This window comes from Uranotaenia lowii, chromosome 1 (assembly GCF_029784155.1).
Source record: "Uranotaenia lowii strain MFRU-FL chromosome 1, ASM2978415v1, whole genome shotgun sequence".
Classification (NCBI taxonomy): Eukaryota; Metazoa; Arthropoda; class Insecta; order Diptera; family Culicidae; genus Uranotaenia; species Uranotaenia lowii.
Genome location: NC_073691.1, coordinates 95,019,569 through 95,144,593, shown reverse-complemented (window position 1 = coordinate 95,144,593; position 125,025 = coordinate 95,019,569). Strand labels below are relative to the sequence as shown.

At 34.0% G+C, this 125,025-nt stretch overlaps 1 protein-coding gene across 3 annotated transcripts; it reads right to left on the bottom strand.

Annotated features, from left to right (window-relative positions):
* Positions 1 to 3,813: 3,813 nt before the first annotated feature.
* On the bottom strand, positions 3,814 to 124,000 carry LOC129740436 (inactive dipeptidyl peptidase 10). Of its 3 annotated transcripts, XM_055732106.1 has the most exons (15): positions 122,874 to 124,000; positions 122,617 to 122,731; positions 59,738 to 59,836; positions 59,407 to 59,510; positions 42,688 to 42,776; positions 42,492 to 42,622; positions 42,357 to 42,461; positions 42,138 to 42,282; positions 24,622 to 24,907; positions 23,453 to 24,303; positions 23,196 to 23,387; positions 4,564 to 4,616; positions 4,396 to 4,503; positions 4,117 to 4,322; positions 3,814 to 4,048 (listed from the first exon to the last, which is right to left on the bottom strand). In XM_055732106.1, exons 1-15 carry the CDS (start codon positions 122,934 to 122,936, stop codon positions 3,914 to 3,916), a joined length of 2,682 nt encoding a protein of 893 aa, XP_055588081.1. In that variant the 5' UTR covers positions 122,937 to 124,000; the 3' UTR covers positions 3,814 to 3,913. The 3 variants fall into 3 exon arrangements, with proteins under 3 accessions (XP_055588081.1, XP_055588080.1, XP_055588082.1); XM_055732105.1 differs by having other exon boundaries at positions 42,357 to 42,622; XM_055732107.1 differs by lacking the exon at positions 122,617 to 122,731.
* Between the last annotated feature and the right edge of the window lie 1,025 nt (positions 124,001 to 125,025).

The window sequence follows — 125,025 nt, the reverse complement described above, 5'->3', positions numbered from 1 at the left end:
AAAGAATCAATTTACGAACACGCCGTAAATAGCGCGTAGTCAATGTGTGTGATTAACACAAACCATGCACGCTACATTATGCAAATTAACGGTAAACGAAAATATACTTATGTGAAATGTGGTTAACCACAATCATTATCATCCTTATTGTGTAAGATTTTTGTATTAATAACAACAAGTACCTACCTATTCCATTTGGGTTTCGCTAATATTTATCTCCTCTTTTGATATGAATTGAAATACATATTCAGAAAGATACACATTTACAAATTATACAAATTACAAATTACACATCCTCAAAGGTGCATAACTGAGATAATTTCCAAAATTTTTATTGGAATTTAAACGAAAAGCTGGATGTATATGATGTATGTGTCCAGATTATAGATGTGTCAATGATAGTTTTGTTTAACTATGTCACCATTTGAAGCCATATAAACTAGGTTTACCATATGCTGCAACGGCAAAACAGTACATTGAGATTGTTTTTTTCAAAAACAGTAAAAAAAAGTCATTTGTAAACCATAATGTTTCAGGTTATTGAAATGACGTCAATTTGCTGCAAGTTATGTGACTTACATAGCAAAGATTCAGTATTTTCATTTTGATCATTCGAAAAGATGGTAGTTTTAGATTTTATGCAGCACATTAAAGTTGGTAAAGACTGCATTTGAAAAAAGGGTTTTAAATTGAGACGAATATTTTTATTCAATCAGAAATGTTTTTCGATTCTCGTGCTTTTGATTTTTGCACTGTGGTTTAAAGAATGGATACCATACTTGCCATGTACTCTTTTTCGGTCGAGAAATGGACGTACTCTTCTTTTTGTGAACATTTATCAAATGTACCGTAAAACGGGGTAACTTTGATCACCGGGGTAAATTTGACCAACAATAAACTTTTCCACATTATCATCAATAACTCAGTCTATAGTTTGAATTTTTGAAAACTGTTTTCTACGTTTGAAAGCCTTATCATTGAGTATCAAATAGGCAACATTTGGTTTTAATTTGATTTTTTTTTCTGTTAGTAAAAAATCTAATTTCAAAGTCTTATAATATCTATTTTTCCAAGGCTTGCAAACAAACAGCTCTCCCGATAATACCAAAATGCATTTAAAAGCAAACGGGTTCTTCAATGTGAAAGAACAACTTTTTTTCTTTGTATATGAACAGTTATAGTGCTATTTTTATAATCATTTAATGTTAAATTTTTGATATTTTAAAAATAAGGAAATTTTCCAAGAGTAAGCACGCATTGGACAAATGGATAGGAACCCTACCAAATCGTTAACTTTGAAGAAAAAATGAAAATGGAAGTAGTGGGAAGGCCAAGTGGAATTTTTGAAGGTAAAATTTCATTTGTATTTTGAAGCTCAAACTATTTAGCAATTATAATTATTTTTGCCCCTAGATTTAGGCAGCATCATAGTTCTTTGTTAGAATATAAATATTTTTAAAATAAAACGTTAAAAATCAAGGTTAAATTGATAAACTAGCATTTTTTAATATTATGAAGGTGTTTTGTATCCTTTATGATCAAGAAAACTCGTTAAAACCTTTAGAATACAGACTGATCAATATCACCCCGAAGCATCAAATTCTGAACAGAGACGAAAAAGATTTTTTAATCAAATTTTACGTGGTCTAATAAAATTCTGCATCCATGATTTACGTTCATAGGAGTCCAGTACTGGTTTTAAAAATATAAAACATGCCACAATCCCATTAACAGAAGTAATATTCGAAATATATTGAAAAAAGTGATCAATATTACCCCGGATTACGGTACTCTTTTTTATGAAATACATTTGAAAAGAATTTCTTCCATTATATGAAGTTGTTTCACATCTTATTCAAAAACTACGAAAGGAATACAGCTTACAAAAAATCACTTAAGCTTTTTGTTTTCATAAACATGCATTTGTAGTTGTTATAAACATTGAGCGAGATCAGCGCCTTTGAGTATGCAAGCAGCAATCGTTATGCAAAATTTGAGGTAATATGCTAAAACGCCTCATACACAAATAAAATGAGCAAAAATGTCAAATAATGATTGTAAAGGAAATGTATGCGTCAATAAAAAAGCTTTTTTTGAAAAAGATTGTTTTATCATGTTTAGAATCAACGTTTTTGGCAATTGAAAAATAAAATTCATGTAAGTATCAAGCTATGCGCTTAGATGGTATGCAATACTAGAACAAAGGATAGGGTTTGTCAATGTGTTTCGTTAAATCCAAGATTTCTTTTATCCACGGTGGTCATTCCTTCGACTGAGGTAGGAAAAGCGGGATTCTACTGTCTCGCTGTCTATCCTTTTCCTTCTGTTTTGCATACCATCCGGGCTCAAAGCTCGATAAATATATGGATCTTGTATCAATCAGATCACTGAGATAACGCGGGAGCCCAGAAACCGAAGTTTTGATAAACGGGGCTCAAATGTACAACAATTTTCTAACTTATTGGATAAATGATCTCAATGTACTAGTGTAAAGCTATTCGTTTTTATGCATATTGTTTACTATTCCGGAAATCATTGCATACTAAAAGGCGCTCATTGTTCTCATAGATTGTTCTCATATAGAAGATGTCTTTGGTAGTTTGTATATTTAAGCGGTCTGCTAGCAGATAACTGTTAATAATCGAAGTGCAAATTCTTTTTTTTATCGAAAACTCCCAATTTTTAAGCAATTATGATAAAGTTTGATTTGTTGCTCTTTAGCAAAAAGAGTACATTTCGAAAAAAAATACAAAAGGAAGAGTACATTAAAACGGGGTAACTTTGCCTACGAATTAAGTACCAAATTGAAATAGACAAAACTTGGATTGTATTTGAAATTCTTTTCTGTTAGTAAACATGTACATAATTTCAAAATTTTAAAATATCTACTTTTTCCAAGGCTTGCAAACAAACAACTCTCCTGATGAAACCAAAGAGCATTTAGAAGCAAACGGGTTGTTGAATGTGAAAGAACTACTTTTTGCTTTCTTTGTATATGTATAGTTATAGTGTTATTTTTACAGTCTTTTAGTTATAAATTTTCTATATCTAAAAAATAAGGACATTTTCCAAGAGTAAGCCCGTATTGAACAAATGGATACAAACCCTATCAAATGGTTAACTTTGAAGAAAAAACGAAAATGGAAATAGTGGGAGGGCCTAGAGGAATGTGTTAAGGTAAAATTTCATTTGAATTTTTTAGCTCAAACTATTTAGCAATTGTTTTAACTTTTGCCCCTAAATGTATGCAATATAATAGTACTTTTTTCGATTATAAATGTTTTTCAAATAAAACGTTGAAAAGCAAGATAAAATTAATAAAATAGCATTTGTAAATATTATGAAGGTATTTTGTATCCTTTATGATCGAGAAAACTCGTTGAAACCGTCAAAATAGAGACTGATGAATGAAACGCCAAAGCATCAAATTCAAAACAGAGACGAAATCAATTTTTTAATCAAATTTAAAGTGGTCTAATAAATTTCTACAACCATGTTTAACGTTCATTGGAGTTCAGTACTGATTTTAAAAATATGAAACACGCCACATTCCCTTTAACAGAAAAAATAATCGAAAAATATTGACAAAAGTGATCAATATTACCCCGGATTACGATACGCACATTTTTCGGTCGATAAAGTGTACGTATGGTATCCCTAACATAAACTGAAATCATACAATCTTTTGACCAATAAATTAAAATACATACCACCTTATTGGATAACAAAAAATATAAAGATAAAAATTTGCGACTCGATATCCAAATCCCAACAATTTTCACCCCATTTAACATTTTAATAAAACAAGCAGCCTAAATCTTAATTATCATTTTAATATATACTGAAATCTTCGATTTTTTTTTGTTTAGTCACATTATTCGAATCGATCATAACAAAGAACCTATATTATGAGTTATGTTTTAGAGAGGAAGAAAGCTGCAGTCCAATCATGGTTGTCGTTCAAGAAATTTTCTTCGAAATAAGCTTCGATAGTGTCGTAGACGTGCTTGATGGCTCCGGTTAAAGCATGGTTTTCATCAACATAGACCTGAAAAGTGAACAAATATTATTTTCAAATACGCTATCAGATTGTTCTGAAAAGCTATGAGAGCTTACCTGATGTCTGAACATTACGCCCTCTTCTATCAACGACTTCGTGAATAGTGCCGTGTGCTGTTCATGTACTAAAGTATCCGCTGTTCCATGTATGAGAAGATACTTGCGGTTGGCGAAATTACCCGCTTTCATCGAAAGATCGGAGTCCAGTAGAGATCGACCGTTATCTGCCGCATGGATGACGTATCGTTCCGTGAAGAACGAATCTGGAAGATAGACGTTGGAGAATGATAAGCTAAGATTCTATTGTTCCGACAACCGCTGAATAACGATACTAACTGTAATACTTGAAAGACACGATCGGATTAACGGCAGCTCCGCATTTCAGCACATTATCCGTATCACTAGCCAACATCATCGAAACGATATATCCGCCGTACCCCCAACCTATAATAAAAAAACCAGATGTGATCATTATTTTCTCGTGTGTCAAATGCTCAAGTTTACCGTAGGCACAAATTCTGTTGGGATCAACGAGGTCCAGATGATCTCTCAAGTATCTGCAAAGAGAAAACGAAATTAGGAATTAGAACAACACCGGCGCGTAGATGGAAAATCAAAACGTGATTTCATTATGCTATTAAATCAAAGTTTTTGGGTAAGTTTGGACTTTGAACTCGCATTGATAAAACACAAGTTTACAGGTAATTGTTTCCCGCAACACTAAAAAGAGTACATTGAGATCATTAATCCAAACCGCACGCGTCTGTTCTCCAGGTCAGGGGCGGCTCAAACAGCGTCTGTCTAACAGTCATCGGCTGAATTTATGAAATGCGGCTCCCGCCAGCTAAGTCAAAGATGGCAGTCCCATCGCGGGATATGGCTAACCTTAGGCTAACAACCTACTAACAATCAATCGTTACGGAAGCTGAGACAAGAAATAACCGAATTGGAAACTTTGGTAAGTGCTTTGGTGGCAACGACTTTTAGCATGAAAACACGGACTAGAATTGAAACTTGGAATGTTTTGACTCTTGCACGGCCAGGTAAGCTGGCTGAACTTGTTAGAGAAGCTAGTCGCCTCAAGCTTGAAATTCTGTGACTAGCGAAGTCCGTTGGCCTAATACAAACCACAGTCCGGGCAATGACTGGCTCACTCTGGCATAAGCCCGCAGGCCCATGCGGTCCTCATTAGATGGGGATGGGATCCAATAAACGAACGGATAATCGTGGCCAGATTCAGAACACGGGTTAGAAATCTTACAATGATTCAGTGTTATGCGCCAACTGACGTTGCTGATTTGCAGGAGAAAGAACAGTTTTACAGTCAACTGAAAAGCGTGGACCGAGCAGACTTTGATGCCCAAATCGACAGCAAACTGATAGCTTACCAAGGTGTCAACAGCACACTGATAGCATGATTCGCTATTAAATTATTCATGATAGCAAAATTAGGCAACCCTAAGGCATCAATAATTTACATTTGATAGCAAGCTGAAAACAAAATATGGTATCAACAGCAAGCTGTTACAATAATTTTGTGTAGAATTTAATCTGATATCAAAACATGGCATTTTTGAGGTATCCTTTATTCATACAGGAAGGAAACCTATGATTGATATAAAACATTCCTTGGGACTGGGATTAGCTTTTTGAGCGATATCTTAGGTGCTGCAAAGTGGAAACAGCATTTGCTGTTATAATTATGTAATCGAATAATAGCAACGTGTAGTTAATATGAAATATGTATTGACAGTATAATAATAGTGAAATTTTAAGGTATAAACTAAAATTTCAAGAATTAATGTTTTTTCAAAAAAAAAAAAATCATAATTGTCACTTTACTTAGGTGCTGCAAAGTGGAAACAGCATTTGCTGTTATAATTATGTAATCGAATAATAGCAACGTGTAGTTAATATGAAATATGTATTGACAGTATAATAATATTGAAATTTTAAGGTATAAACTAAAATTTCAAGAATTAATGTTTTTTCGAAAAAAAAATCATAATTGTCACTTTACTTACCGTAAGAAACAAAACAAACAGCTTTATCATAAAATATTACAAAAGCACAAACTCCACGGCAATGGTTAAATGAAATTCTTATCAAAATGAAATATGCCCTTTTTTTTGAAAAACCCTCTTTTAATAAGCATATGTTTCTTAACACATAAATAATGTTTTCTTATTGCATTAAATACTACGTCAAACTTATCAAGAGGACGAAACTATAACTGACTTGAGGAAAACATGCTAAAAATTTTAGATCTACAAACAAAAAACTATTTAAAAAAAAGAAGTTAAACCCTTTTGGTTTTTCTTAAAACGATTAGAAGTGCTTAAAGTCGAATAAGGGTTTTTTTCTGTAAATTTTCCAAATTTTCCTTTGAGTTTTCAACACTTTTCAGGCGCGCCTTGCAATTTCATCCAATTTATATCCCGGTTTTGTTTTGGTTTTTAATGTCATGTCTCATAACAAAAAAATATGTATGCCTTCTATATTGAAATATGTATCAAAGTCCCAACTGAAATACATGAACATGCAGTTTCTTCCAGTTAATTTTTTAAAACATGGTAGTTTCGCCTTTTTCAAATATAACGCTAGATTTATAGTGTCTTTTAATTCGACATGCAGAATTCATCTCTGGACTTCGACACCTCGACGCACATTACGAAAATAAAATCTAGCATACTGGCAACCACATTTTTCAAACGTCAAATGAAACCAAAACAAATGCGAAAAAAATTCATTAAACGGATCGGATCGATTGTTGGTTCCCCAAAATACATCTGGCCAACAGGTTCTGCCCTAAATTTTTGACGAGTGTGTGCCAAGGAAGGAGCATCTAGTGTCTGCTGGTGGTGTTCTTGTTTGAAAAGGACCGTGAACTTTCCACTTCGTTCCAACCAGTTATAAGGTTTGCTGTAAGGTTTGTTTTGTTTTGATTTTTTTTAAATTTTCAGGTCTTTTCTGTCGATTGTCCGGATTCTAATAGCGCGATTACCATTGTCTGCTAATCTTGTGGCTAGGTGGAAGTAATCAATTGAAACAATTGAATGCAGTTTGTACTTCTGTATCCAAGCAGGTAAGGATCAATTAACAGTTAATAATATGTTTCTTGGTTTCAGAAGTTTACACATCGACGATAATGGACCCTCTACAATCAACAGCTCTAGAATGAATTATAGAGGCTTCGAAATTGTAATGCCCCTAGAAAAATGTCGGCCTCGTTCCCAAAGGCATACGGCGGACAATTCCGCCTGACTTCTTCTTCCTGCTTCCGGTCTAAGGGTGCTCAAAAAGGCTGATTACGTAAACGGCTCCAAGAAAAATCGTGAGTAAGCTTTTTTTTTTGTTACTTATCTATCTTTAGAATTTGTTCAAAACTAAGAAATGAGAAATTATCAAACTAACAACTCGTAAATAATGCGTGCTTTTTAAAAGAAAAATTAGAATCTAAATGTTATTCACCACTTTAATTAGCAATTCAAGTTAAACTGATCGAGAAATAGTTACTTGCCTATTATTTTAACCTATTCAAGACTATGCGTAATTTAGAATGCCTAGCCGAGGAATTGCAACATTCATGAAAAAAGCTTAACTTTGATGTTTAAAAAACCGGTTATTCGATTTTCTTTTTTTTTTTTTAATCATACCAATATGAAACTAATATGTGATTTATAAAATAATTGATGAAAAAGACCTATAAATTCCGAAAATATCGGCGAGGCGTTTTTGCACTCACAGTGTGCAATCCGTCTAAAGCAGTTTAATATAGACAGTGTCTAGATCAAGGCGTTTAATGCTGGCAGTGTTAAATGGAATTTAGGCATTTTCTACGATCATATTCAATGTGAATTGTATTATAAAAAAAATTGTTTGAAAATTCAAATTTACGATGTCAATATATCATAAGTATCGATGAGACAGCTGTCATTTTTTAAAGCGTTGTATACTTAAATTTGTTTATACAAATGTAGAGGGAACTTGACTACTACCGGACACTTAAGGTTTTTTTTTAGCAATAACTTCAAAAATATATTTTTTTAAAATATTGGTTACTCTACTGATTTGAAGAGTATCAATTTTATGATCACTAAACTAAATTAGAAAAAAAAATCAGAAAACATTCATGTGCTTTTTTTGTATTTTCTTCATATGGACGGCACTGATAACTGATGTACAAGCTCGAACAAAAAATCTTCAAAAACTTGTGTAAAATTTCCAGTGTTCTCTTTTAAAGAAGCCGTTAAAAAGTGACGAAAAACAGTGCCATCTATTGCTTGATTTGTAACTTTTGAACGGCGCAACAGATGGCACTGTTTCTAGATAGCTCTTTTGCAAGTAAGAATTTTTCGAGAGGGCGAAATGGTGTTTGAACTCATTAATAAATAAATTTAAATACAATTAGATGAATTGCTCTATGTATATAATTAGATGAACTAAGAATAAATTTCAGCTGAGAAAAATGGCATCATTACAATATTGTCACTAGAGAGAATGACGAAATGACAAATATACAAGTTTGAATTATAAAATTCCAGAAACGTATTCATAATTTCAAATGCTATCATTTAACCAAGCCGAATCAACTTTTGAAGTACCTGATTCTTGGAAGAGCGCAATTGTATATGATCTCAAAAATTAATAAACTAACATCGTAGAAAAATGGACGGCTTCAATATATTCACAGCAAGGTAAATTCATCTGGTTCATTTTACCTCGATTCTTTTTACTATAGAGGCTAACTAACAACTTTGAACAAGCCAGATGAACCAGTTATTTTATCCAGTTGAGCTTAAAATTAACAATCCAACGAAGAAATACAGATTCTAGGCTTCTCTGAGCGGGCATTTTCACGCATTATATCTGTTTATATTAAGTGCTTCATGCTAGTTTGAAGCAATTCGAAAAACAGCGTTAAGCGTAAAATTTTGATCAAAAATGTGTAACGAATCTTCAACATCAATTTGATCGAAACTCGTCAAATAGATACGACCTTTTCATAATTGACTAAAAGTTTGTTGTTTTGTTTTGTTTACATTTCATTTTCTTCTTGACAGTTCTCTCTGGTGTCCTTGGAGACATCTGGTGGCTCAACCAAAAAACATAAAATTGATTCAAAACGGTCGTCGGGACTTTACACACTTTTCAACGCTTAGCTTGTACATCAGTTCATCAGTGTGGACGGTTCATACCTTGAGGTTTTAAGGAGCCAAACTCGTTTTGAATGTTTTCAATTGTTTACTTAGGGATAGATCCTCATTTTTTTTAAGAGAACAGGAAAGAGATAGGGAAAAATGAAAACGAAAAGAATTATACATGCAGATCAATAGCTTTTAGGAAAATCAATCAATTAATCAATGTCTATCGCAGCAAGTATATCTCCTACTGGATGCAAGGAACATTGATGTTGTTAGAGAAATTATTTTATGTAAGTTTTCACTCATTTCCAAAAGTGTTGTCTATGGCTGGATACTACGTATTACTTTACCACAGTTGTCACCAACTTTGATTATTGTAAGCTTAACCAGTAAGGGCTGTCCCAACGGTAGATGCAAAACACGGTTTTCGACCACGCTAAAACATTTCGGCTGGCACCGGTGGCGTAAATTGCTGTTTTAGCACAGTTATCGATTTCAAAATTCCCAACAGTTATACGCCTTTGTTCCAAATTCATGCAAATTTGGAACAGGATTTCAAAATATACGACAGACCGATTTAGTTCACGGTGAGAAAATTTTAGCCAACAATGATTTCTTTCACACATGTTTGGGTAACATTGGGTGTGATAATAGTTTCTTTTTGAGATATTATTTGAATGTTTTTTTCGCTTCAACCAGCCTATACGTAACATAAATTGAGAATAGATGTTAATAAAAACCATACCAAGTATAAATAATAGATGTCACATTATTCTCGATTAAATATAATTTAATAAAAAGCTTTTCATTTGGGCTCGACGAATTAGTGAATCCAGTCAGCGTTCTAAAATTTGAAAAAAAAACGAAAAGAAAATTTCAATATTTTTTCGATGAGGTAAATTAAATATTTAATTGTTTATGTTTATTGTTTGTTCTATAATTTTTGTTTTATTTGAGATATTGAGAGATTTTTGGTTTCGTATAGATTGCTCGGAGTTTTCGTCAATAGCAGCATATTTTTCTGTATCCATACATAAATTTACTAAGTGAAACAAGTTTTTGTCAAACAAAAATGTCGACAAATCAAAGGAAAATTTCCTTTGACTTTGGGATAAACATTTCTCATTTCCTTTATCAATGTCAGCAATAACTTGAAAAAAAAATTGCTTTTTCATTTCATTTTAACAAAACCTTATTCCATTGATTCAAAGCAATTTGATGGAATTAATTGAAGAATTGTTTCAATTGAGCTTTTTTCCTCGTTGTGTAGTCATGTTTGCTTTTAAATTAATGTAATCCTGGTAGAATAGTTGAAATCATTGTTCTGTCAAAAAGAATATTCGTAGAATTAATTTTAAGACAATTAATCGTGAAACTCAAAACTTATGCAATTTTTCTAATAAAATGGGTTTTTTCTTCTCAATTATTGAGTGTCTGCAATGAAAGTGTTTCCGTTTTAAATTTGCTCCTACACCGGTGGGGAGTGGGTGTTTTAGCCGATTCTAAAATTTCAAATTGTGCTTAAACTGGTATACTTAAAACCAATATTTACGCCTGAACCGTTGGGAGGGCCCTAATGTTCAAGAAGCAATTGAAATTATGTCTATATACTTTATTGGAATAGTGTTATACGGACATGTTTAAAACGCCTGAATTTATACTCAAAAGCGATATCGAACAGAATCGTAACTATCGCTTTTGAACATGCAACGCATTAAGATTGATAAAATGGAAAATTATGTGACCCATTCGAAACCTAAAAATTATAGCAAACATTGCTATCACGCTTTGATAGTTAAATTTACTGTCATTTTTCTTGCAATAGGGTGGTCGGCAAAAATGAGTTCAGCAATGTTTATACTTGGATGTCAAAGAGATGTCACATTATGCTATAATGGCGACTCCATTAATGCCCCTTTTTTTTATTGTTTTGAGAGTATATCGATGCCAAATTTTGCTCTCTTAGATGCCTTATATTGACATCATTTTGCTTTCCAAGCTCTCGAAAGACGAGGTGTAGTTCAGGTCTCATTTTTAGCAAAATTAGGCATCACTTTGCTAACCAAGTATGAAAATTTGTGCTCTCATTTTTGCTGTGTACCACCTTATGTCAAGCAAAATGAGAGCACATTTGGCTCTCAGGGCGTGATAGCAAAATTTGCTATAATTTTGCCATAAAAGTCTGCTCGGGGGCCGAGAAAATTTCGAAGGGTTGAATGTCACCCACAAACTGTGCAAGAAGCACCAGCGGATAAGATGGGCCATGCCATTATTTCTCGAAAATACGCTGAGCTATCGCTTCGAAGGATGTCTTTCTTCATTTTTAATGTGGCAAACAAGTTTTTCTATCCTTGCTTAAGTGAAAAGTTCACTAAAACGATTTAATTACCTGAATTTCTTGAAGAAACAGAGAATTAATCGAATCTGGGTGAAACTTGTTATTTCTCATGTCTAACATACATGGTTTTATAATCAATCAACCTGCGCAATCTGAAAAAAACTACAGCTTATCGTTTTTCTACTCGTGTGTACTTTAGGAAGACTATAAATATTTAGTTTAATTGCACTATCTTCCCACAAATTTTGACTAAATACGATCACATCAAAATTGCGGCAGAATGTCCGCAAGAACACGTGTTTTACGCTCAACTTTTAAAAGATGTTGACTTTTAAGAAAAACTGAGTTTCAAAACAAAATGTCATTCTTTGTATTTGGTGACTCCTAAATGACGATTAGAATTCATAAATAAAACCATTTTCGTTTTCAAGTTTAAAAAATGCACTAATATTTGATTCGAAAAAGTCATCTGTCGCCATGTTTACCGCGATATCAGCCAAGAAATTGGATTTCGTTGCCTACTTGAGGGCGTTTCACCTACAAGGATACCAAAAAGTATATTTTGAAACGCTTAATATTCGTTAATTTTTGCAATAACTTGCAATAAATTGTTTTTGCCAAAGTACGTTTTGTAGGAAATAAAGGATGATGATTTGAATTTCTCAGAAAATGGCATCACTTGGAGTGCGCGTACGAATACTATGGAAAGAAACTTGAGAAAGTGAGAGAGGGAATTTCTCTGAAACCTGATTCAGTTAAGTAAATTTGGAAGTGATAGACGCGCGAAATTTCGAGATCAAAAAAAAATCGATAGGTTTTGTAAGTTTGTGAAAAATTACCATCGGCAGTGATTAAAATATGTAAGAACACTACAATGGCGCAATTGGTAGGTGAGTTAACAGCGTTATGTTTGATTCAGCACGTTATAGCTACCGAAACACTCCCGTGAAAAATGGTAACATAGTTTTGTGTTAGTGTGAATGTTATCTTGTTCGAAAGCCATTTTTAAAGCCACCGTGCAAGTGAATACAGGAAATATGCGCATCTATTTCGGCGACAAGTGGATGGAAATAATACAAACAAAAGAAACAAATAGAAAAATGATGGATTTATTTTTCTAATCAATGAAATTCAGACTGCGTTTACCAGTGTTGAGCACGGAGTGCTTTCTTGATAAATTCTGGCACGGAGTGCCCTATTAGTAACCATCAAATGAAGTACAGAGTACTTATAAATTTAATTGAGGTACAGAGTGCCTCAGAAATGATCGGGTACAGGGTACCCATGACTAAAAAAAAATAATGGCACAGAGTGCCCTAAAGATTTGCAGGTACAGAGTACCTGAAGAGTACAGAGTACTCTGTTTCGACAAATATGGCACGGAGTGCCTTAATAATGTTTAGGTACAGAGTACCCAGTAAGCACAGAGTGCTCCAAATTGAAAAATAATGGCACAGAGTGTCCTGAAAATACTTAAGATACAGAGTATCTTATTAATGAATATTATTACTTGGTTAAATTATTTAAATATTTAATCGCAAGAAAAAAAACATATTCTAAACAAAACGGAAAAAAATGGTTGAAAATAATTTTAAGTTTGTCAACGCAGATTCAAATTCAATTTAGCTTAGTTATTTGGATAGTTATTTGGATAGTTATTTGGAAAATTTGAAAATAAAATTAAACTCAATTAAAAACATCGTGATTTGGTTTACATCAAATTTTGTTAAACTGAGACGTGTAGCGACTAGAGGTTATATTTCAAAAAAGAAAACAGATGGCAAAAGTATTTCAAGAAATTGTTGAAATTATACAAATAAAAGATTACAAATCTTCAAATGGTGTGTCGATTAAAAATGTCCTTATCAGTTGAAATGAAAATAAATTCTATAAAAAAAACAACAATATGATTCTAAGATAGTTACTAACGAAATCATCAATCTTTATTGATTTTTTTGTTCTAAGAATAGGTTTCAAAAAATAATTATATAACGGAGGAGTTGCTTAACATAGCATGTGAAAATCAAAGACAGTAACTTACATATATTAAGCGACTAGGTATTTTGCTTTATAATGATTGAATTTATGCAGTTGTTAAACTCCGAGAGAATTGATTATCGTCAATTAGCTTCAATGTCATTTCAGCACTGTACTCTTTCATCTCCTGTTTAAGCTGTTTTGTGTTTTAAAATTGTTTTAAAGATAATTAAAAAAAAACTCCGAAAGGTTTCATAAGAAAATTTGTAAAATCTTATCAAATTTTATTTACTTTTTTGGGAAAGGTGTTAAACCACTGTAGAGAAGGGGGGTAATGTAGGAAATAAAGGATGATGATTTGAATTTCTCAGAAAATGGCATCACTTGGAGTGCGCGTACGAATACTATGGAAAGAAACTTGAGAAAGTGAGAGAGGGAATTTCTCTGAAACCTGATTCAGTTAAGTAAATTTGGAAGTGATAGACGCGCGAAATTTCGAGATCAAAAAAAAATCGATAGGTTTTGTAAGTTTGTGAAAAATTACCATCGGCAGTGATTAAAATATGTAAGAACACTACACGTTTAGCTTACAAAAATTCTATGAACATGTAATTGAACATTTGATGTTTCAATTATTGCATTCCGTATAATCATTGTTCCATTTCTTACCACCCTTTCGGTATGGAGCGTTCTGTCCACTGGTGTTGGCAATCTACCCCGCGGTGTGTTTTCTATATGTTTTTGTTTTTACCAAAAATATCATCGAAACCGTGTTTTTATCATTCTTTTTCTTCTTAGTAAGACAAAAATTAGTTCCCTGAGTCGTCGTAAAAGTTCAATTTGTTCTTAAATGATTGGTAAGTACGTTCATTTTTCGATCGAAAAAAGTACATGTACTCTTGAAAGACTACCTATATATTATCTTTACTTTACAAGGAATTTGTATAAAAATGGTGGCGCGGATTTCGTTATTCTTCAAATTGATCAATGCGCACTCTGGAACCATATTGCGTTCCGCTGGAATTATCCAACAAATGAAATCTACCTATCTATCTTTACTTTTTATTTGAAGAGGATTTCAACCAACTTGGTCATTTATCCTCAAAATCGAGTGTCCGGTCAGTATGGTCAGTGATAGAACTATCGTTTTCCTTGCTCAATCAGATCCATTTTCCAAATTTAGATCGTGTAAATTTTAAGCAATTTTGTACTTTTTATTGGCTTCGGGAATTCCCGAGATATTTAAGCGTTTCTAGGGATTCGGGAATTCCCGATTTTTTTCATTCCCGGGAATCCCCGGTCAGGAAATCCCGGGTAAACACTCTATCTGTCAATCAACACCATGATGTGTGAATATATTGCATACTCAAAGGCGCTTAATGCCTTCATATGCTTGATCGAAAAGGGAAAAATTATAAGGGAAAAATCAATTTTTTAAAGAATAGACTTATGGAAATAAGTATGCTCTCCATAAAATTCGATATCATTACATACCATCAAACGGGGCATCATGCAACAGCGGGGTTAGATGCAACTTTTATATAACACCACACTGAATGAATTTTTAATTTAATGTATTATAATAAAGTGATCTTTTAATGATTACAAAATGATGGTGACATAACTCCTCGCATCAAAAGATAGTTTTTGAAAGTTTTTTTGTATTTATATAAAATTTGAAAATTAGTGCAATAAATGTACAAATTTTAACATTTTTTGATGCCGTAAAAAACTTTACCCGGTATGACGGATTGGCTTGATAATATTACCTACAAACTTTTAACTGGTTTCCTCACGCTATACCAACACTGTTGGTGTAAAAATATTTTTCGAACAATCACTATTTTTTTTTTAAATTATTATTTTTATAATTCAGTTAGGTGTCTGAGGTAAAATGCAAATCAAAGAAACACCTTGCAAATCTCGTTTTCATGTGCTGGAATATGAATGTTTTGCATCACGCGTTTGTAAACATTGAAATTTTATCAATCCAAACATGTATTTTTATGATTTCAGATTGTAGAATTTTTCTTAGAACTTTTGAACCCTTAATTGTATGCAGCAATCTTATTTAAAAAAAAATTTTAAAATATTTTTTTACAGTTAAAAAAATTACTGAAATTGGTGTTTTCATGCGTAATTGACTCAATAACGCATCATATGCTTCTTTTCATGGTGTATTTCGTAGAAGGACTTAAAGAAAAAAAATACAGTAACGCTAATTTTTGCCTGGGTAGAAAGTAGAGCTTCTTCCGGTTCGTTTTCACCGAAAATAAAAATATTTTGTCGGTGACCTTCCATACAAAATATTTTTTTGAAAATTTTCTAATTGAATTTAAAAAAAAATAAATATATTTTAAGTTTTTTTTAATTTCAGAGGTGCTAATTTTCTTAGTTTTGAATTTTAATACCTTTAAATTGAACTCAACATTGTCATCAAAAACCATGACAAATTTTCCAATTTTTTTTTAAACTAGTTGCAGAGCTGTGAAACATTGAAAATGCTTAAAAAGTATCTTCTAATCCTAAAATTTAAAAATTGGCTGGCAAATCCTGTCAGCAGTCTGAGAGGGGCAAATTATCTGAAATTATTAGAATTATCTAAAATAATATGAATTATCTTTAGATTTTATGATTGTGGCAACACTGGGGGGAATTTAAGTGAAAAAAGCTCAATGATTAAGAAAATTAGTAAACACTAGGGACCGCTATAACTTTGTTATGATCAAGGACTAATAAAATCGTGTACACGAGTGGCGATTCCCGCTCGTCTACGATTTTTACCCGTAAAGGTTCGCCAAAGCGCGAGCAGGCTGTGAAAAAAAATCCCTCAGGTTCGCGAACCATAGGAAACACGAGCGAGGCAGTCCAACCAACAGACGATTCTTTTGGATTTTGAATCCTGTCTCGCTCGTGGAAATCGTAACATACATGAAAATTTTTCCCCGCGATTTTGGCTCACGAACCATTTAGCGAAAAGGTTCATGAACTTTTTTTGGAAGGGAACGCGTGGTTGTTCGATTTTCTTCCGTAGGCAGGCTGTGCGTCTCTTCAGGTACGCGTACGGGTAATAAATTGTGCTTCAAGCAGCAGCAGGAAGTTCTTCATTTTCCACTGTTCTTGCAATTATTGTATGGAATATTTCTGTTTTATTTTTAAGTTTATTAAAAAAATTTTTTTTTGATAACTTACAGCGTTTTAAGATTAACGAAACTCTTAATATTAAATCAAATTCATTCTGCCATGTCAACTCCTGGGTGGTCATTTGAATTAAACAAAGCTTTTTGACAAAATAATGGATTAGAATGGACACAAGAAGGCCCTAATAATGATCTTTAACAACCGTTTAAGGAATAAATAATCAAATCAAATCTTAGAGCCTTACAATTTCATTCAAATCACTACATTTCTGAAGTAGAGGTTGAGTGTAAAATTCCATAGCTGATTTTTAAATTTGGAAAAGACAACCTCGATTCCATATGTAAAGTTTCAATAAGAAAACACACATGATTATTTTGGATTAAAGTGAATATCATAAAAAATTGATAAATTAATTCAATAATAATAATAATAAAGAAGAGTTTTCTAGTAATTTTTCTTTTAAAAAAAACTTTCTTGATGGGTTTTGGCTTGAGGGATACAAATATCTACGGAAACTTGCTTTTTCACCACCTTATTCACATGCCCCTTAAAGGATGAAGAAATAATGAAACCCTTAGTTCCAACGGCTTTTGCAAAGAATTGAATTCTTTTTAACTTATAAGAAGACGAAACAATTTTCCAAGAAGAGAAAAAAACCCGAATTATAAGAGTGCGTACTTTATTTTGTCAAAGCGAAAACGGACTTTGACCACAATAACGGGACGGTAGTTTTTAAATATTACAATAAATTCATGTTATTCTCAATTCAAATCTTTTTAAATGAGTATGATACTCAATCATGCCTGGACATTCAATACAAAATTTTGGAACAGTCCGGGACGGCCCGGTTGGCTAGATTTCATTGAAAAATGCCCGGATTTTGCCCGGTTATATTCACTTTATTTGAAAAATCAAAATAACAAACTCCTCCAAAACGGATTTTTTTTGAGAAAAAATAATCATGAAAGGTGTTTTGGATCTTGAAGTACGATTCAAAACCTGTCGATAAGTTCTGATGAACAAAAAAGTTTTTTTGCCCAGATAATGCTCGGATTTATGGACATTTTTGAAATTAATTGCCCGAATTTTGCTAGGTTTTAATTTAAATTTGCCCGGTTTGTCTGGCTCGGAAACGCGTCAAGCAAAAAAACTAGATATCTTGTATTTGGTCCGCAAAGAGTTAACATTGAAATTCTTAATTATCTTAATGGTTTTCCCTTGCTTTCAAAACTTCATCGCACGGTTAATGCCTCCTTTTTTCTGCCATGACATGAAATTTGAAATTCCAAACTTATATAACTTCCTCAATTTGAACTTCGGTAGAAACAAAGGGGATACAATTAAGATGCCGAAGTAGCACATTTCTAGATTGGACTTGTATTTTTTTTTATCCTTCCCCCACCCCATACATCTTTATAGGATGCGGAGGAACTTTTTATCCTTCGGATAATCAAATCAATATTTTTTCTATCTGTTACTGGGCCAGATTGCATCCTTTCGAAACTCTATATACAAATTTGCCAAATTTGACGTTGTTTAATATCAGAAAGGACAAACTTCAATTCACAAATTATATACATCGTTTCAATTTACAACATTGTAAATTATTTTCAAGAAATTGTTATGGAAACTTTGAAAAATCGACTTATTTCATCTGTCCACGTGTTGCATTTGGCGCAAACAACAACCATGTGGAGACAAAATAACGAAACGGAAAACACGACCATCAAGTGTGCAATGCGTTTTCCAGTTTGGTTCACGAACCAGAATCGCGAGGTTCGCGAGGGTTTCTGCCACGGCTCGCTCACGATTTTCTGGCGATCGGATTCCCCTTGAAAAAAATCCCCTACAATCACGTGTTTGCTGAGTCGCGAACCTACTGTGGTCAGAACTTTTGTGAACTACGCGCGGTTTTGTTTCTTGGCTGCTCCGATTTGAATACGATTTTTTTAGTCCTTGGTTATGATATCGCTTATCGGGATGCGATCTGGAGTAGAAACGTTTGCCTTAATTTAAGCTTTGAAAAAAAAAAATAATAATACGATAATGAATATTGAAAAGTAACGATACGTTAAAAACAAATTTTGATGAGAAATCAGTTTTTATACTGCTCCTGAGTTAAATGTCTCAAAATTTCATTTGCACTTCAGACTCAATGCAAATCGCTACAGCAGTTCAATCTAGCTAAAATTTTGCTTGATACTGTCTTTAGATACAATGATCATTATAAGCCTGGAGTTTCCTTTAACCGCTTTTATTTTTATTATTTTCCAGCCCAAGTTTTGTAATCCTGCTGCGCTATGTGATTTTCAATTTTAATCAAAGCATTACTGTTAAGGTCAAATAGTATAAACTTCTACGGTTTCCAACCCATGATATTATTTAAATTATCTCTTGATTTTTTTGTTTAAAATAAAATTTTACAGTTTTTTGGAAATAAATTTATTTAATGAATGAATCGAGTCTAAATCAGTGATAAATTCGAATTTTTTCCAAAAAAAAGGCATTTCAATATTTTTGTCGATCTTAACCCTCCAAAGCCGTTCGGGTCAATATGACCCGAAGCGCACATTTCAAACATCTTTATCATCATTCCAATGAACTGGTAGTTTTGTCAGACCAAGTATGTTCTATGAAAATAATGATCAAATTAACGCCAAAAAACTAAAATTTGAGTTTTTAAAATCGGTTCATTGAGAAATGAAATACAGCTAAGCGAATCAAAAACTGGATGTCGTTTTTTTAAAGTAAGACTTTTTTCTACCGGAAGATCTGTCATAGCGGTAAAAACTTTCATTGGACCCCAACATATTTATACATTGTCGGATAGATGGATTCTTGACAATTTCAAACATCAATGAAATAATGAAATACAGAAAAGCTGTCAGAAGTTATGAGTATTTTAAAAATAAAATTGATTTTTCGGACTTTTAACTTTCTGAACCAGTTTCCGAAATCCTGGTAAAACATATCGTCTTTATTTTGAAATGTTGAGTAATTAGAATAAATTACCTACACAATGAATATAATATCATCAAAATCGGTTAACATTTACAGCCAGGAGAACGAAATCAAATCACAACGCATATTTCCCCAAAACGGATATTTAGCGAACGGCTTTGGAAGGTTAAATGAACAAAAATTAACAGAATTGTTTGCAAAAATGAATTACGATAGCAAGCTAGCCTGCAGCGCATAAGATTCATCATATTTTGTTCATTCCTTACTTATTTTAGTTATTCTACTGTACACTGAAGTTCTTCTTTATTATTGAATAGAACCATAATGAAGTATAAATGTTACAGTTAAACAATCATAACTTCTACAATTAAATGCCAATTATGATAGAAACTATATAAATCATTTATTCAAATAAACCATAGAAATTCATAAAAAATAAAAATTAATAAAACGCATAAATCTGGTCTCAAACCGTCGATAATATTGAAATTTCTTTTGAAAAAAAATTGTTTTTCATCGTTTTATTGATCATGAATTCGAAAATACCAGCAGAACTTCAACTCTTAAGCAAAATTATTGTTCAAATGAATAAAAGAAAATTTATTCACCATCAATATGAGAAAAAAAATTTAAAATTGATGTGATGTAGCAGAAGATAAGCCGATTTCAGTGCAAATACTTTAACTTTTCACTAAATTTTATTGAAAAATTGGTTTTCTTAGATATGTTTAAATTTAATTTTAATCTTTAAATTTAATTAAAAATGCCATAAACGAGTGACATCATCAAAAATTTAATTTTTGTTTTCTAAAGTGCGTACCCATATGCATCAGAGACTGCAAATATTGTGGAAATATTTCAAACAACAATTTTGAAAAAAAAAACAAAAGATTTTTAATATTTTGTTGGAAACCAATCAAATAGTGTTGGACTGTTCTTATTCATGTATCATAAAATTTATATAACCAGAATAAGTTCTCCAAGATACACACATATGAATACACATTCATGTTACATTTGGATAACACCAATAATAACAAGGATATTCCCAATAATAAAATTTAAGTAAATGTTAATATAAAAATAAGTTTTTCAGAGAGTCCAAATCACTTATATTTCCAGGCGTTGACATTTTTTATTGTTTCAGAATTACAAAAATTTGAGTAAAAATTAAAAAAATAAATTTTCCATGAAAAAAGTTGCTATTCCATTGCACTGGAATAATTTTACAGATAACAATTTCTAAATATGGACTTGAAATCTTCAAAAAAACAAAACGTATGGGGACTCACCGACCAAATATTTTAATTTTGCCTGAAAACGATTCAGAAGAGGCTAAATTTTTTATTTCTAAAAAAAAAATAGAGCTACTGTATTTTTTCTTCTAAACATCTTTCATAAACATACCGTGTTTTATTTATCAAGCTTAAAAAAGTTAAAAAAATGTTCTTACATAATTAAACAAGCACCCGCTAATTGCATCGATGAAGAACCTAAAGTTCATAACAAAAATATGCTAATACGCTTATAATCTTAGTTTTGTCAAGTTCTTTCACGTGGGAAAGTAATTTATTATGAAACATCAATAAGTCACACAAACCCAACCAATTGGAAAATCATAGCTTGTGGGGAATCGTCAGCAGCACATTTTGGGCCACCTATATTTTTATCATTTTTTTTTTATACATTCATGACTTAAAATACGTTTTCCCAATCTGTAAAGTTTTCTTATGCCAAATGAAGAGTTATGAAAAATATTTTGTTCATCCTATATAAGGAATATAGCCGTGCGAGTAAGGTTTTTCGATCATACACAACTCTCTTTTTTTATTTCATCATTCAAAATTGCTTCAAAATAACAAAATGAATTATGAACTTACATTTTTGGGTCAACTCATAAGCTTTGCATGTTATTTGGTCAATTTAGATTTAGTGGCCCACGATTCCCCACCATTTTTCAAAATCCAAAAAATATTGCTTTTTTTGAATACAGTCAGAACTTGGGGAAAATAACTTATTAAAAATTAAAAAGAAAGTCAAATAATACCTTAAAAATCATACCATTTTTTATTTTCATTTTGTCTTTTATAACAAAAAGTTATGAAACAAAGAAAAAAAGTGGTCCATGATTCCCCACTCTCCTATATCGGATATTTTTTTCTTTTTTCTTCGAAATTCATCTCGTAGACTTGTTCTTAATATTTTTTTCTGAACATTTCTACTTTTGGTAGAACTAAGTTAATTTACCTTGTTTGGGACAAATCCAACTTATGCACATATCGACTATTTTTAAAGAAATTTGAAATTGCAAATTTCACACGTAAGCTTCCAAACGCAGAAAAAAGTTTGAGGATACTGACACGAATGCCACAAGGATGGTAAAGTGTCGCTAATAAAACTTAATAATAATTAAAGTTTTAGAATACGTAAACTGTAGACACAGATATTGATAATCTTCTGATTTCTTTTATTATTTTAAGAGGAGAAATCGCCGTGAATTTGTTTTATGAAATGAATTTGCGGCTTTATCGGTGAGGGTTAAAGAGTTGAAATGAAAGACGGATAGAAGATCAGAAGAAAATTCTAAGGTGGTGAAAAGAGCGAAGAGCATTTGAAATAGAAGCTTGATCACATACTAAATTTTTTGTCCCACACCAATTAACTGTATTGAAGAAGTAGTACCCAATAGAGAAGGCACTACATTTTTCGATACAGTTAATTATGGATGGTTCGACCGCCATGTGAGTGTGCACATGTGCCGAACGGACAAAAAATTTAGCATGTGGTTGCTCTGTTAAGTCTTCTATTGTGCGATATCGTTCCATCGATGGCTAGGTAGATTTCTTATTTTCGTTTTGTGCGGATGTTCCAACTGGATTGAGTTGTCGCATACGGTCAACGGTCAGAAATCTTGGCCTAACTATTTTCGATTATCGGAACGATGTTTTGTAATTGATTTTTATAGCCGAATTATTTTTTTATTATTTTAAGAGGAGAAATCACCGTGAATTTGTTTTATGAACAGAGCAACCACATGCTAAATTTTTTGTCCGTTCGGCACATGTGCACACTCACATGGCGGTCGAACCATCCATAATTAACTGTATCGAAAAATGTAGTGCCTTCTCTATTGGGTACTACTTCTTCAATACAGTTAATTGGTGTGGGACAAAAAATTTAGTATGTGGTCAAGCTTCTATTTCAAATGCTCTTCGCTCTTTTCACCACCTTAGAATTTTCTTCTGATCTTCTATCCGTCTTTCATTTCAACTCTTTAACCCCTTCTGATTTCTTTTTTCTTGATAATGAATATTACCCTGTTAACCAAAGTAACCCTAGTTTGCGGTAAGGATATCTCTAACTTAAGGAAAAAAAAATCATACACACACATTTTACGTTCAAAGGATATGAATTTATCAAAAAACGTGGTGCTATTCAAAGAAATCTTTCGACGTTTTCATTCGTCGCTACATTCATAAACATAATGTTTAGAAAAATTATATTGAATAATCTTTAAAAAATATTTAAAATACGATTTCAAACAATTTACAAACGACAATTAATAGTACACTTACGTTAACACCGACAGCTGATCTTCCACTTCGATTCCGGTTTTACCGCGGATTTGCGTCTTCAGTGCCTCGCCCTGGAAGCCCGATCCCCTGGCATCTATTTGAGCAATGATGTAGGACTGGTAGCTGCACAGGTACCAATTCCAGTCGAAGTTAAACTTTTCGGACACGAGCTGCGACTCCGGCGTAGCGTCTCTGCAAAAGAATACGGTTTTGGTCATTTCCCAAATTGTTTGAATATAAATATTATCATCACGTACACTTGAAGGATCAGGGGAAGAAGCATGTCGTCATCTTCTTTGATGCCGGGTGGAAGAAATATTTTCACCTGTGCGTTAAAATCGTACTTAATTTCTACGCTGAACGTCATAATTTGTGGTTTGGCCAACTCGGCCAATTGTGCCCTCAGTCGGTTTCCGTCGTCTAGTACAAAAATCTTTTTATTATTTAATGCTTCTACCAGGTACAAGGACGGCGACTCCGGCCCGAGACATTCCTGAACGTAGTGCGTGTAGTCTACGTTGAAGTAGATTTTGTTGAACAAACAATTGTTGGGGATATGCATTTTTTCTGCCGTTTCGTTGGCCCCTCGCAGCAAACTGAACGAATCGTACGGTTCGGCCTCACAGGTAATGCAAGTCAGCTGCATCTTCTCGACCTTCTTGATGATTTGCTCGGGATTGGGAAACAGCTCCAGCACCAGGCTGTATAGATGGCGCTGACCGGGTTTCCGCTGGGGCGCCGCAATAAAATACAACATTCCCCGGATGCTATCATAACCGAGAATTTCCGTCACTTCAAATAGGCCCAGCGTTAGGATGATGGGCCGTTTCGTTTCCAATGGGATGAGGGCTATTTGTCGGAAATAACCGTGAGAGCCGTCACGTACGTTGAGTCGTCTCAGCATGAAAACGACGCGTTTTGCCATTCTTGTGTCCACTACTTTCGCTGCCGGGTTGTCCTTTGTCGTTGTTCCGTTGGTGAAATTGCTCTCGTTCGTTGCGTTATTATTCTTCAATGGGGCTGCTTCTGGTTCCGATTCGATCGTTACAAAATATGGCTTTTCGGCGATTAGTGCCCATCCATTCTCGGAAGCTCGTTCGGTGAAAACCTTCAGTGAAAAATGGATTGGAAATATTAGTTGCTTACTAGTGATTTATGATCAAGGAAATTACAAGAATTGATGCCTATTTCTGCCCTTATGTTTTGTCTTAAATTCAATCGATATATGTAACTAGTAATACTGAGCATATTGTTATAGTCTTGCATTGGGGTGCACTTCAATAAAATTGTGAATGAACTGAATGCGTAAATATTATTAATAAGCCATTAAAATTGATGTTTCAATACCATTTATACAAAGATATAATGCTTACAGATATAAAATCTTTCAATTTACTGGAATAAAGTCGACCAGAAGACAACTCACCTCCGAGCAGATGAAATTCGGTGCCGCACAGAGCAGGACGTGGGAAATGTTTTGCTCGCGATTGGTGTAGGTGACGGACAGCTCAACCGGTGACAGCCACTCCATTCCCCCGACGTAGCTGTCGTTACCGACGGAAGCTGGCACGGTGATCATTTTTTGCGAGATTAGTTTCAGCACGCTCAAGTTGACCACGTGCACCGTGACGTTCGGGTTGGGCGAGCTCGTTTTCGGATACCGGATACTCCTCACACTCGGATACTGCTCGTTATCGCCGTACCAAACGTACCTAAAAAAAGAGGATAGAGGTAAGAGCAAGGAAATAAAATTATTTGGGAAAATGTATCGTAAGCTGAACCAAACACGAGGCATACTCTCTGGAGCCACTAGCTGAGCCTCAAGTGTAAGAATATTTATTCTTCTGGCATTATTTATTCATCATACAGAAACATGTGTTTTTAAAATAATTACAACGAAACTCTTCGGAATTTAATATTATACTTGGGCATTAGACTGCCCCAAATTTGTATGGGAAATTTAAAACCTGTGAAATGTTATACGCTGCAGGCTAAAATTGATCCTGGGCCTAGTACAAGATCTCATGCCAAATTTGGGTCAGATCGAACCACGGGAAGGGGTCGCTCAACGAGCCTGAAGTGTGTATGGGATTTTGAGACATTTTGTTCGAGAGGAACATGAAAAACCAGTTTTTCGTCGATAACTTTTGTCTCCTTCGACCGATTTCTTTTAAAAACGAGTTTTCTTAAAGCCTAAATTATGACAAACATTTCATCCGAAGATTTTATTTCAATTAAAGCTAAGATAAAAAAGTTATTAAGCTTCAAAAATTTGCTAACTTTTTTAAGGGTGATATTCATCAGTGTTCTAATGAGGCGACTAAATGTCCGACCAGAACACTCAATGTGAAATGCATGCCGTTTCGTCAAATAATGACCGATTTTAACCATTGTTGTTGTGCTCGATTGCAATTTATGATGTTTTTCAAATATTTGAGATTGGATGATATTCACTTGATAGTTCGGAAAGAAGTAAAGGCGGAAAGATGCTTGACAATTAAAAAAAAATTGCTTAACCACAGGGGCTTAGGAACATGACTGGACGATTTGTGATGCCAATATTTAGAGTTGTATGGGAAATTCAAAACCTGTGAAATGTTTTTTTTTTAATTGTCAAGCATTTTTCCACCCTTACTTCTTTCCGAACTATCAAGTGAATATCATCCAATCTCAAATATTTGAAAAACATCATAAATTGCAATCGAGCACAACAACAATGATTAAAATCGGTCATTATTTGACGAAACGGCATGCATTTCACATTGAGTGTTCTGGTCGGACATTTAGTCGCCTCATTAGAACACTGATGAATATCACCCTTAAAAAAGTTAGCAAATTTTTGAAGCTTAATAACTTTTTTATCTTAGCTTTAATTGAAATAAAATCTTCGGATGAAATGTTTGTCATAATTTAGGCTTTAAGAAAACTCGTTTTTAAAAGAAATTGGTCGAAGGAGACAAAAGTTATCGACGAAAAACTGGTTTTTCATGTTCCTCTCGAACAAAATGTCTCAAAATCCCATACAAACTTCAGGCTCGTTGAGCGACCCCTTCCCGTGGTTCGATCTGACCCAAATTTGGCATGAGATCTTGTACTAGGCCCAGGATCAATTTTAGCCTGCAGCGTATAACTTTTTCAAAAGTCGGGTCATTTGAGGCAGTCTATTGGGCATCATGCAACACATTTCAACTTCAATGGCTTCTAAAAGCTCAATGTCCACAGATAATCATACCGCTTGTACATAAAAAGTTATAAGGTTGATAGGACATAAAATTGTAGTTGTCAGAAAAAAATTTGCTAGGAATGATAAACTTCAGTGCCCCATCAAGGACCCTACGATCTGGCTCGTTACTATTCAATCAAACTCATCGAACTTCGTATGGCTTCAATGAGCCACTAAGCGCGATGGTGCGTATGTTCCAGGATGCTGAGCACCTACACCAGTTTGGAGAATCTACAAGTCGCTTTATTCGTCGAATACGTCAGTCCAGATTATTTCATATTGTTTGACCGTGTTTTTACTATTCATTTAAACTTTTATGTTCGATGAATTAATAATAATAATAATAATAATAATAATATTGGTTTCACCGATTAATTATAAATTTAAAAAACACTCCACTCAGAAAAAAGGGATAAGTTGCAACAAATTTTATTTTTAATGAAAAATTAAATGAAAACGTTTGAAAATACATAGTTTTCGAAATATTTGTGATGTCATAAACCCATAAAGCTCTAATTGCAATAATTTTTGGTTTTGTGCGAATTAAATTTTACATTTTGTCTGTCAAAAATGTGTTTAAAAAGCATAAGGGTGCTGCTTACGTTTAGGAGTAAAAAATACTACAACAAATTGAACTAGTTGAAATCATAAAAATAGAATTAATTGAATTTAATTGAATTTATAGACTTTTCATTGAATGCAATGGATAATGGCAACCATGTGGAAGCTCTCTATACAGACTTTAGTGAGGCATTTGATCGCATAGACACACCAATGCTTCTTTTCAAATTACAAAAAAATTGAATAAAATCTAAACTCCTGAAATGGCTTGAATCATACCTAACAAATCGCCAACAAATAATAATTAATTTCAATGGAAAGAAATCGCTCCTTATTCAAGTCACTTGAGGAGTTCCGCAAAAATCTTATTTAGGAACCCTACTTTTCATACTTTATGTAAACGATATTTCCTTTATTCTCAAACATCTCAAAATGCTCATTTATGCCGACGAAATGAAGCTCTATTTGGAAATAAGAAATGAAGAAGACATCAGCATTTTCCAGAATGAAATTCACATTTTCTACCTGTGGGGCAAAAAAAGCTTTCTGAAGCTCAATCCTTATCTAAGTTTGTGGCATATCGGCAAATTGAAAATCTAATTAGAGAGCAATTAAGACAGACATGAAAATTGATAGGTGGAAAGGTCAAAGCTAGAGCGCTTTGGGTAGAAGAAACGAATAGATGGTGAAACTGTGAGCTTAGGGCATTGTTTTTTATCGACAGCATGAAACTGCTTGTGTGATTCTTTACCCGGCACCTGCTGGCTGTTTGTAGTAAGTGACGAAGAAGCCACATTGCTACCCACAACCAGCTCAGATGGGTCGAACACATGAGGTTGCGTTCGACCGGGCAAAAAATCACACAAGCAGCGCTCACAAGTGCTGTTTTGATTGCTGAAACAATTCTATCGATGCGTGCTACTTGTTCAGGTACATCAGATGGTTGCTACTTATTGTTTTTTCGCATGTTATCCATCCGCTGCCTTACTTTTTCGCCAAGTGCCTCGTGTTGAATCGTGTTGTTATTTGTTTTCCCATTTCCCCCCCTCAATGTAAAAAAATGCAACTTAATATCATTTAGCAGAAAAAGAACAACACCAAACATAACAATTACATTAGGAGATCAGAATGTAGAAAAATGTGAACGAGTCAGGGATTAAGGAATCATCTCAGACTCCAAACTCCAAACAAATTCACAGACCACAATACTATCACAATACTATCATCCATAGGGCAAATAACATGCTAGGCTTTATTAAGCGGTTTTGCTTTAATTTTCAAGATCCATACACAATCAAACTGCAGATGGTGTTTTTTTATTCTCATGCAATGTTCCCTGGTGATTTCTAAGTTTGCAAAACCAAAACCAGCCAGAAAGTTACGCTAAACCCCGATCCGTATTTGGCCTTAGTCTGAGAATTATTTTGATTTTTTACTGCAGATCAACGAAAATTCATCGATGGAACTTAAACAATTTATTTCGCATAATCGCTTGGAAAAACCATTTCAAGTTATTTACAAATTTAAATAAAGAAAAGTATTTCACAAATTGATAAACTGAATTTTATTCAATTCCATTCAAACACGAAACAGTATTTTATAATATGATAAAATCTGTCTGAGTTGTTGGTTTGTTACTTGATTGGTTTGTTGCTATCATCCACGGCACAGAAATTTTTGCAGCTGTTAGTACGCCTGGTTTGATCTTGTGTTCCTAATTTTTGTTCATTCATTAACCAATCTCAATCGAAGTTTTAATTCTTAAAAAAACTATTTGCATGCAAATCTTAAAAATTGTTTATCATATCAAGTATTTTCCTTCATATTCCGAAATGATGAGTTTCGTATAAGGAAAGCGCAACTAGTATAAATTTGAAATGCAAAACCAACATTCGAATCAAGATTTTGTGTCATTGATGAAAAACTAAAATTCAAGAATAGTAAACTGGGCACAGAATCCGAAATTTGATCACAGACATCGAATTTTAATGATAATAAGCAGCTCTGAAACCACAAAATCTGGAATAATTCAAATCTAAGCTTTCCAGATATTTTTCGGCAAGTTTCCGGGTCGTGCACTTTTAAGCTATTTTACTAATTATCCGCTAATATCAAAACTATTCACTTAGAAAAATACTCGAAAAATTGTTTTTGAGCTTGATATCAGAAAAATAAAAGAATAAATTTGTTTTTTCTCTGTTTTAGCCCAAGCTTTTTTTTCGGAAAACACTGCATTTTTAAATGAATGTTTTCATAAAGTTTTCCATTCATTCCTACTGGCTTGAACATGATTGTTTTGCAACGCACGTTTATTGACACTGAAGTTACATCCGTCAAACTTTTATTAATAGCAATTCAATTAAGCAAATACCATCAACTGGGGCATCGTGCAACACTTTTCAACTTCGATGGCCTCTTAAAAAAGGCATGACAACAGATAATCATTAACTTTTTCATCAAACATTTTAAGGTTGATAGGACATCACATTGACGAACTGAGAAAAAATACTTACTAACAGTAATTCAAGAAGAAACATAAGGATTTTGCCTACATTCAGGGGTAAAAGTTATCACTACAATTTGTTTAAATTAAAATCATAAAAACAAATGTTCGGATGGATGAAAATTTACTCAATACAAATTCATGACCCAAATAATCTTATTCCAGCGAGTGGAACGGGGTTCACAAGGTGTTTCTTTGATTTGTATTTTGTTGCATCTTAGCTCAGATAAGTTATAGAAATATAAAAATATTTGTTTATAAAAAAATTGTGATTGTTTCACCAACAGTTTTAATATTGAATTAAAAAAACCAATTTAAAGTTAGTAGATGATACGATCAAGCCAATCCGTCATAATTTTTACGCCATCGAAAAATGTTAAATTTTTAACGTGTTTTGCTCGATTTCTCAATTTTTAATAAAATTTCAAATAAAAAAATGCTTGAAATGTGAGAAACTAAGTCATATTCATTTCGCAATCATAAAATGAGAACAAGATTACATTATATGTACTAAATTAAAAATTGAGTAAGCGCAGTGATATCAAATGTTGCATTTAACATCGATGTGGCATGATGCCCCTTTTGACGATACGGGAAATTATGTGATGATATGAACCCCTAAATGTATGCAGTACCTTTAGGTTTTTTTTGTCAAAGAAGCGTAAAATTTGGTTCAGCAAAGAAAATACTGCAATTGGTGTTTTTATGTTTATTAGGAATGTTCTATTGAATATAATTTTTTAAAATTTACTCATTTTTCTGGGCTGGCTGAATATCGCATGGTTTTAGATGACTAACTAAGGTACATATAACCTACTGAAACATTAGAATTTCTGGGATGGCAGACCAAAGAAAACTTTGTAACAACACACCTTACTTGTGTAAAATTTTCACAGCAATTCGAATCCGCTATTAGCTTTGACTGAAACTTAATGTGTGAGTTGATTATGGGCCAAAACAACCCAAAAAATTAAAAACAAAATATATTTATGTGAGAGACAAAAAAACCAAAATAAAACAAATAAACTTTTCAGGTGCAAAGAACTCATACGACCCAAAGTGTTGTATTCAGATAGGAAGGGAAGAGAATTTTTTATGAGAAATCCTATTGGGCATACAGGATTAATCAGCAATGGAAGTAATAATTCTGAAAAATGTCTCTCAGAATTGATCTCACCAAAGTCACCAAGATCTAATACTTCCTGGTTCTGGTCATCTTGAAACTGGTATTGCATTCAAGTATTCTAAAAATCACTTTGCCGTTACTTTTCTTTGGAAACACAATACCTCAACCGTCTCAGAATTTTACCAAGTAGGCAAACGAGTTCGAAACAGAAATCCCAAAATAGTCGAAGTTAATTGTATTTTAAATTCGCGAAAAAACAAACGAGAACAACGCGACGTTGTAAAAACACGTCTGTTCTCGAGCACGGCTTGCTGCGGTCTCTCGAAAACTAGATCATAGAGATGGTTTAGAAGAAAGTTTATAAAATTTTGGAGCAAGTTCACTCATGTTGCGAAAAAGTGGTAGAAATTTTGACACTTGTAGCACATTTTGAAAATTTTACCATGCAAACATGTTTTCAAGATCTTTACGCGTTGTATTTTTTTACAGCACTTCTATTTCAACGGTATGTGTTGTAAAAAAAACTTGAAGGCAACAGATCCTAAAAATGTTTTTGCAAGACAAAATTTGCAGCAACAATGTGCTAAAGTATCAACATTTCTACCACTTTTTCCAAACACCAGTGAACTTGTTCAAGTGATATGACTAGGATGACCTTTAAAAAGGGTCGAGAATAAAGGAAAAAGTCTATCTCACAAGACCAATCATATTTGAGCAGAAACATCAGTCAATACATTTTTTAGAACGTTTTTTTTCTGAAAAAACAAGGAAAAACTGTCGAAAACTGGATAATTTACCGTTTTTTCAATTATGATTTTTTTTAGTTTTGAGAACGTTCAAATATGGGGTGAAGATGGGAAATGTATTATTCTATCCTCCGAGCACTTGTTTTATATTCGAAGGAAGGCCAGCCTTCACCGGACTTAAAAATTATTATAATCAAAATTTAAATTTGAAAGCTTGATTGTCAATTTTATCTATAGCGCCTATCTTAAAAAAAAACAGAGCAATAAAATATCTCAATTACAATAAACCTGTGTATTTAAAATTATTCTTCTGCCCATTTTGCCGACGGACCACTGTGTGATGGTCTTTTTGTTCGATATAAAAATAAACAGACATCCCTCCACACACAGGAAGTGGCTTTATATTTAGGCGGAAGATGTTTTGACACACACTTCCTTTTGATGTAAAGTAGATTGAACACGCAAAGCGTTTCTACACTCGCAAAAAGCCATTGTTGTTCTGGTAATTGGCCGCGTATAGGAGGGGTGTGGAGGAATACTCCCCCGCGTAGTAGTAGCACAATCCAGACGAGATTCAGGGTTCGAGTTCGAAAGAGAGCCGTTCGTAATCGACAGATGTGACAAAAAAGTCTGGAAATGGGGAGTTTTTTTTTTCATGCTCTCTACCGAGTGTGGGTGGCAGTGGACGGAAAGAAGGTTTGCGAGCAGAAAATCAATTAGGGCCAGGAACATATTTTGGGTGCTGAACATCTTTTTTTTGTAAAATATACACGATGTACAATTTCCCCACTTTAATTGGAAAGTTGCGCAACGGGCTTCCTCGAGACTATAATATATTGCGAAAATATGATTAAAGTTAATTCTATAACATCGTTGTGGAACAACCTTCGTATTTGCACCATACGACCTCGAGAACATTGGAACGAGCACTTTTTATGTGACCTCACTGTTCGTTTTTGCATATGGTTAGTTTTATTTCCGATCCATTGTTTTGATTTATTATTAACAGTCGATTGAATATTCGATAAATTGTTCGTTGATATTAAAATGCATAAATGCACAGATGACATGAACATTCCGGATTTTCCCTATAGGATTGGTTCAGATAGATGCAGATTTGTTGCATTGATTTGTGATTCAACTATATCTGAGGCCTGCTTTGATTGCCGAAAGGAATTTTTGCATTTCAAATTACAGCAAAACTGAAGTATCAGAAATTCATTTCCCTCGAGTTTATCCAAATATTTTTCTTGGTTCCTCAGACTCACCATTTTTACTTTGGGCTGCATATAAAAGTGGTTGGAAAATTTTGAATGCGTCATAAATTCTAATCTGGCGTGAGGTTCAGTATACGATTTTCCAGTCTACTTTAATCAACGAGGTGACATTAAACGACATTGAAATTTTTCAAAAATCTTCAATCAGAATATTTAAAGAAGAAAAATCTACTGAAGGGTCTAGACTTTGATTTTTTTAGGTTTTAATTTAAATGTACTACGAGCCCTTCAGAAATAAACAAAAACCGAAGAAAATTCCAAGAGAACAGGTTTAGAACCTGATCCTTAGCAAAAACGGCTTTATTTTTGCAAACTTATAAATTAGGAATAAAACAATCATAATAAAAATATTTGCAACATTATAAAGCATTGCCATAAACTTTTTCTGTTATCCAGAATTTTATAGGTACCTACGTTACACACACAGAAAAAAAATCTGAGCTTTACATTTCATATAAAGTTTGATTTCATGTAAAATTCAGTCATATGTGTTGTATATTATAAAGCAGCCCTGAAAAAAACCATGCGTTTCTAATTCGGATCAATTTTTTGTATTTTTACATGACTGTTGCTTGAAACGATGTTTGGAATCAAAAAACGTTGCAGTCGCACACAGGGTGTGTCTAAAGGCGCCCGCACGATAGCCCGTCGAACGTCGCGTCGCATTGACATTTCATTTTGGGGATACCGTTTTCCGTTTGAGCCACCACAATGGTGCGTCGCGTCAGTGACAGCATTGTACTAAAACGCTTAACTTGTTCTAAACAGCAACGTTCTCCAGCGTCGACGTTTTTGTTTTGAAATAAATCAAAATTCCAGCGCGTCAGCAGGGTTTTGAATATTCCTTTTTTATGCTTTTTCGTCAAAGTTTGACACAAATGTTCTCAAAAATAAAATTATCGTCATGTTTTTGTGTTTTGTAATGTTAGGCACCCCGAGTTTTGTCTCAAAAATTCTGAAAAGCCTTGTCAGTGTACGCTGTATTGTGCTGCAAAAAATTCCCAGTGCGTCGCGTCAGCGTTTTAGTACTCAACGACAGCGTTGACAGCTAACACGACGCGACGTCCGACGTGTTATTGTGCGGGCGCCTTAACTGTTTGCCGATTTTTATAAAAATAAAAAGGGAAATTCTTTTAAAACTGTTCATAACATATATAAATTATGTTTTATTGCCTTTTTGGAAAAAAAATCAAAATAGTATTTTACTCGATAAAATTTCATAAACTTTATTGGATAGAAGTGATATTTTGTTCGAAGGTACAGGTCACCTCTTGTCCCTAATTCTTTTTTTACAATATAAGAATAACTCTAACCGATAAGGTTGATATGAAATCTTACAATTGAAAATGAATGGCACAAAAAGAAGTCATACTTATGGTTTAGATAAAATATTGCAGAATAAGGTCACCAATATTTTTAATTTGTCATTACCAATATTTCAGTACAAAAAAGCTTTTTTTCTTTTTATTCTTGAATTTAATTATTAACGTTTAAATTTGAATAAAATCAGGTTCAAAGAATTTTATGGAAGTGATTCGTTGGGAATTGTTTAATATTCAAACAAACAAATGACAAGTTTCATTACCCCTTCCACACATTACATCATTTTGCATAGAATATTTGAATGTCCAACGAACAAATAACATGCTATCTTTTGGAAAAGAAAAAAAAATAAAAAAAAGGTTTTCAAAATCATCCATCCAAAAAGTATTAATGGAACTACAAAAAAATTCAGACACACCCTGTAGCAGAATAGTTTCACAAACAAACACCGAACGGCCAACTGGTAAGAAGCAAGTTCGATTTGATGCGCCAAGAAAATGCCGTTTTAAATCTGGAGCTCGTGGATTTTGGTGAGGTAAACCTTTATGAACATCTTTTTATTCATTGTCATGCTTTGTAGATCAGCCTTGTAGATGGCTAGAATTAGATAAAATGATAATTCAAAACTAAAAAGGAATAATGAGCCGGAACGGTTTCATTGTTATCACAGTATTAAATAATTACAAGTTATAACCTGCAAATAATTGGAACAAGTTATTTGAACTAAATTTACATGACTTATGACGTAATGTGAATTCCCGGAAAGAAAAAAAACGACATTGTGAATTTACATGACCATAACAATGGAACCGTTCCAGCGCATTATTTCTTTTTAGTTTTTGAATAATTGTTTTATCAATTTCTAGCCGTCAACCTTGTTACAAAGCATAACAATGATCAAAAAGGTATTCATAAAGGTTTACCTAACCGAAATCCACGAGCTCCAGATTAAAATTAAAACATCATTTTCGCTTCAAATCGAACTTGTTCCTTACCGGTCGGCCGTTCGGTATTTGTTTGTGAAACGATTCTGCTACAGGGTGTATCTGAATGCATTCGAATGTAATCTGAATTTCATTTATGCTTTTTGAATGGATGATTATGGAAACATTTTTTTTTTATTTCTTTCCAAAAAGTAGCACGAAGTATATCCAGTATGTTTTTGACTAATATTACTTGTTATTTGTTCGTTGTACATTAAAATATTCTTTGATAAATGATGGAATGTGTGGAAGGGGTAATGAAACTTGTCATTTGTTTGTTTGAATATTAATTTTAAAATTTATACTTAAATCCAAGATTAAAGAGAAAACAATCAAACAAATCTTAAAATTAGTTGTTTCATACAATTTTCTACGTTGGCGAATTTGGGGTTTGTTGCTGTTGCATTTTATCGCAAAAACAAAAAAATATTTTCAATACTCCACTAAAATTTTATTTCTTGTAGAAATAAAGAAAAATAGCATGGATGTATTTAAAATAATATGAAATTTATTTATTTGAGATAGAAGAATTGAAAAAAAATCGTAATTTTTTTCTTTGAGCATAAACGTATAACGATAAAAAAATTAAGAATTTTCGTCATATTCGGACATCTGGAAAACATGTTACCTGCGTTACCCCACTCTCATTCCTACTTAAATATTTAAATGAAAGTCTCAGCTATTCAACAAAACAAAAATGCCAACAAAGTTGCCATTTTTTTCTATTCAAAAGTTAATCACGATTTAGTGAAACATGTTTTTGAACAATTTTCGTTCTTTTGGGATTCTTTTGATAATAGTTTTTGCTAGAAAAACTTGAACTCAATCGAATTTGAAATTCAGCTCATTTAATTTTTTAAACTTATTTTTCTCTTAGTTATTTTGAAAATACTATTTTGGGTTTTAAAAGTTTTTTTTTAATCTACAGACAAGCAGATAAGATTCCTTAGAACCTTCTCAAATCCTTTTTAGTCAGATGGTTAGTATCTGTTGACTAATTTAATTTTTTATTTTTTTTTTCTATAAAATGTCTCTACAACATTCGTTCGAAAGGAAAAAAAAACTAGATCTTCTAGTTTGACTCAAAAATAAAATAGAAATTATTTACATACTGAATGTTGGAGTATTTGAAAAAGCAATGCAACCATGTTTTTGCTGTCATATTAAGCAACAGCCTACTTGATCCATTAGCTACTTATATCAGGTACCAATATGAGTTTATGGCTATGGTTACTGAGCTCTGACATCGTGCACGTGTTTTTTTGGTTTGAAGAAATGTTCCGGAATTTTGAAATGCTCTAGGCCTGGAATGATAGCACAACTAACGTTCTGGAAAAAAACGAACAAACTGTGATTATCCGCGATGCCAGGTATATGTTTGACGTTTTGTAGTTAGGAAAAAAAGGTAAACAAAAGGGTGTAAATTTTCGATGATTTTTACTACGGCTTTTTACTTCAGAGATCTCTTAAAAAGTAAGTAGTATCAACTTTTGGGTCTTCTTCTAGTGTTTTAAATGTTTTTCAAAAAAAAAATTTTGAAAGGTAATAAGCGATAAATTGAATTTCAAAAACTGGTATTTTTCTTGCTATTGAAAACACAGCTAAGAATTTTAAAAGTTTTTGAATGAAAAGGTGATATTTTCACAAAAACATTCTTCAAAAAAATTGTTGGAGATGTTTGTAAGCTAAATTTACGAAAGTTCTGATTTGGAAAACATTCTAACAATGAAAAAACCTTGTGAAAAAACTGGAATTTTATCCTGATTTCTGTTAACCAAAGTGTAGGGAATATAGCGAGTATCTTGAATGGAATAAAAGAAAAATGAATAACCGTAAGATTGGCAACACTAGGAGAGCAAAACATGTCAGATATTTACTCGAGAGAATGTAAGAGCATTTGTGTCTCGTGATAATCAGCGAGAGGGACTGTGTAGAGTTTTTGGAATAAGAGAGGAGTGTGTGACGGCAGGAAAGTGAAAAATGAAACTAGTTTACAGACGTATTTGAGTGAGAGAAGATGGCTAGAAAAGTAAAATTTTGAATTGATGTAGAAAAGAAAAGTTATCGAGATTAGACACAGCAAAATATGTGTAGAAAAACGGGTCGGTCTCGACACAAAGTAACAATTTTTTCTGGAATCAACGAAGTGTTTGAGTTGTTTTTTGTACTGGAAGAAGATTGCAAGTTATATAGATTTTTTATAGATTTATTTAAGAGTTGTATTTCATTTATGAAAAATGCACTTCTGAAATGTCTGCTCTTATCTGAGAGCTGTTTGCACATTTTTCGAAAATTTTTGTAAGAAATCAAACGTATTTATGTCGGCGTATCTTGCAAGTACCCTCTTATGACAAAATTTTGCCCAATAATCATTAAAAAATAACATTAAGAGCTAATTTCTTTTTAATTATATGCCTGTTCCTAAAAGCTTCCCAAGTTCTCTAAACTCTTGTATGGGGCTCTTTGTGGCGCTACTGTTTGGTTAATATCTCGGATAGACCCTATCTACCTACCTAAGGGTCCGGCGCCGATGGGCGATGGGCGCGCTCGCAACCCGGGTATACGATTTCTCGTGTGTTAGACAGAGAAAGAAATAGCCTTCACTCCAATTTCACTCCGATTAGCTGTCATTCTTATGGAAATCTGTGTAAGAGTAAAGAGCAAGCTTTATTCTTTTTAGCAGGCCCAATCCCAATTGACCGACGCATAGGGCTGAGATAAAAGATCTCCACTGCTGGCGATCCGGAGCCAGCAACTTCACTTGCTGCCAGCGAAGGTTCTCGTCAACTGTGCGGATTTCAGCGGTTAGACTTCGCCGCCACGAGCTCTTGGGCCTGCCTCTTCTTCGATGCTCATCTGGATTCCAGTCAAGCGCCTCTCTGCAAATCTCGTTTTCATCTCTTCGCAGCGTGTGCTCAATCCATCTCCACTTACGTTCCCGAATCTCTATTTCTAACACCTTTTGATGACACCGGCGATGAATTTTAACGTTTGAGATCCAGTTGCCAGGCCACCAAGCGCGGATGATGTTCCGCAGGCAGCAATTCACAAAAACTTGCAGTTTTCGCGTCGTCACCGCATATGTGCACCAAGTTTCACACCCGTACAGCAATACGGATTTGACGTTTGAGTTGAAGATTCGGATCTTAGTGTAGGGATGAAGAATATACAGAAAATAAATCAAATTTAATTAGGAATAAAATAAAATAATAGTTGTATTCGGCAACACTGTAGATGAATAAAATAAAATAAGTTTCTATGACAACATTTGCTATTTTAGCAGCACTTGACAAACAAACAAAACAAAGTCAGTCATTGATCTATTCTTGCGAGCGACAGACGTGGTTGAGTGAATCTCTGAATTGAGATTCGTAAAATCGCGACACTTAGTTCGTAGAGAGATCTGGCGTGACCGCCAGATGTTTCGGAGACTCGCAAACGCAAATCGGGCTTTTCTGATCCGAGTTTCGATGTCCTTCTGGGTACCACCATCAGGCGTAGTCTGGCTACCAAGATACTGGAAGCACTCCATTGTTGTCCAGCTACCACGAAATTGGAACGATTTCCTGTGTTGATTTCCATCGACTTGGTCATTCCAACATTGATTTTTAGACCTGCTGCCTTGGAGCTTTCGGGGAGGTCGTCGAGTTTGCTCTGCATGTCTTGTTGTGTTTGGGCGAGCAAAACAATATCGTCTGCCAGGTCAAGGTCGTTCAGTTGCTCCATTGTTGAAGGATTCCACGGCAATCCTCGGTATGGTCTACAGTCAATCGATCCAGTCAAGATCTCATCCATTACGATGAGAAAAAGCAGCGGTGACAAAATACATCCTTGTCTCACTCCAGCAGTTACCGGGATAGGTTCGGACAAGACACCATCGTGCAAGACCTTGCACGAAAATGCCTCGTACTGTGCTTCGATGAGATGGACTAGTTTCTCTGGGACCCCTCGTCGTCTAAGAGCAGCCCAGATGTTTTCGTGGTTCAGTCGGTCAAATGCTTTTTCGAAATCAACGAACACCAGCAGAAGAGAGTCCTGGAATCCGTTGATTTGTTCCAGTATTATTCGTAGCGTTGTGATAAGGTCCACACATGATCGTCCGGATCGGAATCCAGCTTGTTGCCGTCGAAGTGTAGCGTCGATTTTCTCCTGGATCCTTTTCAGGATCACTTTGCAGAGTACTTTGAGGGTTGTACAGATCAAAGTTATGCCACGCCTGTAACCGCACTCTGTTAGGTCTCCTTTCTTGGGGACCTTTACGAGAAAACCCTGCATCCAGTCGGCCGGGAATGTTGCAGTATCCCAGATGTCAGCGAAAAGACGGTGCAACATTTGTGCTGACAGGGCAGGGTCGGCTTTGAGCATTTCAGCAGGAATGCAATCGATTCCAGGCGCTTTGTTGGATTTCATGTTTTTGATTGCCGCTTCTATTTCAGTCAGCGAGGGCGCTTCCGAGTTGACGCCATTAATGCGACTTACTGTGGGCGCCTCGAGCTGCGGGTTCTGTTGGCCATTGCTATTTATAACTCGGAAAAGTTGTTCAAAATGCTCAGTCCAACGCTTGAGCTGATCTCTCGGATAGACAGTGAAAGAAATAAACCTGAGAGAAAAATAATAACAAGAGAATGCTACAAAATACAACAAAAATGGAAACGCTGTAATCGCACAGATACATTTCATTTCTGCGGAAGCTTTTTCTTCGGTAAGAAAATTGGCCACTCAATGCCCAACTTTAGTTCGGTTTGCTTGCTGAATTCTCGATTTATACATATATTTTATATTTAGTTTGTATGGAAGCATTTGTTTCATAAATGGAATGAGTTTTAAGCCATTATAATAAACAATTTATCGTACCCCGAAATCCTCGGAGGTCAAATTTCGGTTCAATTTGGTTAAATTTGCTTGGTTTGTTCCTTATCAAGTTCCTACCAGTTGTTAGAACTTTTGTGGTTGCTTGGTTAGTTTTTAGAAATGTAGAAATTTCGTACTATTTCTATGAAATCTTCTTCCAGAAAAGAGATGGGTCTCAAACTAGCGTTAAAATAACATGCATTTTTTTCTTGACAAATTTGGATTCATTTACATTATTAATTCAAGAGTTTTGTAGATATTCAGGAAACATATGTCTAGGGGGCCCCCATTCTTGTGAGGGGAGAGATCTAAAAACATCATTTAACTTTTTAACAGTCCTAAAAACGCTTACATGATAATTTTCACGCCGATCGACTGAGTAGCCTTCGAATTGATAAGGAAAATCTGCTTAACAAAGTTATCTAGATCAAATTTCACAACATCTAGATGAAAAAAAAGTAACATCAAATTCTAGATTTTGATCAGATGAACAATTTTCATAAGACTTCAAACCAGTAGGATTTGATTTGAAAAAGTTTTGAGGTTTTGACCATCGATTGGCCAGGTCTAGCCCACTGTGCGTTACCTAGAATTATATAGAACAGAGAAGATCAATAACAAGCTTTATAAAAACTTCGAATAACTTTGAAAAATACTTATCACTTATCAGTGTTGAAGATTTATCCGAATTCCAATTAAGCACACATAAACTAAAGTATATTTATTTTATTGTTTTCCGTAAAAGTTATGTTGCATTTAAGTCTGCAAAGCGTAATAACCATTCTAATATAAAATGAAATAGAATGAATATTTAATAGTACTGTGTCGAACTTTGTCGCTAAAAAATAATTAATCAAAAAAACTACTTCATTAAATAAAAAATACTGAAAAGTACTAAGTTAAAAATTAATTTCTGTCTTCAGTACAAATAAAATTAGAGATCCTTCACGACAAGGCTTTTTTGAAGTTCCCAACAGTATTGACAAAATCTTTAATGGTTATTTCGAGTAGATTATCAATGTTGATTTTCTAATTTTCGTCAAAATATGCAAATTATTGACAATAACCATATTTTACATAGATTCAGTTGAAATTTTCCAATTTTTATTATATTAGAAAAGGGATGTTTAGCGAAGCTGAAACATGTAAAAAATTCCGTTTTTCACGCTGAACAAAAAAAAATTCTTGAACTCCCGATGATTTAGGAGAGTTTCCTTCATAATTTGGAAAACTTTAAAGGTGTAGAATTTTGGATTGAAACCGTGAAATATATCTTTAAATTTACAATAATTGATTTTGATTTAGCAATTTGACAATCTTTGTTTTTAGTTGACAGCCTTCAAATAAAAAATTGGCTGAGAAAAAGAAAGCAATGGAAAGGAAAAGCTTGTCTCCTTCAAAAGATTTAAGTTTTGAAACCCTTTCTATGGTGATTGTGTGATATGAAAAAATCAAAAGTACATTTGCTTACAACAGACGCAATCAGACAGTGAAATTTGTAGAAAAAAAAAAAAAGAAAACAGGAACGATAGATGGACTCAGGAAATTGCATTTTAGCTTATTATTCGCAGTTGTTACTTTCGGGGAAAAAAATTAACCCCTAAATGTATACATAAACATCATGCTTTTTATAGAATACAAGTCGGTGATGGAAAAAACTGATTTTAAAAAAAATACCTATAAAATAACAAATTATAGAAAATTCAATGGAATAGTTCGTCATTGTTTCTTGTTGTATTGTGGGAACTGAACCGGGGTGATTTGAAAGTGCAACTTCTTCAGTTTCATCCATTGTTCATGATCACCATTGATTGAATTGTTTTTTCAAAACATTTCCGTTGAAAATTTTGTATACATTGTATTGTACCAGTTTCGCCAACCTGCGGATTTGGATTTTATTTTGTTTTTCAATCTTAATTGTCATACTGTGAAGTTGGAAGAATTTCCAGTTTAAAAAATTCGGAGAAACGGAAGTGACGTCTATATAACCAGAATCAACGACTGAATTCCGAAGAAAACAGGTGAAGGTTTATGAATAAGAAAAAAATGCGCAATAAGGAAGTTGACTTTCAAAATTGAGATCGAATGTTTAAAAGTTAGCGACCTTGTTCTGTGAATTCTGAAGCACCAAAAATGACGTCGATAAAACTGTGATTCGGTAGTGCGGGAAATGGAGAGAACTAAACTTGAACATACAATTTATTTTTCAACAGCTTTGAATAGCTTTAATAAGCAATTTGAGGTTTTATCCCCAAGACTTTTAATCCTCTCCCTATTTTAGTATATGTTTGGTAATTGTGTTTGGATTTGGTTCAATAATGAATAAATTTACATCAAAATCATACTTACTGATACTGATGAACATTGGATACATTGAACGATAAATATGATAAATATTGTCCGTCTGGGGAAAACATTAAGGAAGCACTTCTCAATTCTTCTACATTGGAGTATAACCAATCCGGCACACCGTTTAGTACAAAATCGTTTTTACCTGGGGAGCCAGAAAATAATAAATAATGAATTACAAAAAATCATTACTAGCAAATTGGAGAAACTAAAACTTACCGTTCGACGTTATTCTACATATTAAATCACTTTGCACCTTAGGCTTATAGTAGATGTCCCCCTCGTGGACGAAGGCGATTCCTTGCTGCAGGGAGCCGCCATTGCTTGACCCGACGCCACCACCTGCCGCATTGCCTCCCGTCTCCGGCTGCTGGACCGCCTGTCGGGGTGCCCAGAGCACATGTTGCAGGCTGGGCGCTGTTTGGTCACCTTCTTTCGCCGAAAGTGGGAATATGTTGGATGTTGCTAACTCGTAGATAAAATAACTGCAAGCAAAAGATCGTTTTTTTGTATTTTACATTCTTAAGCGTAAAAACCATTAAAATTTTACCTTGTATTTTCTAACACTTGTGAGTTCGAGTATAAAAGAACGTAGTTTTGATCTGGCGAAACGATATATTTATCAACATTTAATTGTCTCTGAAAAAAGAAACAAAGAGAAATTATCGTTATTACTCTACTGGAATTGCCGAAATAACAAATAGATAAAAAAATAAAGGTTTAAAACTTTAAATATTTCAAAACATAATCACTAATCGATTTCCCTTTAAAAAAAATTTAGAGATAAAAAGCAAAATTTTCAAACAGAATAATCTTATTGACTCTCTGGAGTCACTATCAGTTCATACCAGTTGAATTTTAGATCTAAGAAAATTTCCTTTATAGTAACATACGATTCTTGGTGAATGACTTTGAGGAAAATGCCTTATTTGAATGAATTAACATTAGAGTGTCCTCTCCCGAGAATTTCCGGGAATCGGAAAAATTTTAAGCATGGCCTACTGTTGTGTGGCGGTAGTTTCAACTGTAGTCTCTATAGCTACAACAACTCTATCCGTATCTATCACTGCAAGGTAGTTGGCCCGTGAGGAACAAAGATATGAAATGTGTTTTTCAAAATAAAATTACCCTTCCGCTCATTTTCAACCATGTTCATCTTATTCTATAGTTTTTCAATTATTAAATATTCTTTCTACAAGAATAAAACATTTCACCGATAAAGCCGTTGAAATAACTTCATAAGTTATGTTCTTTGACAAAATTATATTTGTTCTGTATAAGTGGAAAATATTAGGTAAAGCCTGGTTTACACAAAGCAAAGAATTTTCACGTTCATTTTCACGAGAAGTGTAAATGGGCCTTAATCGAATGTTGCCAAAATCGAACGAGGTCTATAGTTGCATTCAATCCGCACGGTTTGGAAATCAATTGTTTTCCTACTATTATTAAATCATCTTTTTCTCACTAGCTGTTACAGATTTTCACATTAAAATTGTGTCGATGTACATATAAAAAACAGATGTTTGCTCATGCGTAAAAACTTAATATTAGGCTATAAAATTATCAAACAGTTGTCCACTTGGCTAAGAAGGGAGGAAAAACTGTATCAAATCTCAAATCTGTATTAAAATAGCATGAGCAAACATTCGAAAAATGTTTTAAAATCTACCAATTCCTATCTTTGAAAAACAAGTTAAGTATCACTAGGAAATGAAATCCATTTTAATAAATTCTAAAAAGTATCTCAAACAAAAAAAAACTCATTCTTTGGGCTCATACCATAGATAAAAGCCAAATTTGATATGTAAATCTGAAAATTAAACAACCGAAATTGATAGACAAGATAGCTTTACGACAAATGGTAAGGTCTTCGAAAAAAGTGGCTCCAGAGAGTCAGATAACGTATGAGCTTGTAACGAACTGTTTGTCTAATTCAAAGAAAAATATTAGGAACCACCTCATTCAAGATCAGTTGACGATCACACTTCGTTAGAGACAGACCTGTTTTCGGTTCGATGCAGCAGACAAAATAACCTCAAACGCGGTGATAGGATATCGTTCTCTGAACACGTGTTAGGAATGGCCGAAGAACTAGTAAAAATACGCTAGCTATCAAGTTCCCCGATGGTGCTCCCATCACTCGTCGAAATGGTCAAATTTGTGAAGAATTTAGATGCAGATTTGTCAATGATAGAATCATATTATAAAATAGGATAGGAAATATCTTTGTTCATCAAATTCAAGACAATTGATTTTTTGACGGACGCGTTAACCCGAAATGCAGAACAGCTTGAGTTTTCAAACTTCGAGGGTAGAACAGCGAAAATAACGGTTGCGATTGCAGATCTTTTACCAAGTATTTAATGATTTTTGATTTGCCTCCGAAAATCACGGATGAAAATATAGCAGCTGTTTTGGGCAAATACGGAACAGTAAAAAGAATGACGAGAGAAAAGTGTCCCATGGAGCTGGATTCAGATTTATTCACAGGAGTCAGAGGTGTGTTTATCGAAATTAAAAAAAGATATCCCAGGATTTCTGTATTTTCTGAGCAGAAAAGGAAGGATATGTTATGAAGGTGTCAAGCAACAATGTTTTCTATGCAAAGAAGAAGACCAATTGCCCGAAAAAACAACACGACCAAATACAATCGGTTCCCACAGCTAGCAGTGCTGAGCAGTGTGCAGATTTGAGTTACTCCGAAGTTGTTCAGAGGTCTACCGCGCAAATTAGTAAAGAGAAAAGCACTTTCCCTGAGGTTCTCAGGAGATTTGCAGAACAAGAACGGATGGAGATTGAAGAAACCAGAAAGCAGAATACTAGTATTTAAACGTCATCGACCTCCAGTTATGGAACAAACTACTGGTGATACTGAAGAAGATTGTTTTAAACAGAAAACTTCGAGGCGTACACGCAAGGCCAAAAAAGGATCACCGAAAAATCCGATCCCGTCCGATGTTTGTCATTCTCTTAGCAAATAGTGAAAGTGTAAAAGTTAAATATTCTTATTTTCTTACTATAATCAAAATGATTCATTGTTTGAAGTTTTAATGTATGATTTGATCTTGAATGAATAAAAGAAAAAAAAGAAAAATCACGTCAGAATCGACCTAGTCTAATCTTAACCGTTTGCAAGCATACAGTGCCATCTGGTGGCCGTTAGTGTCTTGAGTCATGACTCAGCAAACACTTCAAACGTTCACGCTCCAACTGTATGAGCAGGTTTGGGGAAAATGTATGAAAGATTGTTCGCAGTTTTGCTCCAGGGAATTTTCCCATCGTTTTTGAACACACTGGGGAGAGAACCATGGACTTGCCTTCTAGATTTGATTATACACTGCCGGCCAAAAGTTTGGGATCACCCACTAAAAAACATGCAAATTTTGATCGTTCATACATATCTCAGCCGTCTTAGGACATATTGAAAATCTTCTGATCTCATTTGAAAGATAATGAGCAATAGCTATCTCGGAGGTAGCTATTGCTCAAATATAATGTTTTAGTTTTGAACTTAAAACTTAACCTAAAGTTATAACATTTTCAAAAAATCGCACTCAATATTCAAAGCCGATCATCTCGGGATAGGGTGGACCAAATCTCAAAATTTGAGTGGCATTAGAATTCCTGTTCTTTACTTCTCAAAACACAATCAAAAAATTTTGTGAAAAAATTCAAAAACGTATTTTTAATTAATAAAATAGACACTTGAGTTATCGTCCAAAAGTTTGGGATCACCTCTTTGTATGGTGAGTTTGGGATCATTCTTATAAAAACATGCAAATTTATTTTATTCATATCTTTCTCATCTAACATCGTATTGCAGATCTGAAGGGTTCATTTGGAAGCTTAGGAATTGTTGTTTTTTAATAAATTCATTTAAAAATTATATTTAAAGGTGAGAACTATAAAAAAAATCTGGGAACTTTCAAAAAAACAATTAATTTCAGGTGATTTTTTTATGGTTATCACTTCAAAATATAATTTTTGAATGAATTTATTAAAAAACAACAGTTCCTTAGCTTCCAAATGAACCCTTCAGATCTGCAATACGATGTTAGATGAGAAAGATATGAATAAAATAAATTTGCATGTTTTTATAAGAATGATCCCAAACTCACCATACAAAGAGGTGATCCCAAACTTTTGGACGATAACTCAAGTGTCTATTTTATTAATTAAAAATACGTTTTTGAATTTTTTCACAAAATTTTTTGATTGTGTTTTGAGAAGTAAAGAACAGGAATTCTAATGCCACTCAAATTTTGAGATTTGGTCCACCCTATCCCGAGATGATCGGCTTTGAATATTGAGTGCGATTTTTTGAAAATGTTATAACTTGAGGTTAAGTTTTAAGTTCAAAACTAAAACATTATATTTGGGCAAAATACTTCCGAGATAGCTATTGCTCATTATCTTTCAAATGAGATCAGAAGATTTTCAATATGTCCTAAGACAGCTGAGATATGAACGATCAAAATTTGCATGTTTTTAGTGGGTGATCCCAAACTTTTGGCCGGCAGTGTATATAGTGCCTTGCTTTTGTTATGGTTCACCAGCAGTCCATTTCCCGAATACCACGTAGCAACTCTTGCTAGATCTTCGTTGACCAGTCTGAAAAGTTCATTTGAGTTCCGGTTCCGATCGACAGCAAAGAGCTGGACATCATCAGCATATATCTAGATGGATAGAACAATGTTTCAATACAAGAGGTACCTAAGTCGTTTATGTAACATGTAAAAAGAAGCTGCCCAACAATGGAACCTTGCGGGACGCCAGATGTTACGAGAGTACTTCGTGAGAATAATTTTCCGCAAAAAAATGTTTGCATTCTATTGGTTAAGTATGATTCCATCAACTGAACAGCAGCGTTCGAAAAAGGAAATTGTTCGACAAGCTTGTCACAAAGTTTCTATTTGAAATAGTGTCAAAAGCCTTGCTAAAATCAAGCAAAAGTAACACTTCTGACATTTATTTATGCACTGCCGCTGCAAGTTCATCGTAAACACGAATTACTGCTGTTTTCACATTTCGTTCCCATAGGATATTGCCTAGGAATTGGTGCAGGTGTTGTTTTTTAAGTAATCATACCTCTTGTACATAAAAAGTTTTAAGGTTGATGGGATACCAAACTGACGTAGTCAGAAAAATTATTGGTTTTACCAGTTATTTTTAAATTTACAAAAACATGCGATTTTCACCCTACTAAGAAAAAGGGGTAAGTTGCAACAAACTCTACAATTAAAGAAAAGTCAAATGAAAAACGTTTGAAAATTTATAGTTTTTGATACATTAGTGACGTCATAACGCAAAATGCACCAATTGCAGTAGTTTTTGGTTTTGTTCGAATTAAATTTTCCATTTTTTCTGTCAACATTTTTTTAAGACAAATTGTTAATCTGCTGCATACATATAGGGGTAAAAAAATACTACAAAATATTCTTTTAGCTTATATTATGAAAACAATTCTTAGAATGGATGAAATTTAAATGTTAACGAACGCATATCCCAGCATATGGAAACGCGATTTATGAGATTTAGTTCTGATTTGCATTTTGTTGCATTTTGCCTCAGACAGCTAACTGAATTATAAAAAAAATTATTTTAAAAAAATTGGTGATTGTCTGAAAAATATTTATACACCAACAGTGTTGGTATTGGAGAATGAAAGCAATATAAAGTTTGCAGGTGATATCATTAAGCCAATCCGTCATACTAGGTAAAGTTTTTTACGTCATCGAAAATAGTACATTTATTGCTCGATTTTTTGAATTTTTTATGACAATCAAAAATTTTAAAAAATTCTTTCACGATGTTAAACACCATGTCATCATCAATTTGTTATCATTCAATGATAACTTTATGACAGTATATTGAAATAAAAATTGAATGAGTGTTGTGGTATACAAATGTTGCATCTAACCCTGGTTTTGCATGTTGCCCCGTTTGACGGTAAGTTTTGTTTCGTACAGTTTTATATCTTCTTTGTTTGAAATATCTCAAGTGTGGTGGGGCTCTGCGTCAGTCGTATGCTAGGTTTCTCTCTAATAGAATAGCTTTTCGCATTGTGTGGTTATTTGCATTTATTCGCGCGGAAGAAGATCGCAAGGGCACGAAGTTTTCATGAATTAAGCATATATTCCTGTTAACAAAATGCACAATGTTGGGTAACGCTATATTTCGTTACCCTGTAATATGTGTTGATTACATAAGTATTTCCGCGAAAATAGGTATAACATTGCTATTGATTACCCCGTACGTCAAAACGTCCATCCTTCTCCCTCGCTGCCCGCTTCCCACTTAGTCGTCGTCACACACGCAATTTATGCACACGTCTCCAGCGGGTATTCGACCGAGCAACGCGTAGGTTCAATCGCGGTTCAAAGTGGCATGTCGCATTACCGGATCACGCATGAAGGTAAGAACATAAGAAATGACGAGAGAACTATCCTTTGTCCTGGTCAGGCTTCCGAAAAGTACTGGCGAACGACAGTATTCTTGCGAACCTCGCACGTGCACCTCGATGAAAGCTTCCCGAATATTTCTTCCCCGACAGTTTTAAAAGGAGCGGTCGTGCGATGTACAGCGATGCCTTGTTTTACCTCATGCGAGAGTTTGTTCGTGGGGATGAAAGTTTTTCAAGCTCCGTGACAGTTTTGGGAAAATCTTCGTGACAGTTTTCAATGCGTTGAATTTCGCATGACAGTACTACTTACTCCGTCCGACTGTAGCCGAGATTCGCTCGGGCCGAGTTAATTTCGAACGAATTTATTTTCCTTTTACTTGAAGCTACTGCGACTGCGGCTTACGCCAGGCGACTTGAGATGTTTGAAAATATCTGACGAGATGAGGACTTCCGTCAGTTAAAAAAAGTTGTAGCGATTTGACGAGATGTGGACTTCCGCCTACTGAGTGGAAAGCTTGATATCTAACGCGATGAGGACTTCCGTCAGCTGAAAAAGTTGAAGCGATTTGGCGAGATGTTGACTTCCACCTGTTGAATTGGTATGGAATTTAAACATATTACAGGGTAACGAAATATAGCGCTACACCAATTTCATCTGGATGTTCCATTATGTAAAAAAAAATCGAGTTAAGTGTGTTGAAGTCTTGTTCTAAATCCCTGAAAAAGTTTTGTTTTTTAATGGTCTGCAATTCATATTTTATCATCTGTCGATAAAATTTGTATCCAAAAAAACTTCACTCGCTTAGTGTTTATGTAATAAACCAGGAATCAAAAATCCAATCACTTGTTTCTGTTCACTCGACCGATTTCTTTCGGAATTAAGCTCACTGATGTTAAAAAAAATCTCGAAAAACAGAATTGATTCGATTGTTTTACGCGCTTCATTTTACAGTTGAATCGTGAAACCAATCGGGTAACTTTCTCAATCACCTGTTGTTGGGATCGTTTTTATTTTCGTTCATTCATTAACCAGCGAAACTCACAGCCGTGGTTCTAGCAAATAAAATCTGAACGTCAATTCGATTTTTCGTTGGTTTTCGTCTCCTAGCAGCACAGCCTTCGAACAAACGGCTTATCCTCCGTCTCTACTCTTTGCAGTAAACTAATTAAGATTGATAGATCGTTTCAGCAACGATTATTACATCAATGGCCATTCGCTCTCAATGATTGGTAAGATTATTCCGACGACGGAAGGTTCACGACCAGGGGAACAATATTGGCCTTGATGAGTGAGACTCCTAGTGAGATATAAATTCAGCTCACCATCGGAAAATAGCTGAGGGTTTGCCAGTTGCCCAAGATTCATGCATCGCTTGCAGTCTCAAGGCAAGATTGCCTCTGGTGACCCATTTACATACACATATATTTGGTAGACCTGCTAGCTGCTAGCATCACCATCATCATCATCATCATAAGCACGGAATCCTGAAATCCTGGTGACTGGAGGCTTAACGAAGCCAACCGCAGCACAGCTCAGTGGGTTGAAGGACTCCTAAAAGGTATTTCCATAAAACGCGCACACGACAAATATCTGGACTGCACTTTACTGCCCGTTTTTTTCTTTCTTCAAGCGCCCATCGCCAACAATATCGTAGTTTTTATGCAAATGGAGCGTACACAGAAAAATTGAGATTGGTGCGATTCGCTGAGTAGCAAAATATGCAAGGATCCCAACAACATTGTCGGCACAAATTTTCCTTTTTTCTACCTTTTTCAACAACGAGAATCCTGTACCCACAATTTTCAAGCGGTCAACACACCAGCCATCGGCAAATGGATAAGAAAAAAGAAACTTGACAATTTTCTTACTAAGCAGTACCTTAATAGGTATAACGACAGTAAGAAAAAAAAAGTCCTTATTGGGGATTAGACGAAAGAGGAAAAAACACTCCGATCCCTTTAAATTTAAATTCCCTTCCACGGGAAAAGATACACGCTATCTGACTGCAACATCAACAAAACAACGAAAACAAAATCAGCTTCAGCAGAAAGGCTTAGATTTGAACGTGTTGATTTCAAAGTTATTTATCAGTCGGGTTGACAAATGGCATTTCTTCCATCTGCTCGCTATACGGTGTAGATCACGAAACTTTACTGTCTTTCCATTTCGGAAGAACAAAAAAGGGGCCAGCATAAGTTTTCCGTTTGCTTTCTTCTTCCGTTTTCTACGAAATAACACTTTTAGGCTAAAACAACAGAGGACACCCCCGATTGAAATGTCACTGTTGTCCAGGATCAGAATCTAGAAATCGAATCAGCAGCCGTGCGGAGACAAAAAGTTTATTTTAAGGTTTAACCATTAAAAATTAAGCTGTGGATAAATCAGGCGAAAAAACAACCACATTATAGATTAAATGTGTTTTAGGCTCAATTCAAACAGTAATTCTTGATGAATGCTAAGAAAAAACCGACAATTTTGCGAAAAATTGGCCTCTACTCACACCTTTATCTAAAGCTTCATATCTTCAATTTATTCAAAAGTATGGTTTTAAAATGTCCACGCTTGTCCACGGAGGGGTTTTGGGTCATATCCACGTGGACATACCAACCATAGAACTCATATTTTCAAAAAGTATGTTACAATAAAAATCCTAAAATTGTTTGCATTCAAGTAAAAAAATAAATGTAAAAACCTTCAAAATATTAATACATCCAAAGAAATTCCAAATACCTTCAAATTTCTATTTCGTATAACAAATCTTGATGAATGCTCGGTATATTTATTGATCAATTCATTAACTCAAAAATATGCGCGCTTGAGCCTGTACAAAAAAAAAAGAATTATTTTCGTTTATTAATCTAGAGCATGGGTAGTAGGGTGGCCCCAAATTGCATAATGTCTGGGAAACTGGTGTTAAAAAAAATTTACCCTAGGTACACATTTTCGTCAGTTAAATTTTGGACAAAAAAATTTTTTTTTCTAGAAAATAGCTTGCTGATTTTAAATTTGGATACAAATTATATAAAACCAAATCTTGAAAAAGTGGACTTTTATCAAAGCTCGCTTTTGCGGAACCTTTAAACATGTTTTTTTTAGCTGGCCCCATACAAAAGTTTGTTCTCCACATCCTTATCTACCATTTCCCAGACCCTAAACCTTTCCGCGTAGCATCCGGTGTCCCTCAAGGATCTCACTTAGGGCCTCGCTCATGGTCGTCCTCGCTCATCAAAAAAACTGCTCAACGACCTGGGCTGCCTAAACAGGGCCTTGTAAAGGACCAGTCGGCAATAGACCAGGTCAATTCCCTAGAAGGAGAGTCGATAGAGATACTGTGGCAACTCTCGATCTCAATGAACTGGAGTCAAAGGACCAGGTCCAATCTATGGACCAGGGACCAGACCCCGGGACCGGCGAGAAAGAGGTAGATAGCCACAGTAAATCCTGTGCAAATCGCTTACCAGAAGGAACTGGTACGTTGGATTTGGGCCTTACCATGGAACAAGATCAACAAAAAGCAGGCCCGAGTGGAAAGTGCAGTTCTAGAGATAACGATACCTCAGAACCACAGAAATGAACACCTTAAAGTGTGTTCAGGCGAATCTTCACCATGCTGTAGTAGCTTCGAGTACACTACTGAAAAGATTCGTCTCCGAGAACCTGGACCTTGCCTTTATCCAGGAACCTTGGGTTAACAAGGGTAAGGTACAAGGGCTTTATACCCCGAAAGGTAAGATTCTCTACGACGAACGGAGCGCTCACCCAAGGGCTGCATAACTAGTTAACAAAAGAATTAAATTTACTCCCTTTTCAAAATTTATCGACGGAGACATCACGACTATACGGATAGAAGTACCAACACTGAAAGGTAAGCACATGGTGAGTGTAGCTTCAGCTTATTTTCCCGGAGATAGCACCGATATGTCCCCAACGATGGTAGTAGAATTTATGAGAAAATGCCGGACACTTAACCAGCAGTTTCTCATATGCTGCGACGCTACCGCACATCACACGCTGTGGGGAAGTACAGATATCAACACTAGAGGTGAGTCCTTATTAGAGTTTCTTTCACAAAACAAGGGAAGCAAACCTACGTTTATAACGACGAACAGACAAGAAGTCCTCGATTTAACTCTATGTACCCAACTACTCCTAGGAAAAATAAAAAACTGGGAGGTATCGGATGAAGAATCACTGTCTGATCACAGACATATTACATTCGACATAGTGAGAGGGGAAATAATCAGGGACGTTTATAGAGAACCCAGGAACACCAACTGGAGTCTCTACAAACACACACTTGAAGCTGGCAAACCTTCGTTGGATGTGAAAATACGAACAACAAAGCAGCTAGAGGAAGCTTCAAACTGTTTTACCAATAAAATCCGATACGCTTTTGAAGCCAGCTGTCCGCTGAAGTAACGTGTTTCAAATAGAAGAGTTCCCTGGTGGAACAGACAACTCGAAAAGTTAAGGAAAACAACAAGGAGACATTTCAACAAAGCAAAAGCTGACTCAAACTGGGATGACTATCGTAAGTCCCTAACTGAGAACAACAAACACATTAGAAAAGCTAAAAGGAGTAGTTGGAGGCACATGTGTGAAACCGTTCAATCTACGCCAGAAGCTGCCAGGCTCCAGAAAGTGCTTTCTAAAGAACACTCAAATGGACTGGGTCAATTAAAGAAAACAACGGGGAGTTCACTACAGTCCCGGAAGAAACGCTTCAGTCACTACTGAGTACAGAATCCATCGAAGGTTTAGAGATTAAGGACTCTCCGGCTGAACAACCCAATCGGAATGTCAGACGTGATGAAGCTTTCCGCAAATCGCGCGAAATCTTTACACCGTCAATGGTTAACTGGGCAATAAGTACATTCGAGCTATTCAAAGCTGCTGGTGAAAATGGGATTATTCCAGTGTTCGGCATCGCTAATTGAAATGTTAGCGGCGCTAATTAGATCGCTATCTCGGTCAAAGTTAGCGATCGCTTATTAAAACCGCTATTTGTTGCGTATGAAGTTAATCGATAGTAGAAAGTTTTGAAAATGATAAGCAAAACACAAATTTGGCAGCCATCTTTAATTATAATATTGACTAGAAAAGTTGTTAAATGATATCAATAGGGGCAGTTTTCGATCTCATTTTGTAATATTTCAGTCCATATCAGTTGCGTCAGTCCACTTTTAGTTTTAGTTAGAGTATTTGGTAGAAGATATAAGGGAAAAAAATTGAATTGAATTTTTCAAAATATTTAGGGTAACGGACTTATTTTGGACCGGGTACATATTTTGGACCACCTTGTAGCTTTTTGCCTATATTTCTCTCATAAATCAAGTTATTCATGAACATTTTGAACAAATATAGTTAAAGCTACTTCTTATGATTCTAATCACATCTAAAATTTTATTTAAGTAAGCTGTTAACGGAGAGAAAATTGGAAATAAAGTTTTGATTTTTTACAGTTGGACCGAATCAGGGCCATTTCCGGAGGACATGCCATTATTGGAGTCAACTTTTAAGAGGTTTGCTGCATAGTTGTGGTGAACTTTACAAATACAAACATGTTCACAGCTATGATAAAACACGTGAAAACTATTTTGCAAGCTCGAAAAAGCAAAATATCTGGTTTCAATAGCAATTTGACCCGTGTCGAAAATAGGTCCTACTTTATTCCTTAGGGACTTATTTTGGACCACTCAACATAACCTGGCTATTAAACTTGCTGTTAAATGTTCATGAACGTAATAAGAAGTTGTACGACGATATGAAAGAATTATGCAATCACTCATTATGAATAAAATTTGGAATTTAAGAATGATTTTATTTAATCAACTCGCCAAAGCCCAAACTCGCCATTAGACGAGGTTCACTTTAATCGGCATAAAACCAAGCCAATCATAGTTTTAACTTACTTTTTCTGCACTATGCTTTTGAATCACGTTAATCTAACAATCTACATCAATGGCAACTGTTTGATAAGCAGTTGTTAAAAGCTACAGCTTAAAGAAGCCTCAAAACATGAAAAATTGGACTTGCACCAATGTTTTATTAAGTCATTGTTTTTAATGCTTCATGAAAAATTATTGAAAGTTTGTTTTAAAAGTTTCAACGATTTAGGATTGCCAGTAAAACGAGAGCATTCAGGTATGATTTTCGAGGAAAAAAAAACTTGGGTAGGTAGAAGAAACGAAATATAAAACCCGTCTAAAGGAGGGGTTTGGAAAAAAACGACAACAAATCGGCAAATATGCAACGAGTTTAATTTTTGTAACAGTTGAAATATCTCAGTTAATATTAGAACAATTTTATCAAATAATATATTCAATTATAGCTATATATGTTTCAAAACTTGGGAAAAGGTTTTTGAAATGTGTAAATTTTACAAGCGATAAAATACTAAAAATCTAGTTTTTCAGCCCCTGTGGTTATGCAATTAAAAAAAAACTGTTGGAAAATTACTCCAACGATAAATTTTATCCTAGGACAAAGTTAGTATCAAACTTAAAACTAAATTTTTGTGAAAAAAATCTGGCTTTTAGATGGATAAAAAGATAGCATAAATCTCGTTTTTTTTTTTTTGAATCTATCTACAAAACTCAAGCCAAACCAAATCCACTAAGGTTTTGGAAGTCAAAATGCATCAATCGATGTCGCAAAGTTTATGATGTCAGACTTTCTCAACTTATCATTGGGTCGCCTGAAGGAGATTTGCGTTCTGAAAATTGAGCCTAAAGATAAGCCAACTGGCCAGTATTGAACACTGCAGAACAAATTTCGTCGAGATTTCAGTGTGCTGTCAGAATTTTCATAACATTTGGAACACATTATATAACAGGAATTTTTATTGTTTTTACTCTATTCTTATCGAACAAACAAAACTTGACTAGCCTATAACACTAAGAAAAGACATAATTCGCATAATTGCGCATCAATCGCTGTCGAAATATAGCAAAATATAGAAAAAACAAACTTATTTAGTTTAAGGGTGGTCCAAAATAGAAACCTGGTGGTCCAAAATACTGACAAGAGTAGGGGAGAGGAAGGCTTTATGCGCATATTAAGAAAAGCACTCATTTTCTCCTATACTCCAAAAGATAGGAGTCTGAAAACTATATGCACATGAGCGGACATCTGTTTTATATACGTTAGTGAAATTTTTCTGTTAAAATCTCTTACAGTTTTTGTGAAAATAATTTTATAATAAAAGAAGTCAAAATAGCCGATTTCCGAAACTGGCGGGCTAAATGCGCATATTTATGTTTTTAGCTATATTTCATTAGCACTTGCAACATTTTGATATTATTTAATTGAAAATGGTAGAAACGGATGTTAAGCATACGTCAAGGCCGAAATTTTGGTGAAATTTTTTACATCACTAGTTTTTTTGCATGAAACATAGTTAAGTATGCCATATGGCCATATTTCAGGGTAATATTTTGTCCATATTGTATTTTTATCGGATCAGTAGGAAGTTCTTCTTTTTTCGCTGTAAGATCGTGATTTGAGCGTAGATTTCATGTTTAAATGATAGAAAGTAAAAAAATTATAAGACTAATCTATTTTTCTTGATATAGGCATTTAACCTGCCTTGATATGGGCATTCAGAACCTGTCTCTTATTCCAATATCTTATCATTTACAACTTTGCCAAAAGCTTCGATTTGTTGAATTTCCGATTTCCAGATGAATAAGAAAGAAAAACTACTAAAATTTTTGTTCAAAGAATCTGTATGCACAATAATCAAAGTTCAATATATTATAACAAAACTGACAAAAATCTTGTTTGAATTTTTAAATTTTTTGGACTTTATAAAATAATTTAATTTTTTTATGCCATGTGTTAAAAGCGTATTACTCTCAAACTGCACTAATTAGATATGATGAATCTCCAGCCATATCGTCAATCGGCTGTATGCGCATATTACCCAATATGCGCATATAGGGACACTTCCCCCTAATGATTGAAGAAACGTGTTTTAGGTTTAAATCTTGGTACATTGCAACAAACGACGATATTGATCAATAGAAAAAGCCTTGATCTTAGTAATGAACGGATAAAGCAGTCGAAAAATGTAACATATGCTTTTTTATCCCAGAAAATAGCATAGCCACTTTCCAAAGTGGTCCAAAATAGGACCGTTACCCTATCTGATCGAGCGATCGTGTGTGCTCGTCTAAGTTAATCATGTACACGCGGTGCCAAAAGTGATGGGATTCTATATTACGCATTTCAGAAATTTTTCAGCACATTTTCGGTTCAATAACCGGGGAAAACCAGTACATTTAATTTTAAATTTTTAAATACAAAAACTGGGCAATATCCGGACAAATCTGTGCCAAATTTATCCATTGTTCGAACAAAATCAAGAAAAAAAAATAAGAGAAAATCACTCGAACCTTTATTTTTTCGCCGAAACACATCAAAATCTAATTAATTTTGGTGAAAATAATTATGAAAAATTCATTTTCGGATCAGATATTGAAACCATTGCTCAATTTGAATTTTTCGGAAAATTTAGCAAATTGAATACATCCGGACAAAAAACGAGTAGTTTTTAATAAAATCCGGGCATCCGGGTTGATACGGACTCGCCCAGATTTTTACCTTGGATATCTAGGCACGCGAGGATAAAATCGGAAAACCTGGTATGCTTATTCTATAGCTACGTTATAAGAACCTTCGATGTTAATAAAAATATGAAATTGATTGAGAAAAATATGAAATTGATTGATAAACGTAATAAAAAAAAGTTAAATTTAAAATCAATACCATTGCTGTGAGCGTAAAGATATAGTTTCCGTTTGAACATCTGAGATTTGTTTATATATTATTAATAAAGAAACTATAGTAAACAAAGAAGCGCAATCTGATCCCTTTTGAAATAATGGGCTTGCAACCCTGCTGTAGGGCTGCCTTTAAGACTGCTAGGTTTTGCTCGATTGGAATGACACTGACAGAAAATCAAAAATTCCAATCGTGACATTTCGTCTCTTTGTTTACTATAGGCTCGTTAATTATTAACAATAATCTTTTTCATTTCATTGAAGTTTCAAACGTTTTTTCCAATAGTTTAGGAATAAAAAAAATTCATACTAGCTTTAATTTACAGTTAAACTTTTCCAAAATCTAAATGATTTCATGTCACCCTAAGTCCTAACCTTATTTCGCATCTCTTAAAAACTAAGATTTTATATGAATACGACAGATGGCAGATTGCTTTAATTGATTAATTACACTCAGAAAAATCCTTTTATGTAGGCCATAAGATTCTCTTATGAAGTGGCGCCATAAGAAAAAATAATGAAACTCATAAGATTGTCTTATGTCTTATGTTTCAATGAGGGGGTAATTGCTTTTCAGATAATATTCTTATGGAAAAAGAAAGTCGCATAAAATTAAAATAATTCAAGATTATTTTTTCATTTTATTTTATTCCCTGCTCAATTTGTATGGAAAAACATCATGGTGACAATCAGCTGCCTTCCAACACCCGGTTCCATAAAAAAGTTTTATTGCACCTCGGACCTTTGACTTCGCGCTTTTTTGCCGGTAACCATGCTGAAAAGTGAATAAAACATAAAGTGTTCCTATTGAGTTTTCAGATATTTTCAACTAAATATAAATTTCAACTCAAACTTACCATTTAGAAGAATAAAATCATGCGCACATCTGTAAAAGTTGTAACTTTACAATTAGTGAGTGCTTCTGAAGACGTTGAAATACATGACTGATGGAATGAATGTGTTCATTATTTTTTCCCAATCCCAATTCTTCTATTTTTCATAAGAACTTCGTATGAGAATAAGAAGAATTTCATAAGACTCTTATGAAAAACAAATTTACACTCTAAATAGCGGTTCATAAGAAGCAACTTATGAAAATTGTAATAAGAATTTGCCTGAGTGTTGAGCAAAAATGTTTTTAAGATCTTTGGCCGTTGTATTTTTTTACAACACTGTGTCTATTTCAGCATTATATGGTAGAAATCAAATTATTTTTGCATCACAGCATTCTAAAATAGAACACGTGTTGTAAAAAAAATTTGACGCCGCAGAGCTTGAAAATGTTTTTGCATGGTAAAGTTTCCAAAATGCCAAAATTTCTACCACTTTTTCACAACACGAGTGAACTTGCTCTTATGAAAAAAACTGTTTTGGGAGAACTCACATATTTTGCATCTTGTTTGGTCACTTTTGTTTTGGCGGCCTACTTCTTATTTTTCTTTTAACTGTCGGCTTATGGAGGTTGGTATTGAAGATATATACACTTAGAGCATCTGTATCCGTGGTCCAAACAGCCGGTTTAGACCCAAATTCTGACCCGAGCAATCGCAATGGTGATCCATTATACCAGTTTCAACTCAACTCTTTTTAGAGCTGGTATAAGGATTGATCTAAAACTGATGAGATTTGGATCCAATTTGACGCAGTTCTAAACCGTTTGACAGTTAATGAAACACGAGTGCAGTTGCCAGTTTTTTCATTGGATCGGATCTAATTTCTTTGGTTCAATTCTTGTATAAATTAGACCCAAGATTAGACCACGAATACAGATGCTCTTAGTGTGTGCTCAGGCAGGAGTATGACTTATTAAACACACGAAAACTGTTCCAATCATACGAAGTTCAGAGACAAATGAAAATTTTTGATTACGCCACGGCATCGGGAAATCGTCCTCAAAAATTATGTTCATAAATTATACGCCTAAATATATACTTAACAACATTATTGAGACAATCATTGTGATGTGAAAAATAATAATACCTATCTTTTAGCTTCAACTAAGAAAATCATATACCTAATTGGAACCCTGTTAAGTTAAAATGATTATATTACCCAATCGCAATTCAGAAGTTTGATACTTACAAAGGTAGAGTTATTCATTAACACCTTAACGTTCAGGTTGTGAATGCCACCCACATATAACGACGATAAACCGCCCCCGGGGCTGATGAACACGAATTCGTATTCTGTAAGTAAAGGGATAGAAAAGATGGAACAACGTTATTTACATTTTTACGGAATCTCTGGTAATCCCCTTAAAATCACTAAAGCAAATAAACTCTAAGGAAATAAAAAGATCATTTGCAAAAGAAAACAATTTAGATTTAAAATTTAGAACCAACAAAAAATTCATCCGAAAATATTTTCATTTATTTTTCGTGCTTTTAAAGTCTTGAAATTCTAGAATACTTACTGTTCAACCAGGTTCCATTATTCTCCTTCCATTGATATTGACCGGTTTGAACATCGTGCAAATGTATTCGCTTTCCATGGAGTCGTGCCGATTCGAGCTCTGCAATGATTTCACAAGCCATTGTAGTTCGATAATGCCAGCGATGTCTTCCATGATTGATGGAATTAAATTTATTCGGAAAATTAATCAAAATGCAGCGAGTTTCTGTAGCAGTACGTGGCGTGAATCGTGTATCTACAATCAATTTGATGGGATCTTTTTTTAAACAGTGAAACATCCACGAAAAATTGAAATTACACTCCATTTACAGTGAATATCAAAATCTCAATATTTGTATGAGTAATTTGAACATTAGGACAATAACACGTAAATGATAGCATTTTTTTTAATAAGAAAAACACACGCCAGGCACTCTTACTTTAACTCCTATTGCTTGCGCTGATATCATCATTTGAATTGTACAGCTTTCAAGTGACATTCATGTATACAGCTATGTAATTCAAATGTCGACAGACAATAATTGTGCTTCGGTGTTGAAAAATACTTCAAAATAGGGCTTGAAAAGGCGAGCCCTCGATCGAAAGGAAGGTCTAATGGCACATTTTGATGTACTTTTCAAATGCATGTGTTATTTGTGTGAGTGTTGGTGAAGTTGAGTGCACGAGAACCACCTTTGGTGGCAAAATTTTGTTTTATTTAAAATGAAGTCACTAAAAATTTTACATCGAAAATTATTAAGGAAAAGAGATGAAATTAGATAGAAGATACAATAGTTTTCTTTTAAACTGTAACCAATAAAAATATTTTCTATACAGTGGTTTAGAGATGAAGCCTGGAGTAGATTGCGTCAACGGAAAAAACAACTTCTTACCAAAAAAAAATCAAGTTTAAGTTTTTGTCTTATTGAAAAAACTCAAGGTTTTTTACATGACCCCAACCAGTAAAAATTGAAATAAATGACTCTGTAGTTAAAAACTTTCAAGTTTAAAATTCAGATAATTAAAAAAATTCCAGGTTTTTTGTGAAAAAGGTACTGATACTGGTTATGACATATTATGACATAGATTTCGCCCAAAACTGCCCCTTAATAAGAATAGTAATAACCAAAATTATAATGGTTTTAAAATTACCTAAATTTGCTAGTTTCAGCCCACCAAAAGTATGCAATGTGTGTAGCACGAAAATGTGCGCCTGAAAGACGCAATACGATATATGAATACGTAAAACAAAAAACAAACAATTTGTTCCACAACACAATACAGTTTTCGTCCAGTCTCATCATTCCGTTTAACCCGATCCTGTTTCTTTATTTCTTAATCGATTTTAATTCTGTAAAATCTATGAATGTGGCCTAAAAATTTTGAAGATTACCCACTTTATTTAACCGTATTCACAGAGTTCGTCGCAATTTTGTCGCATCATATATTTGAATAAAACGCTTTTTCCACTCTCTATAAATCCTAAATTATAAGACACGTTCAATACACTTCGCAGAGGATTGTAGCCTTTCTTACAGTCTGTTAATTATATGTGGATGGATGCATATATTACAAAATCATAAACAAATGATAGTTTCCTTAATTCTGAATCATCAAATTACGATTTACGAATTTCTAACGGAGCAAATCTGAAATTATTTGAAAATATAAAAATTCAAAATTGTATATAAGATAAAAGTAGTTCAAAATATCATAATTTTCAAATAAAAAACTTGATTTGCAACTTGATGGTGACGTTAAATAACTGGATCTTTCAATATACTGTATGATCCCATTTCTATGATTTGTTTCTAAATAAGTAAGATCTCAATGAACCATTTTGGAGTTACAGCATATAGTATATTAAAAATAAGAATAACGAATACAATTTAAAAAAAAAGCCCAACCATGTGTTTCAAATAATATAAATTTGTTCGGATTGACTTCTGAAGTGAAGAAATCGTGTAAAATGAAAACATATTTGGGTTAAATAACAATCGCCGGAGTACAATACGTTACGTAGGGTCCAAAAATCGGTCGAATTAACAATTCATTTTTAGAATTTTGATAGTCCAGACAATTTTAAAAATTTTGGCATTTTCGTCAATTTAGTTAAGTTTTCAATTTATTAATTTTTGGCAATTTAGTTATTACGATAATTTTGTCAATTCTTATGTCAATGTCTTATTTTTATTTTATAACTTTTGTAAATTGCATGATTTTTTTATAAGTCGACAAATTTGAGAAAATTTAAAACAAAATAACCAAAATTGCAAAATGAGCAAATCTGACAAAAACTTACAAACAAGATAAACAATTACAAAATAAACATCAATGGCAAAATTGACGAAACTGACAAAAATGATCACACTGACAGAATTGACCGAAATTTAAAATTTTATAAAATTGACATAATTGACAAGAATGAAATAAAAGGACAAAATTTACAATAGGCGAAAAAAAGGTAAAAGTTTAAATTTGACAAAAGAGACAAAATTAACCACATTGACAAAAATAACTAAATTGAAAGAAAAAAAAACCAAATTTAAAAATTGACAACATAAAAATAATTAACGTGGGTGACAAGAGTTTTGTCGTTATTATCGTTTTTGTCAAGAATGACAAAAGTGAATTTTTTCGTTATTGTTATTTTTGTCATCTTTGTGATTTTTGTGATTTTTGTGATTTTTGTGATTTTTGTGATTTTTGTGATTTTTGTAAGTTTTGTAATTTTTGTAATTTTTGTAATTTTTGTAATTTTTGTAATTTTTGTAATTTTTGTAATTTTTGTAATTTTTGTAATTTTTGTAATTTTTGTAATTTTTGTAATTTTTGTAATTTTTTTAATTTTGTAATTTTAGTTATTTTTGTAATTTTTGTAATTTTTGTAATTTTTGTAATTTTTGAAATTTTTGTAATTTTTGTAATTTTTGTAATTTTTGTAATTTTTGTAATTTTTGTAATTTTTGTATTTTTTGTAATTTTTATAATTTTTGCAATTTTTGTAATTTTTATAATTTTTGTAATTTTAGTAATTTTTGTAATTTTAGTAATTTTAGTAATTTTTGTAATTTTTAAGATTTTTGTAATTTTTGTAATTTTTGTAATTTTTGTAATTTTTGTAATTTTTGTAATTTTTGTCATTTTTGTAATTTTTATAATTTTTGCAATTATTGTAATTTTTGTAATTTTTATAATTTTTGTAATTTTAGTAATTTTTGTAATTTTAGTAATTTTTGTAATTTTTGTAATTTTTGTAATTTTTGTAATTTTTGTAATTTTTGTAATTTTTGTAATTTTTGTAATTTTTGTAATTTTTGTAATTTTTGTAATTTTTGTAATTTTTGTAATTTTTGTAATTTTTGTAATTTTTGTAATTTTTGTAGTTTTTGTAATTTCTGTAATTTTTAATTTTTGAATTTTTGAAATTTTGGTCATTTTTGAAATCTGTGAAATTTTGGTCATTTTTGTAATTTTTGTTATTTTTGTAATTTTTGTATTTTTTGTAATTTTCGTCATTTTAGTAATTTTAGTAATTTTTGTAATTTTTAAAATTTTTGTAATTTTTGTAATTTTTGTAATTTTTGTAATTTTTGTAATTTTTGTAATTTTTTTAATTTTTGTAATTTTTGTAATTTTTGTAATTTTTGTAATTTTTGTAATTTTTGTAATTTTTGTAATTTTTGTAATTTTTGTAATTTTTGTAATTTTTGTAATTTTTGTAATTTTTGTAATTTTTGTAATTTTTGTAATTGTTGTAATTTTTGTAATTTTTGTAATTTTTGTATTTTTTGTAATTTTTGTAACTTTTGTAATTTTTGTAATTTTTGTGATTTTTGTAATTTTTGTAGTTTTTGTTATTTTTGTAATTTTTGTAATTTTTGTAATTTTTGTAATTTTTGTAATTTTTGTAATTTTTGTAAATTTTGAAAATTTTGTAATTTTTGTAATTTTTGTATATTTTGTATTTTTGGAAATTTTTGTTATTTTTGTAATTTTTGTAATTTTTTTAATTTTTGTAATTTTTGTAATTTTTGTAATTTTTGTAATTTTTGTAATTTTTGTAATTTTTGTAATTTTTGTAATTTTTGTAATTTTTGTAATTTTTGTAATTTTTGTAATTTTTGTAATTTTTGTAATTTTTGTAATTCTTGTAATTTTTGTAATTTTTGTAATTTTTGTAATTTTTGTAATTTTTGTAATTTTTGTAATTTTTGTAATTTTTGTAATTTTTGTAATTTTTGTAATTTTTGTTATTTTTGTAATTTTTGTAATTTTTGTAATTTTTGTAATTTTTGTAATTTTTGTAATTTTTGTAATTTTTGTAATTTTTGTAATTTTTGTAATTTTTGTAATTTTTGTAATTTTTGTAATTTTTGTAATTTTTGTAATTTTTGTAATTTTTGTAATTTTTGTAATTTTTGTAATTTTTGTAATTTTTGTAATTTTTGTAATTTTTGTAATTTTTGTAATTTTTGTAATTTTTGTAATTTTTGTAATTTTTGTAATTTTTGTAATTTTTGTAATTTTTGTAATTTTTGTAATTTTTGTAATTTTTGTAATTTTTGTAATTTTTGTAATTTTTGTAATTTTTGTAATTTTTGTAATTTTTGTAATTTTTGTAATTTTTGTAATTTTTGTAATTTTTGTCATTTTTGTCATTTGAATTTTATATCATTTTTGTCATTTTTGTCTTTTTTGTCTTTTTTGTCATTTTTGTCTTTTTTGTCATTTTTGTCTTTTTTGTCATTTTTGTCATTTTTGTCATTTTTGTCATATTTGTCATATTTGTCATATTTGTCATATTTGTCATTTTTGTCATTTTTGTCATTTTTGTCATTTTTGTCATTTTTGTCATTTTTGTCATTTTTGTCATTTTTGTCATTTTTGTCATTTTTGTCATTTTTTTTCATTTTTGTCATTTTTGTCATTTTTGTCATTTTTGTCATTTTTGTCATTTTTGTCATTTTTGTCATTTTTGTCATTTTTGTCATTTTTGTCATTTATGTCATTTTTGTCATTTTTGTCATTTTTGTCATTTTTGTCATTTTTGTCATTTTTGTCATTTTTGTCATTTTTGTCATTTTTGTCATTTTTGTCATTTTTGTCATTTTTGTCATTTTTGTCATTTTTGTCATTTTTGTCATTTTTGTCATTTTTGTCATTTTTGTCATTTTTGTCATTTTTGTCATTTTTGTCATTTTTGTCATTTTTGTCATTTTTGTCATTTTTGTCATTTTTGTCATTTTTGTCATTTTTGTCATTTTTGTCATTTTTGTCATTTTTGTCATTTTTGTCATTTTTGTCATTTTTGTCATTTTTGTCATTTTTGTCATTTTTGTCATTTTTGTCATTTTTGTCATTTTTGTCATTTTTGTCATTTTTGTCATTTTTGTCATTTTTGTCATTTTTGTCATTTTTGTCATTTTTGTCATTTTTGTCATTTTTGTCATTTTTGTCATTTTTGTCATTTTTGTCATTTTTGTCATTTTTGTCATTTTTGTCATTTTTGTCATTTTTGTCATTTTTGTCATTTTTGTCATTTTTGTCATTTTTGTCATTTTTGTCATTTTTATCATTTTTGTCATTTTTGTCATTTTTGTCATTTTTGTCATTTTTGTCATTTTTGTCATTTTTGTCATTTTTGTCATTTTTGTCATTTTTGTCATTTTTGTCATTTTTGTCATTTTTGTCATTTTTGTCATTTTTGTCATTTTTGTCATTTTTGTCATTTTTGTCATTTTTGTCATTTTTGTCATTTTTGTCATTTTTGTCATTTTTGTCATTTTTGTCATTTTTGTCATTTTTGTCATTTTTGTCATTTTTGTCATTTTTGTCATTTTTGTCATTTTTGTCATTTTTGTCATTTTTGTCATTTTTGTCATTTTTGTCATTTTTGTCATTTTTGTCATTTTTGTCATTTTTGTCATTTTTGTCATTTTTGTCATTTTTGTCATTTTTGTCATTTTTGTCATTTTTGTCATTTTTGTCATTTTTGTCATTTTTGTCATTTTTGTCATTTTTGTCATTTTTGTCATTTGTGTCATTTTTGTCATTTTTGTCATTTTTGTCATTTTTATCATTTTTATCATTTTTGTCATTTTTGTCATTTTTGTCATTTTTGTCATTTTTGTCATTTTTGTCATTTTTGTCATTTTTGTCATTTTTGTCATTTTTGTCATTTTTGTCATTTTTGTCATTTTTGTCATTTTTGTCATTTTTGTCATTTTTGTCATTTTTGTCATTTTTGTCATTTTTGTCATTTTTGTCATTTTTGTCATTTTTGTCATTTTTGTCATTTTTGTCTTTTTTGTCATTTTTGTCATTTTTGTCATTTTTGTCATTTTTGTCATTTTTGTCATTTTTGTCATTTTTGTCATTTTTGTCATTTTTGTCATTTTTGTCATTTTTGTCATTTTTGTCATTTTTGTCATTTTTGTCATTTTTGTCATTTTTGTCATTTTTGTCATTTTTGTCATTTTTGTCATTTTTGTCATTTTTGTCATTTTTGTCATTTTTGTCATTTTTGTCATTTTTGTCATTTGTGTCATTTTTGTCATTTTTGTCATTTTTGTCATTTTTAGCATTTTTGTCATTTTTGTCATTTTTGTCATTTTTGTCATTTTTGTCATTTTTGTCATTTTTGTCATTTTTGTCATTTTTGTCATTTTTGTCATTTTTGTAATTTTTGTCATTTTTGTCATTTTTGTCATTTTTGTCATTTTTGTCATTTTTGTAATTTTTGTCATTTTTGTCATTTTTGTCATTTTTGTCATTTTTGTCATTTTTGTCATTTTTGTCTTTTTTGTCATTTTTGTCATTTTTGTCATTTTTGTCATTTTTGTCATTTTTGTCATTTTTGTCATTTTTGTCATTTTTGTCATTTTTGTCATTTTTGTCATTTTTGTCATTTTTGTCTTTTTTGTCATTTTTGTCATTTTTGTCATTTTTGTCATTTTTGTCATTTTTGTCATTTTTGTCATTTTTGTCATTTTTGTCATTTTTGTCATTTTTGTCATTTTTGTCATTTTTGTCATTTTTGTCATTTTTGTCATTTTTGTCATTTTTGTCATTTTTGTCATTTTTGTCATTTTTGTCATTTTTGTCATTTTTGTCATTTTTGTCATTTTTGTCATTTTTGTCATTTTTGTCATTTTTGTCATTTTTGTCATTTTTGTCATTTTTGTCATTTTTGTCATTTTTGTCATTTTTGTCATTTTTGTCATTTTTGTCATTTTTGTCATTTTTGTCATTTTTGTCATTTTTGTCATTTTTGTCATTTTTGTCATTTTTGTCATTTTTGTCATTTTTGTCATTTTTGTCATTTTTGTCTTTTTTGTCATTTTTGTCATTTTTGTCATTTTTGTCATTTTTGTCATTTTTGTCATTTTTGTCATTTTTGTCATTTTTGTCATTTTTGTCATTTTTGTCATTTTTGTCATTTTTGTCATTTTTGTCATTTTTGTCATTTTTGTCATTTTTGTCAACCATATCTCATTGAGATGGGTTTGATAAGTAATTTTGATATGCTCTCCTAATCGGGTAATCATCGAACACTAGTTTTTTTTATTTGATTGCTTTTCAATGCAGAATAAAGCTGAATCCATTTGTCAAACGATGCAATGAATATTAACGAATATAAAATCTAATATATAAAGATGAGTTGGACTATATATGTTTGTTTGTTTGTATGCACCTTATACAAATCGACACCGCTTAACCAATCAGCCTGAAATTTGGTACAGAGATGTATTTGAACCAGGGTAAGGTTTTAGTGATAGTTCTGAACCCCTCCCACCTAAGAAAAGGGATTCTCCCATACAACTTTCGTTTTTATTCCCACAAATCAAAAGTCATGGCACCCATTTGGCAGCCGATTTTCGTTTCCTTTGGCGGGTTGTTTTCTCCATCACCATGGGCCGGGTATAAGAAACGACTATCCAGAGTTCACGTGTACTGGAAAGCAAATCAAAGCTTGCTGAGCGTTAGAGATTTGAAAGGGGAAATTTTGGCGGGTGTTTTTTGTACCTCCTACTGCTAAAAGCACGTGGTACCGGTAGATACGAGAATTCTGGATGCAATAATGAGCTAACATTTCGGATTGAAAAATACAACTAACCTGTAAATTATGTATTGACTTGAATTGTAGTGGTTTTCTAAGTACTTCTTACCACTGCTGCAGAGCTTTGGAGTCTATAAGAATATACAGTGTGTGAAGTATGGATGCAATGATTTATCTTCATTATGAATTTGGATAGAGTGCTGAAAACATATTAAGCTATTATCTGAAAATCAAGCTTTTCAGAACTAACCATTTTCGTATTTTTAGAATTCCTCATAGAGAAAGATAAAATAATTGAATTCAGAGCTGTGATTTCAACGCTTTGAAAGCCGTCGAGATATCTAAACGGAGGACTCAAAAATTTAACGTGCATTATCTGGAAAAACCAAATTCATCGCAAGAAACTTTATTTGAAATCAAGTATGAGGTTTTAAATTTTATACAATTCAATTTTATGGGTCAATCTATGACTATTGTATGAATGTTGATCATCAATGTGTTCAATTTTACCATCCAATTATGCGAAAACTTAAACCGTTAAGTACTTCGAATTCAATCAAATTATTTTCAAGAATTTTTACTTTATCACTCTTCACAATAATTAATGAGATTTTTTCCCAAGAAAGGAAAAATTTTTAAAAAACTCTTTTGTTATAACATTATAAAATGGCGATTTGGGTTCCGAAATAATTTCTTTTAGATCACTTCAAAAAACTATTAGTGGAACTTGGAACATTTAAGAAAATCTAATAAAAAACGGTGTTGAAAAAACAACAAAAAGTACACATACATTTGAAAACATGAAAAATGAGTCTTCAACAAGTTTGAAAAACCAAATACAAACACATACAGGATCTCAATGAAACTTAATGTTACCTCTAAGAGATTCCTTTTACTTAATTCTAAGCGTACATCTTTCGAGTATATCTAGCCATAATATACTCGAAAGATGTACGCTTAGAATTAAATAAAAGGAATCTCTTCGAGGTATCATTAAGTTTCATTGAGATCCTGTATGTGTTTGTATTTGGTTTTCTGTATCTCACAAATGCTAAAACCACTAAACCACAAAAGTTTACTGACTGGGATTCGAACTCATGGCCGTTGGCTTGGAAGACCTTGAGGCCACGAGCTGCGGCAAGTTTCGAAAGCCTTCATAAAATTTTCTGAGCAAATAAAGCTTGAATATAAATAGCATACGGGAAAGCATTTGGCATAAAGCATCCGAGGAGATCATCTCCAAAAGAGATTTCATTAGATGCGGGGTGGGAAAGATAAAAATATAGTTTAATCATTTGAAGATAAACAAAAATAGAAGGCCAAAGCTATTCAAGCTTCCTTTAAAAAGGGTGGGTCTAAAATGTTTTTCGTGATGAAATAAAAAAAGCATTCAGGGTAATTATTTTTAATTTCTATGAATACGAACCTCATAACTATAAGTGTTTCAAAGTTATAAAAAAGGGAAACACAGTAAATATTGTCATTCAAAACTTGAAAAACACTAACAAAACTTTCAAGCTTACATACATGACACAACATAGGTAAAATTTTCTCATAATAAATATACAAAACATATTGAATACAAAGCTACCAAAATTTCGTAAAGTCAAACGACTCATTTTGATTTATATTTTATGCAAACCCGAGCAAGGCCGGGTAAATCAGCTAGTAATACATAAAAAAAAGCTTAGTGGTGGACAGGCTCGAATTATTCAGATTCCGAATTCAGATTCATTGCAGATTCAAATCAAAACTCAGAATTATAATTCAAATTTCGAACTCGGGAAATTAAGTTAAGAATCTGAAATACGTATTCGAACCTTGGAATAAATTTTAAACAGAAATAAAAGAAATCCATTAAAAAAACGTACATTCAATCAATTTTTTCTCTGGGTTGCTCTTTTCATCAGTACAACTAGTTTCAAAATAGAAGTTTACGATTCAAAAGTGGTTTGCTTCAACGTCTTCGATCGTCATAAACTCTATCGAGTTATGAAGGGGTTATCAAATATTTATAGCGCAGCGAAATTATATTCGGAACATGCGTTTCGTTCATAAATGTATGACGGTTAGTTTCATCCCTGTGTACGAAGGGAACGAAGTGCTAAGTTACTTTTCCTTCTTGTGGCCATTATCACCAAATCTCTCTGTATCCCTGTTGTTACTGAATAAAACCACATAAATATAAGCACAAAAAACGTCCAAATGAAGGTGCATCCGGTGGGGCAAATTGGAGAAAGAAAAATAAATCAATTCTGGTATTTTCGTCGATGGGGACCAAACATGGTTATGTTTGTTATTACCAGCAACAAAACACACTCAACATGCAGAGCGTTTATCCCGAAAAATAGCTGCAGGCGACAAACATATGATAGCAAAACACCTCGTAAAACGTGTTTTGTAAGCAAAAATTGGAGGTCGCCCGCCCCTCGCGCATCGCCTAAAGTTCATTTCCAAAATTCTCACCTGGATCCACCGCACACACACACATGAAGATATGTACACGTGCTCGGAGACCGTCCCATCATCATTACGAAACAAGGCGAAAGATTTATATTATCTGATTCCATTTGTCACCGAAATTATATTTCTAGTGGTCCCATTGATTGGAGAAGTCGTAAATTCGATTAATGGCAAGCAATACATTCACAATGGACTGATGAGGAAGACCACCTCCGGATATTGGCCGAACGTCCCGTGTGGTATCTTATATTTTATAGCTCGGGGATATGATATTCCTTTATGAACCACGTTTTGGTGTAATTGAACCTGAATTTTCAACAACTGTTTTATCTATGAAGACGAATGTTAATTATACCTATACAATCAAACTTTTCTTTCACATAAATTAACTATTTTATTGTAGCACATATTCTTGGTCTGAATTAATTTTAGTAAAAATTTTATCACATTGGATTTCATGTTTCATGCCTATGTTGGGTAGCACAAATCTCAGTGTGATGAGTACTGATTATTTCTATTCTTTTTTATTCAACAGATACTGAATGTTCTTCTAAGAGGAGAGTCTTTGAGCCCAAGCAACAACTAAATGTTGTTGTGTGTAATGTTTGTTATGATGAAGCATATTTCAACAAGATTCTCTACAAATGCCCCGAAAAAAAATTTAAACAACTTCTTAAGTAACCAAAAGTCTTTTTAAACAGGTCAAACACAGTTTAATAAGCTCAATCAATGAGCTGATGTTCAGCCCAAAATTTAAGTTCTTATAGAAACTTTGAAGTTTCATTACAAATTTGAACGACATTCTGTTCAGCTCACAAGGAATCGTTGATAGAGCAAATACAAAAACTATATTCTCCTCTCCTTACTTCGGTCAGCCCTATTTTGCTACTCTGCTGCCCTCCATGTGGTGCTGCCGGTTCGCATCTACTCAGTATAGGCGATGGAAGCGCTGCCGAATTTGGGTGATGGTTTTCCATAAGTGCAAGTGGAATGCAGCTAAAATTTCACCTAACTTTTGACAGATCTTCGGGGTTTTCTTAAGGAGAGAAAGAATAACTTTTCGATTCCATCGCCCATTGAAGTTACCAATAGGGCCTTCAGCATGTCCATAGAAGCAAATATAATAATATAACTAATATACCTCACTCCCCAAAGAAATTGGAGACACACCACGCGCCTCCATTATTATTATTCCGTTATCAAATAACATCACATTTCACGTATGGCTATATTTGCTTGATAAGTTTTCAAGCTTTACATACTTTCCTTTTTTCCGTTTCTCCTCTGAAAAAAGGAATGAATCTTAAAAAAATCTTTCATGTAAAATAGGGTTATCTATTGCTTGAAAAGTTTTTAAAACTATGCGATAAAAGCTCGCCCATTCCTGGCTCTGTACTGTATGGAATTTTTCTTTAATAAATAGAAACATTTTTCCTACTTGAATACTTTTTCTTTTAAATTTGGTTCCATTTGTTGGATAAGTTCTCAAGTAATACAAAAAAAATGTGCGGAACTATTTTCCCATCTCTTAATCCCGACTGGAAGGTGAAAAGGGTTTTTTAACCTTAGAATCATTTCTCGTATTCTTATACTTTCCCCGGCAAAATTTGGTTAAATTTATTTTATAAGCTCTTGAATTTGTAAAAAAACAAACGTACGGCACCTTTCTTCTCTTCCCATCCCGTGAGGGGAACCAAATCATCAAGAATTCATCATCTTGAACTTAAATACTCTTCCCAATTTGTTACCATTTGCTAGATTTGCAATCGAGTTATTAAAAAAATGTATGAGAGATCCTCTTCCCCCTCCCTATCGAATCAGTGAAAGGGGGTAGAAGCTTTAAACAATCACAGAAAAAAAAATTCTACTCAAATACCCTTTGCTATTAAATTTGAATAATAAGTTCTCGAGGGATTCAAAAATTTTGTATGAAAACCTCCCTCCTCTTTCCCCTCTTCGCTTTGGAGAGAGTGAAGGGTCTCAAAATATAAAAATAACATTTCTCGTACTTGAATGTACTTCCCTGTTAATTTTTTTTTGTTCGATTAGTTCTCGAGTAATGCATAAACTTTTTTTCCACATCTCATCCCCCCTGGGGATTTTTTTTTTATTATCTGACAATTTGCGCCGGGGGTCTTCAGATTTTCCCCAAAATTGAAAATTTGGTTCATTTTTGCGACTTAAAAACACATGTATTTTTTCAGATTTCTAACATTTTTATTTTTTGAGTTAGCTTCGGTTAGATTTTTTTGTAAATAAAAAATAACCATTTTTCAAAGTTACATAACTCTGTTGTTTCTCAACGGAAATTATAAAATAGCACATCAAAATGCATTGAAATTTTATCAGCTTTCCAAATAGAATAGTTGAAAAAAATTAAATAATGACCTTCAACATGAAAAGTTGTAAATAAACTTTAAATGGCGTCTAAAAGTACCGTCTGCATCACCGAATATTTTGCAAAAAAATACCATTGTATAGCTCGATTCATGATGCAACTTTCATCTGAAGACACCAAAGTGGGCCATTAACACCTTGAAGAGTTATGAAAGAAATAATGACAATAAATCTCTTTTTTTTGCATCGAAAACAAACAATGGTGGAACAACTGCACTCACATATGGAGATAGCAAGCACTTCTAGCAACATGGAAACAAAAGAACTTACCAAAGCAGGTAAAAACCACTACTTTTTCGTGCTTTGTAGAGTGTTTGCAGCAAAACTGACTTTAAATTTTAACCAAAATTCAAAAATGTGATTAAAAAATGAAATATAGACGTGCTTTACATAGTTTTATATCGGGAGCTAAGCACTGGACACCAAAATCCTTTCCCATTGATCAAAAAAGTATGAGAAAGTGGCACAAATGTTGTAGAAATAATCAAAGAGCTCAGTATGGCCAGCCCAGGCTGTAAAATGATGAAAATATGATACTTTTATCGTATTCGTTTTCTACATTCGCCCAGTTTTGAGGTTTACCATACTAGAACGAACATAATTCGTCGTCAGTGTTTTGCTACCTCGATCGCTCACACACGAATCTTCAGTGTTCCACCGTTCATTTTAAATCAAATCTGGGGAATTACGGATGCAAAACTTAGCGCATAAACTTCTAAAAATTACAGTAAAATGTGCATAACTTGTTGTGACCTGGTGCAAAACTGGGTATAAACGAATACGTTATTAGATTTTTGGATATAACATGAAGTCAGTTGCTGCAACAATCTACCGCCCCTTCTTTCATAACAGTCCCATATAGAAAAATAAGCAAGCGAGACAATCAGCTTTTTCTGTTTTGAAATATATTTTCAAATCGTGACCACCACTTTCAGCATAAACGAAAATCGTTTCTAGGTTGTTGTGATAAATCGTTAGACCTGAAATTTTCGAAATTGGTTTATTGGTAAGGTCGAGAGCACCATTTTTATTAATTATGAGACTGTTAATCGACCATATTTGAAACTTTTTTCGAATCTATTAGCATAACAGTCCCATACAAAATATGTTTTTCTCACCAAGCTACTTTCTAAGACTTAAATTTGATCATTTTTGAACTTCTAAATGCAATTGTCAGAAAAAGAAACATACTTTTACTAAAAAATATCATGAATTCCACATTGTAAGTTGAATCTTTTTACGATTTTTGATTGCATCCGATAGTTTTTCGCTCAGGAAGTCATTCCTAAGAAAGTCAGACCTGCCTTCGAAAACTAGTGTGCATTATTCGACATCAAGTGAGTTAAAAAATGTTTAAATGATTTAAAGCAATAAACCCAAAGACTATTTCGCCGAAAGAAACATTGAAAAGTAACCAAATCCGTGATATTTCACATATGGGACTGTTATTCAGGTATATTTCATATAGGACAGCTACGAATTGATATTTTTTTTTCGAAATTTCTAGAACAAAACCTCTTTTTATAGTCTTTTATGTTGAAGCCTTATGTTGACCTAAAATGACGAAAATTCATATGGGACTGTTATGCGAGTAGGGGCAGTCTGAAAAGGACGAAAAAATAGTGTTTTTACCAGCTTTGATAAGTTCTTTTGTTTCCATGTTGTTAGAAGTGCGCGCTATCTCCATATGTGAGTGCCGGTGTTCGACATTGTTTGTTTTCGATGCAAAAAAGAGATTTATTGTCATTATTTCTTTCATAACTCTTCAAGATGTTAATGGCCCACTTTGGTGTCTTCAGATGAAAGTTGCATCATGAATCGAGCTATACAATGGTATTTTTTGCAAAATATTCGGTGGTGCAGACGGTACTTTTAGACGCCATTTAAAGTTTATTACAACTTTTCATGTTGAAGGCCATTATTTAATTTTTTTCAACTATTCTATTTGGAAAGTTGGTAAAATTCCGTTGAGAAACAACAGAGTTATGTAGCTTTGAAAAATGGTTATTTTTTATTTACAAAAAAATCTAACCGAAGCTAACTCAAAAAATAAAAATGTTAGAAATCTGAAAAAATACATGTGTTTTTAAGTCGCAAAAATGAACCAAATTTTCAATTTTGGGGAAAATCTGAAGACCCCCGGCGCAAACCCGTCAGATAATAAAAAAAATCCCCCCCTGTGAAAGGACAGATGGGCCTCAAACATAGTAAAAACTTGACTCGTAACCTTATACCACAGACAAACTTATACCACTGATCATACTGACAGGACACTTAGAACAAAAATTCGATCATTTTCTGGCTATTTTTTTCGTCAAATTTAGCTAGTTTGCAATACCAACGGTAGGTGGCGAACCTACCATTTTTCCGATACAAATGCTCTGTAGGAAAAATGTACATTTTAAGCCCGATTTTATCGTCTGAATTGCCCATTTTTTTCGAAAGTTGGGTGGCACTTTCTAACTGGGATAGCTTTTCTTGAAATCGATCGACGCGCACTCTGGAATCGATATTGCGTGCTGTTGGAAAAATTATCCAACAAACCCATTTTTTACATCCATCATTTTTTAGGAAGCTTCAATAGTTTTGGCCCTATATGTTTTTCTTTAAAAGATGGAACTGTTTTTTATCTTTCCTATCCCTTATCTAATGAAAATATCTGTTGTAGATTATCCCACTTTTCAAGATGGATAACCTTCTTGTGCATTGGTTTGTTTAAATTTTATTTAGGGGAAAGTCGGGTAAGACGGACACCCTAAGGTAGAATCGCAAAAGAAAACCAGATATTGCTATTTTCATCGCAGTTTTCGTGCAGATGGGCAGTTTAGGTTGTTTACTATCGCATTAACCACTGGAATTAGTAAATTTCCTTCATCAAGACTGTCCGTCTTACCCGCCTTAGCAACTTTTTCTTTTCTAAACGATTGATGTTCAAGCCCTATGACCGAAACTCGCTGATTTTCCTCCATATGGTTAAAAAGAAGCCTAATAAACACTCTCCCTTTGAAAACGGTTGACATTTTCGAAAATTTTGCGAGTTATGAACTATTTAATGAGGAGAGAAAATTACATCAAATAATGGATTCTCAAAGTTTCTGTTTGTTTCGTTTACTATTATGGGACTTTGCTTACTATAAATAAATAAAGGGTCTCGAAAGTGTTGATACACTCAGGCGAACATATTCCCATCATTAGATTAGTGCCAAACATTGTAATTCTCGAAATATTGAAAGTGTCCGTTTTACCCGCTGTGTCCGTCTTACCCGACTTTCTCCTACTCAAAAATTTCTAAAAAGACTTCCGAACTTTGTTGAACCATAATAAAAACTTATTTTGCATGTTTTCAATTGTATGTGTGTATTTTTTCACTTTTTTTTATTTATACAGTTTTATTATTAGTTTACCTTAAATGTTGAAAGCTCACTAATAGTTTTTTGAAGTTATCGAAAATAGATAAAGATCTGAACCGAAGATACCAATTCAATTTTTCTATTCTTGGGCACGAACATCCCATTAATTATTTTGAAGAGTAATCAATGTTAAATTCTAAGATATCATTTGTTTGAATTTGCAGTACTAAACAGTTTTACAATAAATTTTCTCAAAATTGGATGGTTGAATCGACTACATTGGTCATCAATGATAACTTCAAAGTTAGAAATTGGCCAATGAAATTGAATTGCATAAAACTCAAAAGCTCAGATTTAATAATCTTATCAATTTTCTAATCCACCGTTTAAATTCCTCGAAGGCTATTGAAACTCTGAAATCGCAGCCTTGGCCTTGTAACTTGGAATCTAATTAATTTTTCTTTCTCTATGAGGCAGGCCCGTGCGAAGGACTCGTCCATGGGGGGGGGGGGGGGGGGGTTTCGAAATTCAAATTAAGCTTGAATTAACAACAATACCAAAACACACAATAAACGGTGATTTTCTTATAAGGATTTAAAGAAAAAATTACTGTAACGCTAATTCACTTGCAGTAACGCTTGCATTTCCACCAAAAGTTAAAATATTTGGTCGGTGACCCACACTCCAACAAATTTTTTTGAATTTTTTTTTATTTGAAATGTTTTTAAAATATATATTTTCAGTGTTTTACAATTTCAGTGATGCTAATTTTTTTAATTTTAACTTTAAATAATATTAATTTAAATGGTTTGCAAAACATTCTCATCCAAATCCATGAACATTTTTTAATATAATTTTGAATTAGTTACAGAAGAAAGTGATTAAAGCAAAGAACATTGCATTAAAAAATATCTCCTCATCTTAACATTTCAAAATCGGCTGGCAAATCTTGTCAGCAGTCTTGAAGGATTGAATTATCTGAAATCATAAAAATTATCTGTAATCATATGAATCCATAAATGAAACCATTCTCTTGAGATTTTCTGATTGTGAAAACATTGGTGAAATTTTTAATAAACAAGATTAATGATTAAGAAAATCACTTTATATTTGAAACCAGTTTAACGTTTTTTTGTGCGCTTATCGTGATGCGATCTAGAGTTGAAACGTTTGTCATAATTTAAGCTTTAGGGAAACTCAGAAAATCAAATATTAATTGAGTCAACATTGTGTAAAAAAATTAAGCTTTGAAGTTTGTGTTATTTTTCAACACAAAAATTTAGAATTGAAAAGCAAAGACAAACTAATCCAAAATTGTTCAAATTTTGTTAATTGTTTGACTATAAAATTCGGTAATTTATTTAAAAAAGATTAAGTTAATTTATTTGAAAATTATAATAAAATGTTAACTTAATTTATCGGCCTTTCCGGTAAAAGTAATGTTCTTTTAGTATGAACATTTCAAATTCATAATTTGAAAATTTGTTTCTTGAGGAACAACTTGATGAAATGTGTTGAAAATGGCTCTAATCAAATTCTATTCGCTCTTTTTCATAACTTATTTATAAAATTCAACTGATGATTTAAATAAACGAACTTCTCGAAATCTGCAAAACGATTTGATTTTTGCTTTAAAAATATCTCAAATACGTCAAAGTTCGTTTAAAATCTACTATTTTTCAAAATTGGGAAAAGTAAACGTTTTCGCGGAAGTCAAAATGACTTACAGGTTTGAAGAAAACCCTTCATTTATTTTTTTTATTTTTTTTAAATTTGAAGTTTTATCAGAAAAGTGTAGAATTTTCTTATATAATTTATACCTATTTTCAAAAGTTGCAAGACACCAAAATTAATCAAAATATGCTCTTAGAATCATTGCACCTAAATTAATTGTGAATTTTGTAGCCTTGTGTAATTTATAAAAATTGTTTGAATGTCGAGCTGAGTATTTAAAGAAAAATAAACACAAATTAAAGTTGATATTTAAATTGGTTGGATTCTTTAAGAATATTTAATATCAGCATTGAATTTGTTATGATATAAAAGTTTTTTATTATTATCACAGTGATTTGTTAGAACGTTATGGATAAACTTATTTAGAAATATTTCTTAATAAAAGCCAATTTGAAAGACAAGAAACGGTTTTGTATTAAATTGTAAATCCAAAGTGACAATTAAATCTTAAATGTCATGTACTGTCGCAGAATTAAATGTCTTAGGCCTAGAGTGACATAGGAGTAAAGTCCGCCGGAGGCGAGAAAATTTTGCGACATGTTTGTTAACACTTATTTAAAAACACCTTTTTGGATGAAGATTCATTTCTTGAACTAAGAAATTTTACTTGGAAAAAATCTCCATGGGGGGGGGTTAGCAATCCAACAATGCGAGCATCAAAACTTTGCCCAACCTATAAACGGAATGCGAAAACTATTTGGCCAGTGAAATGGCTCAGTTGCCAAGTCAGTTGCTTCCTGAGCCGATGTCCGTGAATTCGAGCCTAAGAGTAAATATCGATCACAGTTGTATCGGATCAGTTTAATGTCCGCCAACTGCATCGTTTATACAAGTCGCCAATAACATAAAGACAAAAGACTACAATCGAAACAAACAAAAAATGCGAAAGCCATTGCATCTTCTTTCGATGTTCGCCTTAAAACTTTAGCTCAATAAGTGGCATTATGACAGACAACCTTTCTCCGGCTGACCTAGTCCTAGAATGTTCTGCACTTAATTTTCCAAAGTAGAGAACCATCTGGAGGCGATCGCAGTCATTGTTAGTAATTTCACTGCATTCGCAGTAAATGCAAGGGCGTTGATTTTTCACTTATTTTTATTCAGCGTTTCAATCGATCACACAGATCAATAATCTTGAATGTTAATGTGACAAATGAAATTCTCCATGAAGTTATAGGATTTATATTGATCAATATTCATTGAATCGAACGATGCAAACTTTATTGACAAATTAGAATGATTGATAAAAAAAACAAATCAAGAAATTTCTCGACGAAACACGCCAACTTGACTCTGTGAGTAAGAACTTTCCCCATGGGGTGGTGCTGATGAGCCTACTTAGTTGAATAATTCTACTGATTCAAAGCAATTGAAAGATTCCCTTTAATTCAACCATGGTACCTATAAGGAAAGCTCTGATACCGGTATTTATTACTATCTTCTTCAATGAGCATTTTCAATTGATTCAATCGAGATGCGTGAAATTTGACTAAGTTACCTACAGCTAGTTTTGTGGGGCAATCTCAATTTTCCCTACTTTAACTAAAATAGCTTTATCTCTCTTCCTAATGCCTGCAGAATGTTCAAAACTCAATGATTGTTATATCAACGATGCAGTAGGCGAACAGTTTAAAAAATCTTTTATAATAGACGATGGGAGTGTTGCCAAATTTAGGTGATAGTTGTGCTTTGGCTGCATCTCAATTTCCGCCTAACTTTTGAGGGGAAACATAAAAACAAAAAAACACAAAAAAAAGCCTAACTTTTGACAGATCTTTCGCTTCCATCGCCCGTTCTATAAAAAAAATGAAATTAAATCAACCAAAATAACACGTAGCTACCCTAAAGTAACGATCATAACGTTATTCAACAGGACCAAACTTCAGACGACACAATAATGCCAGGGTTTGCTCCAGGAACAAATATCTTCATATAACTATCCAACATTCCGGGCATATTATGCAAATCATATCCACACGATTATACCCTCGGGCCGAGTAAGTCTCAGATAATGTTGTATAGAAGGCGATACCTCCATTGCCGAACTACACGGTGTCACTTGTTAGTCTTCCGAAATTTGCCGCAACAGGAAGAAGAAAAACTTTGCCTTGTCAGCAACAAGCCCGACAACTGCTATTAGGCATCCAGCACAGCACAGCACAGCCCAGCCCAGCCAAGACACAGACACCGCGTCTATTTTCGGGGTGTTTTGTTTCGCCTTTCGACCAAACTGACACAACTGATTTCACATTCGCCATTCCGTCATCGCCGTTTTTCGGGCTCTATAATATGCACAATTATCCTCGCGTTATAAAACCAGAGCCGGATCACACGCCAAACTCCAAACCCGGCCACCAACAGCAGCAGCAGGCCCATTTCGCAGCCATTGGAAGGCATTTGCCTGAGGGAGGTCGTTCAAGCAGCAAGCAGACACGACGACTGTTGCTTCCTGCTCCGACCGAAAGAGGTTGAAAGGGACACTCAAAAGCAGCAGCAGCAGCACTAAGACGTCGTTTCCGGTTGATTTGTATGGCCATCACGGTGTGCACAACGATGGAAAAAGATTGCTCAAAAAAGGGTTGTCACAGTTCTAATTTTTTTACGACTTGAACCTCAATAAACTGCAAATTTATTCTCGTTAATGAAACCTTTCTCAATTTTGGGTTAGGATTTCACAGATTAGTTTTTTGTTTGTTTTACAAATGACCAACGTTAAATGAAAATTATGTCTGAATGAATTCATCCAGCATTATTAACTTAACCCTTTTTTCTATCTAATCGCTTATTGTACAAACGTGCAAGAGTTTTCTACGCAGATAAAATTTTTTTTTTGTTTCTTTTTTACGGGAATTTAATTACTTATGTAAATCATTCATCCAGACAAAGATAGAATCTGAAAACAGTAGGTAAAACCTAAGGTCTGAGGGCTCCACCTGCTTTAAAAAAAAATAGGTTTTATGATTGATTATTGAATATCAAATTGTCAAATTGTTTGAAATATTGTTTTGTTGCTATTGAGAATACAAAAAGCGATTTTAGGAAAATTGATATTGGTGTTCCTCAAGGAAGCAATATTGGCCCGTTACTATTTCTCTCGTATATGAATGATCTCTTATTTGCTGATGACATAGCTATGTTTTACCCAGCTGCATCAACCGATATTATCATTCAACAAATGGAGAATGACTTGAAATTACTATCAAAATATTTCAACAAAAAACTTCTTTCTCTTAACTATACAAAAACTAAATACATACATGTTGTTTCGTTCATCACATAAAAAAATATTGTCAATCAACAACCCAATTACAGACGGAAATATTATTGATAAAGTAAATTGCTTTAAGTACTTGGGAATTTACTGAAATGAAACTCTTTCTTGGAGTCGTCACACAGAATATCTGGTTAACGAAATTTCTCCTCTTTGTGGTTTTTTATGGAGGTTGCGGAATTTGGTCCCTCAACAAGTCCTTTCAAAGTTTTACTATGCCTCTATTATTATTAATTATGATATGGAGAAGAGCCTTTTTGTCATATTTACAGAAACTCCAGATCCTACCCTTGCTTTTCCCACTAAACAGCTGTACTCAAGAAGAACGCATAATATTTTTCCAATAAACGAACTTTGTGATTTGCAAACTATTAGGGTAGAAGCACTAGTTATTGAACAGGTACCAGATATTGAACACTTGTAAAACATAAACCAATTGAAACAATTATATTCAGTAGAAAAATTAAACAAAAAACGTTATGCCACTGTTGAGGTATTTTCCACCTCTATTTAAATTTTTTTCAAGATTTTTGTACTCTAAGAGCCACAATCTGCGAAACTTTAATATTTGTTCAAATTTTTACATGATTTTCTGACTGGATGAAGAAAACAGCCCTATTTTGATTGGGAGAAAAATTAGGTTAAAAACGTTTAAAATTCTATAGTAATATTATAACTGTTTTCCGTTACGTCTTTTTCAATGATTTATGAAAGAGTGGCAACCTTTATTATCTGTATTTTCTTAAAATTTTACAAATTATTGTGTTCAATCATTGGATCAGCGAATACGCCAATGTTTCAATTATTGAATTTTCAATCTTGCAATACTCGTTTCGTAAAGAAATGCATGTACCAGTAGTTGAACAAACATCGGGCGGTGCTTGGAAATATAAACAAACCATTTCTAGGTTGCTAGCTCAACCCAAATTGCCCCTGCAATTCACTCTATCCAACGAAATACCCCTAAATATATGCAATGGTTTTCAATGTTTACTTGTTCAATAATTAGAACATTGCCTGTTCAATATTAGAATCATTGTGTTCAATGACTGGGACAAGCACAATTTTGAATAAATAGGCTCAAATGATGATTTTAAAACATATTTCCGCGAAAAAAAACATATCGATGCGAAGCTGTGGAGCAAGCTTAAGCTATACTTTCAAAATTTCATCCAATAAGCCATTGGTTATTTTTTGTGGGCCATAAATTCGCTGAATCTCAAAGATGGTGTTCAATATATAGTGTCCTTACCCTATATATGTTCACGATAATATACACTCAACTATCAATAACCAAAACCTTCAAACTCATAACACTCGCCAGTCAGATTACTTGCACCCAGAGATGCTCATGTGCCTGACTTTTTCAGGGACTTTTTATTGCTTGATTTTTCGAGGCTCTGCCTGACAACCTGATTAGCCATAGAATTTCCCTGATTTTTGAAAATATGCGTGATTTTGTCTGATTCTTGCGAATGTGATGAAAAATGGGTAGTAAAGAACTGAATTAGGTAAAATTGCTGAAGTTAAAAAGTGAAAATGTGGCTGAATGAAAGCAATTGAAATATTCCCTTTAATTGTTAAGAAGGGAATCTTTCTATTGCTTTGATTGAGTAGAATTATTCTGCTAAGTAGGCCCACACCACATATTGAAGTGAAAATGTGGAGTGATGACCAAAAAAAAGGTCATCACTTTGAGAGAAATTTGCATTACTTTCGTTACTTTTAATTCTCCAGTTCCCTGATTTTTGAAAAAAAATGTTGGCAACCCTGCCCGAAACGAAGCCGATCCATGACGGCATCAGGGCAAAAAATAAATTCATTTGCTGGACCAACCAAATACAACACCCTCACTTTTGAAATAAAGACTATCAACAACCGATCCATGTTCAAAGTCAAAGTTGTACAACTATTTAAAGAAAAAAAGAACCGTTAAAAAAGTCGATCAGTTGTCAGTTTTTTTAATTTTTTATTTAGTGAATTTTGTAGCCTAGTAGTATCTTTTAGTTTTTTTTGTAATTTAGAAAATCATGAAAAATATAAATTTAATGTACCTCATAAAAAATAAGTATCGAGTATAAGTATCTCTTCAAAGGAAATCCTTTTCCATTGAGATTCTTATTGTAATCTATTTCAATTAAATCATATATTTCCTCACACAACGTTATAAATTGTTGTGTTCTCAACATGATTAAAGTTTGTTCGCGTTTCAGTTTCATTTGTTTTGCTGCCAGACGTGCTGAGAACAATATAGCGTCCATTCCCAAGTAACAATTTTAGCTTTATTATGGTCAGCAAAATTTTGTTTGGACTATAGCATTAATCTTCATAAAAAGCTAAAGCGCATTCTATAACATAACCTAAACTGTAATAAAGCCAAAATCAGGCTATTTGGCCCTATCCTAGGAACGTCATCAAGACCAATCCCAACAAACATTTTTTGCTGAACAACCGCTGAAACATTGTTTAGTTCTAATTTTAAATCAGCTATCTTGCTGAAAGAAGGCAACCCAAATTCAGAGAGAAGCTGCTGTTCAGCCCTTAAACATCGAGATCTGGAGAAATTAATCAGCGAAGATGACATGAAACCACATGAAACGTCAATTGACGGAGCAACAAAAAAAAACAAAAAGAATGTTGACCGATGTATGTCCGATGTTTGCCAGCCTTATTTTCCCCTCCCGTGTTATTTTTTCTTCATTTGAACTTGTCTCGAACTTTGAACCTACGACTTGTTGGTCTCATGCCGCAGAAGGCAGAACCAACCATGCATTCTGCGAAGGAGCAGAAAAGTGTCGCTCTTAAGCCACCAAAATATTTCTCAACCAAGGTCAATTTCATATGAAGAAATTGAAATTGCTACGAGAATAAAATGTAAATTTCCCGTCAAGGCCATTTTATCATGCAAAATGGGAAATTTCGAATCATTATACGATTCAAAAGATAATTATTTTGATTCGTCATGAATAACAAAAATTTTGATATTGCTGAAAGACGCTTTCGGAGCTACCCTTGTACAGCTGACGGCTGTCAAATTTGAAGGTGTCAAAAATGGTTGGACAAAGGCTGAACGAGTTATTCTTCAGCCAATTTTCCCCTACTTTCTATTGGCTGAAATATAACTTCCTTACACGCTGAAACAGCGCTGAAATATTTCTTTCTTCAGCCAGAAAGCTGAAACAGCAATCAGCACCTCAAAACAGCATACGATCAGAGAATTGGCGTTTTTAATCAGCAAAAATGTTTGTTGGGATCATTGTTGGTCATCAATGTTGGTCACCAAAGCTTTTAAAAAGCTATTTTAAACATAATGGTTGATGAATGATAATTGCATTATTGAAATATGATCTGGTAAAATTAATAGCCAAAACACCAAGGTTTTAACCATATTATGAGCATCTTTTCTACTGCCAGTCAAGATTTTAGGTAAACTGTGTATGAAATAGTATCTCAAAATAAATGCGCCTCGTCAAATCTGATGGTCAGTCAAGATGGAATTGATGAATGAAAAATAGGCCTGAAAAAATATTTTCGAATGCTTGCATTATGAATCCATTAACATGGCGTTATTTTGTGCTCTTCGATTTTGCAACCAACATGGCGTTAGTCAATTCAATGCTTAATAGCTTTTCTATGGTCAGAAAAATGGCTTATAAGTTTTATTAAAGGGTGATACGGTCAAAATTTGGTCAATATCAAATTGACGTATTTCTTTCAATTTTGCATTTAAAAAACCTGAACACCCCTCATTTTGAAGGTGTGTGTGTGTGTGTAGAATGTTGCACCTATTTTGATTTTGGAATTCACTCTTCAGTTGTCAAAATGCCGTCCAAGGAAGAAGAGCAGCGTATCAAAATTTTGCTCGCGCATCGCGAAAATCCGAGCTACTCGCACGCAAAGCTGGCACAATAGCTAAAAGTTGCCAAATCAGGGTTTGGGGAACGTTTGTCGACAGCCAGGAAGTCTGGATCGAGGGGAAATCGAAAACCGGAAGCCGCTGAGACGACAAAGAGAGTTGCCGGTAGTTTCAAGCGAAACCCTAACCTCTCTCTCCGAGATGCCGCAAATAAGCTGGGTGTATCGTCTACAACCGTGCATCGAGCCAAAAAAACGAGCCGGTCTATCGACTTACAAGAAGGTTGTGACTCTGAATCGCGATGATAAACAAAATACGACGGCCAAAGCGCGATCCCGGAGGCTGTACACGACGATGCTGACAAAGTTTGACTGCGTAGTAATGGACGACGAAACCTACGTCAAAGCCGACTACAAGCAGCTTCCGGGACAGCAGTTTTATACGGCAAAATGAAGGGGAAAGGTAGCAGATATTTTCAAGCACATGAAACTGTCAAAGTTTGCGAAGAAATATCTGATTTGGCTCAGGGGCGGTCCTAGAGTCGGCTCTTGGGGGGGGGGGTGATTTTCCAATTTTCAAAAATCAGTCAATATAAAGGAACGTTAATATCTGGTGAAAAAAACAATCATTTGAGTGAGCGAAAGGAGAAGGGAGGGGTTTCCGGGGGGGGGTGTGTTATCCCTTTATAAAACAACCAGCGAATCTATAATAATCACTGCGAAAAAATGTTGATATTTTTTTTTTATTTGTCGGTATATCAGGTATTTTAGAATTGTCATTAAAGAACCTTTTAAAAAAATTCTCGTTATAAATGTATTTTTTGCAATGAAAATAATACACACGTTGTTAAGAGAGGTACACGTAGAAAAAAAATCAAGTTATCTTCATTTATTTCCTGAGCTTCTAAATATTAGAGCTCTGGTATTTTATAATTTATCGAAAGTATTTTACTTTTCACCGATAAGCCCGATCAACAAATTAACAAACATAGCTAACGGGCATTGAATTCTTCATTGGGGTATTTTACTGAATCGTGATTTGGAAATAATATTATATTAATACTTAAATACTTAATAATATATTAGTATTATAATTTTCAAATTTCTCAAACACAATATATAAAATCAACACTTTAAATATAAATTAAGTAGAAGAAACCGATTATCAAAATCAGTTTCTAAATTTTGGAACCGAATTTTATTTGATTTATCTTGAATTTAAAGTTTTCATCAAAAATTTTCAATTTATATTGTTTTACAACAAATAAATTACAAACAAAAGTGATTAATCATTGTTCACCTCCACATAATTACCTATTCTTAAAATAATTTTGAATTATAAATAAAATAATGAAATGAAGGGTTAATTCTGAATGTTAATACTCTTCTTTAGTTAACAGTCTCAATCATTTGCAATTTAAATAGCCAAGCCTTCAGATTAAGAATATCAAACCTTAAGCTAAATTTTAAATTATAATTTCAATATTATTGTGTAGATGAGCTGAAAGCAGTATCGGTGACATAATTGCTGTAGATCTATAGAAATCCAGGAGTGTTGGTTAAAAATCGCTAGAAGATCTTCTGATTGTTTTGCATGGTAGAATGCCTTGTTGCCGAAAAAATAGTGGAATGCTAAGGGGAAAGTTTTAATTCACAAGGGAAAAATTAAAACTGTGGTAAACTGATTTTGGAAGCTTTTTACGTCTTAAACTCGATTTTTTGTTTATTTTTTCCCTTCTTATTTTCTGGCATTGAGTAATTTTAAAACTTAGCAGTTCAGAGTGAAATCGATGGATGATAATTGATGAAGTAACTAACCTTAACAACAAAAAATATGGTAAATCTTTTCATTATCCTTTATTTATTCAACGATGCAGGTCAGAGGGAAGAATGCTAAGAAGTTACAAATTCCCGAAAAAAACAATACAGATTTCGTCTAGATAATCTTCGTATTTTACAAATTGGGGAAAGATACTTACTCCTATAATTGTTTCTCGTGGTAAATTACTCACAGTCTTTATGAAAATTGATCATTAAGTTAATACCTTTTTTTCTAATTTTTTTTTTATATTTTACACTTTTGCTAAAAGTGCACAAATTTCTCCAATGAGCCTTGTATTTTCAAAATTTATACCGGAAAAAAAAGCACTGATAAAATAATACAAATTTGCATTTAGAGCTCCTCAATAAGTTGAAATCAGTTTCAAATTCTTTGCACTTCGGAAAATGTGAATTTTATTTTCTGGTGTTATAGTTTTGAATGCAGATTTTGCGTTCTAGAGATGAATTTTTGAATCTCTTTCTCCAACACCAATTCCTGAAACAGCTGATATAAATACTTTTTTGTTCCTTTTTGGCACTAAAAACTCATAGGAAACGCAAGTCATAAAACGTAATCTCTTTCTTCGATTTATTATTGCTGAAATCTCTTGAGAGGTTTTTTTTTTTTAAATTTAAACTCTTCCTGATCAGGAGGAAAAATCAAAATTATATCAAAATGAGATATTTTGATACTCAATTTTTTTCTATCAATATGAGTTATAATTCAGTACTCGTAGGATGTTAAAATATTTCAAATCATATAAAAAGTCTATACGATCATAACTTAATTATATCAGTTTTTGATATGCTCAAATCAAGATTATATCTCATTCAGATAGCATAGCTTGATATTGGGCAGAACAAAATCTTACATAATTATAACTCGTCAAGATATGAATGCTTCGAGTAAAATTTCTAGAGGAATTTCAATAACTCACATAGTTTGCTAAAACCATGCTCCATTTATGGTTTCCCAAAAATTGAATTCAATTTTATGAATGGGTTGAGCGAATTTCATTAAAGCACGGTTTGGGCCGTTGACTTCGATGTCCGTGTTTTATGGAATGTTGTATGCATATTAAAATAAGATATGATCATAATATTTTATAACATTTTGAAGCAAATTCTTTATCGTTGAAAGTGAGTTCAATCCTGTTCGAGAAATTCAATCAAAATAAGATATTACCCAGTTTTAGGAAACTTAAAGTCGAAAACCTTGAGATCCAAATTTTATCTAAGAAATATATAAATATCTCCTTGAAATATGTTTTAATTATTATTTTGACATGCTCTCCTGATCGGATTACTATGAATATTTTATATTCGATTTTTGTTTGGCAGTACTTGTATTTTTTTCACAGTCATCCATAACATGAATGTTTGATGTAATACATTTAAAACAGAATTAAATAATATCAGATCTAAAATTTAAATTTGTATTTTTGAATTTCATAATATAGGTTATTAATTTTAAGTTTATAATTCATATTTGAATGGTGGATTAATTGAAGGTGAAAAATTCTCGCGAAAGAGAATCTCAACTGTGATTCAGAATCTGATTTTTTATTTTGCAATTGAAGGCAATAAATGTATGATGAAAGCAGAACAAATATTTCAAGTATTTCAGTGTTATAACCATTTTCACCCCCCTGTATGACTTTTCCAAATTTTTCATTTCATTCAAATTCAAAACAAAATCAAGAATTCAGAAGCTCTGAATTTGAAGCAAATACTAAAATTTGTTGCGATTTGCTTGTGTTAATTGAGGCCTATGAGGGAAATTAATGACAATTTAAAAAAAAAGTTGTCCCTACATTTTATTAATAGCAAATTCCAAATCAACACTAAACAACACACTTTCGTTGAGTAACTTATCAACAAAAGTTATTTGGTATAATTCAGTCCAGGAAATCCTAAGTTACAGCTGCTTGAGTTTGGTGAACCGACTTTTTTCAATATTGAGCATTTTAAGTGATAAATTAACTTTTTTGTGGAATAAACACCCCCACGGAGTGGAAAATTTTTAAAATTGGAAAGCACATCTACTAAGAAAAGTTCCAACTTTTTATAGAAATTCGAGCATTTGCGGGTATTTTGTAACGGATTTTTGCCGCTTGGGGGGGGGTGATCACCCCGATCACCCCCCCATAGGACCGCGCCTGATTTGGCTAGCCATCTGTACCTGTGGCTTGAAAAACAGCATTTTCATAGCTTCCGGGACTGTCAACTAAGAAATTTACGTGAAAGAGTATTTGAATAAACGTCTGCGGCCTTTCCCGAAAAAAACACGGTTGCTCCGTATTGTTTTGGTCGGATTTGGCATCTTGCCATTACGGTAAAAAGGTCATGGAGTGGTACGCCGCCAACAACGTGCAGGTGGTTCCCAAGGACAAGAACCCTGCCAACACGCCAGAGCTCCGCCCAATTGAGAAATACTGGGCTATTGTCAAGCGGAACCTAAAGAAGACCAAAAAATCTACTAAGGACGAGCAGCAGTTCAAGTCAAACTGGCTTTCTGCGGCGAAGAAGGTGAACAAGGTGGCTGTACAAAATCTGATGACAGGGGTAAGGCCCGGCTATTCGGATTTGGAAAAGCGGAAGCCTAACTGAATATTTTTACTGAATTTAATACTAATTAAACTTGAAAAAGAATTTTAATTTGATTTTTTAAATAAACGATTTTACCGATTTACACGCGTTTTCCCTTGACCAAATTTTGACCGTATCACCCTTTATGGTTTAATGATGACCCCAAAAAAAGCTGCGATTTGACGTTTCTCTCGCAAGGCAACCAACTACACGCTTAGGATGAGTTCCTCATTTCTGAGTTGTTAATCATTAGTACAGTTAATGAGGACAGACTTTTTGAATGAAAAGGGATTGGTTGGGAATGACCCGTGGAATAAATCATGAGTTGAAGTCAAATTTCGTTGTCTGACGCCATCTTGAAATCCAAGATGGCGGCTTCCGCTGAACTTTAAAATGGTGTAAATGACTTGAAATCGCATGAAACCCCAAAAAAATGGGTATCGGGTGAAAGGGCTAAACGAGTAGAAGTTGAATTTCGCTATCAGACGCCATCTTGAAATCCAAGATGGCGGCATCCGCTCAACTTTTAATGCTTAATGCTGACAAAAAGTCGCATTAAACCACCACTATACGGGTATTGGGTGAAAGGGCTAAACTTGAATTCGATTTTTTTCTTTCCGACGCCATCTTGAAATCCAAGATGGCAGCTTCCACTGAATTTAAAATACTGTTAATTAATGAAAATCGCTTGAACACAACTTTTTTTCACGTGATACTACATTAAAACTACTATTTTAAGACAATTTAGATCATTTTAAATCACTTTTATTATTTTTTCATTATGTTTCTAATGCATTTAGCACTTTTCTTGTTTTGTTTATAGTTTTTGTTTTTTTTTTTGCCATTTATGTAATTCTATTATTCCTATCATGCAATTATGTTTGAATTGTATTGGTCTTATTCTAGCGAAACTTGTTTCTGTTAACCGTCTGATTTAGGCACATGTGCCAAATTCGATGTTGCCAAAATCGAATGTTGCCAAAAACGAATGGGGTCTGTATTGTGGTGGTTTTTGTGGGATTTTCAGTCACTTACAGATTTTCAGAGAAACGCGAAAAGAGATATTTGACTTCTATCATTTAGCCTTAGCACCCAATTCAATAATTTGGGAGTTTCATGCTATTTTCATTCATTTACAGTATTTTAAAGTTCAGCTGAAGCCACCATCTTGGATTTCAAGATAGCGTCAGAATGCAAAAATAAACTTTTTACAGCTTATCCCAATTGACAAACACCCATATTTTGGAGGTTCCATGCGATATTCAATGATTTAGAGTATTTTTAAAGTTTATAGAAAACTGCCATCTTGGATTTCAAGATGGCGTAAGATAGCATTATTCGACTTCTACTCGTTAAACCCTTCCACCCACTACCACCTGGGTTTCATGTCATTTTAAGTCATTCACTGCATTTTAAAGTTTAGTGGAAGCCGCCATCTTGGATTTCAAGATGGCGTCAGATAGCGAAATTCAACTTCTACCGGTTGAATTCTTTCAACTTATACCCCTATAATATAAATTTTATGCGATTTTCAGTCATTTACAGTATTTTCAAGTTGAGTGGTAGCCGCCATCTTGGATTTAAGATGACGACAGGCAACGAAATTTGACTTCTACTCGTTCATTACTTTCACCTAATAACCATATTGTGAAAGTTTCACGATATTTTCAGTAATTTACAGCTTTGAATATAAAAGCGGAAGCCGCCATCTTGAATTAATGATGGCGTCAAGCAACAATTTTTTTCCTACTATTTGGGCCCTTTCACTCAATACTCATATTATAAAGATATTCATATCACTTTCGGTGATTACAAGTTTTCAAAGATTTTTTTTTTTAATTTTAACTCAAAACCAACACACATAACTTATCAAAAATTGGAATTCCAATTCAAATATGTGCTATCTAATCTGAACGTATCCTGTTTTGACATCTTGATCGAGAACTGTCACTAAGTTTTATGGCGGTTTAATAATCATTCACTGAGTGCTATTATAGAACATGGAAAAGAAAGCTTGGAGCAAACTTCTAAGTTGGTGTTTAATTATAGTTTATACAGTGCATTCATAACTGTTTCAAAATAACTAAAACAGTATGTTCAATGAATGTTTTATTAGCGTTTTCAAAACTATCTGAAAATATATGGTCAGAACAAAAACATATGCATTTTGCATGACCATAATTAAACCGTCATAAATCGAGCTGCACAAAAACTGCCATAATTAAACCAAATAAAACTTTCTAATGCTAATTGGCTTAATCTGTGTTACTTGGGTTACCAGGAAGCTCAAATGAGTTTTTTGGTGTGGGGGAGTGTGATGGGCCGCTACAAGAAAAAATATTTTACCTTACCTACTGAATCATGCTAAAAATGTTTTAAAAAATTCGAGGACACCTATAAGCTCGTATGTAGAGGGTTAAAACTCGTACCGTAAAATGGGTGAATCCACTATGTATTGTTAAATACAGTTCTTAAGTAAAAGTTATAGTTTTTCACCATCAATTTTTAAACAGTTTGTTATGTTCACCACCCGCGTGGAGTGGATAGGAAGTAAATATATATCTTTTATACTTTCTAACCTCAGTTATCCCTTATTTGATCACTCACACTTAAATTCGGAGAATTGTTCATGCTGATGCCTAGCTCCAGGGGTAAAAACAGTAAAAGCAATTTTGATTTTTAACCAGATTTCCAGCATAAGATGAATGCCTTGCTCTCCTAGGATCAAATTTTATTAAATTTATTTCCGTTTTTCACTATTTCAAATTTTCTGGAAATTCAAGCGACTCATTTTGATCTATATTTTACGTGAACCCAAGCAAAGCCCTGTAAAATCAGCTAGTTCCTAATAAAAATCGTTTTTTTTTTTATCAATCACTTCACCGTGCACCGTGCCAATACACGAATTTGTTGAGGCACAATTCATTCGTTTGTATGCTAGGTATAACTTGCCAAGACTGGGTTCTATGGTCATGCTCACATTTTATTTTCCGTAACAGCCGACAGTCATGCAAGTTGTTGTCTGGTCCCGAATATAGTGGAGTAGTGGTATGTGTTATACCTACCAATCTATCTACCCACTTACTTTCGTTTTGTTGATGCCATTTGTTTTGTGGCTATGTCAAGCATAACTGGAATAAAAAAAAAGCAAAATCTGTTGATACTCAATTGTGAGTATGGATGGTGTGCATACTGGATGGCCTGTGCTTTTTTTTTGTCTAAAGCAGCCATTTAACGATTGCCAAAAATTGACTGACTCTTAGCCAGCAGGCAGGCAACATTGGATTGTGAAATTGTTCGTGCCCTGTTGATTCGGGTTTTTGGCTCTTTTTCAATTCTACTCATTCAACCCACGAAAAATACATTCAGATGTGATTGTTTTTTTCTACATAATATTAAAACATGTTTTATCAATCAAATTATTTTTAAAAGCTCAATTGAGCCTTTTGGTGTGAAAGAGTGTGGTGGGCCGCTACAAAAAAAAATTCTAAAATTTCTAAAGCAACTGAGTTGAAAGTTTGGGTTGAAAGCTAGATAATTTCAATAAAGTCCTGTTTCGGTTATGCACTTGAATGACAATTTGAACATTATCCCAAGCGGGGATCATCACTATTTTTGGAACTCATGCGTGGAGAGATCATAGCAAAAGTGGCTCCAGAGAGTGGAAAGGAAATTTTTGCGATTAAATTTTAATACTTTTAGTGTTGTCCGTCATAGATCGCGAAACTTATTTTCTCGAGGAAAAACTCTCACAATGTTTCAAACGAAAATTGTAAGAAAGTGTAACACTTATGTTGTTTGGACGACTCCACACCCGAGTGAAGCGATAGAAAATTTCACACAAACGGATGAACATTTCAATAACGGCAGCTAGCTGCATGTTTTTCCTACCCGGTGGTTTGTTTTTGGTTTATGAGTTTTTTTTATTCCAGTCCACCGTCTTCACTGGTAGGAAAGTTCCACATTAGTTTCGAGTTCTGTCGAAAGTTTTTTCTTTCCCTGGTTCGAAAGCGGCAAAAGTTAGCTTCCGGTATTGCTGAGAGGTGCCGAATGTATCCATTCTAACGCGAATGTGGGACGACTGTTTCTTCGCTGTTCATAAAAGTTACTATCTATATTGAAAAAAAAACACGTTTGTTTTTTTTTGAGAGTGAAGTTTTTGCTCGGATACGCAAGTTTTTTTTCCTTTGGTCATATGGAACAATTTCCTGGTACCTGACTAACTTTAATTCGGAATTATGTTCCACAAAAAGAACTATCAAAATTTATCGAGTAGATATCACTCAGAAACCCCCAACACCGATAAAATTATACCAATTTCCTCAAGCCAAACTCAGATGATGTGAAAAAAAATAGACAGCTGGTGCCGTCCTTTTGCTGGTGCATTGTGGTTTAGACTTAAGGCTTGTCTTTAGAGCTTTTAGCAGAACAAAAACCTACAGAGTGTTGCAAGAGTACTTTCCACCTACAATGTATATTCACAGAATCATTTTGAAGAGCTGGGCTGGTAACACGAAGATTGTCTATACATGTGTCAGTGGTTGGAAGAAGTTTTCCGGAGAATATATGTGGTTCACAAAGTGCACCATCTTACATGGAAAAGATTACTTCTGAGACGCTTCACTGGGCTTCCATCAATACATGATAGTTTCTCGGTATGGAAAAGTCGACACATTTTCCGTGCATTCCTTTCGGTGGTACCAGAAAGACTTTTTCTAAATCTATACAACATACCCAAATCTACGAACATCACAATAAGAGCACAAACAGCAGAATAATATCAGTAACTAAATAAATGTGTGAAAAAGCCATAATTTGACTATGTTAAATATTTTTAATGATATTTTATGCTTGCTGGAAAATTGCCTAGGCCCTAGAGCCTTCGTCAAGGAGAAAACTATCTTCAAAATCTTAACGTTAACAAATCACAACTTTTAATTAAGTCGCAATTCATTTTGAAGAACTTAAGTTAGTAGCTGAACTTGTTCTACGTAAATCATACCACACCTTTAACGGAATTCAAACCGGATATATAGACAACATTTAGATATGTGTCGACTCGCCGGAAAGCGTTGAGACTAAACTTTACTTAATCCAATCAGCAATACAATGATGAGCTGTATTTAATTTCCGGTTATTCTTCTTCACAACGTGTCACATCCTTCCGGTGTGTGTTTCTTGAAGCGCTCAATAGTGACTCCGTTCTCATCGTTAAATGAATTATTGATCAGCCCATTGCAGCAAACCCTTCAGACTGTTGATTCAGAGCGCTCAATCAATATGTGGACGATTCATTAGCTTACTGGTTTTCAAGTGAGGTTTTTATTTTGAAAAAACTAAATCTGTTATCTTATGTTGTGTAATTTCAGGCGTTGATTTGAACTAATCTGTTATATTCTGTTTTTTTTTTCATGATCAAATCTGAACAAAGATGAATTTTTTTTCTTAAAAGTAGATTTTGGCTATAGACACTATAATTTCATATAGTCTGGCAAAGAGAATGACGGGAGCCAATCGAACTGTCATTCGCGGAAGCCGATCGAGCAAACTTTCTAAATATAGGAAAATCATGGTTGAAGTATTGTGATTCACAAACCTTTTTTGGCTTTTTGGTAACATTAATTAAAGTTATTTAGCATAATTTCCACTAGTTTTACACCTATAGATTATATTATATTTTTTAAAAGCCATTTGGAGTTGAACTGACATAAATTGCATGTAATTTACGAATCTAATAAACTATTTTTTATTTTGCAACTGGAAAGAGTTATGAAGAGCTTGAACATTATCATAAAATGCTCGATTGGCTCCGCGCGAATGTCAGTTCGATTGGCTCCCGTCATTCTCTTTGCCAGACTATATGTATAGACACTATAATTGCATTTTATGATAATGTTAAAGCTCTTCATAACTCTTTCCAGTTGCAAAATAAAAAATAGTTTATTAGATTCGTAAATCACATGCAATTTATGTCAGTTCAACTCCAAATGGCTTTTAAAAAATATAATATAATCTATAGGTGTAAAACTAGTGGAAATTATGCTAAATAACTTTAATTAATGTTAGCAAAAATCCAAAAAAGGTTTGTGAATCACAATACTTCAACCATGATTTTCCTATATTTAGAAAGTTTGCTCGATCGGCTTCCGCGAATGACAGTTCGATTGGCTCCCGTCATTCTCTTTGCCAGACTATATGAAATTATAGTGTCAATAACTATATGCAATTATAGTGTCTATAATTTTGGCAAATAAAAGAAAAACTCCTGACAGATAAGCAACTTTTTTTTCATTTGAACATTAAAGTATGAGCCTACTACTTTTTATGATTGGTTTTTACCTCTGCTATACGGCAAAGATGAGTTGCATGCAATATTTCACGTAGCTTATTGAATTTTTACATCAGAAAATGCTCCAACTTCCAAGTTTTTATTATGGGGAGCAAGGCCGTGCGAACGGGGGAGGGGACTAAGGGTTTAACTCCCCCCCCCCTCCCTCCTTTCCATGGGAATTTTTCCAAGTAAAGTTTTCAGTACAAGGAATGAATTTACCGGGAAATCTCTTGATCCCAAAAGGTGTTGAAACAAACATGAATTTAGTTTTTAAATCACTGTACTGCCGTTCCAAGCGAAATTGTCCCATGTGAAAAAGCGTGCAAACGAGAAAAACGCGATTGAAATTTCAGTTATATTTCCTATTTTTCTCTCAAAGTTATTTCGTAGTGAATAGTTGAAGTTAACCAAACAAGGTTTTCTGCAATAAAAATTACATTTCTTACCATAAACGAAAAATAAGAGCCAAAAATGCTTCGTGTGACACTTTTGCGTAGAATCATACGCATGATGCTAGTTCTACGAAAAGCTGTCACACGGCTACATTTTTTCTATCAATTAAAAAGCTCGTATAGTTGAATCAAGTCGAATCGTAATTTAAGAAATACGTTCCTCTTTGTTTGTAAAAATGTATAGTTGAGTATCGATCTTGTAAGAAGTGCTTACCGAAAAGTGTTGGTGAAAATTTCTCTATGTACATCGCTCAAGGCTCCTCGCTCCTGCCCAAGCCTCTATTTCAGTATTCTTTTCGGAGAACAATATTATATCTAACAGTGCAAACTCGTATTGAGAGATTTTTTAGAAAAAAATGAATTTTTCATAGAAGTTTCTCTAAAGTGACATTCTTGCGTAGAAATATCAACATAGAGAGCATCTTTATGAAATTTCTTAAAAGTTCATAACAAAGTATACTTGTTTGTGTTTTTGTTCGAAACCAACCAATTTAACTAGAGCACAAAATTCCATAAGCCATACAAGAAGAATTAAATTCAAAAATGGAACGTTCTCACCATCGTGACTATGATGTTGTTGAACTCTGACGTCCTGCTGTTCTTTAGTGTAAGCTGAATTTTATAGAACTTCAATAAGAGAACATTATCAGATAATATAACTTCAAAGATCAGATTTCTTTACCTGGTCTGTCCAACCACGACCTTATTTTTTCTTCACTAAATTTCTCGAAACAAGATGATCCTGGCGGTTATTGGTTTCGTGCACTTTTCAATACTCTGAATGACATGAACTGGAATTTTTTTTTCAGTATAGATGATTCTGATATGCTTGTGGAAATATTAAATTTCTTTTTGTTGTCGCTCCTTGGAACTCATTTTCCACTGAAGTTTAGAAAACATCGTAAAAATACATGGTTCAATAGTAATATTGAAAAAGCCATTATTAACAGGGATCTAGCTTATAGATCCTGGAAACGATCTAAATCAAGTGATGATAGAACGCTTTTCAAACGATTGCGCAATAAGGTCATCACCTTGATAACTAAAGCTAAAACAAGACATGATAGAGCAAAATTGAATATGAATTTACCTGATAAAAAGTTTTGGAATAATTTGAAGTGCTTTGGTCTAAGCAATTCCGAGAAGTCCTCATTTACCTCCGAATTTTCTGCTACAGATATAAATCACTACTTCTGCTCTATTTTCACATCTGATAATAACGAAGAAATCTTGATTCATCAAACTGAAACTGGCTTTCATTTCAAACCTGTTTATGAACATAAAATTGTTAATGCAGTAGCTTCAATTCAGTCTAATCGCAACCCTCATTGGGAACAGAACGTACGATAACCGGGCCGGTTAGAAAGTAATTTGTTTAAGTATTCCAAACGAGCTGGATTCGTAACTCTTTATTAAAGTTCTGATCTTGACCGTCGTTTCGTATCAAAACAATCAAAAGTGGTGAATACGAAGAAAAAAAAAACAGTTATATCAGGCATTTTTCTAAAATAAATTTCGTCAACACTCTTTCTTTTGTTGTCGAACAACCATTATAAAGTGCTCACTTGTTCACTCAGTTCGATGAACTCACGTATCAGTAGCAATCGATCTTCATGTGCAAAGTCCAAGCTTGAATAATTGGTGGTCTTGTGGACAATGACGAGTTCATCCCACGGGGGTGGGAGGAGCTCTTCAGATGTGGACAGTTCTACCATCCCCTCCTACATGCGAACATCAATTTTCGATGGTAAGAAGCGTTGGCTCCAAATGCGACGACCAGGAATTAATCCGTCAAGCTTACCGAAAAATCCGTTTTTTATTGCCAATGCGCTCGAAAACCAGCTACGTAAAGGATCTCTTCGAAAAGAGCTTCAATTGAATGTGGAAAATGATGGAAAAAGCTTCTCCATCTCTACCTACAATGTAGAGTTGTTTGAACTTCTAAAAACAATCACCCGCTTGGATCTCAACACCGCAGTCGAGGTGGTAGAGCACCCGACCTTGAATAGAATTCAGGGTTTGTGTTACCAGGCGGATACTGTAGATCTGTCTGACGATGAACTATTGAACGAGTTGAAACAGCAAGGCGTCCTCGCTGTCCGTCGGATCACTCGACGAGAAAATGGTAAAGTTGTCAACACTCCTCTCATTGTCATTAGTTTTTCGGGCACTAGATTACCGGGAGAAATATATTTTGGGTGGACCAGAGTTCCAGTTCGAACTTATTACGAATCACCGATGATTTGCAAAAATTGTATGGAATATGGGCATACAAAAAAACGATGCACAAATAAAACTAAATGCCAACGATGCGCTGGTGAACATCCAATCGATTCAAAAAACCAATGTGAACTTCAATTCTGCTGTCCCTACTGTCCGGAAGGAATCAACGACCATTCAGCTATCAGTAAAAAATGCCCTAAATACAAAGAAGAAGAATCTGTCATTCGCGTTAAAACTAACGAATCTCTTACTTGGTCTGAAGCACGAAAACGTATCGCATCCAGTCAATCAAACAAACCATCGTTTGCGGCTACAGTGGTACGAGCCTCCGCAGCTGATACTATACGCAAGGATGCACAGATATCGGAACTTACTAAACAAGTCGAAAAACTAACTGGACTGCAGGCTATATGTGATAACCTAGAAGCTAAATTCGAAAAACTCAAGAAGCTGTACGAACAAAAGTGCAATGATTATGAAACACTACGTTCTGAGATTAAGGAAAGAACCAAAGTTATGGAACCTACAACATCGTCAACCAAAAAAACTTCAACCACCACAACCCACATGGCGGCATCCGAAATCGCTCTTAACACACGCTCTAAGAGCAAAACAGTATCAGCCAACATCGAAATTCCTAAAACTGATCAAAACAAAAACTTTCAAAAAGGAAAGCGGGGAAACCGTTCTCCTCTGGACATTGAATCTAAAAAATTTCTGAGCAGTGCTACATCTCACATCAACTCCAACTCCGAAATGAGTCCATCAAACAGCGACCTATCCGACTTCGAAGCTCCTGAAACTCCCAGAGCAAATACATTTCTAGGAAGAAGCTCCAGTGAGAATAGTGTATTTCACTATGAACACAAATAGTCTTTCTACATCTCATCACTCACAATTTGGACACACGAGCATCATTATACCTCAATCCATTCTCATCATGAGACAGCTGGTTTGAGGTCACGTATCCATCGCCTCTTCGGTTTTCCCAACAATTATTATCCACGGAAACAGTCTGAACCAAGATCCCGATCAGTCGCTCTCGAGTGACCTAGAAGCTGACAATAGCCGCAAGCCGAGAGTAATTGCTATCCCTGGGATGTAGCCTGACAAGATATCCTGAAAATCTTCAAATCTCACCTTGGATCCACATGCACCTGCCATTATGACGTAATAATGAATAGCGAACTAACATAACTACTAATCATCTGAAAATTGTGAGTCATTTCAAACACATGAATGAAAATGTAAATGATTTTTTAACTTTCTTTAAACTAAACTTGGAAAAATGTAAAACACTAATTATTTTCAAAACAACAAAAATTGTAAAAATTTAAATGTAACCTGTAATTTTGAAAAGACCCGAATAACCCAGGAGGTTAAAAGGTCTCAAATAAATTTTAATAATAATAATAATAAGTAGCTTCAATTCAATCCAATGCTACTGGACTCGATGACATTCCCATAAAACTTATCAAAATAGTTCTTCCTAGCTTGCTTCCAATTCTCAATCATCTTTTCAATACAATAATCAGAACATCTAATTTTCCATTTCAGTGGAAAAAAGTTAAGGTGATTCCAATCCCCAAAAAAGCCAATAACCATAGTATTTCAAACTTAAGACCAATAAGCTTACTGAGTTCGGTTTCAAAAGTATTTGAAAAATTAATAAAGAACCAAATTTCGAGCTTCATTAATCAACATAATCTTCTTAGTAATAATCAATTCGGCTTTAGAGCTTACCATAGTACCGAAACTACCTTAATGAAAGTCCACAATGACATCGCCTTAACTCTTGATTAAAAAGGACGTGCCATTCTTTTGCTCATAGACTTTGCAAAAGCCTTTGATAGGGTGTCCCACTAAAAGCTAGTTCAAAAATTAATATCTCACTTTCCTTTTTCTGGACCTGCTGCTCAAATGATAAAATCATATCTCCTAGGACGTTCCCAGGCAGTTTTTACAGATGGATGCTTTTCGGAACTAACGCCTATTGAATCAGGAGTACCTCAAGGCTCAATTTTAGGCCCTATTCTATTTTCCATATTTATAAACGACTTACCATCAGTTTTAAAATACTGTAGCGTTCAGATGTTTGCAGACGATGTACAAGTTTATTTCTGCTCTGATAATTTGATGCCAATGAATGTTGTTAGCGACAAAATAAATTATGATTTTAAAAAAAAATGAGGAATGGTCTAGTTGAAATTTTTTACCTATTAACCCGTCAAAAACTAAAGCATTATCGTTCAACAGATCGAATAGGAGTACAGAAACTCCTGCACTATACCTGGCAAACACCGCAATTATTTTTACAACTTATGCTGAAAACCTTGGGCTTGTTTTTGACCATGAATTGTCGTGGAGCAGACAAGTCAACAGATAATGTGGCAAAATTTATGGCTCATTAAAGAAGTTGAACTTAACCACAAGGCATATCGACGTTGACACTAAGTTAAAACTTTTCAAATGCTTTATATATCCACTATTCATTCACGGAGATTTTGTTTATTCCAATTGCTCGGTTAGGACCATCGATAGGCTTCGAGTAGCGCTCAATTCATGCGTTCGTTACGTTTACAATCTGTCTAGATTTTCATGTGTTTCCCACCTCCAAAAAACGCTGATCGGTTGTCCATTTGAAAATTTTTATAAATATAGATCTTGTGCTATAATCCATAGAATAATTAATAGAGGATGCCCGCAATATATTAAAAGATTATTTGTTCCCGTAAGGAACTCCAGAACCTCCAATTTTGTTATCCCAACTTGTTTATTACAACAACTCGTTTCTCGTTAGAGGCATCTCCAACTGGAATAATCTTCCTACCCAACTTAAATCCATAAAATCTAAATCAGAATTCAGGAAAGCTTCACTAACAAGGTTTGCATAAATTAGGTAACAATCGGATATTGAATAGTTAGAGATAGATATGAAAGTTCTTAAAAAACTTAGCGTAGAAAATTAAAATTGAAATTTAAATCAAAGCAATCCCAAATTGTAACACATTAAAAGATTTTGTCTAACGCTACTTTTTTTTTTGTTTTTCCGGGATTTTCATCCCTTAGGATGATTCATCCCTCCCGTCTTACGTTACAAGAATTGATAAATAATAATAATAATAACAATAATAATAATAATAATTATAATAGTAATAAAAGAACCTTACGGGTTTTATTTTCAATAATTTGTAAAAGTTTTAAATTAGGAACGCTTCCCAAGCAACCAAAAGTTCGGATAACATTCCTCTATCAGGTTTAATCAGCTTAATCGAGTATGCTAATACAACTACTTTTCAGCTCAATTTTTAAGTAGTTAAACGAACTTTAAAGTTGAAAAAAAGTTCGCATAAATCGCCAAAAAACTTCTAACCAGCTTCAAAATCCACTTTATAAGCAGCATAAAAAATTGAAAAAAATACTCTTTCGCTCCTTCAATTGCCTTCTCAAGTCCGCTTATTTGATTCATATTAATCAACCATATTTGTTACTAAACTCACATTACATTTAAAAAACATGTTCTTACCAAGCCTCGAACCCGAGCTCACCGCTTGAAAGTCGAGATCCATACTTGTTGCCCTATATGAACATCATGAGTAGGCAACGATTTTACTCGATGTGATGATTTTCTTTAAAACGACTTTCAGGTTCTTTATTTCTACTTAATTCCCACTTTCAAGCTGTTAAAAAGTTCTTCCGGAACTTAATGTGTACTTCATATAGCTGTTTCCCAAGTAACGATGTGTTTATTTATGCAAACACGTGTTGAAGTTCGAAAAAAGTAGATTTTAGCCTTTAAATCTACTTCAAAGTTTCTATTATACGAAGTTGCTTTTGAACGCCCGTTGGAACTAATTAAAAACTTTCAAGTTTACAAAATAGTACAACAGAGACTTTTTACGAACTATTGAGCTGTACAAAAAGACTTGCAACCCTTTGATAGCTACTTGATTTTGAAAAAAATGAGAAGTACGTAACAAGTCGATTGGTTTTCTTCATACAAACTTTAAAGTTCCCAAAAAGTAGAAACAGCAACCAAAACAGTACTTTAAAGCTTTTTTTGAGTATTGGCTGAACTTGATAAAGAATGAAGTTCCATGGACCTCGAAAAAGCATTTTGAACAGCAACAAAGTACCACAGAACTTTTGTACAGCTATATATGAACTTATTAGTTCGTTCCTTAAGTGATATTTGAACTTTTGGTTGCTTGGGTTACAGCATTCAGAAAAGCCAGAACTGGTGCATAATTTCAGGGGTTATATTATCAGTTCAGCAATAGAAGTTGAAAGCCATAATCTTCTCGAATCAAATCTTTGCTTTGCCAAAACTTGAGTACCGTGAACTGCGGGAACTTTGATTTCTTTTTACATTAATTTGAAATATACTCGAAGGGGTAGCACCTGAAAGTTTTAAAACACTTACTGTGGTAAGGAGTATCAAACCTAATCGATCAAAAACACGATTTTATGTTTCGGGGTAGCTTTGTTCACCCAAATAATCTAAAGCCCAAACTCTGCCATAATATAATTTGAGACAAATTTCTTATGTCATTCAGCTATTAAAGCCTGAAACTATCGCTTGCAAACATTTTTTGTTTTGTTCTAATATCAAATTAAAAACGAAAACCTAATATCCACTTAATCATTTCGATTAATAAAAAAAAGTTAATGTCATTTCAAATTTTATGCTGATAGAAATATTCCTCGAGAAACCAATTTCAGCCTCAATTGTATTTTGTGGTTCACATTCTTCTGAATGCTAAACTCCGTATAAAAAGGGGTTTAATAAATTTCTCCAAGCCACAAAATTCACACTTTCCCGAGGTGCAAATAATGTAAGACCTGGTTTTTATTAAAGTCTGTTTCACAATCTGGTCGCGTCTTTTCATTTACTGCAGCGCTCCTAGTTGTCACATCGCGAATCTATTGACAGTGTTTTGATCCGGATGGTTTGTTTACTTAGTGGTGAAAATTTAATCAAGATTGAAGCTGTCAGTTAAATATTATCAACGATGGAACGCGAAAGTCGAGAAAAAATTCTGCACACTCACGTAGAGAAACCGACGTGGTCAGGGGTAAAGATCGTGAAATTCCTGAAATATCCCAAATCGACTGTAAATTCGGTGCTGCAACATTACCGGGAGACTCTACGGTGGATCGAGCAAAACAAACCAGGCGTAAAAGTGGAACATATGACCGGAAGCTGCGAGCAAAGGTAATTCGATCAGTTCACAATAATCCTGGAATCTTCTTGCGTGATTTGGCGAAAAAGTTCAAGACGAACCACAACACAGCTCGACGAATTTGTTTGCAAGAAGGCTTGCGGTCGTATCATGCAAGCAAACACCCCAACAGGACGCTGAAACAAAACCTGGTTGCCGAAACCAGGGCAACAACCAGGGCAAGGAAGTTGTACGAGAAAGTGCGTTGACCAAGTACAACGGATGCATTGTGATGGACGACGAAACTTACGTCAAAGTGGATTTTGGACAAATACCCGGTAACACATTTAAAAGGGTAAAGGGAATGTTGCGGGTATATTCAAGTTTGTTTTTGCAGATAAATTTGCTCGTAAGTTGATGATTTGGCAAGGGATCTGTAGTTGTGGGAAGAAGACTAAGATTTTCATCACTGGGGACACAATGAATGGAAATGTTTACAAAGAAGAATGTCTCCAGAAGAGGGTTTTGCCATTTATTCGGTCCCACAAAGGTCCGGTGAAGTTCTGGCCGGACCTGGCAAGCTGCCACTACAGCCGGAATGTCGTTAAGTGGTATAAGGAGAACAAGATCGATTTTGTTGAAAAAATTATCAATCCACCAAACCGTCCGGATTTTCGTCCCATCGAGAAACATTGGGCAATAGTTAAGGGCAAACTGAAAAAATGTGGCAGAACCATGAAAAAAAACCCGCTCAAATGGAAAAGTGGTGGAACAAAATGGCGAATGAGGTTACCAGCAGGACTGTGCAGAAAATGATGGGTGGTATCACAAAAAAGTCCGAAAATTCACCCGAAAAGCTGACGAATGATTTTTATGTATTTTTTCCTTAAAGTGCAATAAAAACCCTACAGAATGACATTTTTACTTTTGTTGTACGTTATTTCTTCGCGGAGAAATGATCTATTTTATCCGACCAGATCAGTGGTTTTCAAAGTGGTCCCTACCGCCCCCTTGGGGGCGTTGAGAGCTTCCAAGGGGGCGGTGAACTCAATTTAAAATTTGGGGGGCGTTCGAAGGGCTCAGGGCTCAGGGCGATGAGGTCGTAATTCACAATTTCACCAATCACAGAACAACGTAGATTTGAAATAACAACGAGTAGATTCGATGCAAAACCATGAAAATGTATCTGAAATTTTTTTTTAATTTTCACAGTTTTTGTATTTTTGCATTTTGATCTTGTTTTCTAAGATTATTTTGGATTATACTGAAAAATATTATTTTTTGATGACAATGCTAGACAATCTTCAAAATATATTGTCTCAAAAAATCTGCTAAACAGAAAAAAAATCCGAAAAATCAGTGTAAAAAGGCGTAATATGTGATTTGGTGATAGAAAATAAGGAAGAATTTTAAAAAGGTTAGTACTTTTTTATTTTAAGTTGTTATTTGTTTATCTTTATTTCAATTGATTCAAAAAATCTATTATGCTATTTGCCATGGATACACTTTTAACCTCTTCGGTTATCACTAACCTTCCCGGAATTTAGTTATTAGAATCTTATTTAAATGTTAAGATCCTTGAATGCTGCCTAACTATTCTTTAGGTTATTTCACCGGCTTGACAGTAATTCATTTTTATTCAATAATGTAAATTAATATAGAATTTTTTTTTACCAAAATTCAAGATTTGATTAGAAAGATATGAAAGATATGATTTGATATCAAAACAAACTAATCAATCAGTTAAATATTTGTCCAGGATATTTACATAGAGTTAAGTGTTTACTAGAGGTTTGAAGCAATTTTCCGACACGTATTCGGGCCGGAAAATCCATATAATCCGGGCAATATCCGGGCAAATTTTGTCAAAACCCAGAAATCACTCAAAAAAAATCTAGGAAAAAAAATATTTTGATCAAATTTTATAGACAGATTTTAAAATGTATTCAAGGATTCTAAAAAACCATTCATGATATTCGTTTTGGAAGCATATTGTTATTTTTTTTTACACAATTTGATTTTTTTGTTTGATTTCCAAAAAAATGTGAATTAATCCGGGCAAAATCCGGGTACATATTAATGTAATCCGGGTAACCGGACCGGACCGGACTGTTCCCATATTTTGTATGAAATATCCGAGCAAACCCGGATAAATCCGGGAAATCTGGCAACCTTACCTTGGAGCCAAAAGGGTATTAGTGCAAAAAAGCTTACTTTAAAAAAAAACACGGTTTAAAGTCGTTATGTCTGGTAATTTTCTATATTTTTTTCGAAAATTCGCATTTTTCCTTCAAACAAAATTGTATGTGAATAAAATTCTAAAAATCTGATAAAAAAGAAATAAAATTTGAAATATGAAGCATTATTAAATCAAAATCAACCATTTTTAAAATTAAAAAAAAAAAAGATTTTTTTTTAGATTTTTAAAAAAATTGCCCAGGGGGGCGTTGAGCTTAAAAATTTTGCAAAAGAGGGCGGTGGGTGAAAAAAGTTTGAAAACCACTGGACCAGATTCTATGTGAACAGACTTTAGTAGCAAACGACAGAAAAAGTAAACGTACATATAACGTGTTCAACATTTTTGCAATTATCGATTAAAAATGCATTCGGAATTCGATCTGGAAAATGCCTGTAAATTGACATTCATTCAAACTGTTCATTACATATTCTAAATTGTAAGCGAAATGGAGTTCGTATGGAATCAGCTAGTTAAAAGATAAAAAATATTACAAACAATTATTCTCAATGAAATTTAACTTGTAGAATTTCGATGCTGTTTCCGGCCTTTTTTGGATGGGCTTGGATCATCCAAAAGAATACACGTTCTAAAACTTTTAGTTAACTTCATCACCATTCATCTACTTGAATCTTTAGACGATGTTCATATAAATAGATAGACAAATAAACTAAACATTACAATAATAAAAATGAAAAATCTAAAAATTTCAAGATACATTAAGATAGTTAATCCGATAGTCCTGAAAAAGAGTTTTTTTTTTACTTTTTTTTGTAATAAATAAATCTACACTTCATTCGAGAAAAATGTCATGCTGTTCTAGATACTATTCACAGTCTGTGGGAGGACGCGGAATAAAAATCATTTTTCCGATTATGATCCTAACGATTGTCATCAGATGTTTGATTTCGCGTTTTTCCACTGAATCGTCTGCCATGAAAGCTGCTATCCGAATTGAGAGTACGTACACCATCAACGATACGATTTTGTTTTTAACCTCGTTCGGTTTCGATAATCTCCAGAGAGTTTATTTTTATTTTATAGTCTCGACCAGACGGAGAAAAACAAAAATCTGCCACCAGATCCGTTTTATACGTTTCGAATAATCTCTGAATGGGACGACACCGATGTTCGGGCAACTCTACACGGCTTTACTGACGAAGCCCAATTAAGGAAGCTCGTCGTAAATCATAAAATGATATTTGAGTCGCTTGTGAGGGTGTGGGATTATTCATTTTATGCTTTAAAAGTTGTAAGAGTATTCATTAGAATCTACAATAAACTTTTAAATTCAAAGCCGTCATGTTGTTCGCAGAAATTCAATTCTTATACAGGTTCTTCAATGTAACGAAAGCAAGTTTCATATTGCACCCCAGCAAAGCATGGACGAGGAAATTGTCAATACTGCATTAATGGCAACCGTAATGAAGGATATTTTAATTAAAACTCGACAACCTGTTCTAGGCTCCTCCGATGCCATCCTAATGGATCGTTAATCTTCGAGATTAGAATGCCAATCAGAAACAGCCCAACAAGGGAATGATTGATTTTAAATGCAAGCAGACAGTTTTATTAATCCGGACGTTTATCGTTATCGCTAAATCATGTTTCCGGCTTACTTTAGGATCCCTTGCAAATGAGTTTGTTCAGCTGTTTCCGTCTTGCGTCGGTGTGTTCGGAAACAATGAGAACATTTCCAGCCAGTATAGGGTGAGTTACTTTACTACCTTCACAGTAATGGTTAGTATCAGTGTTGAATGGATAAGCTTAAGAGGTTTGGCATCTGTTGCTAAACGAAGATTGAAATAAATGACGTTATTTCGACAGACAAAATTTCGAACATTCCGACTTACAAAGTTGACCCTTTTTTAGGAAGTTTCATTGGCGATCGTAAACTTTTTTTTAACTATCTTGCAATAGTGTGACAAAATATCTGCATCAACTTGAAGGTAAATTCAACGAGCTGTCAAAAGTAGGCATAACATCCAATCAAGCATTAGGAAAACTGCCCAAAGCCGACACCTTTTTTGTTCACACCGGATGGTTGGAAAATCTGGGACACCGCAATATTTCCGGTTGGGTGAGCTTCGGGCACCTTAATGAGGGTTCCATAAAAACAAAACTTTTACTAGGCTGCCGACTTTTTCTTGCCTAGGTGTCTGTGGAATGCTCTTTCATCGCACATTGAAAAAAATTATAATTTTTTATAAAAATTTAATTCTCTGCAAGTTGAAACCAAACGTATTTTATAGAACAAAAAGTTCACAAAATACAAGCTGAAGAAATCGTGCCGTCACAACGCGCCTCTTTTTCCATTTTTCAGTTTTTTTTACCACACCGCATTTTTCTGCTCTTCTATTCGATCAAACGTTATGAAAATTTCAGGAAAGTATCGACTCATTACAACCAACAAATCGCTGTTTTTGATTTATTCAAATTTTGGATTCAATTTATTTTAGAGCGATTCAGTTTCGTGACGTCACAACGCGCCATTTTTTTTAAAGCAGGGTTTTGCAAAGCGTTGTGACGTCACGAAATTTTATGGTCAGCTACATGAAATAAATCAAAGTATAATCTTAAAATTAATGCTAAATTTACTTAAAATGCTTAAAAACTCAATAAATAATGTGATTTGGTGATGAAATCGATCCATTTATTCCCAAAAAATAAGGGGAAATAAATCTCAAAGGCCCATATAAGCAGATAAGGTTTGCAACACTGCTAACATCAATTTTATTCGATTTTTTTTTGTTGGTGCGATCATGCGAATCGTATTTTTAAAAAAACTTATGCTAGGAAATATTTATTTGTAAAAGCCTTGAAATGTGTTTTTGAATCTTTTAAATCTTTTATTGCAAAGGAAAGGAAAAATAAATCTCGCGTGAGCTTTCATTACGTCGTATGTAACAAAATGTAATCAAAGAGATTTAAAGAGTGATACGGTCAAAATTTGGTCAAGGGAAAACGCGTTTAAATCGGTGAAATCGTTTATTTAAAAAATCAAATTAAATTTCTTTTTCATGTTTAATTAGTATAAAATTCAGGAAAAATATCCAGTTAGGCTTTCGCTTTTCCAAATCCGTATTGCCGGGCCTTTCGCTTAACCCCTGCCATCAGATTTTGTACAGCTACCTTGTCCACCTTTTTGCCGCAGAAAGCCAGTTTGCCTTGAACTGTTGCTCGTCCTTACCAGTTTTTTTGGTCTTCTTTAGGTTCCGCTTGACAATAGCCCAGTATTTCTCAATTGGGCGGAGCTCTAGCGTGTTGGGAGGGTTCTTGTCCTTGGGAACCACCTGCACGTTGTTGGCGGCGTACCACTCCATGGCCTTTTTACCGTAATGGCAAGATGCCAAATCCGGCCAAAACAGTACGGAACAACCGTGTTTCTTCAGGAAAGGCAGCAGACGTTTATTCAAACACTCTTTCACGTAAATTTCTTGGTTGACAGTCCCGGAAGCTATGAAAATGCTGCTTTTCAAGCCACAGGTACAGATGGCTTGCCAAACCAGATATTTCTTCGCTAATTTTGATAGTTTCATGTGCTTGAAAATGTCTGCTACCTTTCCCCTTCCTTTTGCCGTATAAAACTCCTGTTCCGGAAACTGCTTGTAGTCGGCTTTGACGTAGGTTTCGTCGTCCATTACCACGCAGTCAAACTTCGTCAGCATCGTCGTGTACATCCTCCGGGATCGCGCTTTGGCCATCGTATTTTGTTTATCAGCGCGATTTGGAGTCACTACCTTCTTGTAAGTCGATAGTCCGGCTCGTTTTTTGGCTCGATGCACGGTTGTAGACGATACACCCAGTTTATTTGCGGCATCTCGGAGAGAGAGGTTCGCTTGAAACTACCGGCAACTCTCTTTGTCGTCTCAGCGGCTTCCGGTTTTCGATTTCTCCCCGATCCAGACTTCCTGGCTGTCGACAAACTTTTCCCAAACACTTTAATTACATTTGTAACGGTTGATTTGGTAACTTTTAGCGATTTTGCCAGCTTTGCGTGCGAGTAGCTCGGATTTTCGCGATGCGCGAGCAAAATTTTGATACGCTGCTCTTCTTCCTTGGACGGCATTTTGACAACTGAAGAGTGAATTCCAAAATCAAAATAGGAGCAACATTCTACACACACACACCTTCAAAATTAGGGGTGTTCAGGTTTTTTAAAGGCAAAATTGAAAGAAATACGTCAAGTTGATACTGACCAAATTTTGTCCGTATCACCCTTTAGCTAAAAAACCTCATTCCATTCATTCAGGTTTGGGAAGCAGCATACGGATTTTAATCTTACTTCAGTCACTGTTTCACTATCCTTGTCCATTGATATGGTTTCCGTAACCCGAAATACTTGCACCACTTTATGTTCACATAATCACAATGATATTTATTACAAAAATCACTTAATTTTAATACAGAAGGGCACTTCTGGAAACCATGTCAGCGATAAATCGAATTGAATAAGCGCTCCGTTTGCAAACATCGAAAGTTTGATTAAACTCTTCAAATGTGGCAATATTTCCATCGTTATTGCTGAATTAAAACGCTGTAAGTCGATATCCGTTGCCGTTCTTGTCCGTAACATCGAAGAAGTATAGTTACCGAGTGTTAACCGTCATCATCTTCATCGAGCCAGAAGCTCCATTCTTTAGCACCGATCAATATATCTGACGATGACCGCGGAAAAAATCGAAGTGCAATCACAGATGAACAGATGTACAAGCTCAAACAAAAGATCATCAGAAACTGGTGTAAAATTTCCAGTGTTCTCTTTTTAAGGAGCCGTTAAAAAGTGACGCAAAACAGTGCCATCTATTGCTTGATTTGTAACTTTTGAACGGCGCAACAGATGGCACTGTTTCTAGATAGCTCATTTGAAAGTAAGAATTTTTCGGGAGGGCGCAATGGAATTTGAACTCATTAATAAATAAATTTAAATACAATTAGATGAACTGCTTTAAATAATTAGATGAACCACGACTAAATTTCAGCTTAGAAAAAAAGCATCTAAAATGTGTTCACTAGAGAGACTGAAGAAATGACAGATGTACTAGCTTCAATTATAAAATTCCAGAAACGTGTGCAAAATTTCAAATGCTATTATTTAAACAAGCCGAATCAACTTTTGAAGTTCCTGATTCATGGAAGATCGCAATTTTTTATGATCTCAAAAATTAATAAACTAACATCATAGAAAAATGGGCGGCTTCATTATATCCGCAACAAGGTAAATTCGTCTGGTTCATTTTACCTTGATTATTTTTACTACAGAGACTAACTAACAACTTTGAACAATCCAGACGAACCAGTTATTTTATTCAGTTGAGATTAAAATTAACAATCCAACGAAGAAATACAGATTCTAGGCTTCTCTGAACGGACTTTTTCACGCATCTCATCTGTTTGTATTGAGTGCTTCATGCTAGTTTGAAGCAATTCTAAAAAACAGCTTTAAGCTAAAAAAATTCATAACGCAAATCATAAATGTGTAACGAATCTACAACATCAATTTGCTCGAAACTCGTCAAATAGTAACACGACCTTTTCAAAATTGACTAAAAGTTTGTTATTTTGTTTTGTTTACATTTCATTATCTTCTTGACAGTTCTCTCTGGTGTCCTTGGAGACATCTGGTGGCTCAACCAAAAAACATAAAATTGATTCAAAACGGTCGTCGGGACTTTACACACTTTTCAAAGCTTAGCTTGTATATCAGTTCATCAGTGGTGCAATGAAGGAGGCCAAAAAATCGTAACTGTATCCAGCCCCGAATTGACTCTGGAAGCAGCCGTGCGTATGCTAACCCGCAAATTTGATGAGACGGATGGTTAAATCGAGTCGCTGAAAACGGACCTATATACGAAACTTGACACTATTCGGGAAGATCTACAACAGCAACTAAATGAGGTTAAGGTTAAGAATGACATCACAAATCTCCGATCCGAATACCAATCGGACCATGGAACTCTACGTCAAGGTTGCCGAAATAACAGAAAAATCTGTAATTTCACAGAATTTTGAGCAAATTTTTATCACAAAATCTGTGTCGCAGAACACAGAATTTTGAAATATTCACAGATTTCACAGAATTTTTTAATTTTGAATTGATTTTAAATCTTATAATTTTGTTGACCAATATAAAATACCGTCAAACGGGACATCATGCAACAGCAGGGTTAGATGCAACATTTGTATACCACAACACTCATTCAATTTTTATTTTAATATACTGTAATAAAGTTATCATTGAATTATAACAAATTGATGATGATATAGTTTTTAACATCGTGAAAGAGTTTTTTTGGTGATTGCAAATTTTGATCAGCTTCTTGAGCAAAATCTTCAATCAAGATATATGACCATATATCATGAATTCATGTCTATGCAGGTTAATCCTTCGTCGTATTCTTCTATTCGTGTTTGTCACCCTGACTACGACAACTCTTCTGTCCAGTTTGATTTGTTCATGCAGCATGAAATTCGTGGAATTCCAGAACAACATCGTTCTCTTATTGTTCCAAGGATTTTTGATGCAAAGTATGGACACGTCAATGCTGATAAAATGTACTTTACTGATGGATCCGTTATCGATGAATGTACCGGGTTTGGAGTGTTCAACCAAATTTACAGTGCTTCCTTCAGTCTTCAATCTCCGTGCTCAGTGTATATCGCGGAGCTGGCAGCTATATATTGGGCACTAGACAGCATAGCATCAAGACCCGCTGATCACTACTTTATTGTAACAGATAGCCTCAGCTCCGTTGAGGCTATTCGTTCAATAAGACCCGGGAAACACTCCCCATACTTCCTCGAGAAGATACGGGTAGTGTTGAGTGCTTTATATAGTCGTCGCTTTTTTATCACGTTTGTGTGGGTTCCTTCACATTGCTCAGTTATGGGCAATGAAAAGGCAGACTCACTGGCGAAAATAGGAGCTGTAGAAGGCGATATCTATCAGCGACAAATCGCTTTTAACGAATTCTACTTTGTAATTCGAAGAAATGCTCTTGTCAACTGGCAGCGAAAATGGAACGAAGATGAGTTGGGCCGGTGGCTCTACTCGATTATCCCAAAGGTAAGCCTTAAACCATGGTTCAATAGGTTGGACTTGCGTCGGGATTTTATTCGAGTACTTTCCCGTCTCATGTCCAATCATTGTTCCTTAAACGCGTTACTCTATCGTTTTAATCTTGCTGGCAGCAATTTATGTGGTTGTGGTCAAGGTTACCATGACATCGAGCATATTGTTTGGTCGTGTGAGGACCACCTTGTCGCCAGGGCGAATTTAATAGACTCCCTTCGGGCCCGAGGAAAACCACCCAACACCCCAGTGAGAGATGTATTAGCTGCGATAGACATTGATTACATGCTCGAAATCTACCTCTTTCTAAAAGCTATTGATCTCCGTTTATAACTACTACTTTCTTTTTCACTTTATCTAAATCTTTGGATACTTTAAAATGTAATTACACAAACCAGACATTGGCTCTTTGAAACCTACGGTACGAGCCGTTTCAAATAAATGCATTGTAAAAAAAAAAAGAGTTTTTTTAAAGTTTTTGATTCTCATAAAAAATTTAAAAATCGAGCAATAGATGTACAAATTCTTACATTTTTCGATGCCGTAAAAAACTTTACCTCGTATGATGGATTGGCTTTATGAAATCACCTACAAACTTTATATTGCTTTCATTATAAAATGCCAACACTGTTCGTTTATAAAATTTTTTCGAACAATCACCAATTTTTTTTAAATAAATATTTTTATAATTCAGATAGCTGACTGGGGCAAAATGCAACAAAATGCAAATCAGAACTAAATCTCATAAATCGCGTTTCCATATGCTGGAATATGATTGTTTTGCATCATTCGTTCGTTAACATTAAAATTTCATCCATCCTAAGATTTATTTACATGATTCAAGATAATAGAAATTTTGTAATATTTTTTACCCCTAAATGTATGCAGCAGAATAACACTTTTTTCTTAAAAACATATTTGACAGAAAAAATGTAAAATTTAATTCGAACAAAACCAAAAATTACTGCAGTTGGTGCTTAATGCGTTATGACATCACAAATGTATTAAAAACTTTATATTTTCAAACGTTTTCATTTGATTTTTCAGATTGTATCCCATTTACCGGAAAACCATTGCCCAGAATGAATTTTTCCCAGAATGACAAATACCCGAAATCAAACCCCAGAATGAACCATTTCCCAGAAAAAAATTCCCCAGAATGCACCATTTACCAGAAATTTTTTTCCCAGAATGGACCATTTCCCAGATTTTTTTTCCCCAGAATGAAACATTTACCAGAATGGCACAAATCCCAGATTTTTTCTCCTAGTATTTTTATTTGTTTTTTTTTTTCTAATGAATTCTTGAATATTTCATATGATTCGAAATTAATTTTTTCAAATGATTTTTTAAATGAAACTACGACTTTGAAATTTTCCAACGAAATTTATTTTATAACCAATACTGTGATTTGTTTATGGTTTGGGTACTTTTATTGATTCAATGCTTACCATGGTCCTTTAAAAACCGTTTTGGTATCCGACTCCTCACGCTGCGCGTTCGAACTTGGAAGACGTTTTGTCCTTCACGCTGTCGCGTGGCGGACGGGGCTAAGGGATCACCCCTAGCTTTCACGCAGACCTAGGAAGCCCCGGCAGACCTAGACCAATGTCTTAGGGCCGCCGCTTCCGACGGCGGGTCGGCGGCCTCCTCGGATTTGGGAGCTTCGGCGGCTTTGTGCCGCCTCAGCCCCTTCATCCTCGTTGGTTGCGGCTTTGCCGCAAAAGAATAAAGTTATGTAACCCCTTTTTTTTTGTAACAATTCTTTTTTTTTTTAAATAATTTCTAGTATGGATAACTATTTTCAATTTTCTGGGAAATGGTTCTTCTGGCGAAAAAATTTCTGGTACATGGTTCATTCTGGTGAAATAATTTCTGGGCAATGGTACATTCTGGCGAAAATTTTTCTGGGGAATGGTTCGTCTGGGGAAAAAAATTCTGGGGAATGGTTCTTTCTGGCGATTGGAATTCTGGGGATTTTTCATTCTGGGCAATGGTTTTCGGGTAAATGGAGTACAACCGATTTTTCATTAATTACATAGTTTGTTGCAACTTACCCCTTTTTCTTAGTAGGGTGAAAATTGCATGTTTTTGTAAATTTAAAAATAACTGGTACAACCAATAATTTTTCTGGCTACGTCAGTTTGGTGTCCCATCGACCTTAAAACTTTTGATGTACAAGTGGTATGATTATCTGTGAGCATTAAGATTTTAGAAGCCATTGAAGTTGAAAATTGTTGCATGTTGCCCCATTTGACGGTATAGGTTTCTTACTTTGAATTAGAAAAGAATGATGAGATTGGTAATGTTAATTGATTATTCCCAACTAAAATGTAAAAAAGTACCCAATTTAGATCAGAGCTTATCGTGTCTGGAATTCCATATCTTACGAACGAGGATTTGGGTGTGTACATCAACCACATTGCTGCTGCTGTTGGTTTCGACGCAGCCAAAACATCGCATATACACTGCAAACGACTCCGCTCCGAGAAAATATCTGAATAGCCGCCTTAATACTATAGAAAATCTTCGTCCAATTAGTATATTGTGTGGATTATCAAACGTATTGGAAAAATTGGTAAAAACAAAAACTCAAGTTTCTACACACCTTGAGCACTGCCATCTGTCAATCAAGCTGGTTTCCGACGTGGACAAGGAGTAAAAACTGCACTTCTTTTAAGAGTACACAACAACGGCGCCTGTGCCGTGGATCGTAAGGATAATGCTGTGCTAGTACTCCTGGACTTTTCGAAAGCATTCGACGATATATCACACTCTTGGCTGCTACACAAGCTACAAAGGTTGTATGGATTCACAGATGCAGCTCTAAGGTTTATTAATTTATACCTATCAGAAAGATGGCAGTGGGTCTCTTGTGGTGATCAAATTTCTCAACTGGCTTTTATCTCATCGGGAGTACCCCAAGGTTCTGTTCTGGGGCCTCTGCTATTTTCTATGTACATTATTGATCTACCTAATGTTCTGCAGTATTCCCAAGAGCAAATGTTCGCCGAGGATGTTCAGCTTATTTTTGTTGCTCCTAGGAAATCCTTGGAAGAGCTACTGACATTCATGAATAATGATTTGGACAAAGTGAGTACTTGGGCGGCACAAAACTATCTTCGAATCAATCACACCAAAACAAAAGTCCTGATATTTGGAAGGAACCAATTTACGACTGGATTGCCAGACATCTACATTGGAAATCAGGTTGTTTTCCAGTAAACTCAGCAAACAACGTTGGAGTCGTGTTTCAAAACAATCTTGAGTGGGACAAACGAATTTCTACACAAGTCGGGAAAATCTATGCTTGCCTTCGTACTTTGAATGGAATAGCCAGAGATTTGCCGCGGAATACCAAATTAAAATTGTTCAAAACGTTGATTTTGCCTCACTTCATTTTTGGTGTTGTTTTCCAACAGGACATATTGAATATTGTATTTTTTGTGAAAATAAGTAAATGGTTGCTAGAACAGATGAGAACAGATGAAATTTGTAGAAAATTCTGAAAGTGACAATTAAAAAGATGTTATCTTGCGTCATGTATAAATCTATATATATAAAAATGAATTTCTGTCTGTCTGTCTGTCTGTCTGTCTGTCTGTCTGTCTGTCTGTCTGTCTGTCTGTTCCCTATAGACTCGAAAACTGCTGAACCGATTTGCGTGAAACTTGGCAGGTGGGGGTATTGGAGGCAGGGGAAGGTTCCTAATGTGGTTTGAGACCCCTCCCTCTCTCATGAAGGGGGGGGGGGGAGGGGCCTCCCAAACAAAAGACAATTTTTTGCATAACTCGAGAACCCATCAAGCAAATGGTATCATATTTGGCATGGTGTGGTATTTGGGAACGAGGAATATTTCTATGAATATTTGGTACCCCTCCCTCCTTTCAGTGGCGTGATAGGAAGGGGGGAGGGGGGCTACCTTACAATTTTTCATATAACTCGAGAACTAATCAAGATATTGGATCCAAATTTGGTATGGGAAGGTATATGGATACGAAAAATATTTCAATGATTATTACCCCTTCCTCTTTCCAGTTGAAAGGGGGAGGGGCCTCTTTCATATTTTTTTACATAGTTCAAAAACTAATAAAGCAAATGGAACCAAATTTGGCATGGGAGGGTATTTGGATACGAAAAATATTTCTATGATTATTTGAGACCCCTCCCTCTTTCCAGTAGGGAGATATAAAGGGGGGAGGGGCCTCTTTTAATGTTTTAAACATAACTAAGAAAGTTATTAAGCAAATGGAACCAAACTTGGCATGGGCGAGTATTTGGGAACGTGACATGTTCTAATGATTGTTTGAGACCCCTTCTTTCTTACAGCGGGGAGGAAGGAAAGAGGGAAGGGAGTTTCATACAATTTTTACAGCATAACTCAAGAACTACAACAGCCAATGGAACCAAATTTGGCATGGAACGATATTTGGGTACGAGAAATACTTCTATCAATATTTGGTATCCCTCACTCTTTCAAAGATGTGGATGAAAAAGGGGAGGAGAGGTCTCCCTTACAATTTTTAGTATAACTGGAGAGTATAACTGGAGAGTTAATCGATAAGAGAAATGTTTCTATTATGAATTGAAGCCCCGCTTTTTTTCAGCGGAAAGATATAAAGGGGGAAAGGGGGGCTTCCATAAATTTTTTTTGCATAACTCGAGAATTAATCGAGCAAATGAAACCAAATTTGGCATCAAAAAGTATTTGAGTACGAAAAATACTTTTTCTATGTGAAACAATTCCTTTCTTGCAGTAAGATGAATGAATTGGAAATATAGGAAGAGAAGAGGAGGCTTACATTTAACTTTTTTTTTTACAAAATCCGAGAAATGGACAAAACTTAACATGGAAAATCATTTTGGTATGATTCTATGATTATCTGACACACCATCCTCCTTTCAGTGAGTAGGTACATAGAAGGAGGAAGGTGAGCCCAATACAATTTTGTTAGCCTAAGTTCTCAATTTATGCTAACGAAGCCAACAAATGGAAACAAATATGGCATGGACAAATTTTATCCAATGGAACTATATTGGATATTTGAGGATTATTGGGAACGAATAAAAATGGGTGTGATTATTAAAGATCACGATCTCCGTTAAGCTGGGGGTGAAGGGAAGGACAGGAGGGAGGGGGGGCTCTCTTCTCAATTTTTAGCATAAATCCAGAACATTTCAAGCTAAAACAACCAAATTTTATAAGTTAGATTGTTTCCGTACGATTATTTGAGACCTTCCTTTTTTAGGGTGAAGCCTAAGGAAACAGATTTAAATTATCAGATCTTTTAAAACAAATTTAAAGATCAAGATTCAGAATATAGGTTTAAGTTATCTTTGTGTTGCAATTCGAAACTCCAGCTGTAGCTCTCATTTGAGCGGTTGCTTATGAATTATGTCATATATTTGATTTAAAATAATGCCAACAAAACAATAAAAATTTAAATAAATTCTGAAAATATCATTCGATTTTGAAAGGTGTAGCAAAGCACACCGGGTCAGCTAGTAAATAAATATAAATACAAATACAAATACAAAGGGTAATAAAGAACAGGTTTTACATATATTTACATACTTTAACCTAGGCTTGCCAGATACTTTAAGGAAAAAGCGGGACATTTCACGAAAAAAAGCGGGACACAGCCGAAAAAAGCGGGACATTTAAGAAAATCTTAAAAAAGCTAATTTTGTAGCCATACTTATACGTATACCATCTGCCGAAGTTGTTCATAGAAGGTACACTAAGGATTTCTTTTTCTCAGATCTTTTGCTCAGTTTTCCTTGCATGCCTTCTATTTACACGGTTTTTTGCCACGTTAACTGTTATTTTCCATGGTTCTCGCAAACTAACACGTTATTTGAGAAAAAATATTTCAAGTCGTTCATGTAAACGGCGGATTTGATACCGTACAAAAAACCTTGGTGTAATTTGTGTAAAAATTGGTTTGTTTGGAAATTTGTTTAAACATTTGGAAACTCAAGAAAACTTCCATCTTTCTATATTTAGGACAATTGAGTCGAAAAAGGTGGTGTTTAATATAAAGCAATTTAACTTAGATTCCGGCGAAAAAAATAATCTCTATAATTCTATAATCTGTAATTATTTTTATAAGCAACTTCAACAATATTTTCTTCACACATTGGTTGAATGGGCTACAAGAACACTTAACTGTAATGCACTGTACTGTAATGCTAATATCTTTAGAGGAGTTATTCAGTATTGTCTTATGTCAACTATGAAAAATGTTACTTGTTTTGAGAAGAAGACCGATTTGAAAGGTTTTCTGTACAGCTCAGAATTCAAATTGAGACTAAAATTTGATTTTTTTTACAGTGTTAGTCAGTTAACTTCATAAAAGTTTTCCAAGAAAAAAAAGCGGGACATTCTGAGGAAAAAGCGGGACAGCGGGACATTCAACAAAAAAGCGGGACATGTCCCGCTTTTGCGGGACGGATGGCAACCCTACTTTAACCTCAACTTAAGAAATGTTTAACTGAGCGCTAGAATTCAACCAAATCACGATGCCCAACTTTCCACCGTTCTACCGTTAGTGAATAGCAAAATATTAGATACAAATCTTCACTCCATCTGATTGAGCGAGCTGCGAACACAAAACAACAAAAACAATATTTTCTTTTCCTTTATTGATCTTTTCTACTTGGCTTATTGCGTTACGAGTTACGAGAGAAAAGAAATAACTTACTAGGTAATATTAGTTTCTGTCCACCCAAAGATGTATCTCGGCCTCTCATTCTTGGCAAAGTGCGATGTAATGTTATTCAGATGAAAATCAGCTAACTATACAACAAATAAGGTGGATGTTTCGACCCTCTAGGGCACAACTTTGTCTTTCTTCGAATGTTGTTTTTATGATACCCAAGCAAAGCATGTACATACGTACATATGTGAGTTGAGTGAAGTGATATAACTTTTGAATTTATCATCAACGAGCGCAACTCAAGAAATTGAAGATTAAAAAAGATATATAAATGACAATTTGATTTTGACAGGGTCTGAAGGCATTTGTATTGATAGATGTTTGAAAATAGATTTGTACCTTAAAAAATTTTTACCTCCATGGCGACCGTAAAATAAGTACAACAGATTTTATTTAGCTAAAATTTCTGAAATGTATAGTATTCATCAATTCAAACTCAACACTCTTAGTTAATCAACAAAAATTATTAGGTGACGGTCGGCCCAAGAAATACAATGTTCCAGCTCATTGAATTTGGAGGACCCACTTAACCTAGGGACAGTGATAATTTTTTTATGGTTTATATAAACACTCCCACGGAGTGGAAAATTTTGGAAATTAAAATTTACTTCAACTAGGAAAAATGATGAGTTTTGATAAGTTTTTCAGGCGCATGTAAATAAAACAAATTTCTTGCAATTTGACTAGAAATTCAAAAATTCTTTTTGAAATGCGTCAAAAAAATTTTGTTTCGTATACTGCCCTTCTAAGCAAGATTGTCCCATGTGGAAAAACGAGCGAACGAGAAAAACGCGATTGAAATTTTGATCTGTTTTTCGGATTTTCGTTAAATTTATAGCTTTTCCGCACCTTTCATGCATATTGTTTTTGTAGTTGGTCAATTTACATTAGAATCTATACTTACTTTTTGATTTTTTTCCTCAAAGCAGAAGATAATCGTCAAAAACGCTTTGTGTGACACTTTTGCCTAGAATATGAGCGTGTGTTTTTTTTGTTTCTATGGAAAAACTGTCACACGACCTTTTTTTTTCTTTGTTATTGTGCGGGAACGGGAAGGATTTTAAAATGTTCCGGGAAAAAATATAATTGAGCGTTCAAAACTATAGATAAGATGAATGCATTATTGATGCTGAAGGTTTACGGTTTGGAGTCAAGTTTAAAGAACAGTGACAGCCAGTAATGACGATTTCCTCGGATTCAATGACACCGAAATCAGAATTGGATCAGAACGGTTCTTAAAATGTTTTTTCTAAGTTTAAGGATGATTCAAATGAATCCGATTCAAGTTTTTTCAAAACTTTTTTAGAACTAAGAAAGAAATAATCAAGGAAGATTCTACGCGGAAGCACAATATTGCTCATCGATTAATTGTTTTCCTGTGGATGCCGGAAGCATTGCCATAACCATATTAGCCGGGATGATCGAGCTCATTTGAATGACACATTCTGGAGCTTCGATAACGTAGGCCAAAAAATACTATAAGTATCCGAAAATATGCTTATTATGAGGAACCAAAAATAAGACAAAATGATGGATCTGAACCGGAAGTGGAGAAAAAGCTTTCACTGAAGTGACCCCCTCTCCCTTGTCCATCCCTGTGACCTTCATTCATAAAAAAATACATTTTACGTTCAACATTACAGTACAATGTGTCACTAAAGCGATTTTTGAGGAATTCTGTTACAGTCGAGTGGTTTTTGAAGAGTTTTTCTCAGTGGGACATTGTTGCGTAGAAACATCAACATAGAGACAACCACCTAGATGAAAATTTCGTAGATGTTCTGAACAAAGTATACTTTTTTGTGTTTGTATTCGAAAGATAACACCATAATAAGCAGTTTCCAGCAAAAAAGTGAAAATGACCCAAAAGTCACATGGGACATTCTTGCGTAGAACGGCAGTATACCTATTAAAAAATCTAATGATGCCGTGGTTTGTAAAATTACGTGAACTTTACAATCCACTTTTCAAAATATTTATGTTGTCACTGAAACAGCTTTGAATGTTGATTTATTGATAAAGATCACTTTTTTATCCCACTTTTTACAGTTTTTGTGATCGTGATCGTAAATAATTTTATTTTATTTTACATAACTATAAGCATCGTGATTGATGTTGATCATTGCTAATTTTAAATATTTAAATAAATTAATCAGTTATACTTTTGATTCTTCCAATATTTTATGCCGGACTCCGAATATTGAGATATTTCGATTTGCTCTTCAATGTGTTTGAATTTAACTTTGAGAGGAGAGAGACAGTTTCAAAAATATATCATGTAAAATAGAAATTATAATTATTTGTTAAAAAATAATTTTCACAGGCTCCCCAAGCTTAAAAAAGGCTCATCATTCCAAGCCTGTTTGCCGAACAAAACGTTAAAGCTGTCCAAATTAGGCTTTTGTAAATTACATCATCCCGAGATCCCATAACAGATTTTGTCACGTTTTATGTTGGAGAACATCAAATAGATAATCATCCCATAGATCCTCATTTCTTCATTTGGCCATTAAGCACGTATCGTTGGCTTAAACTTTTCGGTTGGATCGTTTTGCGACCGCTCGCGCTACTGCCACCGAAGATGGCCAGCAGAACAATGGGTAAGTAGGTATCGAAATTCCCACACGCAGTCATACATTTCTGAAGCTTTCATCAGCCGGAACTGCTCTGCCGACCGTTTCACCCCGTATTTCTCGGTTCCTTACTGCTCCTAAAGTTAGGCAACGATACTTTATCCATAGGATATCGTTTCTTATTAGCACATTCGTTATGTGGCCAATTGGTCTATCTGCTGGGTACAGCACAGTGTGTGTCGATTATGTAAAGATAATTACAACTTGCTGACAAATACAGAAAAAACGAGTTTTCGAATTACAACATGTCTTTTTTACTTGTGGTGTTTAGTGAGGATAAGCTTGTTTTCAGCTCCACGGGGTTGCCATTAGCAGAGGGTTCTCTTGCACTCAACTCAATTTGTGAATTAGTAGTAGATATAAGTATATACAAGAGTACACACATAATAAAATACAAAAACAGAGATTAGGAGCCAGGAAAAGGAGGTTTGATGGTTGTTAATATGTAGGTCGAAGAGGACAAAAAATAAGTGAATATTGAAATACATTTAGTAGTTAAATACATAAAGGAAAACGAGAATTAAAATGCACCTGGTGAGAGAAGCAGAATAGAAAACACAATAAGACCCAAAACTGCGGCTATTACTAAAAGAGCTATAAAAATTCCTCTCCAATTTCTTTTTTCGGAAGAAGAAACAGTTAGCTCCTATATGAAGAAAAGATAATAAAGTAGAAAATTGGTCATTTAATCACTGGTGTTAATTCATGTAATCTGTAGTATAATATCATTAGTATATTAGTTTCACTATATGAAGTTTGTTTTTTTTTAGTTTGTGATCCGCGTTTACCTCGAACTGCGAGTCCTTTTTATTTCTAACATTTGCATGTCCCGTGCTTTGAACCGTATTCATCACTGCACACTTTCAATCCAACACCCGTACAACAATCGGTCATCAATCGTGCTCGTGCTCTCCGTTGATTTTTTTTTTTCGCTGTTCTGCTAGCTTTCTTTCTATTCCTTTTGATTTTCCCAGCAGTAGAAGGTTGGTCTTCCAATAATGGCAGCAGCAACAATACTAAGAGCAAAATGGACCTCCTCCCCCACACCTTGACCCTCCCTCTGATCACTGTCGTAAGCCCTTATCACATTCCACCATCATCTTTGTCGTCGCAACTGGCATTGTCAGCTTGTTGAAAATATTGAATTTCATATTGGCATCTACACTTCCTATTCCTGTTATTATTTATTTCGGCCGCTGATCCAACCTGCCTCAGAAAATCTGCCCTACTTCATCGGACACTTCGAACACTTCGATAGCCTTGTGGTTTGGTTTGGTATGATATGGTACGGGGGTATATGCTGACAGGATGGAAAACCTTCGACTCTGCTGTTTCAACCCTTTTCACTCATCCCAAAACCACTCCGCGTCAGATTAGAAGTTGATTTATCACACAAAGACACCCCCAACAATAATCCTTCAAGTGTGTTTCCTTTTTTTCCTTTTTACAACATCTCTAAGCAATAACTTTTCCACAATCCGAAACGCAACAGAAACTTTTTCCACTCGAAACTCGTACCAATCCTTTTTTTGACTTTTTACATCCACAATGTCATCGTCCTTGAGGACATTTTTTCGTAATTCCGAGCAAATACACAGCACAATTCAAGAGAGCACAATGTCTATAAAAAAAACCACTTCACCGCAGAGCAGCAAAAGCACCAATATGATTATTATTACAACTGTCTAAATTTGCTTGTCCCGAAATGTAAAACAGTTTTTCTTTTTATTCTGTGTGTGTGTGTTTTTTTTTTTTAATCTTAATCAACCTCCCCAGTTGTTTGAGTTTTAAGTGTGCCCCAAAAGCGCCGCACAGTGCCGTCGATTCTAGGATACGGAAGACACACTAGCCTAGCAGCAGCAGCAGATGCGAAACGAATCCTTCGAGCGGAGAGAACGTATTAAACTGAGCTGAGTCGCTCGATGGACCAACAAGCAGCGACCGTCCAAATGCCTGTTTAGTAGAGCCTTCTTCACTACTCCTCGACCAACCATTCGATTCATTCCCATACTTACTCACTGCGGTTCTATCGCCGTTGTGGAAAAAAAAGTGTCATGCGTGATAAGGTGTGCCTCTTTCCCGACCATGGCCGATGATGGTGGACGGCAGAAGCAACAGCAACAGAAAGAACGGTACACAAGCAAGCACACAACACCAACCGAAGCTACTAGGAAGGAAACCGAACCACCCTCGCTCATTCACAACGGAAAGAGCTTTCTCCTGCGATACTATTAAGTTTCTCTCGTTCTCTCGTTGGCGGACGCCAGCATCCACCAAGGTTGGTAAAGCCCCACGTGCTTGCCGTCCAATGCTCGGTCTCAAATTTAGACTCACAGCCAAAAATCAAGCTTCCGATGCTTGGGTGTACGGTATCCATCCCCCCTTTCTTCTTTTATTAGTTTCATTGTTATGTTGCTCGTTTTGTGGTAGGTAACTTCACGATGAAATAAAGCTTTACGTTGGGTGGAAACGCTGTTGTTTTGGGATCTCAACTTCTTCCACTCACTCACCACATGAGCAAAAATAGGCCTGGGTTTTACATTCGGAAAGGAGCCAAAGGTGGGTGGGTGTCCACTCAACCCATAAGTTGGCATCATCAACGGAAAACGAATCAAATTTGCTCCTTTTGTTTCAAGGAGACGCCTGGTGTTTGGTAGGCTGGACGAACTTAACCTTATTTGAAATGATTCGTATTTATAGAGTTCAATTTTTGTTGTTCCACGACATCATAACTTGACGGCACAGATTCTTTAAGAAAACATTAGAATACACTGAAAATAACATATAATTTTAAGCTACCACATAAGCAAACATAAACCGAGCTTCGTAGGAAACTTTCATAATTCCATGGATACAAATTTCATGTTCCAGATTCTGATTTTAGCTTATTGTTTGCAGATTTTCGATTTGTTTTTCAAACTCATAGCAATGGGTAAGGGG

Bases quoted from the DNA above. Each gene is read 5' to 3' on its own strand.
- LOC129740436 (XM_055732105.1), bottom strand. From the start codon at position 122,936: ATGAATACGGTTCAAAGCACGGGACATGCAAATGTTAGAAATAAAAAG. The intron at 59,837-122,616 runs GTGCATTTTAAT...AAATCATTGCAG, and splicing joins TATTCTGCTTCTCTCACCAG to AGCTCGAATCGGCACGACTC. The intron at 23,388-23,452 runs GTACGTGATGAT...ATTCTTTTGCAG, and splicing joins CTTCCCCTGATCCTTCAAGT to AGACGCTACGCCGGAGTCGC.